This window comes from Pseudopodoces humilis, chromosome 3, assembly GCF_049639895.1.
Source record: "Pseudopodoces humilis isolate 2021_Gansu_Grassland_sample_001 chromosome 3, ASM4963989v1, whole genome shotgun sequence".
Taxonomy (NCBI): domain Eukaryota; kingdom Metazoa; phylum Chordata; class Aves; order Passeriformes; family Paridae; genus Pseudopodoces; species Pseudopodoces humilis.
In genome coordinates, this window is record NC_142202.1 from 15,339,058 (window position 1) to 15,460,953 (window position 121,896).

The 121,896-nt window shown below is 39.2% G+C and overlaps 1 protein-coding gene across 4 annotated transcripts; it reads left to right on the forward strand.

Moving 5' to 3' along the window:
- Positions 1 to 5,484: 5,484 nt before the first annotated feature.
- Positions 5,485 to 117,294, forward strand: LCLAT1 (lysocardiolipin acyltransferase 1). 4 transcript variants are annotated; one of them, XM_014252970.2, is made up of 7 exons: positions 5,485 to 5,612; positions 5,759 to 5,931; positions 42,959 to 43,127; positions 45,354 to 45,552; positions 57,790 to 57,936; positions 66,467 to 66,583; positions 113,139 to 117,294. In XM_014252970.2, the coding sequence occupies exons 3-7, from the start codon at positions 42,963 to 42,965 to the stop codon at positions 113,645 to 113,647; spliced, it is 1,137 nt and encodes a 378-aa protein (XP_014108445.1). In that variant the 5' UTR covers positions 5,485 to 5,612; positions 5,759 to 5,931; positions 42,959 to 42,962; the 3' UTR covers positions 113,648 to 117,294. The 4 variants fall into 4 exon arrangements, with proteins under 4 accessions (XP_014108445.1, XP_014108444.1, XP_014108443.1 ...); XM_014252969.2 differs by having other exon boundaries at positions 5,759 to 5,857; XM_014252968.2 differs by having other exon boundaries at positions 5,759 to 5,852.
- Positions 117,295 to 121,896: the final 4,602 nt, after the last annotated feature.

The following is a 121,896-nucleotide window of genomic DNA, read 5'->3' on the forward strand; positions in this document are numbered from 1 at the left end:
GAAATGTAATGAAATGTACACTTCACTAATGTGACCTTATAAACTTGATGGACAAAACATTAAAAATACAAACGCACTATAGGGAGAAATCCTGTATTTTTCAGGAGATGGATCATAGGGCTTAATAGATCATTTCCATCTCTGAAATTTCTGAGTTGTGATGAATGGAATTTCTTAGTATTTGAAGCAAGAGAGGAGCATGTTTAAACAGACTGGAGAGGACTGCAGTGTAAAATCTTTGCACTATAAAAAAGGCAGCCTTGTTTTTTATTGCCCCTGTGGGGAGTCTCCTGTGAACCAAACAGCAACTAAATCAAATAAACATTTCTGAATCAACTCCATCTTCTCTTCAGCTTTGGGGAGTTTAAAGAACCCTGTAATTTATTGAATCACCTTTTATGGTCGTACCTACAGATGTCTTTTGAATTTGATAGTAAAAACATTTAAACTCATAACGTTTCCCAAATCAGCTAAATCCATTATATCACCTGTGCCAGTTACTATATTTGTAGGGCAGTAAACAGTGGCCTTTATTGTTTGCTGTTCATGGGGCTGTGCATAAGAGCAAGCTTAGTCTGTCTCCAGAGATATACACCTACCTTGCAGGCACCAGAAATATTATACCAGCTTAAATTAGTGCAAGCTTTCCATGCTGTCACTGCCTCCCCTGTTTTGATTTGGTGACGGTAATCTCTATTCACTGCTGTGCTGATACTCTTGGAGTCAAGGCCCCTCTACTTCTGCTGTATCTGGAAGAAAAATTAACAAGTGCAGCTTAGGCATGTTATGAACAGTTAGCAAATTTCCACACCTAGGGGGGTATGTCGGCTCAGATAACTGATTTTCTTTGCAAGCAGATGGAGAGGTGAAAATCCTTATGCAGGCTTGTCATAGCCTTATCTCAAACCCTCCAGAAAAGTAGGCAAATGGAAGTGAGACAGTGAGTTATCCAGACATCAAGTAACTTAGTTCTTCTCAAAGACAGTGAAATTTGCTTAGAAAACCCAGGGGAGAGGAAAAACAGAGATGGATGTGGAGTATGGAAGTTTCAGCAAAGGAGGGCTGTTTGGGGAGAGCATGGGTGTGAGGGCAGAGCCATCCCAAAATGTTCATGGAGTCAAGGCAGCAAGGGCCCTGAGGATCACATCTGCACTGCTCTCTGGGGCAGAGGGCTTTCGGGAATGCACCTCATGACCTCCCACCTCAGGCACTTAATGACCCCATCTTTCCCTTTCTTTCATGCCATCCTTTCCTATTCCTCTTCTTCCACTCCTTGAATTTACCATTTAATACCAACTCTGGGGCAAATTTTGCAATTGTTCACATGGCATAGGACCATTAGGAAAGCAATTAACACATTCTGATGAGATTTAGGAAGTGGAAAAAGCCATGTAAACAGCAGATCCGTAAGTAGCTTGTGAGTCTCAATTTGAAAACCATTTGATACAAGTGCAGCCCAGGCCATTTCTCAACAAGAGCTCCTAGAAAGTCTCTTTATTCAAGTGACTGAGGCTTTTCCACGGAACAGGAGAACATGAGTTATCTTTCTGCTGTTCTTTGGCAGTTATAGAGAGGCGTGACTGGCTGCCTAATGATATTTTCCATATTGTTTATCTTTTCTTCCCTTTGAGTGCCACATGGTCTATCATTCCCTCAGCTCAGATATAGGCCCCAAGGGGACTTAGTCTACAAATAAAACACAGAGCTAAGCAATAGTGATTAAAACCCAAAATGTTTTAGGCATACTGCTGTTGTTAGTAACACTGGTTTCAAATGATTTCCCTCCTCTCTGTGTCCCCTCTTGGAGACTTGTTATGAGCTCCATGATGCCACTTGTCATCCAGCTGAGCTATGCCAACACAAGATGAATGGAGGGTTCCCACTACAAATCATATAGCCAAAAAATGTTTTGTAAAGCTAGCCCCAGATATAATAATAATAAAAAAAATTCCTTTCTCTTGTGTTCCTAAGAAGTTCTTAAATTCTTCATGCCATGTGTTTCCAGGCCCTGTCAGTGGATAGATAGTAGCTTGTTTCATTTTCTGTTTTCACTTTCTATTTCTCAGGTGCTAACACAACTTGAAAGACTCATTTTCAATTTCACCCCCTTGCAAAAAGATTTTAATTGTTGTGAGGTTTTTTCCTCCCACTGTGGGCAACTTTTTAGTTTTTCAGTCTGTTTTTTCACATGAACTTTGCTTATGTGGCCATGCTGCTTTTCAGTCTGGCTGCAAGTCCCTCTTCAAGAGCTTTTGAACCTTGATGAATTTTGCTCAGATTTGATGGAAGGGCAGAACGGCAGAATTCTCAGAAACAGTCATGTTCTTAGAAGATCTGTTAATACAGACATTATGATAGAGGAATGAGAACTAAATTCATGCCCTGACTGAGCAAACATTATTGTTTCTCTTGGCAGCTGGTACTCACTGGCCCACCTGCACCTACTGCTTCTTACTTTGCACGGATGCTATCCATGGAGTGGGAAGGAGACAAAATTAATGCAGTGGGGATGGAGATTGGCTGAGGGGCACAGGGAGCAAGTCTGTTAGGAATCAGGCCTTGCTGCTCCCAGCTCTCCCCACAGGAATTGTTTTGTGGCTAAATTAAATATATATTGTTTTATTTCAAACACGTGGAAAGCTTGACTTCAGCATCAAATGGCATTATTTTTGTGGATGTAAAGCCAGTACCTTAATATTATTTTAACAAAGCCTTCTGAAATGCACATACATTTCCAGTCAGCCGGATTCTTCCTTTTTGCTGAATACTGAACATTCTTTTCTTCCCCTCACTGTTGTCTTTGGCTGTAGAAATTGTACTTTCCACTTTCACAAAAACTGTAGGGGCATTATGAATGCCTGTATTTTTCTTGAGCAGACTTTTTGCTTTCTAACAAAATGCCTACACTAAGTCACTTCACACAAGTTCAGCTTTCAGTGTATGTGTGCAAAGCACAAGGTGCTTATCTATGTCTGTGTATTGCAACTGAAAATTAAATTTGCCTTTGTATTTTCTACTAGAGTGCTATGGTGAATGCTTGAAAAGATGTCATATCCTTCTTCAGCTGCCGGCATGTCAATGTGATAGACAAAGAGATTTATCTCCAAACGGTTCAGAATTGCTCTGGGGTTTTTAAGGAAAATAGGAACACAATTACCCTTTTTTGTTTGTCTTACCAATTTGTTTTCTCCACAGTTTTAAGTAAAATGCCTTAACTGAAAGTTTATATAACAAGGTGTTGGCATAGTAAGGAGTGCTGTATAATGTTTCATATTTTCTAATCAAATTACAAACTTTGATTATCATCTCCTGGCACCATTCTCAGCAAGAAGAAAATGTCATTTTTACTATGCTGATGGGAAAGTGAGATGATTTAGCCAGGGTCACCCTGGAAGTGGCAGACAGTGGGCTGCAGTAAGATTCTGGCCTACGTTTTGGTGCACAAGGTGCCAAAGCTCCTTACTTAGCTACTTACAAAATCTTTCTCAGTATTTTAACCCATTTTAGCATGTATTTCTTCCATGCAGAGAGCTTCAGCCCAAGAGGCAATTAACCATATGCATTTTTTCCCAGTTTATCAAACTAATGAAAAAGCCATGGCTGCCCTACGGTACAAATATCAAAAGCCACACATAGACATGACTGCAGTTTCACTCCTCTCGCCTTCCTAGACAACAGCAGTTTAATAATTTTGGGACAGCTTGCCATTTAGCATTACAGGGTTGCACCAGGAATTTCGCAGATAATGGAGATGCCATCACTGCCCTGCTTCTATTTGCAGTTTTAAGGCTGCCCAGGAGCCTGGCCACAAGTCTGTGGCACATGTTACCCTTAAGGACATTCTGCTGATGCTATGTCTTCCATGCTAAGTTACTGCTATTTAAAATTCAGCAGTTTGCCTTGCTCTTGTGGTTATTTTTAGGAGGCATCAGGATTCATTTCACCTGGCTTTAACCATGCCACCAGCCAGAGTGATCTCAAGGAGAGCCATTTCAGCTCCCCGTATACTGGGTGGTTTTAGACATCCAGTTGGGAATGGAATGGGTCACTTTTTGGAGCTGCCTAGAGGAAGGAATCTTGATGACTGAGTCTGACTGAATGCCTGTTTCCTGGTTAGCACAAGTCAGCTGGAGTGAATCACACAACAAAGAGCCTCCTGACACAAGAGGCAAAGCGCTCCAACAGGGCGTTGCTTTTATCTCTTCAGCTAAGGTATTTTGAAGGATTTGGGATACTACTGATACTTTTACATAAGATCCGGTCCATTCTGGGTTTGAGATTGCACGAGGTCATTGGGAAGCCCATTCCAGTGCTTGATCACTCTAATTTTGAAGAATTCCTTCTTATTAACTAATTGGAGTTTCTCCTGTTGCAACGTGGGACCAATGCCTCTCATCTGCTTGCTGTACATCTCAGAGAAGAGTCTGGTTCCACTTTCTCAGCTACCTTCCACCAATTGTAGACAACAGCTAATTCCCCCCTTAGCTCCTACTTCTCCAGGCTGAATGAACAAATAAGAGCCCACAAAAAGTGATGACAGTGGAATTGCCAACGCTTTTGTGACTTTTAGGATGAAATTCCCCAAAGGCTCATTCCCTATTGGTTTATTCATTTTTTATTTCAAATATAGACCAAATTGATGACTGATTCTCAAGTCACAAGTCCACAAAGGCACTCTCTAAGGCAGTAAGTTCTCACTGGATCATTGTAGGTGTATCAGAAGAGACAACTTTTTTTTTTTTTTGTCCTCAAAACTAGTTGCAGTGGGAAAGAAGGATTCCAGAGGGGGAGTGGCTATGGGGGGAATATATCCCTAAGTGGGTCTGGGATCAGGTTTTGCCCTTCATTTGCTCTTTGCAGGAGTTCTGAGGAGGAACATGCTCATCTATGCGCATGGAATTGATGTGGAATCACAGAGAGCACAGGTTGCTTTTGTCCTCATCCAGCAGCTCTTGTCAGCCGGGCATGGACTCGCTTTGGTTTCACACAAACGTAAAACTTTATTTAAAACCTCCTGGAGTTTCCCTTCTTGGACTGGGGGTTTCACCAGGTTTGTTTACCTTGTAAAAACACACATGTGGAAAGAGTATAAAGAGGTTAACTCCATCAACAGTGAGCGGAGGCAAAGGTGCAATAAAAACTGAAAACACAGCCCGTTTCGGGGAAGGTTAAGAGAACCCATCTCTCCACAGCAATGGAAATCATGCCACGGTCGTTTTCCACTACTCTCCCACCCCACAGGCTATTTTATGACAAATTCCGCAGCTAAACAGTAGTACGTTTTTTTCCCCTTCGTGCAGCGCTGTGGGGCGGATGAATCACCGTCCCTCTCGGGCTAATGCCCGAATTCAGGCGCTGCTTTGCCTCCCCGGCTGCGGCAGCCCCGGCGGGCCGTGCCCCCACAGGCCCGCCCGCTCCGAGCCCTCTCCCGCGCGGCCCCTTTAAGGGGGGCCGGCCTGCAGCGCTGCCATGGCAACGGCGTGACCGCCGCGACCGGAAGTGAGCGGGGTCAGAGGCCGCGGGAACATGGCGGCGGCCCTGGCGCCCACGGGAGGCGGCGGCGGCGCGGCGGCCCCCTGAGCTCCTCCCGCCGCGGCGCTGCCCCGTCCCAGGTGAGCGGGGGGCCGCCGGCGGAGGGGGGGCCGGGCCGTGGCGCTGGCGGTGGTAGCGGCAGCGGCGCCGGGGCTCCAAGGCTCCCCTGGCCTTGCCGGTTCGTTCTTGCCCGCCGGGCTCTCACCCGCCTCCCGTTTCTCCGCAGGCATGGTCGCCGCACTGTAGGAAGGCCGGGAGCCGCGGCGATGGAGGAGAGCGCTTGAGCTTGTCTGCGGAGGAGTTCCGTGTGTGAGAGACCTGTACGGTACCCGAAACCTCGGTTTCAGTGCTGCTGCTTTTGCTGCACATGGAGGAATAAATAACTGGAGGCCTGTTGTTGTAATCTCATCCTTAGTATCTTTCCTTTTGGGGAAAAAAAAACAGTGTCTTGTTTTGACTTGCACATACACAGAAGCCAATCAGTTTTTTTCCAGCTGTAACTGGGTGGTTTTCCTTGGTTATTGTGTGTTGTCACTTTTCCCGTTAGTATTTGCGTGTGTGCTGCTGTCTGGGCTGGATGTGCCCTCTGGCAAAGCTAAACTTTGACCTGAATGGTCTCTTGTGCAGTAAATGCAGGGTGAGTGCTGCAACTATGCTCGGAGCTTTGCACAACCGGGCTGTTCAGCACATAGCTGTGGCCACAAGAAGAGGCACACTGAAAATGAACACTGGAGTTAAACTGGGTATGCAGCTTCACACTGGTGCTTGTGTGTATTCATTGCAATGCAGTTCTTGGTCACTGGACATCTTTGATCTCTACTTTTGTTAGTGCATGGGGTGCACTACACTGATGGGTAGTGTATTACACTTACTGATTGAAAGCATCACTCTATCTCACTTATTTCATAGCAGCTGTTTGTTCTGTTCAAGACATGACCCAGCCTCTGCCTTTGGACTTTTCAGTTGTAGATAGCATAGTAACATTTTAAAGTTTCTCAAGCGTGAGCTTATTCCACTGTGAAACAGAGATAATAGATGGGTACCCCTCCATCTTAACAAATGGGGAAACTATGATTAAAAAAAAGCCAAAATATGCCTTAAATTGAATGCAGAAATCTAAAGTGAGTTGGTTGACTTTGCAGACATGTTTTACAGTACTATCTAATAGTCTGAATGCAAAGCTGCAGTGGAAGCTGTACCTCAGCAAATCAAGGTACTCTTTACCAGTGTGTGTTCATAGTTTGGTCAGTGTGTGGGCTGCAGCTGAAGAGTGTGGTCCCACTCCTTTCCATTGCTGGCCATGGATTCTTGTTGCTCTCTTTGTAGTGGATTTAGTGGTTGGGTAGTTTCAGGGACAGTTGATCTAACAGTTTTATGGGGATGGAAGTTATTCCAGTGAGTGCTTGCTCTGATATGAATGAAAGCTGTTTCTCCTTCTGTGCTAATGTAACCCAGCTGTGGGTCAACCATAATGTGAAACTGTACCTCGAGAAACCAAATCTCAAACTGGTCATTCAGAAAATCAGAACTACACCTCAAACTTATGAAAAGTTTGGATTTATAAAAAGAAAAGTCAGCCATGTGTAGGGAATATGTGTTAAGAGTGACGAGAGTATGAGCCTGTGAAGGAACTTTCTCGTCTTTTCAGGGTTTTTTCTCCTTTCACTGCTTGCCAAAGTGTTTCTGTACTGAAAGAGGGAAGTCACTTACAAACCTTTATTTAGATCTCAGGGGCTGGTCCACCATGTATATCCAGGGAGGCAGAATCTTGAAGGAAAGATAATTTTGTACCCTACTATGAAAGCCAGACTGAGATTCTGCAGGGAAACCTTGTTTCTGGTATGGTCCAGCTCCTCAGCCTAAATGAATTTTGTTTTCATGGTGTTGCCTGCCTTCCCCATGAAGGCAATCTGGAAAGAAGATTGGAAGTGGAATGAAGTGTCATCTTTGCACCCACCTGGGATTTTAGCAGTGCTAGGATTTGCTGGATCAAGTAACCCTTCTCCAGTTGCTCATGTGGGAGGCTGTCATGTGTTTCATCTGTTCCTGCAGAGTCTACTCCTTCTGCAGCTATTTTTAGTAAAGCCAGATTTTTAATTCTTAGATTCTTAATCTGAGCTGCCATAGGTGCAAATCCTCTTGTCCTTTTTCTGGCTTTCTATCAGATTCTGTCCAAGACTTTTCCCCATAGAGTTTCTTTCTTTTAATTTTTGTTTGGATAGTCTCACTTGTCACTTGTCCCATCCTTCAACATGCTGCTACCTCTCATTCCTCCCAACTCTGCTTTACCAAAGCACATTTTTTTTTCTACTTTTGTCTGCTTCTTCCAGCTTCTTGGGATGTGCAGAGTCTTTGTCTCAGTTTATTCTTTCCTCTTACCTCATCATAATTTACAAATAATCTGTGTTTTCCTCTGTCCTTCTTTCCTTATTACGTTCCCCTCTTCTCCATTTACGGTTTTGTTCAAGGCTGTCCCTTCCTTGTTCCCTTGTTTCTTCAGGTCATGGTGCTGGGAACACACAGACATGAGGCACTAAGCTCCATAGTCTGGTTAAATGTTTTATTGGCACTGGCCTGAGGACAGCTGGCTTGTTTGTGTTGTGTGTGTGGTGCTTGGTCAGCACTTAGGGCTAAGAGCGGGAGAGGTGGAACATTTGGAGAGTTGAATTTTTGGAATGGGTCCCTGCTGACTGTGGGCAAAGGCTCACAGTTTGATTTTACTATTTGTTGTCTTGGCCTAACAAGTAAATTGCTCCTGAAAGACAATTCTGCATTGTGAATTGTCCATTTTTTTTACTGTATCAGGGCACAGTGAGATGTGATAGAGCTATGTTAGCAGAATTCTTCAAACATAACCAAAATGTCTCATAATTTTTTTTTTTTTTCTTAGCTGAGCTAGTTTACTTGTGAATTTGACCTTGTTTTGATACAATAAATTTAATTTACCTAATTACATTTGTTTGTATTAGAGCTGTTGTATGCTTAGAGGTTAAAAACTTGAAGTCTTTACTTGCCAGTGCAAAATTAGTAGTTTCAGTGGGTTCACACACTATCCTTTTATGAGTTTGAGAAAATTAATTTTCTTTTAATCTGATAATAGGCTTAAGGTGTTTTCCCCTTGAGAATGGAACTGCTTTTTTTCACCTTGCTTTTCCAAGATTTTGCATGTGTGATACTAAAACTCTCCCGACTCTTGAGGAGCTTGTTCCAGGCATCCTTTGGTATAAAACCTGCTACTGATGTTATTTTAGGTATCAAGGGAGCAGGTATTGCTTTCATTCCAGTGTTTCTGAAAGATATTTCTTAATCTCGGGTGCTTTTTCATTGAGCTTGCAATGGTTTTATTATTTTTAAGGTGTCCAACATCTCTTAACTGGTGAGAGAAATTAATTTTGATTTGCTCTTCTCCTTTGATGGCAGCTCCAGAGGTGCTGTGAAGGCTAAATGAAGACTGCCTCATGGCTCTGTGTGAAGCAGTTGTGTGGATCACCTCACACTGATGGTAGAAAGAGAATTAATTTTTGCTGAAAAGTTTCTCTGGTCCATTATAAAATTACCGTTTGAATAATGGTGGTCCTGTGAACTGCTGGGTCCCCAGACATGCTCACAGTTCCTGTGTGTTTTCATATATAAATGACAGATTGTTTTGTACTCCTTTCATCAAATCAGTGAAACAACAGACTGGGCTGTAGTCAAAAGAGTCAAAAGATAACTGAACACTCAGGCTTTCAAAGGAGACCAAGAAATAGAACACAACGAAGTCATTTTTTCTTCCTAAATCAAAGACAGACTATAAAAGGCAGTGCAGGTACTGACAAGTACATGCAATCATGATTTTGAAACAAGAATGGAGTTATTTTGAATTTCTTGCAATCCTGCATCAAACTGATAAAAATGATTGTTGCAGATCAACTTACTTTTCAAAGTAACTGGAATTTATGATGGTTATACATGAAATGTATACATTAATGTAAATTAATGTATACATTAATGTAAACATATCTGGGGTGAGCATGTGGTTATGTTTAATTTTTGTTTCCTTTTAACTTTTGCATGGTCAGCATGATAATGATCCCATGCAGATATGAATGTTAATTGTAAAGTAGCAACATATGTTCTATAACCCTTCAAATCTATTTAAAGACCCTCTCTGGTGTTTAAAGGTAAAAATGTTGCTGTCTTGCTACACAGGAGAGCTTGGGTGAAATGTTTTCTGATGCAGTTTTAACTGGGATAAAAGGGCTGAGTATCCTCTGTTCAGCTTGAGCAGCTCTTGGAGAGACATTCCATGCTTTTTTTTTTTTTTTTTTTTTTTACTCCTTGAAGAAAATTCTTGAAGTAATTAATTCCACATCACTTGGTAATTCAGCTCTTAGATTTCATTATGGTTACTCCTATCTAGTGTTGGTATTGATGTTTAACATTGGTTTCCTCAGTCTTCACACAAACAGTCTGCATTTGTTCAGATTGAGTATTAGTATTATATGTTTGAATTCAGAAGATAATTGCATATCTTGCAAATTACCCAATGGCTGTTTCATCTTGAAACATTTAGAAATCCATTTCAGTTTCTCATAATTATAATGTTTTAGTCAGACAGCAATCTAAACTTAGGACAGCACTTTGGCAGTGATATGCTTGTTTTTCTGAAATGAGCATAGTTTTTGTGGTTAAATTTTCCTTTCATTTAAGTATAGATTTTAATCAGTATAAGCCAAACTTTTCCAACCATCTTTAAAATTAGCTCAAGACATATTTTAAAAAGCATGTTCTCCTAATGTGATTTAACTTACGTAGAAAAATGTATGCAGAAGTTAATGTTTTTAAGCTGATTAATGCTTTTGAAGTGTTTTTACAACTTGTTTATAGACAGCCTCAGATAGGATACTAGTAGTTTCTTTGTAATCAATACTACTGAAAGCACTTCATGCTGTATTTCTGAAATTTGAAAGGAAGCTGTTCAGAAGGAAACTGTAAATTCCACTCATCAAGCAGCTAAATTACAACATCAAAACAAAGTAAAATGCCTCTGTTTTTCCAGATATCTCTGCAAGCAGTGTGTGAAGTTTTGGTGATTACTGAAGTTTTCATTGGTTGTCTTGTATGTCCTTGGGCAGGGTATAGTTACCATATTCAGTTGGTGAGTTAAACAGATGTATAGCAAGTGTAGAGCTCTGGGTAAGGGATATTCAGCATTTCATATATTTCCACATATATAGAGAATCGGGAAGGAATCTGAATTGCATCTATCAGGTGACTATGAGAGCCCACTGAGTTGCTGCTAAACATTTGGTGTTTTCAGTTTCTAGAAAAGTAGTAGAAAAATCCTCAAGTAAAAAGACCCCAAAACCTGTTACCAACCTTGTATCACTGTTTTTTACCCAAATGCAGAAAAAAAGGTCTTGGCTAAACTGAGGAAGTTTTGCAGTTGGCAGTGTTCAGAGATGGAGTCAATCTGTCAGCAGACTTCTCTTCAGATAGCCCATTTCTTCTGATCACAGGTAGAGAAAATTCTTTTCCCTAAGTGTACGGACAAATGTAAGAGAATGATGAGTTCTCTGGATTTCTGTTATGTGTTTTTATATGAGATGTGCTGGTTAGCTTTAATAAACTGTTTCTCTAGTGAAAATAACGCCAAAAAATTCTGTCCTAGTTTGGACATGGAACTGTGAGAAAGCTTATTCAGTTTTTTAGACGTTTTATTTTATTATTCAGATGCTAGAAGGACTAGATCCTTCTGTTTTTTAATACCTACAGTAATCTTGCATTTGTTCAGCTGATCAAAAATTCAATTTGCTATCAAGATCATGTTTGTGATCTGCTTGAGTGTAAAGAGCATTGGTTTTGATAAATCTGATACTATTTTAGCAAGAATAAACAATAATAAATTTAATAATGACTGGTAAAGCTTTCCTTTTTTCTTCTAATTGCTGTAGCTTGTGCTATTGCTTTTAAGAAACTTACATGATGAAGCACTTTTAATTTCACGCAATGATTTTTTTCTCATGAGTTTGACTAACTCTTCCCTTGAATTCTTGTGCTACAGTGGGAATTTCTTGAGCATTCTGCTTACTGAATAGCAGTGACATGTTTTGTCCTCATTGAAAAACAACTTTTAATTCTTCTGGAATGATAAGCCAGGAGACAGTGGTGACCACATGCTGATCCATGGAAGATATAACTTTGCAAAGTGAGCCAAGCTGCAAATGGGCTTCTTTTTTTTATTTTTTATTTTATTATGGTCCGAACTTGGACCTTGTTTCTGGTTCTGCTGGGTAAATTTTTGAGATCGTGTATCAGCTGGAGCTAGGGGCCATATGCTCTGGGGAAGTCATTGCTTGGTTCTTTAACAAAGCCAAGGAAAACTGCAAAAGATTTCTCAAAAAGCAAAACAAGAAATATTTACCTGTTAAGTCTGTGTTGGCAACCAGTCCGTTTTAATTTTTTTTTTCAACTTGTAACTCATGGAAATCCTCTTTTCTTGAGTCCAGCATTTTAGAAAGTGTGAGGTAATACACTCATGCCAAGGTTATTGAGACAACCTGTAGTCTGGTAAGGTAAGGCTAATCATTTCCTTTCAGCCTCCTAAACAGACCGTAGCATTCTTCTGGTCCTCCCTCTTCAGTGTGAAAACACCACTAATCTGTTAATTTACCTAGTGAATTCCTTTAAAAAGAAAAAAGCTTTAGCAATTTATTTTGGTATCCCTTGTTGAGTTCAGTAGATTTGTTCTTGGGACAAGTAAAAACAATGGGCTACCAGTGAGCCATGTGTAATTCATCATCAGATAATGGAATTCCCAGTTAATGTCCTGGGAACTGGCATGCATTTCACATTTGGAAAGAGGGTGTTTGGTTTGTTTGAATCTCTCTTAGATAATTACAGACTGTCTAGGAAGATGGAATGTAGTGTTCTGGTTGTGTTTGATCTTTCTGAAATTTGGTGATAGACTGTTTGAGGAAAGGATTGGTCTTGCTGCATTTTGTACTGCCTCCATGAGATGGATAAATTTTGCACTAGAGTTTCCTTAAAAAACTACTCGCATCTCAATATAATTTACAATAAATGTTTTGCAGACTCATCTATTTCTAACCATTGGAAGTGACAAAGGGTGTGTCTCTCCCAAAATTATGGCTTTGCTCAGAGAAGTGTGTTCTTTTATTAGGAACATCAGGTTTACATTTTCTCTTGAATACCAAGTTTTAAATTAAATCCTTACAGCTATCCACTATTTCAAGCTCTTGCATTGGTCTACCATTCATTACAGAATGAATACTTCATTATTTTGTCATAAATTATTCTATCTTGAGATGCCAATTTCCAGAATTTCCTTGGAATAATAATTCCTATAAAAATGTATCTCGCAGAATATTTTTACTTGTGTTGCAATAAAGATAGGCACAGTATGTATTGTATCTCAGTCCTACTAAGAAGAAAGGATCTTGGTCTCTTTGGTAAATATTGAGAAGAATTTACTTTTGCACCTCTCTCGGATACAGTGTTAGATATTGAACAGTGTCAACTCCACTAAGAAATAAAAAACCCCACACTTTAAAACAATGCCTGAATTGAACAGCTCATCTCATTTAGATTAGGACAGTGGGTAAAAAAGCTGCATGTTTGTCTTGTCTGCCACCTTAATAGTTTTTGAATGACAAGTGCCTGCAAAGTTGTCAAAGGTCAAACAGCTATTTTTTTTTTGTGTGTGTTCTAATTACAGTAGTCTACCAAAGAACCTTGAGAGATGACTGACCTGCAAAACTGAGACAATGGCTCTGTAGTTATGGAAGTATGGAAATTAAGTTTAAGCAGGAGCAAATGTGGCTGGAGTGGTCACAACGGGGATATTGCTAAAGTGGTTGTTGATAGCCCAGGAATACGTATTACTTTTCTGCCTAAGGGGAAAAATAGCTGAAATTATGTGGGTTTTGTTGAAGTAATTGCAGTAGGCTGTTCTACTGAAGAGCAAACATGATGTGTTACACAGCGCCCCTGTGCTTCTCTTTGAAAACATACTAATAGCAATTAGTTTTTAATTGAAGAAAATACCTTATGAAAAATTCAGAGTATTTAGTAAAATTTGGTTCTTTCAGTCACATGTTAGCTGGGTTTTCAGATGGTCTGCCTTCTCTCTGTGCCTTTGCAGCTTGGCAGACCTTCACCCTCCTGCAACAGCTCCAGGCCCCTGAAGTAGCTGTAGGAAATCCTTCCCCTTTTTAAAGGGAAGGTGTAAGTTATTTCCCTGTTGTCTGTGACCACGAGTTCCTTCTGGTCCTTGTTCATTTTACATGTTGTCAGTGGCAAATAGAGATGCTAAATTCAGCTCTTTTTTCAACTTTATGTAAGGCATCCATAAAAATATTTTAGGCAAACTGGCACTGCACATATTGCCCAAAGCTTTGTTATTTATGAGTTCTGGGCATTCAGCTTGCCTTCAGAACTGAAGCATTGCTGTCAGCAGAAATGAATTTGTGTACTAGAAAGAAAGAAAGAAAGAAATTTCTAATCTCCATGATATCTTACTGTGTCTTGAAATACAAAAGTAGCTGAAAAGGGCATATTTAGAACAGGCTTCTGCTGAAGTTTAGAAATATGTCATTTATTCATAAATATAAAATAGGCAAACCTTAAAATGTAGGGAAGTTGTCCAGTAGCTTTGGATTTTAGTGGAAGATATTCTTTATGTGCACACTATTAACACAGATGATACTGTTTACTAGAAGTATCACAAAATGGCACATTGACTAAGAGATGCCCAAAAATGGAAAACAGTAATTGCAAAATATTGTTGTAAATATAGTTCTACAGGCTGCAGAATATTTTAGAATAAAAATTTTCATCTGTACAAAAAATGATTTGATCTGTTAGAAAAGTAATACTTTAATGAATGCTTTTAGCATAACAAGAGGAAAAAGAAATTACGAACAGGTATTTCTTTATCAGTTAAGGACTGCTCTTACTCCTGTGGCTCTCCAGCCATTTTGCCAAAGGTTTACAACCTTTCTGGGAAGTGTATATTACAAGCTGCAAACCCAATACCTTTGGCCTTAATATCCTGCAAAGATTCCATTTCCCCAGGATTTTTGTTTGTGGAACCTTTGTTCTTCTACATCCAGCTGGTACAAGTGTCTCTCTTAAGAACTTGTGTTTTGGTGTTTACATGGGTAGGTGCCCACCCTGAGGAGCTGCATCTACATCTGTGAGACCTCAGTGTCTGTCCTCCTGAGAAAGATTATGGTGTGCTTTTCTGATGTCAGTGTTTTGAATTATTTGGGAGGGAAGTTATAAGAACTTCCCTTTCTGGTTTGGGAGCTATTTGTTACAGAACTGCCTGTTGTTCTTGAAAACAATCACCCAGTTAACATCTCTCTCCTAAGCCGAACCTTACTGAGATCTGTCAGATTTCCACCAGACATGGGAATGAGGAGTAGAACATAAAAGAGAAGTTAATGTTGCAGTGGAATCTGGAGAGAATCTGTATTGTGGGCAAGTATTTTTCCGTTTTCCAAATGTTAAGCTTCAACCACGTTAATAATATTTCTACAAAAGTATTACTCAGCTAATTTAAAGCAAAACCCTAGAACTGTTATATCCCACATGGCATGAAACATTCCTGGGTTTTTTTGTTTTTTTTTTTTTTCCTTGGTGTATTAACTTCTTACACAGAAAGGAAATTAATTTTAGAAAGAATGTTATACATAAACCATTTGAGACATTCTCTCTTAAGGAAATAACATCTGTCAAGAAAGATGCAGCCAATGTTGAGTTGTATTAAAAACATTGTAAAGGAAATATTTCACAGTGAAAAGTGTTTAATTAAAACATTTTAACTATTTTTGCTCTGGAAAAAACTTAGGAAATTTCTATATAAGCATCCTAAATGCAATCATAATAAAAGCTCAGTTAATTTTTTCAGAAGGAAGTTAGCTTAGATAAGTTGTTCCTTAATGTATAATAAAGAAATTTTCTGACTACAATGTAGCTAGTAGGAAAAAAAGAAAAATAAAAGAAAATATTTGGAATCATTACTTTATTACCTTCAGATTACGTAAACATGCTTTCATTGATTTTTCTTGATGGACAGAATTTATTTCCAAAGGAAAATAGATTACCTTTTAGGGTTTTCATATTAATGTTTTTATTTGAAACTCGGTTCTTTTATGAGCATTTAATAGCACTAGAAGACATTATTTTGCTTCTGTAGAGGAAGATTGTGAAGTACTCATAAAAAGGTACCTAGATTAGGCATGAGAAACATTAGATATGATAGGATTTGCTCTTTCTTTAACTCAGTTGAGCCTGTTGGTTTAAGGAATTGTACACTGACTATACAGATTTCTTCTAATGGCTTGAAATAAAAACTTTTGCTTTAATTAGCGCTTTGCTCTTTCATCCATTAGCCTGTTGGACCTACCCTGAAATGTAGCAAATACAGGAACAGCTGTGTCTGATCCCTGTCTAGATAATGCTCCAATTGTTTTATTGTTGGTTTTTTTTTGTTTTAATTTAGGTGAAGAATTTGAAGGGAGTGCTTGGAAGTTATGGGTTTTGGCCAAGTTAAATGTTGAGGTTTTGATTTTTAGGAAGGCTTGCATATTGTACTTGCGAATGTTGGGTCTTCTTCTAAGATATCCTACCTTGTCCATACCAAGTGTTTTCCTTGTTCCTTGAAAATATTAAAATGACATTTCTTAAGTTACATGATTGCTATTAGAGGTGAGCAGCTGTTATTATCCCAGATTCTCTTCACAGTAGGCTCATGGTCTCAGACTTCGTTAAAATACCAACAGAAACGTACGTGACAAGTGATATGTGGGCTAAGTTTTTTAATGTCACCCACATCTCTGTATTTGAACTGACAGGATGTGTTTCCATTAACACATTATCTTTTTTTTCCCCCTTAAAAAACTTGCTGCTTACCATGGCTTGTATTTTAGGAACACCTTAAAGATTTAAAGAATGTGGTCTGTAGAACCCATTTTACTTGTTGCACGTGCTTGATGTTGTATCCTGAACTGAATAAAGGATTGGAGATGATCATGTGAAAGTTTCTTTAGTTAAATGCCACTGAAGACCTGGATTTTACTTTTTGCTTAAAAAAGCAAGATATGTAACATTATTAACAGTAACTACTTGTGATACTTGTATTTGAATAGTAATGTTCCAAATTGGACATTTGTAAAATAAAGAATTCAAAGCTTTCACAGCTGCAACTGAAGCTGATAACAACTGTGAATTGTGCTTGTGATGTACTGCACAGTGACAAATATTCTGAAAAAAAAATCAGTCTGGAGACATTCCAGATTAAGCAGACACAATTCATATGCTATGTGCTGTAGACCTTTAGTTATAAAAATATAAATAGGATCTTTTGTGAAAATAAATTACTGAAATACAACACTTTCAGATAGCAGTATAATAAACTTGAGATGGAGGAAAAAAGGGAAAAAAAAGGGTTTTGTCTTAAAATTTTAATATCTGAACACTCTACTATGGCAAAGGGGAAAAAGAAATAAAAAGTAGTTTCTTCTGTGTCCTGCTGTCAAGGTCTGTGCATTAGATAAGGTGGGGTTCCTGTGTGAAAAAGCAAACCAGTGAGGGAGCAACAACCTTTAAATCTGGTGCTTTATAATTTCTCTGTGTTTCATTGTGCAGCTTCAGTATTCCACATGTTTTTTGAGTGTTGCTGAATCCCCTGATCTCTGCTGTGAATATAGCAAACTGTACTTATGCTGAGGATGACTCCTTGGTAAATGTGATGCTCTCCCTCGCTAAATTCCAGTGTTGCTGTATCTGACCAAAACACTTTTCAGGCTGAAACTAGTCATTATGTGTTGAATTTCCACAGAATCAACTTCATCTGTGGTCTGAGATGATGGTTTCCTGACAGTCTGTTTTATTGTAGGCAAATGATAGATACCCAAGATCAATGTTGATTCCAAAGAGAGGTCACTGGATTGAGTTCCTGAATATAGGATCAAGAGCATCAGAAAAAGAAATCTGTCAGTATTCCAAGTTATTTCTACAAAGCCATTTACAATCACAAATGGTTCTGCAGTTTGACTGAATTCTGCTTTATGCCTCTCACATCTTGCTTTGGCCCAGAGTGAAGAAGTTCCTTGTCTATTTACATATGCATGGTTGAGCATGTGGTTATTGTTCCAAGAAGAGGAAAATAGCCTGTTCTAATTTCTCAACTCACATTCTGAAATTTTCCTCACAGTAACTTGCGAAACTTGTATTTGCCATCCAGGACCACTTCTTCCAGTTTCAGGCTGATACCTCTGCAGTCAAGGTGAAGGATGTTGATGATGAAGGGTGCCTTTCTTCCAAGGAATTTATACTGGAGCTCTGGGCTTTGACTTTTATTGTCTAATTGGTGGTAACTTTCCCTAATCTTTGTTGGTTTTCACAGTGAATTTCAGCCTCCTAAAAATGTACTTGAAATTACTTGATATGAATGTACCTTAGTCTTTGTGATATTTAGAATGAGACAAAGCTGACTTGATGAACTGGCAGACATCTTTGTATTGCTAACTTGGAGAGATGCATTTTAAATTAGGTGTGAAGCTTGCAGTTTTAGATTCATCATAGTTTATCTTATTTTGTGATCAATTAAATCTTTTTCAGCTTTTGATGGAGGACACAGTGGCCACCTTTATTGGTACATCTGATAACAACTTACAATTAATGCCTTGAATTCTCTACTAGTAGTAAAGAAAAAATCCTCTATGCTTTAAGTAAACTTTGATAGGAAAAAGTGTTACCATTTCAAAGTATATTTCTGTTATGTGGTCTGCATAATATGAAGTGACTAAATTATGCTATCAAAATGTGTAACCACTTTACAGAAATTGCAGGTTGTAGATGTTACTTTTTAGGGTATCTTGCAGCTGACTTGAGGTGGTTCTTAATGTATAGAAAATCCTACTTCCAGCTTTAAAGAGTCTGTTATGATATCTGTAAATGCAGTTTCCCATTTATATGCTTGATATCACTATCTGACTATGGAAGCTAGAGATAGAAAGTTATAAAGAGAAATTATTTGACTAGATAAATTGTTATGGGAGAGTTCATATTGAGTCCCATTAGCCATGTTGTGTTGAACTGCAGCCAGACATTTTGAAATACTTTTAATCCCTAACGTTCCTGAACAACTGGAGGAGAATCCATTTCTAATATTCCTTCTAAAAAGGATTATTATTTATTTTTGTTGTAGTTTGGTCTAAGAATTTCAGTGAAGTATCAGGAAATTGTTATATTTTTCCTTACTGACTAATGCAGTCAAATCTGATTTGAAGCTTGGAATCTGTTACCAGTAAAAAAGACTTATAAATATGCTGTTAGAGGTTTTAGATCACTTTCAATTTTTTATTTTCTATAATATACCTAAAATCCCATTTCTTGCTTGCTCTGTTGCCATTAATCTCTTTGTTCTTTGCTGCAGGATTAGTTATTAAAAATTCTGACATCCTAAGAAATGCTAATCACATAACTTCTCATTTTCTTTGTCTGTTATATCCCTTTTTCATACTGCAGATTACTATAAATTGCTTTGGAAGCACTATGAAAGAATAATGACTTAATATAAATAAGTGTAAAGGAACTTGCAGTTGTTGCTCGTGTCTTCTAGTCTGCCTAGGTATTTGGTCCTCTTACCAAAATGTGGATGGAGAAAAGTTGGAAGATCAGTGAACTTTTTTGAAAAAATATATTTATGGTTTCCTAATGCAATTTGAACTATTTTGATAGGTTATGCTGTGACACAGAGCTGCTATTTTTTTTTCTCTCAGCCTTGCAATATTTCACAACAACATTATCAGTTTTATTATTTGTTTCATGAAGCTTAAACTGTTTGAAATGAAGCTGAGGACTGGTGAAATTTTAAGTGACTTTATATAGTCTCCTTGATTTTGCAGCTCACAGGGAGATGTTTTCAGACAGAATTAAGTTTCCTGAAAGTTGGCTTTAATTGTTCTGCTCTGAGTTAGGACCGGGACTAAAGCTGTTATTGTAGTGGCTAAAGAGGAAACCCCCTCATGGTGAATTTGGAGGGCAATGAGCTCTCTTTGCCTTCTTGTAAAACCCTGTGCAGCAGCTTAGGTGAAACTTTGAACCCTTCAGGCTTAACTTCCCAGCTAATCAGGATACTCTAGATTCTTCCAGAATGTTTTAGGATTGAGTCCCTGCACAAATACATACTGGATATACTGGAGAGAGTTCAGTGAAGGGCCACAAGGACAGTGAGGGCACTGGAGCATCTCTGACATTGAGGAGAGGGTGGGAGCTGGGACTGTTCAGCCTGGAGGAGAAAAGGTTTGGGGAGGGACATGTTCTCAGTGCAAGTACCTGAAGGGAGGCTGCAGAGAGGGTGGAACAAGGGTCTTCTCCGTGGTGCCCAGTGACAGGATCAGAGGCAATGGACACAAACTGAGACACGTTAAAAAACACCTTTTTTTACTGGGAGGGTCAGTGAGCACCAGCACAAGATGCCCCAGGTGGCTGTGGAGTCTCCTTCAGATATTCATAAGCTCACTGGCTGCAGTTGGTCCTGCTTGAGCAGGATAGGACCAGAAGACCTCAGAGGTCCCTTCCAACCTCAGCTATTCTGTGTGGATCTGTTGTCTGTAGTGGTGTTTCGTCTGTATTGGTTTGAGATGACTCATGGATGATTCTCTTTAAAAGAAAAAAATAGCTTATTAATTCTTGTAAAATTCTCAAAGGAAATAACTACTTAGCTCTAAGTAAACTGCAGAGTAAGGGGTGTTATTTGGGGAACAAATTTCCTTTCCACTTTTAAGACTTGGGAATTGTGTGAATTGAAAACGGAAGCTGTAGTATTAGCTGCTGTTAGAGCAACTTAAGTGTATGTTGTAACTAAACCACCCTAGGAAAATAATGCTCTTTCCTGGGGGGGTGGGGGGGCAGGACAAAAGCACTTGCTATGTAGTTTTGCTATAGGCTGTTTCTCCTCTTGTGTAGATGGTCTTGCCTTGAAAGAAAGGAAATAAACACTTTAAAACACAGGAAAACGTTGTTGAGCCACAAAAAAAATAAGTTTCAAGAGTGGTTTTGATACTTTTCACAATCTCTCTCATTCTTGATTCTTGTTTTCATTTTGATAGTGACAGTTTAAAGAGCACTGTTTGAAAACCATGGTTTTCCTTAAGTGATGGAAATCTGCTCATCATTTTTGTAATGTTTCCATTTTGAAAATGCTGGTTTATTTTCACAACTCTAATTTCAGTGACTTCAAAACGTGCCTGTACATTTTAATTTGCCTTCTTAACACATGCTTTGTTGTTAAATGAAACATTTTTATTGGCACAAAGATATTTGCCCCACCTATTTTCATTTGCTAGTGGTGGGAATGGTAACATTAAAGGCTGTTTAAAATATATGAAGGGAGTTCTGGGGTCATTCCCCACCTGTTGTTTATGTTGGTTTATGCAAGAGTAGTCTAAAGTAATTATGTTGGTGAAGCTCTGTCATTTAAGTAGTGCTTTTGGAGACTCACAATTTGCACATTAACAGGTTTGGCTTCTTCAAGCAAAACTTGTGACTTTTGTATTAGTGAACAGTGAATACTGGCAAGAAAGGTCACAGCTTTAAAGTAGCCTAGAGTACATTGTACTATGTTATGGAACAAAAGAGTAAATACAGAAAGTCTTTGATTAACTTCTCCTTTTCAAAGTGTCTTGACCTTTATTGAGTTCCCCTAGCTGACATTTTTAGAAGACTTTTAGTATTCCTTTCATTATAAAGGGTTTATTTGTGTATTTGCTCCCACATATTTCATTGTCATCTTCTCTGCCATTTGATTTTCTTTAGTTATAATGGTATCTACATTTCATATCAGCATGGTTTCTGTAGTAGTGGAGTGATGTAGTCCTTTTTTGTACAAAATTCTAGAAATTCTGTGACTAGATAGTGTCTTGGTAGACAAAAGAAATATAAAGCGAAATTCAGTGAAAAACAAAAAAATTACCAAAGCTGAAAACACCTAGGAAAGCATTTGAAAGACAGCATAATATATTCATGTTAGGAGTAAATCACATAGGATTCACATCACACATCTTCCTATTTTTAGTTTTAAAATTATTAGTTGCCATTTCTATTTAAAGATAATGACATATTTAGTCAGACTTAATGCAAGTGAATCATAGTATTGCATTATTATTGTATTAAACAGTGACTGTTGGTTGTGTTTCTTATACTCCTTATATTTTGGAGGGCAAAAATAACTTTTCAGTGCTCTGGAAGTTGCTCAGACATTTCAGTCTGGGGTGGTGATGAATAAATTATACTCTAAATAAGGCAGGCTACAGGAATTCATATTTTTGTTTTTTTAGACTAGCTTTCTCTAGCTGGCACCTTTCCTTCTCTTTTACCCCCTGTGGTTTTAGCCATGTAGGCTGGATAAGATTTCAGATACTGGTTTTACAAGGAGTCACTGTAGACTTGGTTTTTTTACATGACTGTGCTGGTTCTGCTGAGCTGGTGGCTCTCGGCTGTTTTAATGGGGGTACCAGTGGTGCCTTTTAGTATGATTGTGTCCTTCCTTTGCCCAGTTCCTCTCATGGGGTTGCTGCAGGAAAATGAGAACTTTCTCCAACAGTTAAAGGTTGATTAAATATTAGTAGTTGGCACCTTGGACAGCTGGCCAGCCCAACCAGACCTCCCTGGCATGGCAAGGCAGCTTCTCAAGAGCATCACTTGCTCTGTAATAAGTCAACAAATCTCAGATGTAAGATTTATTCTTCTCCTTACTACTTTCTTCCTCTTTAATACTGTGCTCCCTGGAGCTTTGAAGCTGTTTTTCACACTCTGAGCCACCATTCACAGCTAACAATGCCTCCTAGTAAGATACTCTATAAAATGGGAACTTTTCCCTAGAACAAGGTACTGCATTTAGACTTCATTTTAAAGTCACAGGATTTTAAGTGTGGGGCTTCTGACTGGTTACCTGCTACTGGTAGCTGAGTGAACCCAAGGGTGTGATTTGTACCTTTGTTGGTCGAGTGAACAGGTTATCTGGCTGCTGTCAGTCCTTCCTTCATGAATTTGGGTACTCAGCAAGAGTGAAGAAGGCTTAAAGATTGCTTGTAGAACAAAAGGATTAGGTCTTTTTATGTAGAAGACAAGATCAGTCTGCTAATGAATGAGTAATAGTGAGAAGAATGCAAGCCTGAGTATTTTATGGCATAAGATAAATGTTAACAGAGGCTAAGAATAAACTCACCATCTCTGTCTCTTGCAGGCTTTCTTCCTGCACCTTCTTATCGAGGTGTCTGACAAGACACTGTCAGACAGGACAACTGGTTGCACTACTGCTGATTGTTTGGCAATTCCTGTGTTTTCTCCACTGGTCATTTCTTTGAACATCATACAAGATAACAAAGTTTCCTAGGTTAAGACACTGGAAATATTAATTCTCCATAAATGTTGTTCTGTTCAACACAAATCAGATCTGAGTTTACAGAATACTTTCTTTCTTCAGCCTCGGCAATTTTCCAGTTTTCTGAGGGCAAGCAGCCCAGCAAACACTCCTTCAGACAATTCCTCATCTTTCTCCTTTTTCCAGAATGAAAATCAAAAAATATTTTTTTTTTAATGGGTAATGGGGGCCAAAATAACAAAAGAAAAGTGGGTGTTGCCACTTCTTGCCAAGTTTTTTGTAAATGTTTCTTTCCTTCCCTATCCCAGCATAATAGCAAAACTTCCAAAAAAATCCACAAAATAAACCAGACTCCTTTTCAACCTCTGCTCTAATTCATAATAGATACAATGAGGAAAATGCTAGAGAACAAGTACTGTAAAAGGTATATGATTTATCTGACTGTTAAGGTTTTATTCCTCATCAGTTAAGGTTGCAGAAAACTCTAGGGCAACTGGTTGGTCTTTGATGATGCTCAAGTGTTATTCTTGTGTCTAGGGTATCAATTGTGTTGGTGCCAGTTGCTTTAATTTTCTTGGTTGCAAGGAATCTTAACTGGGGCATGAGTGGATAGATCTGTAGTTTAGGGCAGGCAGGAGTGAAATACTGTTACAAAGAAGTGGAAAATGAGGAGGTACAAGCTCCAGAGAGTGATTCTTGCCTAGGGGTTCTCTCCTGCTTGCTTATTCCTCCTCCAGTGTTAGTGAAATGATTAGAAATAGTAGGGAAGGGGAGGGGGCATGGTAGGCAGTGTGATCCAGGAATTAGTGTTAAGCAGACCAGAGGTGGGATTAGAAGCCAAGGCTGTGCTGGCAGAATGAGTTAATACAAGTGAAGGGGCAAAGAGCACTGCTGGATCAGAACCTAAGACCAAAGGGCAGCAAGAGGGATGGGAAGCAGGTTCTTAGAGAAATAATCAAGATGTTATCTGTGGCTACAGAGCAAACCCTGTGTGGGTTTCTTCTGTACCGGGAGTGTGTGGTAACCTCCACTGATGGAGTTCACAAGGTCAGCTCCTTGGCTCGTATTGTGCTGGTGGTTGGCTGCCAGCTTTTGTCTTGAGTCACATGTGTGGCTTTTTCTGCAGGTTGTTCTTAATTTAAATTATTGTAGCTACAATTAATTCATTATTATGAGAGTTTTTATGAGATTTCCCTCCCCCCCCTGAGGTGTTTTTTATCAACAAACCATTGAACTTAAACATGTTCATACGTGTGATAAGAAAGAGCAATTTTTTCATCAGTGGCTTTACTAGAAGAAATTTTGTTTGAATTTATACATTCAAACTGTTGAGATTGTTGCCTTTTGATGTGTCAGACCTGCACAATTGATCCATATAATGAAATGTCTGTGTGTGAACTGTGCCATGAGACATTCAAACAGCTAATAATTAATTCCTTGAAACCGTCTCCATGTATGTGAGTCATGGTGGGACTTGTGACCTCCCTAAAATGTTCGGTATTTTTTCAGGATCCTCATTGTGACCGTTTCCCAGGGGCTAAGTATGTATAAATTATTTCCAGGTCAATGATTGTCAAAGTAGAATTCCAAATCAAAGGAAACAGCCATACAAATTGAGACACAGTCTGGAATCTAAGTACCATGTCTGTGTAGGGAAAGAGCTTCTCAATTCCTGTGTTTTTGCTTCTATTTTGATTGCTAATATAGTTTCTTTTTTATTTATTTTGGAAAGTGCTAAAGCTAGAAAATTTGATTCACTGTGTCCAGGCAATGTCTCATTGGAAGACTTGTGGAAAACCACACTTGTTCAAGACAAACATGATGTCATTTCAGTAGCAGAATCCCTTTGTGAGTCTCCTGGAAACAAATGCTTTGCATGAGGACTCAATTTTTCTTGTTCTGAATTAATTCAAACAAATTACTCTGCAGACTATAGTCAACTTTTTTTGAGAAAGCCTTTTCTTGGGCCATGTTCAGAGTCAAGACTGACTGTGAGTGATGTTCAGGAACTGCAGAGGTTGTAAGCTTGTGAACAGGTAAATGTATCAAGCAGAACATTGTGCTTCAGTCTTCTGAGCAGCTGGGAAGATCAGTGTTCTTTACAGCTTCCAGCAGGTGTTTCCATCTGCTCTCCAGACTATTGTGCTCTCCATAAGAAAAGTATGTTGGCCTAGAACAGCAAAGCAGCTTGCTTTTCTTTCTTTAAGTAGGTGATGACTTAAGATATTTACAGAGGAAAGAAGATAATTTGCTTAAGTAAAGCCAGTTTGTAATGGGGATGTTGGGAACCCATCTTTATCTCTCGGAATCTTTTTTCCCCTTCTACATCTGAACATTCATTCCCAGGTTTCTGGTTTCTCTAGTGCAGGAGAAAAGAGAAGGTTGCCTCTGAGTGTCAGGGAGGGACTTAAGATATAAATCCAAATGACCTTACTGGGACTTTGACACATTTGCTTTCTAGCTGATTGAGAACATAGCCATGAGAAGAACGTGCTTGGGAATTTTCCACCTGCCCATTTGACGCAGAAGAAGAAAGAAATCATTCATTTCCTGACAGCATGTCTGAAAGCTGGAGATGGAATAGTTATTTAATGTGTTTGGGTTTTGGCAATCTGATTCATAGTTTTTAAATGCTTGTAGTTGCCAGTTCTTGATGCAGTGCATTTTTTTATTCCATGAATAAAAAGATGCAGCAGACAAATCTTCAGAGTGTCAGAGCACACTGTGGCCTATTCTCTGTTTTGTTCTCCCTCTAATAGCAGGATAAATAAAAGCATTTTGAGGCCTGTCCTCTTCCATCAAGTTTCTGGGAAAGAAAAAAGAAAGGGTGGGGGAGAGAGGGGGAGGACAACAGCATGGAAAACTTTATGAAATTGCTTATGGTTTCCTTTTCATGTGAAATTTCCCTGAAATTTTCCCCATGACTCATTTCCTTTTTATTCCTTTTTAAGTCCGTAGTTTGGGCTTTTTAATTTTTTTTTTTTCTTTTCAAAGACAAGTTGGTAGCTTTTTCCGGCCCAGTGTGATGTTGATTTTGCAAAGGTATATATTTTGCATATAGACATTGCAGTCCATTCTCCATATGGGCAGTTGTCCTCTTGTCTCTAATTTCTCTGCACATCAAAGACAGAAAGCAAGGAATACACAGGAAGTGAGGAATACATTTCCACAGAAAATGGATATTAATCCTGTGTATTGTGTGAGGGAAGAGGTGGTGGGAGGTAGGTTTTATTTTAGCAGATGTGGATTGATGCTTGCAAAGGTGCTGTGCTGAAAGGTCAGTGAGAGAGTTTGTAATGGTTTCGTAGCTTTTGGCTTGCAGTTTTCCATTCATGCTGATGTATACTACCTGCTGGATGTAGAATGTTCTAGCACTCATTCCCTGAAATGTGACCCGCCGTCTTCTAAGTAATAAAGGCAGCTCTTTTCTGGATTGAAAACTTTTATAATTAATTCCTTTTCCTTGCCCAATGTGGGAGATGCAGAACTTGACAGAATGCCAGTCTTTCACCAAGTCATAATCATTGCTACTTAAAAATGGAACCCCAGAATACTTGTATTTACTGCGAATCCATCTAGTCTGACCCAACTTTTGCATATGTTTAAAGCTCTACAATCTGACTTCATTTGCAAGGGAAAAAAATCAATACTCTCAGAGTACTTGTACTGCTAAGACTTACTTCTTTTGTGGAAATACACACAAAAATGTGTTCCTCTTGTGCAATTAGTGTTTAGTAAAGCAATTCAGTGCATCTGAAGAATTGTAAACTCTTGAGGACCTTGGCAATGTTTCTTGGAATATTTGGTTCCATAGAAGCTTGTGTGATCAGATCACCAAACTATGTGAGTGCTTCTCACAGTGAATTAAGGCTACTCCTCTCTCTACCCTCATCCAGGCTCAGGCAGACCGGGGTGAGTATTTTAAAAAATGTGATCCCGCTAGTGAAGCAAAATTATTTAAATTCCCAATCATTAATTTACTGGAAAATAAAGCTTAAATACTGTAAGTAAAAGCGCCTGCAGAGGTTAATTAGATTTTGCTCTCTACATTGGCAGAGTTATCTTTGATTTACATAAACTTATACTACTTCTATAACTAACTGTTCCCTTTTTTACAACGTATGCAACCAAATGGAGAACCTTGAAAGAAGAATGTCTCTTACTCTTTAATTAGAAATCCCTGGTCTGCTCTTAGGCAGTACAGTCCTCCTAAATATTGAAAATGTCATGGTTTAGCATCCTCATCCTTTATGAAAAAAGCTTATCTTGTAGAGAAATGAAGTGACTTCTTATCTAGGCCCATTCTACATCATTAACAATTTCTTTTAGATGGACAAATTGTTACATCTGAGCAACAGGTTCAGGTTCTCAAACATCTGCTACAGGCTCAGGATACTCAAAAAGAGGTCTCAAGAGCAAACTGGAAACTGAAACCCAAAATAAGTTTAAAGTAAGTTGATAAAAAATATAAAACTACCCACACACACCTTCCTATCCCAATATAACTAGAAAAATATCCCCTGCATTAACCTATAGCTGTTATCTGGTAGGATCTTGCAAATGCTGAGAAAGTGGCATTTTCCTCAGCTGTGGCAATGCTGTCTTAGTTCCCCTTTCTAAAGTGGAGTTTTCCATCCAGGAATAAAGAGCTGTGTTGCAGCTCACTTTCAGTTATGCGTTTCCATATGTAAATTCTTAGCTTGTTTTGGGGTATCAATACATGTAAATATTGATAGATGCTCTCTAACTTTGTTCAACCAGATAGGAGCCCTGAGCAGCAGCTTCTCAATGTCATTTTTGTGTTCCTGTGTCTGAACATACAAATAAATGTAAGGAGTAGTTGTTGAGAGGCCAAGTTCTTAAAAATCATGTACATGCTCAGAAAGTCCTTCGTTAAATTAGGAAAATGAAATTTCTGAGCTTGGTCACTATTCATTCTTTCGGATTATGAAGAATTTGACTGGAGACTGGCTGTTTGTGGTGTATTATTACTTTTGTCCAGTTTGTCTAAATGAGGACTGAAGTTTTGTGGTTAGCTTGCAATTGTCTTTATGGATCAAAATTACCGTATCAAGATACGGGGAAACCTTTTTGCAAACCAACTATTGTTGAATATTTTGGAATAGCATTCCATAAACATTTGTTTAAGTGATCTAATGATATCTTCCAGCTTTTAACTTTGAGGAGGACAAGTCCATGATAAAATGCCACCTCAGTCAAACACAGTTTTTCCAAACCGGTGGCATTGATTGAAAGATCTTTTGTATGTTCAAATCAGCGGGATCAAAGTGAAAGAAAACTGAAGAGGGAGCTATTTTGCAGAAGCAATTAATTTTGCAAACAGATTCTTTTTCATTACTGAGGTTTGTTATGATTCTGCACATTTAGTCATATGTATAAAGAGAAAAATGGCAATTTTATTGTCACTTTTTATCCTTCACGTATCTCAGTGTGTCTGATGGCCTGACTCTTGAACTGATCTCCAAAACAGCTTGAAAGGGCTAAATTTCATTACATTCTGAAATTCAGTTTAGAAATCCAAGCTGTGTGGGTCTGCAGAGATAAACATGTTTTTGTAAAAAAACCTTTTATTCCTAACAGAAAACTCTTCCAGGGCATCTTATACCTTTTTTCTTTCACCTCTTTTTCTCAGAGGAAAAACTTGAAAAAACATTGCCTGCACAGTAATTTGCATTTCGAGGGTCCTAATGTCACAAAGATGAGGCATTCCTGAGGTTAAGTGTCTCTCTAGCTCTTCCTACTGTAATTGCAAATTTTACCTAGGAGTTCTAAAATATTAACCCCCTGTAGATCAAGCCTCCATGAAAATAAGCTGTATGTATGTTTGCTGCTTCACAGGGAGAGAAAGTGCCGTTTTCTTTTGTGAAATTAGATTATAGGATGAGCCTTCTGAATGGAGTGGGATGGGGAATGAGGGAGAATAATTCCAGTGACCCAACTTAAGGTACTTATGTAAATACCCAAAATGAAATGAAGGAAATCCTTCTTTGATGGATTGGTACTAGACTTGGCAAATTCAAAATTGCATAAGGTAGTTTTGATCCAGGATTTTAAAAAGTCTCTACTACTTTGCTGGTAGGAAGCAGTAGGCAGCTAATTTCTTTTCAATTTAATCTTTTCACAAAGATTTTTTAAAAATAAAAACAACCAAACCCTTACTCCAAAAACACAGTAATATATTGTATTGCACATACAAAAGAGGTGAAAGCTAAGTTAGAAGACAGTTCTTGAAAGTACTTTAATATCTATTTAAACTAAAACACTTGAAGAAATGTGCTCCTTTACATAAGCAGGTCTGGTTGTGGAAGCTGCTTGTGGTTTCATGTTTCATCACAATAATGGCAGCTTACACATGCTTGCCAAGAGACCATTACTGTTTCTTCTGCTGCTCAGGCTCTTCCAGTGAAATATCTTTAAGGTGAGAAAATGCATATTTAACAGAACCTGTCATCACTGCCTGTGCAGTGAGAGAGGTTTGTGTGAACTTCTTACCCCATTCTACCAAGCATAATTGCTGATGCTTCCGTGTAGCAAAGTTTAATTAAAAAAAAATTAGAAAAGGATAAAATAATAATAAATAATAATAATAATAGAATTAGATGTGATTTACAAGGAGAGGTTTTAAAAGTGGCTTATGTAAATAATAACAATTATTTGATTGTAAATATTGTATTCTACAAAGAGTGTTTTCCTTTCTGTAAGGAAAAATTGGAAAATATTCATCTGATGTTGTTAGAAAACAGGTTGTTCTATAATAAAACCTTGATACTTTAAGTTTTTTATTTTTATCCCTTAATGATATTCCTTTCAAAGAACCAACTGTACCTTTACCTCAACATCCTTTGCCTGATGGAATCAAATGAAAGAGCAGCACATGCTAGGACTAATGAGGACTTACCCATGTGCTGTTTGACCAGTCAGCTGCTTCCAAACAGAGTTCATATGGCTGTGTTGTTTCTCTGGGTTTGTATTACATTGCTTATGTATTTCTCTTTGAAAAGGCTGTTAAATTGTCTTACCATTAAACTAGTGATGGTGGGGGAGAAATCTAAAAATGCTGGGTTTGATGACTATTGCTAGCTTATCTTCTATAGCAGAAATTCTCAAAAGGTGTCACTTTATTGTCTGTTCTCATTTCTCTGTAGCAAAAACCCCCAAACAAACAAAATAAAACTTTGATTGCTTAGTAAGTATGCTAATAATATCATTATTTAAAACTGAATTTACTCTATGTGTTGCCCGTAAAACGTTTCTAAATATTGGTGAAGGGGATTGTTTGCATTTCTTAATATTCACATCTGGGGCAGAGGGAAAGTAGACTCAAAGAATAGTTTAATGAGCATTTGTCTTCAATTTATTTTCCTCAATACTCTGTTCTGAGGGTCTCATCAATGCATCAAAATTATTAATAGGATTTAATTGACCAGCAATCTTTGACATCACTTAGTCCAATGATTGATTCCTCTTACAGGCATTACTTCAATAATACATCTGTTTGATCCCAAAAGAAGAATGGTTGTGAAAACTTCTTTGCTTACTGTAATGGTTCAGTGAGATGTTCAGCTGTGGCTGAATTGGAGAGGAAACACATGCTGTTGTAGCTTGTATCTATGTTGGAAAAAAATTTCAATATAATAAATTGTAGCTGTTGTTGAAAACTCTGTGCTCAGCAGGAATCCATGTTTCCTCAAGTTGTTTTCAAATTTTCTCCTTACTGCATTTTCAAAATTCTTAGCAGCTCTAACCCTCCTTCTGCGAGTTAGACAAGGATTCTTGGGAAATAAGGGCGGTGGAAAACACAGGCTCATCTACGCCTGAGTCAGTATATTAATCTTCTGGGTTGTAATTGGTTTCAAATTGTCTTTGTTAGAAGGCATGTTGTGTTGTCTTGCTTAACTGGAGTACAGGGCTTTACAATAGCTCTAGGCTTCCCCTTTGACACAGTGTGTTCCTTCATTCCCAACGCTGCGTTCTTTTGGCTCTTTCCGTCCTCTCTCCCCGGCTGTTCATCTGCAACAACAGCAGGGGCACGTGAAAATGACTTGTGTGAGAAGTTTGGAATGTTAAGCAACTTCACATAAAATTAATATTTATGTGTTTTAGCCTTGAGAAATTATGGCCTTTCTTCTACGTTATTTGTGTTAGTTCAAGTATATAACTGATACTATAACTGCCAGAGATTTTTCTCACAGCATACTTTTAGATACCAGTAGAAGTTGCAAACTATATCTTCCGTTTAAACTATGAAAAATGCATTATTTATCTTTAAATAAAAGAATAAAACACTTTGTGAATTTCTAAGGAGAGATTTTAAGGCCATCTGCATATTAAGATCTACCCTAAAGGAAGCCTGTGCTCCTGTATAAATTCAGGTCAAAGTATATACAAGAGCTCATATTTAGTGCTAGGAGTGGAAGGACTCAGAAGCATCCACGTATGTTGCTGGATTTTTTAGTTTAACAATCACAGCTAACATTTTTGGAGATGCCACTGCGTCAGCCACTGTTCAAGGTTGGCCTGCTGAGGGGAGAAGTCAGAATATGAAGGGCAATACCGTGCTTGTCACTAGGGTTCTTATTTCAGTGCCATTGTGGAGAATTAGGCGTAAAACCCTGCTTAGTAGGAGTTCAGACATAGGAGTGAATTCTCTTCATTTGGTGCCTCCACTAGAACAGAAATTCCCATACTACTCATTCTGCCTATGAGCTTGGAAAGTGGCATCCCTGCATGTATGCCTCTGGAAAAGACAGCGATTTGACCCAGCTGCCAGTTAATTAATTCATAACATTTTAGTAAAGGGTTGTAACAATCTTCCTGTGCCTTGCTTGATGAAGATTATGTAACTACAGTTTCTGTAAATAGTTTCCATGTATTTACTTATGTTAGCATATATTAATGGCTTTCATAGAGTCCAAGTGATCCTGTGTAATTTCAGGTCTTTGATCTCTGTGTTACATCATTTGCTATCACTACTCTTGCTCTTGTTTATCAAACTGTTTTTGATGGCCTTGCTGGCAACAAAAATATTTTAGAGCTCAGCATCTCGGTGTAGGAGAATGTAATTGTCTTTTCCTTGCCCAGATGAAAAATGTTACTTAACTCTTGAACATAAGAATATTTTATACTAAATGCTCTTATTTTTAATGCCTGCCTTTCTCTTTTTTTTTTAATTTTGTACCTATTCATGATGTTTTTTTCTTAACTTGAGCATGCCTTGCAGTGATACCTAAAGTGGAGTAATTTTCTTGAGGCTGTAGTGTTTGAATGCAAAGTGCCCCAGTGAGTAAAGGCATGCTGTCCTTTGATTTGTTATTTGAAACCACACTGAGAGTTTCAGCATCGTGTTTACTTTCAGAAGACACAGGGAGAGAAGCCTCAACCTGATGAGGAAGAGAGGGAAGTGGAATGTTGTAAGCAACTATTTCTGACAAGTCCATAATTTGTAATTTCCCCAATAAAAATATCACTTCCTCAATGTGCATTGCAGTGAACTCATTAAAAGCATTTCAAGAGTTGTGGTTACATTTGGGGGTCCTTCTACAAGTGAACCTAGAAAGATGTGCTTGCTTTCTCACGTGCTTTCTTAGTTAGTTCCCCAGTTACTTACTAATGAGCATATTTTGTATCTTGAAGGTAAGTTCTTGCTTCTGTTTCTGTGATATTACTGTGCTAATCAGAAAGAGTAAATTCTTTCCAGGAATTCTGTGTTTCTGCATAATCTTTTTCCTGAAAGGTCAGGGTTCTTGGTAAAAGGGGAAGCACCAGGGTGTGTTCCCACTTGGAAATAACTGAGACAGTATTAGATCTTGGAAGAAATTCTGGTAGCAAAAGAGAAAAGGGGGGGGGAAAAAAAGGAGGAAAAATCCTTATAATGAATTGGTAGATCATTAAGTCTTTCTGGCCCTAAAGAAAAGTCTAGATACTAGATATGGCTGATTAAATGTGTTTCATGACTATCAAAATTGCTGTGAGAAGATTCTTGATTTAGATATTTTGGTAGCTTGTTGGATAAGATTTATCTAGTAGAAAGATTTCCTCTTTGATTCCTTTTTTATTGTTATTTATTTTAAGGAGGAGAGCGCATACCAATAAATAACCTTCAGTAGTCTATTTCTACCTTGTCACCTATTTCCTTTATCTTCCACATGATAGCTTTGGTGTAGGGCAGGGTATTATTTATCTTTTGGGCTCTCTTTCTCTAGGTATGAGCAGTGTAGTTTTCAGAATGATCCAAACGATTTTTTTTGCTTTAGTGGCCAGTTATTCTTGTTTTTTTCCCCTATTGCTTTTCAGCTTTTAAGGCACTTCTGTAGCAGCATCAGTGGTACTGAGTCAGAGACTGGAGGGGGCGTCTCTTGGTCTGTAACAATGCCCCGGATGTTGTTGGGAAGCTCTTTATCTGTAGCTCTTGCATGCTTTCTTTCCCCCCCTTTTTCCTAATAGCTCTTGCTAAGCCAGAGCATTGCTCACATGTAAAATCTAGTAGTCCCTGAGTAGCTGTAGTAAGTTATTTCCCTGACTAGGTCACTTGCTGTTCCGTAATTATTTCATGGATACTTTGTTCTTGAATTGACTAGCATCTGTGTGTCTGCCACAGCATGTCTGTCTAAAGCATCTGCAACTGCCAAACGTGTTTGCAGCTGTCTTGAATTTCATTCATACTGTACATTGACTTGGTCTTTGTGATGGGAAATGCAGCACCTATTAAACCACTTCTGAATATTTTTATAAGCTCCTTTCAGTTCTGGCAAACTTTATTAGAAATTGAGTTTCTGTTTCAAATGAGCTACTATTTCACATAATAAAAGGCTAAAAAGCTAAGAATCATGGTCTTAGATGTTGCTTTTTTCCTTGTTTTTCTTCTGGCAGCTTGGTAAAGTATTGCATAAGCACTGGCAGATAAACTTGCCTGATTGTCTCAGCATTGAATTACTTTATTTAGCTTCTTATGCTGGTAATTTGTTTTAGGCAAAAATGACCTTGATAAATGTTGATGCAAAACATTTTGTTACTCATTTGTCAATAGCCCTGGATCCTTTGCATCTAAATGCAAAAAAAAATTTGCAAGTAAGAATCAAATGGTCACTCATATCTTTGTAGGTGTTTGAGGGACCAAAGCCATTCAGCTTTAAAAAGAAACATGAGTTGCTTTATTGTATACTGTACTGAAGAGACATTTTCTGGCTTTGAGAGCATTTAAGTCTGAAGCAAAATGTTTGATAGAATCAGATTCAGTAGCCCTGGAAGCAGAGGCAACATGTCTGCATCAGACTGCTGCCGTGAGAATCCCTGCTGAGCCACAGAGCTTTATCAGTACAAGTACGGATGGACCAACTTAGTTGTGCGTCTTCCCAGGCACAGCCTGCATCCATGCACAGCACAATACTGATGGTTTACACCCTGAAATGCTCTGCTAGAAATGGTTTTGAAGACCTCAATCCACCTGAAGCCCTGGGCACATGCTTTTTGGAGTCCTATCAGAAGACAAAAGCTTCTCGTTGTAGCCGATGGAAAGAGGAAATTACAGAGCTGAAGATGGGGTTAAAGCTACCCTTCTTAGCAGTGGTTTGTAATGTAATCTTAGAAATAGCCAGATATACTGTTCACTGATCCTACTGGTGAGCTGTGCAAACAAGATGTGAAGGCTGTTGTCAGGAAGACTGAAAAGCACAGCAGATCTTCATCTCTGACTGTAAGGTCCTGAAGCGGAGATATTGCTAGTTAATAATGGGATGGTAGTTTGGCAACATATCGTTTTGACTATGCTTTGGATATTAATCTACACCAAAACATAATAGACTGAAAACAGGATTTCATGTCCAGAAATGGAGCAAATACAAATCAACTCTTTTCTGCTGCTCCTAGTGAAAAGGAAACATTTATAAATTTTCTGCAGAACTGCTGCATTTTTCTTCTTTTGCATCAGAGCCTGCCAGGTAACCCATCTATTGTTTGTTCTATGCTTACCTTGGAAAGCAGCCAGCCTGTAAGCACAGCTCACTAGAAAACTACAATTTATTTGACTTTTAAAGTTGTTATAAACTTGGGATACTTGCTGATGTGTAAGTATGCTTCAGAGTGCTGTGTACTCCTGACACAAAGGCAGCCCTGCAAAATTTCAAGTTCTCAAATGGAATTTTCCAATTAAATGGCTAGAACATTTTAAATGTTATTTGCAAATGTTTTTTTTCTTTGGTATTTGTCTTGGAAATACATTTTTAAAAGCCTGAGGCAGTTGCAGAGACTCAGAGGCTTGGCAGAGTTATTGATAGTAGCAATTTATCTTTATTATTATTATTTAAAAAAATAATGACATAAATTTGTCTGTAGGTGCTCTCCATCTCTCATCTAAGTACTGTTGAGCCAGAATCGCTTACATGGTGGGCAAATGAAGATAAGTGTCTAGTCTTTCTCTTCAGTCATTTAATAATTCTGAGAGTAGATAAAATCCATATTCTGATCTTGCAGCTGATTTTAGGTGGAAACTCACTGGCTTCAGTACGTTTGCCGTTTGGATTTTTAGCATGGGGCCTGCTGAACTTTTGCAGCATATAATATGCTACTGAGAAAAGGAATAAAGTAGTTTAGCAATTGTTGTTGCTCTAGAGGTGTTGCCTGTCAGAGTATAAAAGATGCTAAAAAAAGAACAAAGCTGCATTGGATAAGAAAAACAAACCACACTGCAGTATTATCCATCCAGAATCAAATTCATTTGCATCATACATTATAGCTGGAAAAGGAGGAATTATTTGGGTTAATATAGTCTGTTTTAGAACTGAGAGAGGTTTTTGTAGAGGATGGTCACAAATACAGGGCTCTTAAACTTTTTCCAAGTTGGGTACCTTGCTTAAGGCCTCTGAAAGTCTGCTTTTACATCGCCCCTCTTTATTTTCACAATTGTGCATAATCGCATAATTGAGTTAGCATAAGCTGTCATGCTGTTACTGTCCTTTTAATAGTCACTGGTTTTCCTAAGCTACGTGAGTTTTGTTCATATGCCTTTCCTGTATTTCTTCTTAGTTGTTAACCTGATGAGAAAATTCCATCTTGATGAGGGCAAAAAAAAACATTTGAAGTTTCATGGATGGCTCTTTCTCTGAGAGTGATTTTTAGTTCAGTGCCAGTGGCAGAGATTTAAAGATATTCCTCCAAAAATTACTACTTTTCTATTTGAGTAACTGTTCTTCAGCATGAAGTCCTTTATTTCTGTTTCCCCACTGAGGATTTTATTGTGAAATAGATACTTCTGAAATTATAAATGTCACTGCTTCCCACCAAGAACAGCTCTGAACTAAAGTGTTGGGGTGCTCTTATGCAGGGAAAAAGAAATTGATTTATTGGTTTGTTTGTAACATCTCCAATTACAAAGTGGAATATTTTATCTGTTTTTCATAATTTTCACTTGGATTTGTTATCCATCAGTGTTGGTCAGCTTTTTGGTCTGCTGTAGATTTTAAAAACCAAAGGACTCAGATTTGCCAGCAGTTGACCACAAGTAACTTTTTTTAAAAATAGATGGGTCTCGAGCTGGACCTGCAGGTTTTATATAAAGTACTTAATAAACCCCTTAAACTGACACTGCTCAATGTTTATTGCAAGGTTATGCTGGCTTTTTTTGTTTGTTTCTTTTATTTTAAGATGGGATGGGAGAAATACAGCAGCTGTTTTTCATCTGCCAAACCTATTCTTGATGACTTGTCAGCCAGGGCACTCTGTTTATATTGGTTGTTGTTTAATACAGGCTTGTGGGGCCCCAGCAGCTTGATGGATAATGCAGAGCACAACTCTATGCATGGAAAGCCATGAAGAAATAATTCAAAATTATTTGTGTCTGTGCAATATGCATAACAAAAAAAATGAGGTAGCTTTTGGGAGTAAAAGCTCTTGTGAAGTTCTTCCTACAGCAAATTTGTCAATTCATCTCGGTTTTCTCATTATAGTAAGGAATAAAAAAAAGCTACTTTTCCATGAATCATTGTTTTGTTTTGTTATTTTCAGGAAGCAGCTGTAGCTATTGCATGATACCCTCTTACAAATTATTTCAAATACCTTAGCTCATGTTTTCATTAAAGCTTTATAGGTCTAATGGTTGTCTGGAGCAACAGTGGAAAGAGAACAGGTAAACGAGGGTGAAAAAGCATCAGCCTGGTTTGATGTCTGTACCCTGACTGAATTACCTGCTTACAGTGTCTAAAGGCTGTACTGGAAAGAATCTCAGCCAGCATTTTTGCATTTGGGAAGACACAATTACTTGGAAGAGCAAATTCAATATTCTATTAAATTTTTTATTGAATTATAATAGTCAGATTAAGTCTTGGCAAATAAAAGAGATAATAAATTGTGGCATGCAGTAATAATCATATTTTATTTGTAATATTTACAGAAATTGCCCATTACATTTTGTGCTTTTTATTTTGTCCATCTGTAAGCTAATATCTGGTATAGTGTCAGGGGTGTGGCTTGTGTTGATAATTACCTTTTATTGCCCTATCCTGTATTGTTTTATGATGCATGTATCTCTTACGTTTTTTAAATGCAAGAATTGTATAAAAAGGAAGTCGTTTTAGCGGTCAAATGCCTGTTTCTTCACGTATTTTTTTAGTGATAGTGATCTGTGCCATATTTGTATGTTCCTTAAAATACTGAAGTGCCCAAGAGAAAGATCGGAAGGGTTCTGTGGAGACTGATGGAGCTTCCTGCCTGTGTTGTGTGGACTTCTGATTAGAGTGGCTGTCTATGCAATTAATAATTCAGCTTCCTCCTGCCATTGCTTCCCCTAGAACCTATTCTGTTTCTGCAGTTCTTTTAACTGAGGCACAGTTATGAGCGAGAAATTATGTGATCAAAGAGATGGGGTGAGTTGTAGATCTGGAAACACAACTAAGTCAGTCTACACAAACTTGCTGCAAGCAAGTTTCTTTTTAAATACGGTCCAACATAGAAACTAGTTTCTTGCTCTGGGTGCAAGAATTGATAAAAATTTCCTTTGAAATGCTGTTATGGAAGAAAACCATGAAATGCTCAAATAGAAGAGTGTGGTGATTTTGTTGGACTTGAAACGTTCTGCTAGGATGTGTCATTTCCAGTGAAACTTTGCTTGGCTGATGTGTTGTCAGTTGGGCACCTGCTTAGAGTTCTCATTTGCATCACTAAAGCTGGGAAGGGCTGTCACTCTGCCTGCTCTCTGGTTTAGATGATTTTGTTCAGTAACCTGAAAAAATAAACAAGTAAAAGTTTGGGTCATTCTTTGCTGGTTTGTTTAATGGACACCTAGCTACTTGGCAAACTGTTCCACTCTTGTCTACATCCTGGAATTTCAATTCACAGCACCCAGATCAAAGGTTTTAAAATTGTTGTGAAAATGGTATCTTATTTGGAAATGGTGTTTCAGAATGCAACATTGAACATGGGAGGTGGAATTTCCAGCTCACTTGTTTCACTTGCCCTGCTTGGAGGAAATGCAGAAGTTAAGTCAGTTTGTAGTTAAGTGCTGGCTTTCTTTGCAGCACCGTTAGAGAAGAGGCATCACTGGCTGTTTGTGTGAGTTTCTGCTTGATTTCAATTGAAGATGTTTACATTTCTACTGGAAATTGACTGGAAGAAGCATTACATCCAGTGCCTAGTATTGCCCATTCAGGTTTGAAGACTAATGAGCAGTTTTATTGAATGGAAACATGCTGACCAGTAATCGTACACTGTTGTTTTATTGGCACTGAAGAGGGTTTCTTTATTTTTTTCAATGGTGTAATAAAACCTGATTTGCTCACTTCATAGTACTAAGTGCTTGAAAATTTCTCTCATTATCAAGCAGCTGGCTCTGTTTGTCAGGTAGTGTTGCTCAGTGCTATGCTGAGGCTAAAATCTTGTTTTACATTGAGCCTGAAAGATGAACTAACTTGTTTGTACAAGCACTTTGAATTAACTGGGAGCTGTTAAGGAAATGTGAAGCATGTGGTGAGTCTTGACTATGCTGAGACTTCTAGACCTTAAAGTTTAGAACTTTTTTGTTTCTTATCAGATAAACTTATTTTGCATCCTTTGCCCGCTTAGAACCACAGAAGCAGTTGTGAAGAAAAGTTTTGCTGTAGAGAACAGTATGTTTAAAACCTTTTGAAATCATCATAACAACAAGCTCTGGTTTGTCTGTCATTTCAACTGTACCTCCAATAAAAGCATTTAGATGTTAAACAAAGCAAACCAAAATCCAATCACAGGAAAGTACCTTTGCTTTATGTTACTATGCAAACATTTTGTTTGCATAGAATATTGAAATAATTTCAAGTAAATATTCTAATAAAAATGAAGTTTACAAAAACTGGGAAAGTATTTTCTCCCCTTGTAGCCAAGAATTTTTCAAATTAACTGAAATAGAAAGCAAAATTGTATTTAAAGAATTATTGTTTCCAGTTACCTGGAGACAGAGCATGTTTTCCTTCTGCTATGGCAACAAGAAAATGTGAAATACAGTACCCAATAACTTGGAGTTCTGCCATAAAATAGATTGAAGAATTACAAGCCCAGTATGAGGGTGCTGTCTTTATCACTGTTTGCAGCTTTCAGTCTGAATTGTAAAATAATTTCACTGTCTCCCCACAGCTCTGACCTACACAGCTAATGGAAAGTGGCTTTAAGATACATAATGACCATCCTACACGTTAAATTCGGTGTTGGGGGAGGTTGCTGCATTAGAGAGTTGTCAGCAGCAGTGAGGGAATACTTCTGTACTTTGAAAATCCTTATGTCCTATTCAGGCTTCCTGTTGAATCCTGTAATTCATTTCTTGGGTGTCTAATCTCTGGCATGAGTCAGCTCCAATTTTTTTTTTTTTGTTTTGAGATTTTTCACATTTGTTTTAGATAATTTTCCAAGTCCTCATTAGGTTCTCCTTCTTTGGCTGTTTTTTAATCATGTTTTGAGGTTGCAGGCATGTATTTTGCATTGATTTATAGCTGTTACTGGTTGAATGCAGGTGTTAGATTTGGGATGGCTGACATATCTTAGTGACAGTTTGTTTCTAAGGTAGGTATTTAAGGGCTGAAGAGTGCAAAAGGATAAAAATAGTCAGTTCCCTCCTGTCTTTGGTGGTAGGTACGTGGAATGGTAAACTGGGTTACAACAGCCTGGGTGTGCAGAGCCTGGTCTGGCCCAGCTGTGTGCCAGCCCTACATCCTCAACCCTTACAAACTTGTGCACTGCACTCCCATTTGGATCTGTTGAAACTTTCTCCCTTTCTTTCTTTCATTGTGGTAGAGGAGACAAAGTCTACTCTAGACAAATGCATGTGTAAAGATACATATATAATGTGTTATATAGAAGCAATAAGCAAAATGCGGTATTTATCACACTAAAAATATGGCCTTAGGAGTGATAAATGGTATTGATTGAAAACATACATGGTATCTTTTGTGTCTAGAAATAAACACCACAGTGTTTAACCCACTGGAATGCACTATAACTTATAATGCATACACTGGAATGTAAAAAAAATGTACTGCTTGGTGCCGGTTGAAAAAGAGGAAATTCAGAAGTTCCTCAGATCTTTTCCATAGCTCAGATACTTTCATCTAAAACAAACAAAAAAAGTATCTATGAGACGGTCTTTCACAGAAAATACAATTTTTTTTCCTTAAATCTTTTGTTGTGTGTAATAATTTGAGGGAAGGACCAGTGCAAACTGTGGAAGGGACAGCCCCTAAATAAGTGACCCACATAGTCTGGAAGGGTGACAGAGCAATGTCTCCTCTCATTAGCTCTGGGGGTACCTGTGTGCAGCAGTCAGGTGTTTGGAACTGGGGCGTGTTCTCCATCCCTGTTGTCTGGCAGCCTTTTGGAGCCGTGGTGTCTGTCTGGCAAATGTCACTGCATCTGACTGATGGCTCTGAGAGCCTCACAGAGGACCAGAGCAGCTGGCTGAAGCCTAACAGACTCCTGTTCTGTATCTGATAGTGGGTTTTACCTGTCTTAAGGCTGTTTCCAGTTGTTTAGATACATTTGTTCCTCAAAAAATGCCTGTTTAGATCAAGCACATTGAATTTTAATTCTGTCTGCTGCCTTTTGCAGTAGGTTTCAAATCTTGATGTCAAGAGAAGGCTTTTTCCTCTGGTCTTGCTGCAACTAATAATTCCCCCCCAAACCCCTTTCTGTTGGTTCCTGGTTTTTTCTGTTTTTTTCTTGTTTGTTTGGGGTTTTTGGGCTTTTTTAATTTTTGTTTTTATTTTTTGTTTTGGGATTTTTTTTCTTCTCTTCTGCCTTTATCTTGGACTTCCCCTGCAGAGGTTTGCAATAACAAATAGAAAAAGTCAGGTTGAACATTTCCTTCAGGGCCTTACTGTTCAAGGATCCCTTAATGTGTCAGAATTGATCCTACTTAGTGCATGCATTTGTGCAGACGTGGTTATCTAGTTCCTGTTTTTGGCAGAAAAGAGAAAGCTCTGTACTCCAGGATATAAATAATGCGTATTTGTTTGAATTCAAATTTGATTGTGTCAAAATCTCTCCGATACAGCTATTGTATTTAGTGTTGCTTGTTTTACTGTGCTGCAGAAGTACAGTTAAATACAGCTTCCTATATCCTTCTTGCACTAAAAATTTGCATGGCCTCTTGTCTCGGCCTTTCTCCAAATACCATACAGTTTAGGAAATTGTTAGAAGTACCTCAGAGTAGAGCTACTTTCTTGTTACTTGTCAACATGAAGTAGCAGAAGCAAATTTCATCTGCCAGCAGCCCTAGCATTGCCATTTCTTGACTGTCAGGTACTTTGCTGTGCAAACATCATTGCTATGGACATTGTACAAAACATACTTGAGATAAATCATGTATGTTACAGTGCACTAGGCTTAATGGATTGCTTTTCCATTGCTCATTTTAAAATTAAATCCAGCAGCTTCCTGTTTTTCTTGTCCTGAAGTCCTATCTATCTGATCTCTTATAATTTCTAAAATAGCTTGTCAAAAGAAGGAATTCAGTAAAGTGACTAAAAAGTGACTTCTGCTTAACCTTTGATTTTTAAAAACAATTGACTGAGTCCTAAATAGATGAAAACAGTCTATTTTTAGGCCCTAATTTAGAGAATTGATATTTCCACATTTGCTTTGTCATAGCTGGTAGTAGTTGCTAAATTGTGAAAGCTTGTAGCTATTACAAATGCTTGGAGGATTGCTGAGTGTTCTGCCATAATGCACTAAGAAGCTCAGTGTACTGTACATTTCAATTTATAATAAGACAGTGTAGCTGATAGCACAGATACTGAAATATTTCAAGTCTAGACTATGCCTTAAAAAACACAGGCTATTGGCTTTTTGGTGCAGCAAGTTGGAAATTAACTGATAAGGGCAGTTGAAATACAGCAGACTTCAAAGAGTGATGAGTTCTCCAAGCCAGGGTGGGTCGGGAGGGTTCAGCCACTGCTTGCCTGCCTTGTTGGGATGAAAAGGGAACTGGTGTTTGAAAGGGCTGGTCAGTGTTGCCAGGTTTGAGTGGTTTGTGAGGGAGGTCACACAGAGAGCCTTGTTAGATGGGGAAGATGAGTTTCTGCAATGCTGTGTTTAGCAAGACGAAATGGGGTGGAGAAATAGAAGAGCAAAGTTTCCTGTCTTCAGAAAATGGTAACATTAGTATTTCACCACAGACAAAGATAATGGCCAAAAAGTTTAATGTAGCTGGTGTTCTCTTATATAGCCTTTTTGTACCTTTGGATGATAAAAATAGCTTGCTGAAGATTTTTGAGTGGAACTACATATTGTAGTAATGGGAGGAAATTATGGTGCAGCTGATACTTTTATGGTCCCTTTAATATCCCAATTCACCTTACAAATCAATGTGTTTATAAAGTCCTTCTCTTGCTGCTGCTGGGGAAGAAGAACATTTTGGTTGTGTTTACTGTTGTCCTGTGTTGTTAGCTGTGGAAAAAAGGAGGAATATTACCTCAGGCCGGGCTTGCAGACTTGAAGAATTACGTAATTACTTTCAGTTTGTCACTCTAAAGTAATGCCAACCCTGTTTTTCAGAGCCATGGTGTCATGGAAGGGGATGTACTTTGCACTTGCACTATTCTTGGGAAGTTTCTTTGGAAGTATATTCATGCTGGGCCCTTTTCTGCCTTTGATGTTCATCTCACCAGCCTGGTACCGCTGGATCACCGACTGCATTGTGGCCACTTGGCTCACACTCCCTGTGGTAAGTGGCACATAATCCAGGTCTGGGCAACTGTCTGTAATCCCACAATTTAGTTTGCTCTCTAACACTTCAGATTTTATTTTAGGGTTTTTAAAGCTATTTATGCTTCTGTCTAAACAGGCCCTAACACACTTACTGTCTTTGGAGACTTAGGGTTGAGCTCAGTGTTGTAAACTGTGTGCCTATTTACAGTTCCCCACTTCTTTCACAGTTGAATTTATATATCAGCTAATGCTGTGTGTTCACTTTATGCTTGAAAAGGCCTTTTTGTGACATCTTCATTCAGTGTCAGATGCAGAGAAGAGTAGGTGAAATTCCAGTAAACAGAAGGAAGTTTTTTTATACTGTAAACTTCCAAAATGAGTTGTCTTGTAAACTCTTTCTTCGGACTATGCTCCAAGTATTGTATTGGGAAAATTTTCCACTGTTTGGTACATTGTTGTCAACCTTCACCATTTTGTTACTTAATCCTTTTTGGAATTTAGCCCTTGTAGTTGCATTAGAGATAAATGTTTTTAGGTGAAAAAGAAGAGCTTCCCCTAGAAAGGAGGTACTCCTCACTTATAGTGCATCAACTTTACAGCTATATGAGTCTGGAAATCAGTAACAAAGCTCTTCCCTGAATTGTTCCAAAGGAAAGACAGTGTGAATAGAATCTGTCTCTTCTGTTCTCTAAAAGCCAGAGGACTTTGTTGCTCTAGTCCATTAGAGATTCATTTAACTTTTTTGAAGTAAAATGCCACATTGGTGTGCAAAAGTATGTATCTTGTGGCATAAAGGAAGTTTTATCCATATTGTATATCAAACAGTTTCTGCTTTTACTGTTTCTGCCTTGTGTGTTTTAAAGGGGCCTCAGCTGTTTCTTACTTTAAAATTTCTGTTGTTTTTATCATTACTAAATGTAGAGAAATTAGGAGGGCCAAGGTAATCACCAGTAAAGGAAATAGATTGTTATTTCTTGTCATGATGAAATTTAACTGAGCGCTGATACTGTCACAAAATAATTATTTCTTTGTTTATCTTCAAATTTCTCTATAATTTCAAACTCCCCAAAATCAAATACCAGTCTTTTCTTTGATTAGTTGCCTGAGCTTTATAATTCTGGGTTATTACAACTGGTTTGTGATAACTTTTGCAGTCTAGAAGTTTGATTTTTAGTCCACACTAGAGCTAGACCAAAATAATTTTAATACCCTTGTGAAAAGGATTCTATCTTTTGAGAATCTTGGGAATTTTGATTCAGGAAAAGAGTCTCAAAAAGATTTTGCATCCAACCGTTTTGAGGCTCAGACCTTGTCTGCCTTAGTTTTCTATCCTTACACTCACTGCATTCTTAGTCAGGAGAAGCAGGTTCTTGGTTTGTGTCTCCAAACAATAAAGTGCTCTTGTACCAGTTGGACTCCAACAGGGAAACTCTGACCCTGACCTCTGATGTAAGAAATTTTCACCTCTCTCTCTCTGCTATCACATTTTACTTCCTTTCTAGAAGAGTCAGCAGGATGTGCCAGTGAGGTGGGTCTTAGCTGTTTCAGTTTAGTTTGGCTCATACTAGGCACACACAGAATTGACAGAAATATGAACAGAAGTTGTTATACTTTCTAGAGCTCTGTTTAAATCCCTAATGTTCTTTTTTGGTTGTTTGTTTCTTTGTTTGTTTTTGGGGTATTTTTGGTTTGTGGGGTTTTTTTGTTAGTTTTTGTTTTTGTGTTTTTGTTGGTTTTTTTTTTAGGAAGAATGGGGAAGAGAGGGTAAGGAGGTAATTTGGAGGCCTTTTCATATTAAGGCCTGAGAAGGTCCTATGATATTTTTCTGGTTTCTTTTTCTGTGTTGACTGGGTTGGACAGCGTGCTGCCAGTGACCCTGACCTTAGGGGCAATAGATACTTGCAGCCAGTCTCTCCTTAGATTACCTAACAAGTTATAATCCATACTGACTCACTTACATTTCTACATGATAGTATTCCTGGAAAACCAGGGAAAAGTAAGTTTAATGCAGTGTTGGGAATAGAGTGCTTTTTAAGAAGTGCTGCTTAATTGTTGCTTCCTCTTCCATTAAACAGCTATTACTGCAGAAAAGCTGGCTGCTTTATTAGAAAACAGAAGTTTGTTTACCAATTGTAATGTGAGTGAATAAGTGAAATTATATAATTCAAATTAATTTTTATTGCTAATGGGGTGATGCTTTTCTTCTGGGAGTAAAGCCATAATACTGAGATACTATTTCTAGGCCTTGCTGGAAATGGTGTGTGGGGCCAAGGTGGTTGTCACTGGAGATGGATTCATTCCTGGAGAAAGGAGTGTCATTATCATGAACCATCGCACACGAATGGACTGGATGTTCCTGTGGAACTGCCTGCTGCGATACAGCTACCTCAGACTTGAAAAAATCTGTCTCAAATCCAGTCTCAAAAGCATTCCGGGATTTGGTATGTCACTAAACCCTTTAATTTGAAAGGAAAGTATGTTTAAATTATGTCCAGCACAGTTCATAACCTGCTAAATGACATAGGCTTAAATTCTGTTTCAGTATTTAAAACTTGTGTAAAATATGTGGCATGTGGAGCAATTAGACCATAAATCTCCAGAGCACACCCTCATTACATGCCTTTTTTAAGATACTACATGTGCTGCTGTTGCTTGTAGGTAAATACATTTCTGCTTTACGTACTGAAAGCATTTTTCAGGATGATGGAAAATGATTTTCAGTTTTTTCAAAGTCCCTTTCAGCATTGTGGTTTGGGTGCTATTTCACCCCACATTGCAAATGCTCTCATCAAGCTTCTTTCTTCATTATCCATTGTATACTATTGTGAAGACTAAAAAAAAAAGCTCTGTAGGCAATTGCAAAGTTAATGGTTCATTTTAATAACTAATTTTGAATTGAACTTGACTATGCAAAATATTCTGTGCAGGATATGAAATCATCAGGATTTATAGTGATGTAGGCTAGAAAGAGATTTCAGTTGCACGTATTCAGAGAAATTGTTTCAGATAGTCCAAAAATTGTTGCACAAATGGTTTCTGAATAAAGAGGCAGACTTATCTGAAATAAAAGCATCGCTGCATTTTATTTATCTCTTAGATTTATTTGCTGTTTTATACAAAACTAGCTTGGGCAGGATATGCGTCAACTTTATGATGTCAAAAGAGTAACCTTATTTATGGTTGCCTTTTGTCAGGCCATTCATCTGAACAGATAATTTTGGCAGGATTCCATCCTGAGGAGCTCTCCTACTGTTGCATTGGATTGCCATTCACTGTTGCATTGTGTTGCATTCAGTGCTCTTTTAAGTAACAGCAGCCGCAGCGTAATGTGCTTTTTTTCCCTTACAGACGCATATTAAGGTCAATTTTACTTGGCTAAAGACAAATCTCTTTTAATGTGACAGGAAATGAGAAAATGCTTATTAGGTATCTTCATTTTATAGCAGAGATGTTTTGAAATCTTGGAATCAGCTACATATGCAACTTTTTCTAGCAGTAATGGAAGATGAAATCAGGAGTATTGTGGGGAAGAATCTTAGATTTCTGTCTTCAAAAATAACATGTGTTTTGTTATTAGAAAAAAATATTTGTATATGTCCTTGTTAGTGCTTTTAATAAAATTGGAAGGTCAGCTCCAGGAGCTTGGATGCTAAGCTATGCTTGGTAAAATTTGGTTCCTTGAAAAGGTGTTGGAGTCATTTAGTGATAGATTTTTTTTTTTTTTTTAATTAAGTTCTCAGTTTTCTGCACAAACTGAGCACATCTAATGGGTTTGATCAGTGAGCTCAGGCAGAGGAATTCATATCAGGTCATTATTAGCAGACCATGATGCCATTTTTGGCATCATTTTGATGTAGCAGCTTAAGCTACTAACAAAATCTGGGGTCTCATCCTCTACTTTGTGATGGAGAGGTGGCACATGCAGACATTTGCCTTTGTTCTTTCCATTGCAGGATGACAATTTCTGGTGGTAGAGCTGACATCTGGATCTGCAGTGTTATAAACCACTATTTTTATGCTAGAGCCCCAAGAATTCTCCACAGTGCATGGGCTTTGAGGACTTTGGTTGCAATTTTGTGAATTATAGCTTATTTTTCAGTAAACTGTTAATGTTGGGTTATTAGTCACAGAAGTGGAGTTCAGCTAAACTGCATCCTTCACTGAAACCATAATTCAATGTCCTAAAATTCTGAAAGATAAGCTTCTATTTTATCATGGTGTATCTAAAAAGAGGCCTTAGAAATTCATGTCTCTGTGTTCAGTCAGGCTGGGTTTTGGATGGCATTTTCTTGCAAAAATAAAGTATTCTGTATATCTGTGTAATTAGGGGATTGTTGGAAAGTGAGACTCTTGGATTAAATGAAGATTGCTGGAGAAAGATGAATCTGTATGATGTTTGTTGAGGCAGGATCACTGCAGAGAATGGCATCTAAAGAGGACAACCCTAAATCTCAGACAGTAAAATTTCTCCCACTTACTGTTCTCGGCCATGCTGTGTTGCATGATAGACTCTTATTCAGGTTTTGGGTTTGTTGTTTGTGTCCTGTGGTTTTTAACTAAATGTTGTCCTTTATGAGCTTGTAAAAGCTGGAAGATTCAGTGCATTGCATCTGTAATTGATACTTTAGATGGTGATAAATGAAGATATAATATTTTTAATAATTCAATGAGCTAAATCTTTCAGTTTTATCTTTTAATATATTTATATGGATTAGTTGTACATAGTCAGATGTACAGGATTAGGGAGGTTTGATACACTAGCTAAATGCAATTTCTAAAAAATCTTAATCTAGTGGTAATAATGCTTTGAGTTTCAGAAATACTTCAGTGCATATAGCATATTTCTTTCAGTGCAATTTTTTGGTGATCTTTCAGAGGCTTTTCTTTTTTTTTAACAAGCATTAAATTTAAAATTATGTTTAAGATAAGGTTTATAATGCAGGCCTTCCATATCCATGTTTCTAAAGCTTTGTTGTATTCAGCATAGCACTTTCGTTGTCATAAGTAATTTCCCATTTGGGTGTAAAAATAGGTCTGTGAGAGATTATTCTCTTACCAGTGGCATATATGATAGGTGAAGGGCAAAGGTGGGAATGGAAATAGATCCAGAGTTCCTGTGAACCCCTTTGTAGGTTAAAAGTGTAAAGGTATCGGATTTAATGAGTCTGTATTACAAGTAGGCAGTTATTTTCTAGTTAATTATAATTAAAATCTGAGGATTCACTATTTCAAGGAGACACATTGAGTCATTTATCTAGTTCTGAAGTTATTAATTTTTTGCATTCCAGTGTATGAAAAAAACTTAAAATTGATTAAAGGTGAGCTTTAAAAAAAGAAGTCCAAAGAAAAACAGATGGTCCTTTCTTCCTGGAACTGTAGCTTTGGCTTGATGAATTGTGCGCAGTAAAGTTTTCAAAAAGAGATATTATGTTTCAGTAATCTCAATTTCAGAAACATTCTTGCAGCATTTCAGTACATCTTGCCAAAACTGGCGTCTCGAGGGAGCACTACTCTGCTCTTGGCTGTTGCTGCAGTTTCTCATCTGACGTCATCAGAAGCTTCTGACACATTCTGCAGTATCAGTTTTCAAGGAGAATCTCTAATGGCATTGACAGGCAGTTTCCTGCATGGTCTGACATGATAGGACTTCTCTACACTAGTTGTAATAGATAGGAGCAATTAATATTCTCAACTATTCTCAATTAATTAGAAGTAGTTTGGGAAGTGATACAGATTATGGTGCAGTCATGGAACACATATGGTTCCAGTAGGTAAAAAGGAACATACAAGGTAGTGTCAGATGACCAGATAATGACTAGGAGATGGTTTTAATTTTCTTCTTAATAGTTTCTTTTGTGCAAGTCTTCTTGTGATAACCAGTAAGACTTCACTGGGAATAGGTGCGTGTTTTAATGATGGACAATTTGAAGTTTGAAGGTGTTGGATGAGCTTAGAGTATGTAGCATGGCTGCTACATGAGATAATTTTAATTCTAGTTTTGCTTAGTGCAGATGGAAATATGAATACCATCATAATTCATTATAAAAATGTAAAGTATGCAGGTGTTTTCAGGCACCATTGATGGACATATTTTGAAGGCTTCCCTGTTTTGAAAAGGCTCACTAAGGCTGCTAAAGGAGGGAATTACAGTTGAAGCAGACTGGGACAGGAACAGGTAAGGAAAGGACAAGATGACAAAGAAAAAAAGAGGAGAATAAGCAAAGCTGACAAGGCTGGAGTTGTTAGGAGTAGAGATAACTGAGTTACTCTGTCCAGATCTTCATCTCTGGATCCAAGTTATTCTGTGGTTAACATTGTTCTCAGAGAAGATTGTAAGATGTAGGAGTTTTTTAGTTGTTTTTCACTCATCTGTTTGCACACATGTTGTAGCTCTCAAAGACTCAAGTTAAATGCCAGGGGGGAAAAAAAAGGACGTTTGCTCTATTTCAGCACTGGGCTTAGCCCCACCAATCTTCTACTACACGTCAGTTGATCCATTATAGCTGTCCAAGTGTGCGAGCCTCGCCTGCAGCAAGCTCAAAGTAATTTGAGTCATCTTGGTTTTCAATGAAGCAGGGCAAAACAACTCAAATTATCCTGTCTTTGCCACAGGCTAAGAGCATGCACACCGACAGCTATGATGGATCAGCTACCATGAAGTAAAATATTGTTGTCACTAAGCCTAGAAAATTTTAACACTTAACTCGATTGGAATATAGCTAAAGCAGCACACTGTGGAGGATCTGGACACATTTATATTGGCATGGCAGTGTTTAGGCTGCCACAGCTACTTCCATAGGTAGGGATGGAAATGCTTCAGCATGAAGTTTCTTTGCTCAGGCAAAAGCTAATCTATAGTTGGATTTACATTAAAATTCTTATCAATGAAGTGTATTAGTTAAAAAAATTAAAACTGTAGCCTACTGAACTTTCTAGTATAGCTCCTGTGTCAAGTATCTTGCATTAAAATAGGCTGAGAGTTTTGAGAAGCTGTGATGTTTTGTCTTGTAGCAATTCAATTCTGAGCTGCCAGACTTAATTACAATAAAGTTGTTATCCTACGTGATTTTGAAAGTAGAAGCTGCAAAGCATGCTCTCTAATGGCAAACACAATTGTTATTCTTCCAGTTAAACCTGGTGAAGACTCTCTTGAAGAAGTTTTAAGTGTGAATGAAGGATTATTACTATGCAGCAGAAATGCAGCTTAAGTTGGCTGTAACCTTATCTGACTTTTTTTTTTTCCTTTTGTAGGGAAGAAAAGCTTAGGGGCCTGTTTCCCAGCTTGTCTCATCCAGGAAAGGCATAATAGGTTTCTCCCACCCCTGTCAGGGAAAAAAAAAAATCCCACAACCAAAGCCAACAAGCCTGTGTTCCATTAAACTTTCCTTGTCCTTTCTATATAATGACTCCATTTGTTCTCAAGCCCTTCCCATCTCCAAAATACACATCAAAAGTGTGAGATCAGATGCTAACTTCTTTCATTCTCTCCATTTTACAAACAATAAGTGATGGAGGGAGAGGTTGTTTTGTCCAGGCTCACAGAACAAACAGGAGCAGAGTTAGGTTGGCATGTTTTCCCGACTTGCACTCCTTTGCTGTTATCAGTGGGTTATGCAGGATCTGTACAGCTCAGCACTTCAGGCTGGGTTCCTTTCATGGTCCTTCATGGAGGAGATGAAGCAGCTGACAGGATGCAGGCCTTTGGAAGAGGTATTTTGCTGTAGAATCTCTTCCCATTCCTGACTGACAGTTCAGATGACACATCCGTGGGAGAGTCTCACACTGTTTGGTAGAGCCTGCTTGTTCTTCCTTCCAGTCTCACAACTGGAGGTTGTTTTCTTCATGTCTTTGGAGATTTAGGAGTGATGTGGGGCTTTTATCCGGATACATATTGGGCAAGACTCATCTTTTTTAATATTTAGGTTTTCACGTTCTGTTTCACCTTTTTGAAGTATTTTTAAAATGCATCAGAAAAAGCTACATTCCAGCCATCCCAGGGCCTTTGCTCTAGTTTGCTTTACTTTTGAGTGATGTTATGTTCTGTTATGTTATTCTGACTTTACAGTGCATCAAGTCAAATAAAATTCAAATTAAAATTTAAGATGCACTGTAACTGAAGAGGTTTAATAGTCTGTAATAACATTTATGGCATTTTGTAAGTAGCACTAATATAATGGTAGAGTTAATCATCTAATTGTCCATACTCCATAAAAATGGCATAATTCAGGAAATGAAATAAATTTTTGAATATGAAGTGTGCAAATCACATCCTTCTGAACCATGATTAAAGTACTGAATATTGAAAGAAGTTCTACTTTCCAAGAAGATGGTTTCTCTCTGGACGCTTTATGTATATGCACATGTCTTGCCACTACTGTAATGAGTTTTTCCCACATGCTTTCACATGCTCTGTGTGTGTTCCTTGGCTGAGAGATACCAATTCTTCAATGGAGTATTCTTTCTAGAAAGTTCCACAGTTATATTTTCACAGGTGAGGCACAGGCCACTGCATCTGAGTAGCTTGTTGACAACATTGTTCTTGCCCTGACAAGGAAATCTTGGACTGCAGACCTTGTTTGAAGAAGCTTCTAATTGTGTTCTAAGTAAAGAGTAAGGTAAAGCAGGGGTTTGTACTGGCACATCCTATATCCTTCCACAAGAGAATGAAGCAGAGCAAAGGAAATGCAGAAAGCATCAATATTTGGATGGGACTTAAATGAACATTAAATTTAGAATAATTAGGTACAGAAATAAATACATGAGAGCTATGGGGAAGTCAAAAATAAAACTAATAGGAGCAAGACCAGAATATTTTTGTTTTTTTCATTTACTTCTAACACTGCTGCTGTTAATTGGTTTAGTAAGGAAAAAAGGCTTGGTTAGGTTCCACACACATTGAAAGAGTTGATATTCTATAGAATGCATGGTAAACTGCATAGGGATATATATGAAATATACAATCTGAACATAAACTGGATATGACTGTAAACATAATTTTAAAACAGATGTAGATTAATGTTCAGAATCTGTTAAGGCAAGGCAATAGCAAAAGCATGGTGATTTTTAAATGGATACTTCTTAGATTGAATCAAATTAACAGATAGACTGAATCAGATGATTCACTATAAAACCAGGAGCACTACTGTGAATTTATATTTGTGAATTTTATCTCTTAGTTTATCTTGTAATTTGCTTAAGGAATTTACCCAATCAGGTAGTAATCATTCAATTCATTATTCTCCTATTAACTAAATTATTGGAAATGAACATGGTTAAAGAAAACTTGCCAGGAGCAGAAATTGTACTTTACAAAATTGTTTCAAGAAGCATTTTTTCTTTGTTTTCCTAGTTTGTGCTCTCAAATCATTATATTAAATATTTAAAAAAAAGTAAATTAATTTGCTTTGGGCTTTTAGACTTAAAACTATCTAGGAAATAGGAACAACAGAAAAATGCCCAGTTCTAATTGAATTTGCAGAAATGTGCATATGAGTCTATACTGATTAAAACTCAACGGGGTATATGCACAGTAACTTTATGCCCTGGCTTCCTGTGTGATTTTCTATGTGCCATAATCTTTCCAGTACCCACAGATCTGTAAAATAGGGAACATTCAGAACTAGATACTTGTTGCCTTGTCGTAATTTTATGCAGCAAAACACTTGGAGTAACTAACTGTTAATGGCCTAATTATTTGTGTACAATGGGATCATGAGCTTCCGAGTGATTTCCCTTATTAAGCCTGGATGTCTGGTTCCCTGATGCCTCAAAAGCCCTGATCAGGACCAGACCCCTGTTGAATACAGGCACACTGAATAAGGATTTTATTTTTGACCAAGATAGTGTTATGAAGAAAGAGTGACTAATCCAGTTGTAGAAAAGAGAGAGGATGAATTGAATATAATAGCAAACCCCACAGTTAGGCCTTTTACCTTCCTACTTGTTTCTGTAATTTTGAATCATTTATTGAACTTGCTTGCAGGGGTTAGTGGTATCAATTGTTCTTTTACAGTGCTACAGTTAACATACATATATACACCATTTTCTTGAGGGGTGTGTGTGTATGTTTGCTTTCAATATCAGTCATAATATCCCTCTTTGAGATGTGACATTTTGGGGGATATCTAATTTCTGAGGTTATGTACATAAAATTGTGGTACAAAACCAAACAAAGACCTTTTTTTTTGGCACAACTCAGCTCTTCTCTCTTTTGTTCATTGTCCCATCCATCTTTAGTATCTGCTTACTTCCAAATTACCTTTGCAATGACAACACACTAAGGAAACTTCTGCTTTGAGTGTTGTTTTTTTTCTAAAGGATTTTGGGGTAAGGAAAATAAAAGTGTAGGGTCTTAGAATTTAAAAAGCTTTAGACTTGGAGCTAGCATTTTTAATACAATGCTCCAAATTCTCGACCTGCATAAGCTGTAGTTTGCTTTATCCCCAAGGCAGTAAGAAAATTCTGATGTACAGCACATCTCTCTGTTTCAATAGCAGGCTTTTCTTTTTGTGCAAGTGCTTTTTTTTATGCACAGAATTAAGTCCTAATAGGATACATATCATTACCATGTCTGTGTTCCTAGAGATTTTAAGCTGCTTGTTTATTTTTTCAGCTCTGAAAAGTTGATTTAGAGGTCAGTGTGGTTAGCTATACTCTCTGGTAGATTTTTGGACTGCTGTTTGGCAATTTGGAACAAGAGCTGTGCAGTGTGATGCTTTTTGTATGCCTTTCCAAGCAATGTTAGTCATCCAAAGTGTCAGCTCCGATAAGAAGATTATTTTAGCAAAGAAATGGATGTGCATTGTTATGGTTTCTTTAGCTTTGCTGTTTCTCTGCTGTGTTTTTGTCATCAATGATTTCTTAAGAATCTGCAAATCCAAAGGCAACCATTTTTCTCCAGTCAAGTAAATTCTGACTTTGCTAGGAAAATTCCTGTTGTCCAGGAGCTTTTAGAAAACCAGAAATGCTGTGCAAAGAGACCAAAATATATTTAATTTTGTTGAACGATATGTTGACCTGAACTGAATAGCAAGTCTTAGTGCAGGCTGCACATGAGAAGGGACTGCCTTCTGCTGCTTTTTCCTAAGTATTACTGACTAGCAAAACCTTTCATTCTGCCCATTGATTTACTGAATTCCTCCCATTTCCCAATGCGTTCCCTTTTGGCTCCCACACCATGTCTTGGACTTGTAACATGTTGTTTCTGCAGCAGCACAATGCACTGGAACAGAAATCAAAGCATGAACTGCTTTTGCTTTGCTCGAAAGCAGGCAAGAGTGGGGTTTCCTTTCCCACTTGACACTGGTGGGGTTGTGAGACACATGAACAGCAGGCACTGTCCCCACTGATGCATGAACCAGGGCTTTACAGAAATCAGGAATTCGAAGTTTTGTTGCCTGGAGGCCTTGAAACATGAGCAAATGTGGAAATTTTTCCACTGTCCTAGATGGTGAAATAGCTTGGCCCAGCATGCTGTGCTGGGGTAAGTCAGGAGGAAACCTGGGTCCTTTACTCTTAGTTGTCTGTTAGATAATATCTTCTTATTTGAACAGTAAGTTCTAACAGACTATTTTATCTAATTAGATATACACTTAAAGACAGACACATTCTTCCAGAACGCTGGATGTTATTTATTGGAAAGGTTAGAAAATCAAACCTGTTGTTTATCTTAAAAACTGGATGCCTCCCAACTCCTTTCCCACTCCTTCTCCCTGACATCGTGCTGTCATTACATTACTGCTTCTGTTTAATTATTCATAGCCCATATATAACACCACCACTTAGAGCAGGAATGGGAAACTACTGCACTCTATCCTCTGCTTTATGCAGTTTAGTCAGGCAAAGTACAAGTCACCCAAGCAGCCTCTTTTGTTAGTAGCTAAAGGTGTTTATAATTTGATGCTCACAGTGCTGTTAAGAATGATAGCTAGAGTGAGTTTATGTGCAAGTTTTGATACAGTTTAAAGCCTTGTGCTGCATGAAGGAGGGTAGCAGAGAGGATGGGATCTGGCAGCTTTTTCCATATTCCCTTTGTTATGGACCACAGTCACTCCTAAGGAGCTGGGAAAGTATCAGCAGGCTTCCTTAAGTGAGGGTTTATTTTGTTTATTTGCTTCCATTATTTCAGCCTACAGACTATGCTGCAATGAGAACACAAGAACTGAATAATTTGGGCCTGATGTGTGATACCACACAATAAAATGGCTTAGCACAGTACAAGTTTCCTTATATTAACTTAGGCTAGTGTCCTGTGTACGTAAAACGTACAAAAGGACCAGGCTGAGGGTTAAGAACACTTGGAAAACACTGAAAGCACAGCAGAACTTTCCTAATCTCTGTGTATTTTTCCAGTCTGTCCTGTGGAGCATCTACATTCTCACAGTTGTAAATGCTATGGTTCAAGGCATCTCTGTTTCTGCTCAGAGAGATTTTGTCCTTTGTATTGTCCATTTTTATGAATTTGATATCAGATGAAGCATCACAGAATATCTCAAGTTGAAAGGGGCCATCAAGTCCAACTCCCTGCTCCTCACAGGACAGCCTAAAGCCAAACCATGATCAGGAGCATCAGTCAGGTGCTCTTTGAACTCTGCCAGGTGAGATGCTGTGTTGACTTCCCCGGTGGTTGACCACCCTTTCAGTGAAGGGCCTTTTCCTAATACCCAGTCTGAACTTCCCCTGAGGCAGCTTTGTGTAGTCTCCACCTATCTTCTAGAGGAACCAAATGCTTGGGCACCATTTGGTGTGAAAAGATGTCCTCTTTATATAACACTAGTGTGGAAATGAAGCCTTGATTAGTTTAATTTCAAATACTAGTGTGGCATCATTTACTGTATTGTAACAGTAGGAGATGATTACATGCTGAAAGATAGCATAGTTAAATTTCATCAGTTATTTTAAAGTTACTGTAAAACATACCTTTATTTTGTTCCTGCAAACAATTTGTTTTGATATGGATAGCCTCTGTTAATAAAGCTGTACTGACACTTGTTGATACTGCAGATGTGGGAATGTGATAGGTTCATAAACACACAAAAAATGTTGTGGTCAAAGTTGAGTTTCCTTTACAAAGTGTTTTTCACAAATTTATGAAAATATGCAAATATGAAAAGATTCGCTGAGACTGCATTCTGAGCATTTCTTAAGTCATATAACCACTTCTAGTATTCAGTTATCTGAATATCATTGGTTATCTGGGTATCTGAGATGCATTAGGTCCAGATTGCAGACAGCATGTTAGTTATTCATGTTCCATCTGTTTAACTGATTTAAAAATTAGAAGTATTTACCCCATTACATAGGTCACAGATCTTTAACAATACAATTAATGTTTCTAACCAATACAGAAGAGATAATGTTAAGAGATAAAGCAGGTTAATATATTGTCCAGGCTGATTGACTTACAAAGTTGTTTGAAAAATGAGTGACTTGAATCAGTAGTTTTCTAGCATATGGTCCTTATGAGATACTGCTGTGAACAGAATATAAAGGAATCCTGTAAAGGGGAGCTGAAATGGAGGGCAAGAATAACATGCTGTAAGTCACCAGCAAAGTAAAAACAGGCTTTGAGAATGGTGGTGAGCAAAGAGGAGAATGGGCAACTGTGATGTTTTCTCTTTGATGTGCAGGATCTCTCTGCAGATTTTCTGGTGAGATACAAGCTCACCAAGTACGGTGGCAAGGCAATGTCATGCTCTTCTGAGCCCTGTTTAGGAAGGGAGCATCTTAGACATGTGGTGGAGCTGGAGCCCTGATTTTTTTATCCTGCTGAGCTAATGGACAGAACTTGTAATATTATGTGATATGCTGTACACAATAGACTTGTGCTGAAAAGAGCCAGGAACACTTACTGAAGATAATGGGGTGTGACCCCTGAGCTGCTGGCTCAGCAGCAGTTGCACTTCACTGCATTACATTGTCAGTTTGATGGCAGGCTGCAGATCTTTGTGTGTTTTAATACAAACAAATATATACATATATATATATATATATATATATATATAATTTGAGTTTTATTCTAGAATCAAGTGTAAAGAAAAGCTTTGTATTTTCTTCTGTGAGTAATGAAAATTAAAAGTAGGTATATGTAATAAAGCCCCCAAAGATCAGATGGATACTTTGTGGTTTTAAATGCTTTACCTCAGAGAATCATGGCAGTGTTTAGGTTGGAAAAGACCTTTAAGATTATCAAGTCTGAGCACGTCCCTAAGCACTGCATCCCTAAGCAACACATCTACACAGCTTTTAAATCCTCCCAGGGACAGTGACTCAAACACTTCTCTGGGTAGCTTGTTCCCAGGGCTAGTGTGACAGCTCTTTTGGGGAAGAAATTTTTCCTGACATCCAATCTAAACCTGGTGTAACTTAAAGCCGTTTCCTCTTGTCCTGGCATGTTACCTGGGAGAAGAGATCAACCTCCACCTCATTACAACCTCATTTCAGGACAGCATTGACACTGGTTTTGGTCTGGTAACTTGAGTTTTGAATGCATTTATGAATTCTTGTTTTTTACCAATCCAAAACTCTTTTTACAAGGTAACCAAGTGTTCTTATTAAGAGTTGAGTACAGGTGGGCAGCAGATTGGGTCTAGCATAATTTATAAAATTATTTGGAGTAACAGACACTGTGGAAGTATCAGAGTGAAATGTTGCTAAAGGTGTATTTTTTTACATTTTAGGCTGGGCGATGCAGGTTGCAGCCTTTGTTTTCGTGCAGAGAAAGTGGGAAGATGACAAAAGTCACTTTGAAAAAATGCTGGATTATTTCTGTGACATTCGTGAACCACTACAACTCCTTATCTTTCCAGAAGGAACTGATCTCACAGGTAGGCTGCATTTGTAGTCTTCTTAGGGAATGCTCAACATGGAAATTTTTTGTTTTTTATGGAAAGAGTTTAAGAAAGTTCAAGGCAGGAACTAGACTTTGTTCTCATGGATAGTAGAAATTATAGTAAATCATCAAACAATGTGCTGATTCATGTGAGAGGCACAAACATAGTTCCACTGGGAGACTTTGCCAGTTATTTCTGGCAATTCTATTGATTTGCAATGTAAGTTATTTCTTCCTGAAATAACGTACATTGCGAATCATCTGATGATTGGCACTGCTTTTTATTGGTCAATACTGTACATACACTGCATTAGCAAAAGCAGTTTCAAGAACTGGAATATATCCCTTGCATGCTCCCATCTCCTGAATTACTGCAACAAAATAATTTCACACCTATGAAAGAGTGATTGAAAAGGACTAATGATTCTATTTGATTTCTTGCCAAATGTTTTCAGAGGGGAACATGCAGATACTTGTTCCTTAGGCTGTGTAAGCACTGTAAGCAGTCTGTATCTGCCTCTATACGGGAAATAATCTCTGTAAAACAAATATTGAGATTATCATAGGAGTAAATGTAATGAGTTTGACCCTGTAGTATTAATTTTTAATCAAATATCTTCCTTAATACAGGTATCTTATGGCATCATTAGGAAGCTGTTAATCGGTGTTTAAGACAACTTGTGCCTATAAAAGAAAATACTGTATGAATGTCTGTGGTGGTTCATGCTTCCAGCATGATGCCTGATTTGATAAGTGTTATCTTTAAATAGAAAATCAATTGCAGTTAAGCTTCTAACTTTTAGCATATTTAAAAGATTTTTGCTATACTTTCCATTGCAGATATTCTCAAATCATATTTTATTGCAAAGCCACGTAAGTATGGCATAAACATGGTATAAAAATAACTAGCATATGGTACTATTTTTTCTTCTGTATTCCAAATATCCTTAAAATGGGTATGTGTGTAGTATTCAGATAGGATCACACTGTAGGGAATTGTCATCAGTTGATCAGCCTTCCTTAAAGAGGACAAATTCATTGAACATTCTTGGGCTGCTTCACAGGATGCCTTTGGTTGATTTGGTTATCTTGTATCTAGTTAGGAAGGATGGAATTTTCTTCACTAAAAGGGTGTTGAGGCACTGACACAGGTTGCCCAGAGCAGCTGTGAATGCCCTGTCCCTGGAAGTGTTTAAGGCCAGGCTGGATGTGGCTCTGAACAACCTGGTCTAGTGGAAGGTGTCCCTGCCCATGGCAAAGAGTTGGAACAAAATGATCTTTAAAGTCCTTTCCAACCCAAACCATTTTATGAATCTGTGAAATTATCTCACTTCAACTTTTTTTTTTTCCTTGAATTCATGAGGAACTGTCTCCTCCTAGCTCTAAATTATGAGGTACAATCCTTATCTTATTCATGGAGTCAGGAGACACCTCCTTAGAGCACTCACACTCTCTGAACAGGTATTTCCATCTCAAGATGTCTGAAAGAATTGGATTGTTTGGAAATTATTCCATAAATTATGTATGCCTTCTAATCTCTAGAGGAATCTAATATTCCTGGGAGACAACAGATTTTTAAAGAATTGAGAACGCTTTGTACTGCAGCTTTAAAAAAGATTTGGCTGAGGACTGAGACAGCCACAGTGTATTAACATTTGTGCTACAGAGTTCAAAAGACAGCGGTGAGGATGCTTTCACCTGCAGGTGAAGCTGCTTAAGGAAACAGTGTTTCCTCTGTGCTGTAGCTACTGATATAAATTACTTGGGCTGAACTTGGGTAATGCTGTTGATACCATACACTGAGAAGCTCAAGAGAACAAGTTTCTTTAATTAATTTTAGAAAAAAAACCAACTAATTGAATTTCTGAACACAGGTTGATTTTTTTTTTTTTCCTTTGGTAAGATAATTCTGTTGTTCTGATTTTCCTTCTTTACATCTGTGTAACATGTTCTCTTTAACTTCACAATGCCCAGTGCAGATGCCCTAACTGTGCTGTTCTACTGAGCCCACCACAGGTGACTGGCCCAGGAGGAAGCAGAATGGTGGGAAGGATGGAGTGATGAGTAGGAAAGACAACAGGGCACTGCTGTGCTGGCTTCTGAGAAGTTAAACTGTTCTATGTTTACCACTCTTAAATTGCCATCAAATATTGAATACACTTGGATATTACATTTGTGCATAAAAGGATGAATAGAGATGAACAAAACCCTGGGATTTTTTCTCTGGAAGTAAATAGCTCTCCCTCTCTGATTGTCTTCACAGGAAATATAGCTTAATCTACATTTTAAAATACTGTAGGAGACAGGAAAAAATCCCTTGACAGGCTGATCCTGACCAAGCAGTAAATTTATGCCATATGAGAATGCTAGAACATAATGTATGTACCATTTTTAAGAAATTATTTCCAGAAAAATGTTCTGTTATTGACATATTAGGACCTGTTGCAACCTCATGTTCCATCCTCTAGAATAAGAAATAAACTGTGGCTTTTTTTCTGAACACTTGCTCAAAATTCTAGGGAACATTTTGCAAAAATAGAGAAAGCGACTCTTGTTTTCTGACCAAATGGCAAAACTGCTAATTACTTCCGAAAACCAAATTCCTCTGGTGCTTAAAATGAAGAATAGCATTCTACATCACTGAATAGCAGAATTGCTGTGCAGCTTTGTGCTGCTGAAATTTTTTCATCCTCTCAGTGACCACATGACAATAATAGATTTACTCCTCTTTATAATATTTTCAGGTATTTGAGAATGAGATTTCAAAGAAATGTAAAATGATAATGTATTTATTTATATATGGGCTACTGCCTGACTTTAAAGTGGTGAAGTACTTTGCTGTGGAACATGCTACATAAATAAATTTTAGAAATAGTAATGTCATGAACCCTGAACATTTGTATTTGCAGACTGGATTGTATAGGGGCTGAGGTAATAATTATATAATTGTATACTTATTTCTGATAGGTTGGCCATCTTTTCATTCTGGAGTACTTGAAGGTTAAAGCTCAAAGGTATTTTATTGTAATTGTTTAAAAAGAAGCCCTCAGCAGGTAAACATGTAGCCAGACTTTCTGAAGCCCTGAAGAAAACAAAGCAACCACGAGTCTCATGCTTCCGGAAAGCTGGAATACAACCCACCATATTGCCTGTTCTTTTGTTTTTCCTGGTGTTCCTTACAATATTGTTTGTAGTAATTCTTCAGAAAGCAATGACAGAAAAAAAAAAAAAAGTTGCTGTGTTGCCCTGTGCCTGGTAAAGCCTCATTTCCTCTGGATTTGTGTGTGCATCCCTGTACATGGTCCTTTCTTCATGCCGACTGCTCCTTTTTCCGTGTTTTCCCTTCCGTGTGATGTTTCCTCCACAAAGCTCTTGCCGCTGCCTTGGCAAGAGGCGTCTTGCCGTGGCTGCCAGTGCCTGTGTCACCCAGTGCACTCTGCATGCTGTGCTGAGAGCCCTGGCACACAAACAGCCATGGACCCTGCCCTGGATCCTCCCTTATTCGCATCTCTACTCTCAGAAGCTTCCCTTCACCCAGTTTTTTTTAAAGCTTCTGCTGGGCTGGATTATCTTTGAATCTCTTGTCCCTGATCAGCTTTGTTTGCAGGGGACAATAGCTTCAAAAGTTAAGGGGAACAAACAGGTGGACAGAGTGTGATTGCACAGAGCTTTTTTCCTGGAGGAACAACTAAAAATTGAGTAGGAAAGCTTGCTGAAGTTCAGATTTTGGCAGGAATGATGTGATGTGGATGACAGAAGGTAACAAAGAGCTGCAGTTGGATTTTTAACTTTGTTAGTAAATGTGATGTGCTTTGGTAGTACAAAGAAAATACTGATCAGAAGAACTGGTAGGGGTTGCTCTAATATGGAATAAGTTGAAAGTAGCACAAGTAAGAAAAATGGCTTCATTTTTTTTCTCAAAATACTAACTGTGAGCCAATAAAGCTTTATCATTTCTGTGCAAACCCCTAACAGATAAATTAGGATTTTATTTATTTATTTAATATGAGAGACTTTTGGAGTATTCATTTATTCTTTCACTGTCTGGCATTAATACAGTCTGAGAGTACTTGAAGTCGTACAAGAGCATGCATGTTTTTATCAGCATGCTTTTATCACAAGTGAAATTAAAGGAAAAGGTAGTACTTAATATCAAATTTCAGCTCACAAAGTAAAAATATTATTTTGCTAAAAAAATTAAATTCATTCATTTTATGCATAGCTTTTCAAGAACAAAAGCAGTTTATCTTCTTTAAAATCTGTAACTCAAAAATCAAGGAAGTGGGTTAGCATCATTTCTTCCTTCAGTTATTTAAATGAAATTTTGAAGTGTGGTGCTTCTAGAAAGTGCTGACTTTGAGTTTTTCCAGTAATTTTAGAGAGAGGCAAATGGGATTTGGAGAAAAATGGGGAAAAGTGTAATCAAATTATTTACCAGAGGTGGCACGGAAGTACAAAAAACAGTAAGAAGTTTTGGTCATAATCCTTAAATTCTTGTGGTTTTATGTAGTTTGATAGTTTCTCTACAGAAGTGTCTAAAGACTGAAATAAATTGGATGGTTGTACCTGTCACCACCCCACAGAACATGCTCTGAGAGCCTGCATGCCTTAGCTGAAGGAGACGGGGGAGGAGAGGCAAGTTGGTGTGAGACCTGAGGAGACAGAGCATGAAGCAGCTCTGGAAATGTCCCACATCACCCTCAATTGATAGGCTGGCAGCTTTCCATAAAAATAACTTACTCTCCTTATTCTTTTTTAACACCAAATAGGACCAGTGGGTTACAACTCTCCTAAGAGGAATGATGAGCAAAAACTTGGGGACTAAATTTGCTTTGACTTAAACATGTAAGAAAGAAAATACTTGTTCCTAGAAAGCAACACTTGTTCAGCTTTTCAGAGGGTTTGGTGACAGGGGACATTACCTGTAGCCAGCCAAATGGTGTGAGTGGCCTTTTGTGACTGAGGCGATGCGAACTGACTGCATTTCCAGGCCCTGTTTCAAGAGCTGCTTGATGCTATTTGTGTTGGTAGTTTGGAAGAAAAGAACATATGTTTCCTCTTTTTTAAGGAAGTTTTTAGGCATCTTTCACTTTTTTTTTATTATTCCACCTAAGACTGTTATTAACTTGCCTTTGGAACAGTAAGTCATCTGCATAAGTTTTGCAGCCCTGACAGCGTAGCCTGGTCTATTGATTAAGGGATTTTAAAGAGTCGTTTGTTGTGTGAATTCCCTCAAGTTGCAGAGGATATAAAAATAAGTTTCTGATTTCCTGGATCGGTTTTCTAACCTCTAGGTTTCATAGAATGGGGAGCATCACATGTTCTGCCTTTTCTTGGCTCTGGTTCTGAGCAGCAGAATTTGATCTGAATCTCCCCTCAAAAGTTTGGGCACTGGTGTCTGGCACAAGGATCCCAAACAGCAGTGGGCACCAAGGTACTTACATTGCATGAGATAGCAATCATAACATTTAGTCATAACTAATAAAAGAGTAAGAAACTTTTTTTCCATTGCCAGGATTACAGGAGGGGGAGGAAGGGCATCGTTCCTACTTTTTTTGTAGAGTGGAGGCTTATCCTACCCTTGCTTTCAGTGTATCATCTAAGCACATTGACCTTCCTGACTTGCTGTAATAAATAATGTTTAATGCACAAAGACCTGTGGCTTTATAGTTGTTAGGAAGGGGAGAGGGAGATGATTTTTCCAGATGACAATGATCGTTGTATTAGCTGGGAGCATTATTCTAGTTGTAAAATCCCATTACACTAGGGTCATGCAAGAGGGGAGGGGAACAGTCTCTGTTACATAAAACTTACAGTCCAGAGGCAAGACAGGCATACAAATGTCAGGAAATAGCTGAATAGTGTTGGCCAGTGTGTCGATGTCCAGCTGTTCACACATTTCAGAAAGGCAGTGTAGTAAAGGGAAATTTGGAAGATGTTTTGCAGATGTTTACAGTGAGTTCTTTCCAAGTACTAAGAGGAAGTTTGAAGATGATTGCTTCAAGGCGATGGACACTGGAGGTCCCAGATTTTTCTTGCAGCATCAATTAGGTTTTACTCAGAGAACATGAGTGCCCTTTCACTTCTTGGTTATCCTTTGGTGCAAGTGGGAGTGTTTTGCAAACATCAGTGAGTTCATTTTCATGCTCCCTCTGAAGCAAAGTGCTTGTGATCAGACACACAGAGATAGTTTTTCCGAGTGCTCATTAACTGTGTGCAGTTTGAGATGCCTAAAACCTAGAATTTTTTTTTAGACTGCTTAACTTTATGTGGACACTTGTGTCTCAAAACTCTAATTGACTTGATTTGCAGATTTTCTGAAGTGAAACCCAAACTTGGATATGCAGAAAATGAAGAAGATGATACTTCTCTCCTTTGGAAACAATAATACATTACCTTAAGAACTTTAGTGATTAATTAAATTAAAACATTTTACTTGAATCATCCCAGAATCTGGAAAGGAACTCTTGATTTGGGTATTTTTTATAGGAATGCGCTTGGTCATCGGTGTAATTTCTTAGAAAATGGTTTTAGTTCTTGAGCTAATACTGGTGCACCTAAGAGGTAGAACCTGGTTTTTTTGGAGGGGCTTTTAATAATTACCAGATTACTATTGCCTCTTCAGGCATTCCAAGTTTGGCTCTTGGCTCACTTTGCAAGTTTTGCCTTTGCAGTGGGAGTCTGCGAGGCAAGTCCCCCTTTGCTGATTCAGAATAGTCATTTGCAGTATTGAATAGAGTAGTAGTTGAGCAGACAAAAATAGATATTCTGACCATGTGGTTAAAGACATGATGTATATATCCAAGGGAAAATAAATTAAAGTTACATAGCCAAGTGTAATTTTAGTATTTCACACATTCTGTAATTTTAGCAATGCTTTTTGAAGTTGTAATATTTTTCAAGTATTTGTATGTTTTGGCAATTTGGCAAGAATTAAATCTTTGGATCCTCCTTGCTGAATCACTTGCTTGGCTACTGTGCAACAGCTTTCCTTTCCTCCAAATCACATGATCAGGAAATCTGTGCAGTGAATCTTAAGGCTTGTATGTATGAAAAACAGCATTCTTGGGCATGGAAACAGTAGGTCACAGGGCAAAAATATTTAGTATGGTGATACAGCATTTATTAATTGGTAGACAAACCTTTAAGAGGGGCACCAGCATTTTTGATAAAGAGGTCATATAATTTAAGGAAAAAAGAAAGATGGGGGAATGTTGCATTACAGCAAAAAGGAAATCTCTCACTGCTGTTGATTTGTTTACTTGTGTTATTGTGCCTTTACAGGAAAAAATTATGAGGATTGTAAAAGGAAGGATTTATCTCTAAGTATCACTTCTGTTAAATGACTAAAAAGTGATATGTTTTCCATTACTTAATTTCCCATCTCTGTTAAGCTTAACTGTGCAAAAGAAAGATCTTCTTCTGCTTTAAAAATAGACTGCTGAAGCAGTGATTTTGTTCCATACATCTGTTGCTGGGATTTTGTCTTTTAAGCACTGGTAAAACTTCATAAATATGAGTTATTAAATAAGTTATGTGATCAAATTGATTCTTGCCATGTTGCCAAGGGAACATTGCATATATCCATTGCCTTTTGGCCCCAGGGGAGGCACAACAGGACCCACAGTAAAGAACTGAGTGTAGCCAGCAAAGTCTATTTGGCTGTTGGCTGAGACTGCTTGGAAGAGCCTCCAGCACATCACAGGAGAAAACATTGCCTCCTCTCCACCTGTCTCCAGAATTTTTTGCTTGAGTGTCCATGTCTTCCTTACTTAGGGGCCTCTCTTAGCAACAGCTCTGAAAGGCCTTCGGTTTTCTCATAAGAGCTTTTTGATTACCAGAGGTTTGAAGCACATTTGTAATGGGGTTTAGCCAGGGTGCTTTCCAGCTGCCTTGCATGTACTCTGTGTACAGTGGCAGGCGTGTGCTGTGGCACTGAGGTGCTTGGTCAGAGAGTTCAGATGGGGTAGGTATGTGCAGCACAGGCTGATGAATAAAACGAGTTCAGAATGAAGATGTTAAATACCATTTTAAAGTATTAGATCAACTGCTTTCCTCTTTTTAATGTTTTCTTTCTGAAATAAGTTTAATGTGGTTAAACATGGACTTCGAGGTATTTTTGTTCATAATATCAAATCTTCATTACTATTTGTTGTGCCTTTTGAGTTGACAAAAACCCCAAAACACAACTGAGCCAATTAATACATTTTACTGTAGAATGGGTATTGATGTGTACAAATAACTATTAACAGACTATTGATTTATACATTTCAGATTGCATTTGATAAGTACAAAAGATTTGCTGATGATTTGCTAAAATTAAATGAGATGGTAAAAAGGCTTTTCTTGCAATCCACATGGCTCTTCCTCATACCATGGTATGGCCAACTGAAAGCACACGTGTCTGCCTCCATATCCATACTGTGTGAGCTGCTGTTGTACTGTTCCTGTCGTGTTATCATTCCATTTAATCCATGGTCTGCTTGCACAGTAACACAAAGTGCTGCTTCTCCTTCTCTCCTCAGCCAATACCAAAGCCCGCAGTAATGAATTTGCTGAGAGGAATGGACTTAAAAAATACGAGTACGTCTTACACCCGCGAACGACCGGATTCACCTTCGTGGTTGAGCGTCTAAGGGAAGGTAATCCTGCTCTGTCCTTGTTTTTCCTTTAAAATGATTGTAACATGGAGAGATTTGAGAGAGTTGATAACAGACACTGATATCATCAAGAGGTATGCAGTGAATGAAAGCAACTTTAGTGTAGTTTTGTTTTAAATATTTTAGTCTGCCTAGCGATCTTACCTCAGAAAACGAGTGGAAAAAATCCCAAGGAAGTTCAGCCTGTACCATCCTCAACCCCAAGTGGGTGGTTGACACTGAACACACAGGCATGTATGTCACTGCCCTCTCTCAGAAGGCTTCTGGGTTTAAGTCTGAGAGCTAAGTAAACAAATTGTTACATTAAATGGACAAGGGCAATGCACAGTGTATGGAAATGCAGCAAGGCAGCTGCCCAGTGCTGCCAGATGTTTTGGGTGATGGTGCCTCAGAGAAATTGTGTGAAATACGAGTTGTGCTGCTTGGCAGGGTGGTGGGCAAGAGAATGTGTGACACTTACTTTTTACCCAGAAGTGGTTTTCTATCCCAGTATTAATCTAGGGGTCAGGGTTAAGTCCCTTCTATCAAGAGAACAGAGTATGAAGATGTGATTGTTACATTGAGATGTCTGGGAGCTGTTTTGGGAATGGGCGTTTGGATGAGATTTGAGGCCATCGGGATGTAATCTTTAAATGGTACAGATGTGGCAGGGATTCAGGTACAGATGAATATTTGCAGGATATATGGTTGAAGAAAATAGACATGTACAGTAGATATGAAGTGACTTTTTTATAGGCTGGTTCTTCAGGGAAAACGAATTCTAGATCTTTAACACATGCTGGTTATTTCGACTGCCAAAAGAAGAAGTTTGAGATTATTAAAAAGAATAGGGGCCTGCTGGTAGGTTTTTTGCTAGCTGGAATCTTTGCTTAGATTTTTGAAGCAGACCTGGCTTGCATTTCACCTCCTTCCTCCTAAGCAGATCACTAAAATCACTGTAAGCACTTCGGAATTTTGTCCAGCTGGACAATCCCACGTATCTATTTGACCCTATTAGTATTGCACATTCAGAGTTGGACACCTTAGATTTTCATCTCTCTTGAATGTTTATTACTCAATTTGCTGTAGTAAAAAAATTTGCCACATAGACAGTTTCAAAAGCTTGCTTTACTTAAAACTTCACAGCATTAAGTTTAACAGTATTTCAAACCTGGAATAAATTTTCAGTTAAAGAAATTTTTTCCACTCAAAATATTAATTACTTTAAAAAAAATCTGTATTTGCTGCAAGAACAAGCTTTGTGGTTCACAGCAATTTTCTAATTTTGTAAAAATGCTTTTCTCTTCCATTGCTCTATGAGCAATCTTTGCAAATTAGGCTGTTGGGTTATAAAAAGGAAAATATTTGAGACTGATTAATTAATTTTATGCAGCAGAAAGCTGGGGTAAAAACAATAACAGTCCAGCCTTTGAAGTGGTTTTATGTCTCCTTTTATTTAAGGCAGGCAAATGTTGTGTGAAATATTAATGTCCCTTTTGTGTTGAATTTACTAGATATTGGGTACTTTGATAGGCATCGTAAGCTATGTATATTATAACTGTATGCTATTATGTAGTAAATTATGTGTGAGAAGGTAGTTCAAGTAGCCCTTTAAAGTTCTTGGTTATTACTTGCTAATTTAAGAATTGGTTTTCAACTGCTTCCAAGTGTATGAAATGGGGACCATTTGTGTTGAAATGTTTTGGGTTTTTTTGTAAATATATATACAAACCAACTGTAGTTGCTGGGCTTTAAAATACTTCAGTATATTATACAGATGTGCAAATCTATATCTATCTCTGTCTTTTCATCTGTACAGTATAGATTTAAAGGTTGATACTCAGATGCACATTGTCCAGTTGGTACCTGGTGCAGCTCTGGTTTGAGTTATAGCTTTAACTGATAGAATGTCTTTTTTACAATCCTAATTTGTGATACTAACAGTAATAAATAAAAAACAGGACTGTCAAGGGATACAGTGTTAACCCGAGTCCCCATTTCTGAACTGTTTCAATGCTACAATCATAGTAACAATCATGTAAACAGATTTCTATTTTTATTCCTCATAGTTTCCTATTTTTATTCCTCATAACTGCAGGCACAAAGCAGTGTCTGTGACTTTAACATGTAGGAGGGAGTGGTGGAGATTTTAACATCATGTTTACATCTTTGAAAGTATTTTTGTGCATAGATGACAACCTTATTGCCCTATAGCTCTCCTGTGAATACATTTTGGCTCGTGGCTGTTTTCCATTCCTGAGGCTCAAGTGTCTTTTCTTCAGGCCTGAGTACATTATTTTGCTCCAAAAATAGGTTGATGAAAAGAGGGGGAAAATGTCATTAGAAGTTTAACTGATTTTCAAATGTTGAAGAACCTAATTTAATTTGGCAAGAAGCCTGATTAATATACATCACAAGCTGTAGCATGAAAGAATTACCTGTTATTATGTAAAAATAACTATTAGTGACCCTTCTGAATAGGAAATGAAGAATCAGGTGAAAATAACCTTCAATAAAATTTAGCCTGTATTTGTGCAAAGGAGTTTATTTGAAGCACTGTCTGCATCCTGCCAGCATAAACTGAGCAGTTATCTGTTCTTTGCTTTCCATAGGTGGCAAAAAGCACTCAACCTCCTCTGGCTGGCTTTTCTCTCTCTTATGTGGTCATTATTTCAACTATTTGGTCTTTTTAGCCCATAGATGCTGCTATGATGGTTTCTAGGTCACTGCTGAGATTATGGGAGCTAAGGAAAAAAGATCTATATGGCATCCACCAAAAAGCAATAAAAGTTGTTTAGGTAATACATATCCTACATGCTATATATCCTTGGCTTTTGAGTTATACCTTTTCTTTCCCCATTCTGGTTCTTCTGAGTGGTAGCTCTTCCCCCCCTAAGCTGACTCTTCTAAATAGAAACCCACATAGAAGCTGACTGGATTTTCCTTTCATTATGCTCAGGTGCCAAAACAGTGAAAATATTATTTTATTTTTAAATGATCACATTATTGTTTTCTCATTCATAGAAACCATAGAATCACCCAAGAGTAAACACAGGCTGTGAACATGCTTTAGATGTTTAATTAATAATATATATACACTCAGAAGAATAAGGACTGCAGCTGTTGCTTGTTTTCAAGCAAGATACCTCATTGGTTGACTATTGATGGAAAGCTAAGAGAAATAAAATAGGTGATTTGCTTCTTTCTGAATCTGTTCACTTGATCAAGTGAATCATTTGTCTTGTCTGAGCTGTAAGGAATCTTGGTTTCAGCACCTGGTAAAAAACTACTAGAGAGTTTTGCTGTATTTTTTTGGGGAGCAAAGGTGAGCATTTTTTGAAAGACAAAGGAAGAACATGTGAATGAGCAACAGAAAATGAACTCCAGGCTCCAAAATGAGGATTGGTCATTACTTCTTTTTTAATTCATCTCCCTCTTTAACCATCTCCTAAAATCATATTTAATCCTTTTTTTTAAGCCTGAAATTTTGAGTAGATGTTATGTATGGAATAATTTTTGGCAGGACTTGGATTAAGGTAACTCATCTCCTTTTACAATATGTGGGACTTTGAAAAGGGCTGAATTCCTGAAAAGGAATTTAAATAAGACTTTTATAAAATCATGCCTTTAACAATGTTAATTGAAAACATTTGTGGTTTATGTAATGTTCTTGAAGATCCAGTTTGTGAGATCCTTCTATAAGAGGTTACTCAGTATAGGTTTCCAGACCTGTTTGTATTTTACAAAGTTTTTCCTGAAGTGCCAAATGACATTGAAAGTTCAGCTGACTTGAATGCTCGGTTTCAAAGAGATGGAAAATAATACTGTTTTGATTTGATTCAATATTGTCTGGATTCATTGAATTACATATATTATCTTGGCATAATATCTATAATTGTGGCCAAATAGTCTGTCAAGAGAAAATAGCTGTTTACAAATGTTTTCTTAAAATTGCTTCATGGCTTTTAAGCATTTTCTCAGTAAGTATTAAGACAGAACTAACGCTTTGAAGCATCATTAGAAGATTATTCATGCTTTTGTAGACAATCATTTCTGCCAACATTAAATTTAAACTGACCTCTTTTTGACACTTCCTCTACAGCTATCAACAGTCTTTAATAGCTAGATACATTGGACTGGATGTTCCCATTGTGGGGTTTATATTTTACTGGTTGTACAGTATAATGACTAGTCAGAATTAGTTGTCTTATTATAGTATTTCAGCTTTGAAGTTTTTTCTGGTTCATAATTAGGCAACTGAAAAAAATATTGCAGAAAACATCTGCCAACTGCAGCATCCCAAAATAAACAAAGATACATATTTAACATGCTTGCCTTCATTGCACATCCTTACTGATGGAAAGAAACTGTGATTCTCATCGTTTTTCCATGATTGGTTCAGAATTGATAGTTTTGCCCTAAAATTAATGTTTATACACACACAGTTGAAACTAGTCTGTATCTTCTAATGTTCATACCTGGGTTTTACAGTTGCTTCAGTAATTACATGCAGGTATTCCAATAAAAATATTCATTTTTATATATATTCATATATATATATATATATATAAAATATTCATTGCTAGGGCTGGAAAGTTTTCTTCAGTGTTCATGTGTTCAGTCCAGGTTATCTCTATATAAAACTATGTAAATGTTTTAATGCTGGGAGTGACTATTGTGTAGATTCACTAGTAGTGTAGATTTGGATTTTCTGGGAATTAGAGTATCCAGATATGCATATTTATGTACTGAACACTTTGTGGCATTTATTTGAGTTCTGGTGCAATTTGCTTGCCTGGCACTTTTGAGCTAATAATGTAGGGAGGCAGTTTGTGATTTGCAGATCAGTGCTGGGGGCATTCAATAGGAGATGATAATTAACAGTTCCTGAAAGCTGAGACATGGTTTGGCTCCCCATTGCTGAGGTGTGAAGTAGCCAGGGTTAGGCAGCAGGTCTTTGTGAGCAGTGGAAAGCTTGCTGTGCACCAGGAATATTTATTAATGAAACCCTTCACCTTGAAGTAGCCAGAGTTGATGAGCTCCCAGAGCTTTTTTCTTATTCTGACTTTGAAAGGGAGGCAGGAGGCTGCTTGTATTAGTTGATGAAACGTCAGTGAGAAATGCCACCAGGAGACTGCTAAGGATTTGTGTTCTGATGGCACTTATGTCCAAATCACCTACAGCTTACAAGACAGGTGCCATTAGTTCTTTCAAACATAAATCAAAGTAATACCAATTTCTAAGTGTGTTACATTTTTTAAAGGGAAAATTTATGCAAGTGTGAAAATCAAGTCTATTCATCGACTGAAATGTTCAGGCTATAGTAAGTGGGGTGTATGAATGAATAAATGTACATGTTAAATAAACTGCTTTTTATTTTGATTGCATAGTTTCTTTCCTCTTTACATATATATTGGGTGAGGCATGTGGGTCTTGATCACAAAGTGCCTGCTGAATTACCTGCAGAGATTTTACGTGCTCAAACAGAACTATGTAGCAGGACTGCTGCAGTTTCCAGGTTTGTGCATAATTTGTCTTGTGTGTAACAAAAGGTACAGGACGTAGAAAGGCCCCACATCAAATGACAGAAAAGGTTAGATTTGTTGTTTCAACGAAATTTAGCCTCCCTCTTTGTGACTGAACAGATTTCTGACTCCTAGAATTATATGTTGGTCCACTGCCAAAATTTCTGTGGGTTTTGGCGAGGCCAGAGCTCACACACTGACCAGCACTGCCATCTCTCAGAGCAGCTCTTGCCTGTTTGTGCTGGTTGTGGGTTGTGTAAACTAAAACCAGTCTGTTTTTGAAATAGGAAAACATAAGTGTCACATCAGCCTTAGCTTTGGGTCTTCAATCAACTAATTTCACCCGTATGTCCATCAGATTTGCAGAGATTAAACAGCAGCTCTAAACCATCATTCCTTAATGCAAGGAAATTCCTTCTTCACTATTTCTTTTTTCTCTGTGCATGTGTTCCTCTCAGAGTCATGTTACTAAGTAGACTGATACTCTGAAATTACTGAGCTATTGTGAAAGAGCTTTGAGCAAGTTTTTAGCTGAAAATGCAGTATTAGAGCTTCACTGACTGCTGTAATTGATCTTCTGCTTTTATGAGACTTGGATCCTGTGCATTAAATAGTACAGCCTTTGATACAGAAATATCAGTATGTAAACCGAAGTTTGCATGCTTTTTATGCCTTTTGTGTGTCAGTAAAAAATTCATAACATTAGTTATATATGTAAAAAAAAAAAAAAGCAGAGACCTTGTTCAAAAGCATGCTTTTATCACTGGGCATGTCTGTGAAATTCAGCAAAGCAGAAAATCGGATGCAGGCTGTTGTGCTTTTTTGCAAATGCTGACAGTTGTCTCTGTACTCTGGAACATGGGAAAGGGGAGGTCGACTTTTTCCAGAATCATGTTAAGTGCTGATGATTACCATGTCTTGCAGACATCTGCGTGTGTTGGCTGTGATGTACTTTTCAGAATGAGCACCAGCTTTCTATTAGATATTTTCTGGCCTTTGGTACACATTGAAGTTTCTGTTTCTCTTCTTTCATGTCTTACTGGAGCAACATTCTACAGTGTTCGCCCCACCTCTGTGGAAAACAGTCCATTGTTTCAGTCCTCCTGGGAAGGATTTGCTTCTTCCAAACCACTCTTTTCTGTCAGCCCCCATCCTTTCCTCTTTCTACCTCCCACTGCTATTGAGAAGGGAACACAGCCTTTCACTGGAGGGTTTAGGGTGCAAGAATCGCTGTCCCTTTAGTGTTTGCAGGGTGACATGTTGCTGTTTGTGTCACCACACATCTGTGATATTTCATTGGAAATACTTCAGGTTTTACGTTCTCAAGCCTATCAACGTCCACCTACTGCAGTAATTCCCTTGCGGTCTCTCACGTGTGAGTCACGGCTTGTGACAAGCAGATACACCATGCAGTGGATCATTTTCCATTTACCTCCTCACAGGTTATTAATAGTTGCAGTGGTAACCATACTAAAAAGTTATCATTTGCCAGCAGTTACCCCACAGTGGTATTAGAGGTTTCCACTGTTTTCCCTTGACTCAGAATACACAGTATCTGTGGTAACGATGTGGTAATGTTTGGCGAGTGTGGACTTTTTTAATTGCTTCAACTGGAGGCCTGGAATGATGTTAGCTCATCAGATTGCATATGTAAAAATGAAGCTTGGCCACAGATGAGTTCAGGAAAAATGATTTTTCATGGAAAACTAGAATTATTTTCTTCAGAATGCTGAAGATGTTCCTGCTCTTTGGTTTTAGTCTAATGTTTATCTCCTCTTGAAGATATTTTTAAGAAAGGTTTTTCTAGTAGCTAATGTGCTTTGACTAGGTGGTATACCAGGACTGTGAGTCACAAGGTGTATCTGCTGGTCTAGACTGGGTCAGCATCTCTGTGGGTGTGTATTTTGAAAGGTCATTCATCTACTTGACTGTTTTAAATACTGAGCTTTATGGTTGTTTTTAAAGACTTATGACAGACAATAGGTGAGCCTGAGATAAAATCCAAGTTCATTTTATTACTGCTCATTCCTGTCAGCCAGTGATCCAAGAATTTGCAGGTGATGTTGGTCGGATTGGTAGCACATTTAAATTGCCGAAGTTGAAATTAATTCCTATAAACAGAGGAATAGTATTGGCATCTATTTGTTTCACATGCTATTACCAGATGCTTTACACAGCTTACCCGTTTCTCAGCTCTGTTTATTAGTAAGGCAGATAATTGCTTCAAGCAGCCTTGAGTAGAGAGACCTAAACATACTTTTTCCATACTCTCTTTTTCTTTTTTTTTTTTAACTGCTTTAGTTTCCGTTAGGAGATGATGTTTCCTGATGTGTTTTATTAGAAAAATAGCAGCATCTACAGGCTGAATAGACTAATCCGAAATCAAGAGTCCTATTGTACAGGAGATTCTCAGGCATATTTTTTGGATTTTCCACTCTTCCACTTTTATGCAGATGCTAGCTGTTTTTATTTCCAGCTGCATTAAGGTTGCTGCATATGTGTTTTGTGTATTCCTGATAACCACTTTTCTGTATGAGTAATTACTGGCAAGGGAGAAGGTCCATGGAGTATCATTTCTGTTACTGGAAATGTTGGAACCCTCAAACTGTTCAGATATAGCCTCCAAATCTGTAAGACAGTAATAAAACTTTCAATCTCATCTACTTGCAAAATATGCTGCTTATGTATCATTAAACCTTAAGTAGTTTGTTTCTTTCATTCCTTTCTGCTGTTGAAGCTTCAGCTCTCCTTCCCTTTGCCCTCCTCCCAGTCCCCTGCCACTATTTTCAGGATGTAAAAAACGAGCCCAACATCAGACTTTTCCGATCTGACTCAGATCCCTGAGTTTAGCAATCGTTTGCAAGGCTCTGCTCCAGAGATGTTGCGAGCAGTGCCACAGCCATGAATCCTGGATGTTGCTATGGGACTGATACTGAAAAACTAAAAACATCAGGGGGCAGAGGAGCTTGGGAAAAATCGTAGTAGAACATAAATGCTTTTTAAAATAGATTTTTATCAAAACATAAACTTCAGCATAAATTCAGCTCTACACCTCATTCATCACTTTGTATGTAATCTGAAATATTCTTGTCTTTGGGACTTATTTTGTCAACCTTTTTCTGAACTGCAGGATTTTGGAGGGCAGGAAATAAGGTCTTAGCTCCCTGTGTTCTCAGTAAATGCTGGTGGGATATAGGAAAGGTTTCCCTTTATGGCCTGTGTGCCATGGCAGTAGTTTGAAGAAGCATGCATTAAGTGTTGTAATGAAGTATATTACAGCGATAGGGTTTGAATATATATTCCCATAAATTCATTTATTTGTAGAAGGTGTGAGAAACAACATTCACTTGTAAAATTTCAAAGGTTTGTTAAACCTTAACAAAATACAGCAAAAGACTGAATAAGGAAAAATTACAGCACTTGGAGAATGGGACTAAACCACCATGTGCTCACTCACAAAACGGCTGCTCTACCTTTTGTACCTTTGGTGTTGCATCAGGTAACGCTGGCCCCTCCCAAAGTCTGTCAGTTCTTTGCTGTCCATCGGTGGGGACTGCTTTCTTGCAACTTGGTTGGATGTCAGGTGTTGCCATGCCATGCCTCCCACTAATAATGCCTCCAAAATGCTGTCCCCCAAATTATTTAGAAACAAATAATATCTTAAAATAAGCATCTCTGAAATGCCTATCATCTATATTTAGGCTTGTGCAAAATGGTCATTTTGTTTGCACAGTAGTCATTGTTGCCCTTGCAGTCTAACAATAAAAAATAAATGCTCTTGATGATTATAGAATAATTCCAGAAGCTGGGACCTGAGCAGGGCTTCTCCTCATCACCAGTTCTTCACTGTGCTGCTCTGAAAGGAGCCAGCCTGACTTGATGGATTCTGACATGGCAGACAGTAAGGATGTCTACTAGGAGAATAAAAAAGAGCAGGCACAATAAATAAAAAGAGAGGCATTTTCAAAATGCTTCAAAGATTTTGGAATTTGTGAGCAATGGCACGTTTGCGTTGCCTGGAAGTTGCTATGGGTACTGGCACTTAAAAACCAAACACAGAGGGCAGACCTTAGGGACATAAGTCAAATTTAAGATCCTATAAGAATTAGTGTTCTTTTAAATTTGCTTGGATGCTTTTGAAAAACCATCCCTCAAAAGGACTCTTTTTCTAAGTGCTCTGCAGGTTCATCCTGTCAGCAGCACCATTGTGATTTAACCAGTTGACTTCTGCCTTCACTTAGCCAAAAAGCCTTCCTTCCTGCAGACCTGAAAGCTCCCTGCTGTCCTTTATCAGCCCTTTGCTTGCCTGCTCTTGTAGCTTGTATCAGAGAATTAAATGAAACATATGCTCAGCAGCTCTGTGGCTCCTTCTTTCCTCCCCGTTGCTCACACCCCGTCTGTGAGGCTTGTGTCTTTTTGAGGCAGGTGTTTTGTTTTGGTGTGTCTGAGACACCCATCTCACTGGTGCATAAGCTTTTTTGGAGCAGGTAGCAGTTAAGCCACAGCTGTGTCAAACAGTGCTCTCTGCATGCCCACAGTATTGCAAATATTTAATAAACTTGTTAATAATACATTCCAAACCAGAGGCTGTGGAGATTCATCAGGATTTATGCTACCTGTGGTGCTGACAAATCCAGTTGACATTACACACTGAGACACGCACGTCAGCATGCACTCAGTGTTCAAATATATACATAATTTCTGATTTATAATAGCAGTGTTGTACATTAGGATAGAACATTTTCAAAGGATTATGCTCCTCCTTGAAGGGACAAATTTGCTTGACTTTCAGTCTTGTGCCTTTCTATATTCTGGCACATGTAATCAACCAGCAGCATATTCTTTTTCATGTCTTCTTGTTTGAACAGTAGTGGACAGCCCAGAATTCATTAAAACTGAACATCAAAATGCTGGTAGAATATAATGTGCTTGTGACTTAAATGGTGGGGTTTTTTCCTGTAAGGTGTGGTATATTGTGTACATAGAGAACTGTGTGTGTATATATAGAGGAGTTTTGGTGGCTGATTTCCATTTTTCTTGGCAAACTATCTAGAATGAGGATCATATTGTAAAAACCCCATCAACACAATTACAGAAAATAAATCTTACTTAGCCTTTGTGAATTTATGCATAAGGATATATACTCCATGATTTTTTACAAGTAAAAATGGTTTTACTTTGCCAGTTGCTGTCAGCTGACTTGAAAGCATGGGCAGACCAGGGCTGCTTTACACCCAAACTGAAGAGATTGTTGTTCAGAGTGAGTTTCACCGGTCTCCTGTTGAAGGCTAATTGCTGCTCCTGAGCTGGGTGAGGGGAGAAACTCAAATTGAGTAGGTACACATTACTTAGAAACTCTTCAAGCACCTGTTATCAGGATGCTCTGTCCTGATCCACAAGTGAAATGGCCTCATAGGGCACCGCTTCTTTTCAAAGTAACACAGGAGGAAAGTGTCAAGCGTTCAGATTGTGTAACTAAATACTGAGAAATGAGAATCTCAGGAAGGGAGATTGAATGCAGCCCTCTTGTGGTGTTCGCTTTGGAACAAGCGAACAAACGTGTTTTGCCAGTTCGGTATTTTCTTTGCTTAGAATGACAAGCTCCTAACAATGTATTTCATGCTTTTTTATTTCAAATGGCAGTAAAAAAAAAAAAAAAAAAAAAAAAAAGTCAGAATGGAGAGGTTTTGCTAGCAGGGCTTTGAAGTTGATCTGCTGTGTGAGAAGCTGGGGAAGAATAAAGCAAATTCCCTAATCTGTTACATTCTCTGAAGAGCCCAAGGGCTGTGAACCTGAGGAAATGCAGTTTCTTCCTAGGAGAAAGGTGGAATTCAGGAGTATCTGGTTGAAACTCCAGAAATGTTGCTTTCATTTTCGAATATTCTATAGTAACTCTTTTACAGCTGTTATTTCAGCATTGTTTTTTCAAAATATTTTGCTATCCAGAAACACATTCCTAAGATATTTTCATTATTTTAGTAGAAGAGTTGTGGCAAATACTAAAGGATGGAAGTAGTGAAGATAGATGAAAGAAATTACAGGATTGAAGATTCATACTTTCACAGCAGCACGTGCATCCACATCTTATAAATACAATAATGGGGTTTATGTCCATGAGTAGTCCAGACTACACTTTAGGAAATAGTGGTCAGTCAAAGAGATACTTGCACACGGTTACATAATAGGTATCTAGCTCTCAGATTTTGTTCTCTTAAAAAAAATATAAAGCCAAAATCCCCCAAAACAAGCAAAGAAATAAAAGACCACACAAAACTTTTTCTAATTTTCAAGTGATATATTTCTTTGTTAACTTTCATTACAAAATTTTACTTCTGCTTTATGGAGCAGAAATGTCACATTACTTTTTCTTCCCTGGAATTTGTTATGTATACCTGATGTGGAAACAAATCAAGAGCTATCTTGAAAAGGAGCACCGGCATAGTTTTAATCCCAGAAGTATGACACTTCACAATAATTGTTCTCTGAAAAGTATTAAACACACTAAGAAACCAATTATAAAGGAATAGGAACATGAACAGTATGCTGGTCAGGCTTTTGTCACAAAATAAACAAAGTCTGTTGAGACCTGCATGTAAAATATATTTTGTCTGCTACTTTGCACACACTGTAGCTAAAATGGAAAATTCTGTAGAGCCGAATGATAGCACTAAGTGAATTGGCATTTGCAATTAGTTTTCCAGTGGTTTGGCAGTATTAATAATGCAGCAGAAGGACAGGATATCCTTCAGCTAAGTCAGTATGAAAAAAGGTTTTCATTAGCATTACAATGAACTCTGAGAACCAGGTATTCTTACTCACAGGAAATAAGGTTTGGGGAAACAAATTTTGTCTTTGAAAATATTGGGTGAATTTTGGAGCATACCTAAATGTGACTATTATCAGAAAATGGTTTTAGAATAGTATAAGGATAAAGTGTTTTTCTCAGGCTGTTATTGGAATTCATAAGATATTATTTTCAGCAGTGTTTATTATACAAAAGAATGTTCAGAACCAGATAAATACGCTAGGGAGCCTGGTTAAATGGGAATAAACCAAAGGAGTTACTTAAAGTTACAAGAGAAACAAAATGCTGACATAGATGAGATAAATTATTCTTTCTGTAGTTTTTCCATAATACTCTGGTCAAAACCAAAGAGCATATTTGTGGTTCAAATTTACATGAAGATCACAAACATTCTGATTTATCAACCAAGGTAAAATGAGATTGAAGTAATCCAGTCCAGAGGAGCAGATTCTAATCAGCAGAACCTTGGCACAGAAATAGATTAATTGGAAGCCATCTGATGCAAGTTGCTGACAAGGAAGGGGTAGAGTTGAAGCAGAGTGCCTTTCTGTAGCTGTTGTCTCCACAGGGCACTTGTGTTTGTCCCAATGGTCAAATAGCCTTAATACCATAGTGTGCAATTCTGCTAAAATGGAGCTGGCCTTCTGGCAGCCTGCAGCAGCTTTGGAATTTGGTGCCTTTGCCAGTGTACCCCATCCTGAACAGTGGCATGCTTAGATTTTAGCCTGATGGCCAGCTACCTCTCTATCAGCCAGTAAGGTCTTTCAGGTGGATTACATTGTGTGCTATTACACAATAGGTCAGGGTTATCCAAATTCTCAGTCTTTTCTATACTTGGTTAGAGCACTAGCAGGGTTTTTGGGAAAGCCCTCTTCCCCTTATCTAAACACTCCAAATACACTTCCATGTAATACTTTTAAGTCATTGTGGGTCTGTCCTCTGTGTGTCCTGATGCTCCTGCCACAGATAGGCCTGCAATCCTGCAGTGGCATCCTAAGTGCATCACAGTTCTGCAGAAGACAGTTCATTCTTCAGTGTTTCTTCTCTCTTACACCACCTGTTTATTTTCTGTCTTCATCTGAGAGCAGAGGGAGGAAGCTCTAAAGTTCAACAAAATTGAGAAATCTCAAGCATACCTGATTTTGGCTATTGGACATTTCTTCTCTGTGCACCCAAGACCATATTCTTGCTCTGGAGCTGAGTACAGTGCAATTAATTGCTGATAATTTTTGTGTGATATGCTCAGCTTGCTCTCTTGAAAGAAGCCATCATTTGGATAGGTCCCTCTCTCAAACATGAAAAGCATGATGCTTTGCTGATTTTCTTTAAGAAAGTCTCTCCAGATCAGGTGTTCATCAGAAGGACCATTCCGTAGCATCTTGGAGACTTCTGCTCTGCATGCCTCCAAGGCAGCCCTGGTTGTGCTGGTGCCTCAAAGCTGCCCAGTACAATAATGTTTTAATCCAGTGTACAACAGATAGAATTTCTTGCCACACAACAGACACTTGTGATAGTAAACTTTCCAATTCAACACTGCTGAGAATATATTTGGTTCTTTTTTTTTTTTGTTCACTGTAAATAATGCACTCCATAGATGACATTCTGAGTGAAATTCAATTAGCTCTCTTTTATGAACAGTCATGAACAGCAGAGTCCCCCAAACTTGTGTTTTAGATGACAGCCAGCCAGCTGGTGACTCTCAAAGGAATTTGCTTCCAGCAGGGGATGTGCTTGAATGATCTTATCTATCCGATTGGAGGGCAGATCCATGTTGAGAAAAGCTCAGTGAGGGAGAGGAAGGTCTGTACCAGAACTTCAATGATGCTCTGGGCAGAGGGCAGAGACTTGGTGGGGAGGTGTACAGCTGTAGCTTTGCCATAAATTTTTGACTGAGCTTAAAAATAAATGTCTGGAACACCAAGTCTGTAAAGGAAAAGAGATTAAGCCTCTGCTGGGAATTAAAGAGCAGGTAGTTACCTTGGCAAGTGTAGGTGAAATTTGGTGCAAAGCGCCTTGCCCAGGAATAGCAGATGTGCGTGGAACCTAGTCCCAGAACTGCAAACTTTTTTAAGTGTCTTAAGAGGGGGTAAATGGCAAAGTTGTTTTTGTCAGACCTGTTCCCCAGCTATTGCAATACCTTGGTATTGCTCAGTCTTAGTATACTGTTAAAAAAAAACCAGAACATTTTTAATGTTTTGGGGCTTTTTTTCTAATATAGCAGTTCTGTCTTATCTAGTCATAATCTAGAAATTCCTTCCCAGAAATTTCACTGGCTTTTAGTGCATGATCGCATTAAGATAATTTTAGGTGTCTGTTTTGCCCACCAGATATTTGCAGAATCCCTCTCTTGGTGAATTTAGTAGAAAATTTCATACTGACTGTACTAGAAGGGTGGTTGCATGTGGTCTTGCATGTGACCAAAAAAAAATGTATAATGTCTATATAAAGCATTTTTTAAAATCCCAGTGTGTTAAACAGGTACTGATGTGTTTATTCTAAATTTCAGTGAGGTTTTCTCTGCCTATCAGTATGTTGGGATAGGTAGAATGACTTTGAGAAGGGGCAATACAAAGGAGGGAAGAGCTTTAGATGTGTGTTTGAACTCAGTTGAGTGAAACCGAAATGCGCATCTCCTTTAAGTGTAAAACATCAGAAAAAAAAATAATCAAAACACAGAAGAGGTGAAGATGAGTGGGAAATTGCTACTCATTTGTTGAATGGAAACTTGATGTTAAATAAGATCTTCTTATGTTTCGCCGTTTGAAACACAGTAAGAGTTCCAGGAACTAATTACCTAGCAATGGATGATGACATGGAAATATATTAAATATACATAGATAGCTAACCATGAATACTTGATGCATGCAAAAGAAGAGTCTAGTTAATTTTTATGTAAATTAAGCAACATTGAAAGTGGCAATATAATAAGCAACAACACTGTTTTGCATTTGAATAGAACAAAGCAGCAAATTCACACTTGAAATAGAGCCTTTCTTCTTAAACTGTCTTTTCCTGGGTAGATATCTTAATGTCTGCTTTATTCACAGTAAAAAATGTGGTCCTAATAGGTAACATCTTGTCCAGAAACAATCAGACAATCTAGGCTTTTAAAAGCTAATTTAATTCTTTGGTTGGTTTCATGTCTGTATTCTCTTTTATAATGATTAAAGGGGTTCATGTTGAATCAGTGTGATAAGAAAACATAGTTAATGCCAAGATTGTGTAAGGATTAGCTTGTTTTCAAAACTTTGTGGAAATAATGAAAAGGGATGCTCCCTCCCAAGGACCTATGTTGTGTGTAGACTGGTCTGGCAGAGGTGGAGATGCTCTGAGGCTGGGCTCAGCTGCACCATGCTGCTTCCTTGGAGAGCAGCTCCAGCACAAACGCAGCTCAAGTCTGTTATCTATGGTGACTGAGTGGAGAACAAAAACTGAGGAGTGTTCAGGAGGAGGAAAAAGTTCAAAAAGAAGGTGTATTTGTCTTCAGCTTTCCACTGCAGATTGCTTGATAGATGGCAATGTTTATAATGACTTTATGCATTGTTTATTTATGCTGCTCATATTACTTCATCTCAGAGTTGTCCACGGATACATGAAAAGTTCAGATGTAGATGTATATACCTTTTAAAACTCTCTTGGATCTGTTAGCCTTTGAGGGTCAGGAAGGAAGGCATTAAAGCCATTATTAAATGTATTGTAATTAATATGTACTGGTAAACAAACTTCAAGCCCTGTGAAAGAACAGCTGCCTTTGGCACGTTTCAGTGGTAAGCATATGGCTATTCAAGTTTGCAGTACAAATCCCAAGGCATTTAGATCAGTGACTGTCAAATAGTTTGTCATGACAGAGAGTTCACCTTGAAGCTACAAATTCGGTGCAATTCCTTCTTCCTAATCTACTGTTGAATTTGATTAGTTGAGCCACCACTCAGCTTCCTGTAAGACAGGAGTCCTTCATCAGCAAATAAACTGCCAGAGGCATGCAGGGTACAGTGTTTTGTCTCTGTGTTAAACACTGTTGTGTATTACAAAGGTTTGAATAACTTTGGAAGGGCTGTGGACAAGTGTTTGTATTAAGGATAATAACAAAAATTAAAAGCATCATCTGAGTTCATATAATGGCCAAAATAAAAATAGGCTCTTATTGCAAACAGTTTACATGTGCAAAGTTTGTGGATGAGGCTTTAACAATTGAGCTGAAAATCAAAATGACAAAATTCTAATTTTTTCCTTAGCTTCTTCCAAATATACAACTTTCATGTGGATTTGAAGTCTAAAATAAATGAATACTTTTATTTATAAATGTCTGAGAAACAGAATCAGAAAAATGATAGTGAATTAGCTTTATAGTTGTTAATGAGTGCTGGTTTTAAACATGGAAAGTGCTAAGAATTGATCATTGACATGATAAAACTTGAGTCTTCCTTCACAGATCAGCTTTGGGCTTTGAATTTAAAAGCTGGTGCAAAACTGAATATTTGAAGGTCTAACATTTTCTTTAGGACTGGGACAGATTTCTTTAACACATTTCCACATCCAATATCATTAAATCTTACAAGATTCTTTTATTCCCTATGTTGCAGAACTGGTAATTTTAATTGGATGAAACCAACAATGAAAGCAAAATTTAAAAGAGAGATAAAGAGAAAAAAAAAAAAACATGTTTGGAAAATTTGACACTCAGAAGTTGACAAACATCATAAAGCTATTTGTGGAATCTGAATTTGGTTTCCTCACATGTATATATGAGATGATTTGGTCTTTAGCTAAATGCTTGCATGCCATTCTCTCCACACAAACATCCTCTGCCTCATTGAGCACTCACTGAAGGAGCAACTTTTAAATATTTTGTTTTCCTCTCCTCTTCAGTGTGTGGCCCTGGGGCTTATGGTGCTGCATTATTCAAACTCTTCTAAGAAAACAGATTTTCTGTGTAAGCATCTCTGCTGCTTAATGCTCTAGTACTAGAGTGCTTCCTGATTTTGAAAGAATTTATTTTCTCAATGCCTGTATTTCTCATGTGTGTGGGAAATGGAAGTGTGCAGCAAGACTAAGGTCAGGATGTGCTGCATGGTTTCAGCCACCTGTGGGCTTGTTTTCCAGCCATGGTTCTTTCCATGCCCCTTGCACCTCAGCCTGTTCAGCAGCGCTGCAAAACTGACCCCAGAAAGGTCCACTCAGCCCAGCCAGCAGATGAAAAATTCAAGTCTGTTTATGAAAAAGGCAGAAATAGCATGCAGTTCTTTTGGGTTTTATTTAGCATGAAGATCAGTTGGAGACTCGGCTGCCTAAAGCTGAACTTGTCCTGTTTGCTCCCCGCTCCCTTTGTTTGGTTTGTTGCAAACCTTTATGCATCAGATGAAGCAGAGCTCCAACATTCAGCTGTTAGCTGTGATTCACTGCAGGTTCAGGTCCTGGGGCAAAGTAGTATATCATCACAGAACTAAAGATAATATCCATTATATAGGCAGAGGCAACCTTAGATCTGGCATTTCCCTAGATCTGAGAAATGAACTTTACAACCTAATGTTCTTCACTACTGATGTTTTCAAACACTAAATCAGCTGCCGATCACACAGCAGATACTGCCACCATCCCTCCACAGGCTGGATCTCTGCTTTGGTTGCCAAATTCCCTTCAAGAGTTGTTAAATAGCTGTCTCTTTTGCATTTGAATCAGATGGCTTCCTTCTTCGTGCTGCATGGGTGGTCACATGCAGGAACCACAAGGGGATGGGGATATAGCATGGTCCTTTACTCAGAGGGAATGGTGTGTGATTTAAGGACGAGAGGTTGAGAATACTCAGTAAGGACAGATTCTTTTTAAATTTCAGCTGTAAACTCTACAAAATGTTTGCTGAGCATTTGCAAAATTAAGATTCTTCAAAGGCTTGTAGTTATTGGCCAAATTTGGGATGTTTTCTTGAAAGTTGGCAAAAGGCATATTACTGACACAAATTCGATCTCCTGCCAAACTTCAAGTCCCTGTTCCAAGGCTTGGGGATGTTATTCCTTTCCAAAGAACAAACCATCTGAAATTCTTTGTGACTTTTTAAGTAACAAAAACATTTTTTCCATAGCCTCAGTCTTTGATATAGCTGAATTGCTTTAACTGAGATTGTGGTGCTCCTTCTTCCCTCAAAAAAAATAAAAAATAAAAGAAAGAATCTGAGTCTGAAAGAGCCTGGAAATTTAAACCACTTCAGTCCGAGAGGTTTAAATTTGTTGTTGCACATAGCAATTACAGTAGGTTCTTGTAATGAAAGAGTTGGGAAATTGTAATGTGAACGTACTAAGCCTGCTTTATAGTAAAAGAAATTGGCTGTTGTCATCTGGATTGTTTCATACTAGCATAAAATTGGTGTTCAGGACCTTTTTTTTTTAGATGAAATCGCCCAATCTGGACTGGACAATCTGTCCTACTTCAATTTTTGCGTGGTCGGGAGAACATGTGCTATGTTGGCATTGCCACTGTGCAGACTCGGTCCAGCCATCTGAGGCTGGTTTGTTAGGATATCGTCTTGCAATAGGAAACATCTCTTTGTGACAAGAATGTGAAGAATTTTGTTACTAACAGCATCTTGCCCTTTATGGGTAAAGTTATTTTGCTGTCTTCCAAGTTGAATCCAGCTCTCACTGCTTTTCTGCCTTACTCTTGCAAGTCTGGGGTGAATTAGTTCAGCTCTCTTGAAATACAGACAAATTTGTCGCTGTACATCCAGTTAAGTATTTGCACTTCTTTTAGCTAGAATGTGTTGATTTGCACTTGTAAGCTCAGGTTTTTATTTCCCAGCTGAACTTTGCTAAAGATAAACCAGGAAACCATTCGTAAGTTGCTTTGGTTCTCAACAAGTTACACAACTGGGGTGGAGGGGATGGGGGGATTATTAGTCCACCCAAAAGCTTTGTAACCAACTGTGTAGTTTTATGTGCATGTAAACCAGCAACTGCCACTGGGGAAAAATACAGGAAAAGGATTGTTTTACAACAGGAGAATTTTTCTTCTATGATTCACCATCTGGCCTGCAAATCCTGATGTCATAGCAGCGGTTGTAGAGGAAAGGAGCAAACCTGCAATGCCACAGCCAGAAAGCAAGGGAGGTGGATGAAGCTGTTTCATTTTTATGACAGTGGAGAATGCCACCTCAAGTGCTGCAGCTTTATGTAAAGCAGCAGGGCAATCAGACCAGTTGGCAAAAGAAAATCATTGATTCTTACATGTATGAATAGGCACATGACTCAGTTTGATGCATTCAAAAAGTCTACGGGGTATTGAACTGTTTTACTTTCAAGGGGGGTGGGCACATGATGAGTCCAGATCTCTGCAAAACCTCCTCTTCACACTCTTGTTTGCTGGACTACAGATTAACTTGGTAAATCTGGTACACTTGCCATCTTTTGGGATACTGTTCTTTTTTTCTCCAGTTGACTGTCATTTCCCAAAATTTAATATTTGCTGTCTCTTCTTGTATATGAGCAGAGGCTGCTGAGAATTCAATGCTTTATTTCCATTGATTAAGGAAAATATACAAATTCATTAAAAGTCAGCTTGATATTAGGGGTCGGCATTGCTGTTTTTAAATTGCTTGTGTCTTGTTGATACAGATGAATCAAAAACATAACCCACAGGTATTAACAAGTGTAAATGCCTTCTAATACTTTCTGGTTAATCTGTTATTATCTCAAGCTCTTTGAGCCCCATGCTGGGTTCCAAAAAGCAGTGAATCTCAGACACATAGAAAGGTTTGGGTTGAAAGGGACCTTGAAGACCATCTAGTTCCATCCCTTGCAATGGGCAGGGCCACTTTCCACTAGACTAGCTTGATGAAAGCCCCATCCAACCCAGCAAAGCAATTAATTACAAATATTTAATGAGGAACAGATGAACATTTTTCTTTTCTAGATTATCTTTTAGGTTGTGGGATTTTTTTAATACTCTAATATTTTTTTTGAAAAAAGCTTAAAAAACCCCACTGTACTTATATAAAACAATTCAGTAAAATATTGGTAGTCTCTATGTTCAGATTAGTCTCCCTTTGAAAATGAATGTGTTAGAAATACCAAAAGATAAAAGATATTTATAGAGCTTCTGTAGAATTTATAGAGCTTCATCACTTGTTTTTGTTTAATGTATGTTCTTTCTTATGCAAATACTAAAGGTATTGTTTGATTTAATTCCTGTTTTGCTTTTTAAACAACAGGAGTCATAACAAAAGAAACTAAATGTTGCACTAAATGTGGCTATTATCCTGTATTTAAAACTACTTGAAATTATAAGCCAGCAGTGGCTTGTGTGTTGTAATGACCATAATAAAGAAATGGTTTTGATACAATCAGGACATGGCCTGCTGTACTTCATATGAGACAGGATCATTCTAAAATGAGCAAATATCCTCCTCACTTCGGACAAACAAACAAAAACCCTTAGACAGAAACAAAACAACTTTTTGTACTTTAATGAGCTTGTTTGGTAGCCTTACCAGCAGTTGCAATTTTAGTGGTTTTGCAAGAGATTGCATAATTTAAATTTAACACGTGAGCACTTCAAAAGGAGCTGTAAAAGCTGAACCTGTGGCCAACTTTAGGATAACAATAAGAACAACCTATCTACAGGCACAGCCTTAGGAGCAAATGCCTTTCTTCTTGACCATCCTAGTAGTATAAACTAAGCAGGAGTATTTTCAGAAGATTGTTTTAGAGATTTGAGGAGTAATTATGTGTATCTAATACCAAATCTGTCACCTGTGATGACTGTTGTTCTAGCAATTTAAGAAATCGTTCATTTTGTGCTGACTGCTATAGCTTCTCTGAGAACATCTGATGAATTGAAACTCCTAAGGAAATATGCAGCCAGTTGTAATAAGTGAATATAAAAACAAATGTGTTTTTTGAAAGATGCTAAAATACAGGCTAAATCATGCTTGTAAAACAGTGATAACCTGTTTTCTCTGAATTTCCAAGAATAAGAGACAGTTTCGTGTTTTTCTTTCTTGGCTGGAGCTTGAAATTCAAAGCCTCAGCCATGGAAAGGTTTCCTTAAAACAGTGTCTTTAAAGGTCCATTAATCTATCAGTGGTCTTGATATAGTTTCTTACATGAAGATTTGTTTGGGAACCTGACTTTTTGCCAGTTTCAGTTCTATTTAGCCTCCTATCCTCTTTTCTCTTGTTTTCCTGAAAAGGGAACATGTAAGTGTTGGTTGAGTTAAAGCTTCCATTTGGTGGTTTCTTGAATTAGGCCTTGCTTCCCCTGCCCTCCCACTCCACCCAGCGTTTTGTTCATGACTCATGCTAATTTGTAGGTAGTAAAAGTATTGGGATCTGCAGATTGCCCCTTTGCCACTACTGACTTTCTTCCAGGAATTATTAAAAACTGTAATGGAGCATATCTGTGAGGCCCTCTGCAAATGGTGCCTGAGTCTTCACCTCTTAGTAACTCACATAAAGTTTGGCTTGTTTGGGGCATATTCTCTGGGTTTTGGGTCTTTTTTATGCAGCAATAGTTCTTTCTTCAGTCCATTGTAATTTTAAAGGCTGAACCAAGAAAGCCACGGTAAAAAGAATATCAGGCAGAACACTGTGAAGGGGAGGTATAGCAGCAAGTCTCTCCTGCTCCCTTCAAGACTTTAGGAAATGGAGCCCTGCCCACTGAAGTTGTGGTTGAGAGCATGAGGTTTGAGAAGGCATTATAGTGCAAAGGTATTTTAGAGGCAAAGGTGTTTAAGAGGAAAGAAAAATTAACTTGTATCCAAACTCCTTCAGCAACTTCTTCCAGAAGAGATACAAAGAAGAAACAAAGAAATTGTCTAATAACCAGCCTATCTAGGAATCACCTAAAGATGTAAATGCTCTGAGTCTGTCACCTAGATCATTGCTGGTTTACCACAGAGAGAAACATGGGTTTGTGCATGCTCTAAGTCTTGTGTCTAGCAAAATTTACTTTTGTGAGCTGTGACAGTGGGCAGACAGATTGAAGGGACACATCCTGGAACTCTGGAGTGTCATGTGTCAGGTGTGTGAGGAAATGGCTTAGCTTAAAAATTGAGGTTTTTGGTAAAATAGGTGCAAAACATGTGTCAGATGCTAGCAAAACTATTAATGAGATTCTGCTCCTTCAACTGTGGGAGCCTTGTGAAATGTTAGTTCTTCCATCATTAATTACAACCCCGTAGCAAAAACAACATATCTGGTTTTTTGTGTGTATGTCTGCAGTTTTTAGCCTATTGTTTTGTAGCCTTAAATGGGACTTTAGTTTTCATGTATTGTCTGGTTTTATTCAGTCTTAATTCCTTCAAGTTTAGTTTTTTTGGAGGGTTCCAGTTATTGATGCATTGAAGAATATCATGGATAGAGGTTACCAAAAAAGGGTGTGACTTGGGAGTGGAGTAAATTTAGCACATCCACATTTTATTAAATTTATGACTCATAAAATGCTCAATATTTCACAGAATAGCCAACTGACCCTCATTTTGCTTGTGCTGATGGATGTCCTGAAGTTTTGCCAAATAGTTTTGGAATTATATCCTCCAGAAAATGTTACTGCCTATTAAAAGCTTGAATGTGACCTTTTCTCCTTTCTCTTTTCTCTGACCTCTTTCTCTGGACAGATCCCATATTGAAATTCTTTTTTTTTTTTTCCTCTGTCCATTTGGCAGAAGGATTCCACCTCCTGCACACCCTCTGTGGTGTCTTAGTAGATGTGAAAATGGACATTTTTGCATGCAGCACCATCTTCAGAGTGACATCTGTCTTTGTATATTATCTTTGTTTCTGCATCTGGACAATCTGATACTTTTAGACAGGATATTTGTAATAAGCTTCAGCCCTTCAATGAAAAACTGCTTAATTGTTAAGAGGGATTTTTTTGTTTAATCTCGTTATGAAATGTTCTTTTTTGTTTTCTGGGTGGTTTTTTCCATACAGCTGTTGATATTGTAAACTGCACATTTGCAGGGACACATGTGTCTGCAGCATATGATGCTGTCGGCTTCTTAGTAGTTTTTCCTGTTTATGGACTAGAGAACATTTCAGATGGAGAAGAGCAGCTGGAGGGAAAGCAATGTCAGCATACCCTACTGGGATTTTGATCACACTAAATTCTGTTAATAAAATTCAGGGTCTATATATCAACATAGAATAACTTGGAAATGTTATATAAACATTTTCCAGTGAGGACTAAGGGTCTGTGAGATGCAACTTAAAAGGTATTATCTTTCTTTAAATCTTTTCAATTCAGAACTGTAAAAAAGCCAAGGTTTTCCTAGCTTCACTGGCAGATTTTAAAAAACAAAGATTTAGAAGTCTTTTTTGGTAAATGTTAGAGGTAATACTTTTAATCATGAGCTAAGTCAAATCTATGAAAATAACCTTTAGTGCTGGTTTTAAAAATTACACTAAAGATAGGTGGGCTTACAGCAAACTCTGTAGGTCGGGATATGCAGATGTACTTTGCAGAATGACTGTGTGTGCACTCACCTGACCTGTGTCCTGTTACAGCAACTGCGTGTGCAGAGAGTGACTTGGGGTCTGTGTTCCTCATTTTGTGTCCAAGAAAATCAAATAATGTATGTGAGGAGAGAATAACACGTTATATAATGCTCTGCTTCTCTTGCTCACTGCCTAAGCAAGTGCATTTGGCCACTTCATGGCTTCCCCTGCCTGCACGGAACGTGGTTTGTGGATTGCAGGAAATACGGAGAAATGAAAGAGCTGGCACAGGGAAAATTAATAAGCGTACACAGAGGGGTTGTAAGCTGTTCAAGGCACTGGTGGCTGTGCATATGAAGAAACAGGTACAAGAGGTGAAAGGGGGTTCTTTAAATTTTAGATCCTAATCTAGCAATTTCATTTGTGGTTAAGGGTCTGCACAAATGTACAGGGCAGGTTATGCACATCTGATTTTAGGACCATTAGTGCATCAGCTTTCTGAAAATAAAAATAAAGCAATTTATATGAAACCCAAACAGTGTTCCTTATGTAATTCATCTTCTGCAAGCATCTTCTTTCTTTCAAACATGTTGAAACACAATATATTTTTATTAGTTACCCTATCAACTAAAAATAACAGGCCTGATTTCTGTTTTATTGTGTTTTTCCTCCAAATGTATTTTGCACATTTTGTTCAATGTTGTCAGTAGTCACTTTCTGTCCAATTTGAATAATTTTTTACTCTAAAATCACAAGAATAAAAATCTTCAACTTGCTTTTTTAAGACATGTAGATAAACAGATACAGCTGCAGATATATCTATAGATAGATAGATAGATAGATACATACATACATACATACATACATAGTTTTCCAGATGAGTAGTTGATATTTTTATAGTAAATTTTAAAAACTCAGGTTGCACTCATTTTTAGGCTAATTTAGTAGAGTTTGGTATATGAAAATATATTTACAGAATGCTAAAGTAGGTTACAATTATCTTTGCATTTCCCTCAAAACCAAAGCTGGCCATCTTTTTGTGTAGTACCTGGGTTGGGGTCTTTTTCACACACAGGATGTCCAGTCGTATAATGTGGTTAAGGAACGCAGATTTTTACCTCAGCAAATGTAATGCAATCATCCTCAATTCAGAATGACTTCATTATTTTTTCCAAATAGCCCTTCTCCTTTCTTTTTTGAAGTGAAATATAAAAACATGTTTTCTGAAACCTTGGTTGATCTTCTCTCTGAATGTGTGAGGCTAACATTTAATTGCAATTCTGTGCATGAAGCAAGAAGCGAACAGAGCATTTACTTGTGTGATCCAGTTTCCACTTGAGAAATGGAAAAGTACAAACTCAAGTTCTGTTTGAGTGAGGCATCCTTAAATCGTTGAGTACTTCAGTTAAGCAACAGGAGAAAGTGAATCTACTACACTTAGAAGGTAATTTTCAGAAACAGGCAGTGAAACATCATAGAAACCATTTAAAAACCTGAACCAAGCTTTTCAGCAACCAGTCTGGGTAATTTTAAAGATAAATTATGTGTTGTGTCCTAGCAAGAGCCTCCCTGGAACCCACAGTATTGTTTTGAAATTAATCCATAAAGCTGAAAGCTGTTGTAATAAATTGCATATTAATAATCATCTGCAGGCTCCAACCAGGACCCAAAGGTTTGATTCATATCTGCCAAGCACAGAGAATACATGATAAACAGACAAAAAGATATGGGTCCACCCTGGAAGAAACTTGTTTTCATACAGAACTTTGGTCGTTTTGCACATGGTGGGAGCATTCCCAAAAAGCAGCATGAAGCATCTTTGCACTTTAACACTTTGGAGATCACTTTTTGGTGGGTGGGAGAGCAGGGACTGAGGTAATCCATGTGCAGGGGTGCCAGTAATGTGCCTGCCATGCAGTTTTTGGCAGATTTCTATACAGGGGTGAGTCACATCATTTGCAATAAAGAATCCTAGGTGTAATTGAGGATGGAAATTCTAGATTGCGTTTCATAAAGGCAGAAAATAAAATTAGACAGGTTTAAGCATGCTTGTTTCTTGTACACATTGTGTGTGGAAAAAATACTTCTGTCTCCTAAAGCATTGTAAATTCCAAGTGTTAGACGCACAGACTACAACATGGTTTTGAGAAAATGCATTAACCATCATTTTATAACTACTTTTTCATAGCTGTAACAAAAGTCATGGTGGAGAATGCCTGTGTCTAGTTCAGGCTTGTCTTTTCCATGCCCATTTGATGGCAAATCTCTTTTTCTTTGTCTGAACCAGGTTTTTTGCAGACGTTTACTCAGAGTTTTATTACTGTATAGGTGTGTTCAGGCCTCACATGGTTTCTTATAAACAACCCTAGGTGGGATTTGGTTATTGTTTCTGTCTCTGCAGTTAATTTTTTGGTCAAGCACTTTGCCATTTGGAAAACAGTATAAACTCAAGGAAGCAAGACTGAAGAACTAGGCAAAGCAGGGGTTGGGTTTTTTTTATTTGTTTTTTTTTAAAAAAAACATGGTTAGTCATTTTCAACAGTGCTTTCTGTAGCAGAAGTAATTATGTTGCATCAAGCGTTAGCACTGTTTGATCTGTCAGTTTACAAGTGTATGTATTAAGGCTTCAGTAGGAATTCTTAGGTTGAAATTGAAAAACACTGAAAGGCAGAAATGCACTGTTTACTAAGACAATATCAGCTCAATATGTTGTAGAGGGAGCTTTAAGCATCTTGCAGTGTAATAAGGAATATATGTGTCTTGTCAGTTCCCCATCAGTTAAGATCAAGAGCTGGGTGACTGATGGGAGGCAGGAAGCATCTTGTAAACATTGCTATTGAAACACAGACCCTCAGTTTGGAAAGAAAGGGAACAACCCCCATATTTATTGAATTCGGTTCTGTTTTTTTTTTAATCAGCTGGTAGAGAAGAAGAAAAAAAAAACAAACAACCAAATCTAAGAAACTATTCCAGTTGTTTTCTGTTTGTGCTTTTATTTTGCTTTTAAGATGGAATCTGTAAAATTCCAGTATCCAGGAATTCAGGGCTGTGTATCTGGAGTCAGTGGCATAGCCCAGTCTTCATTCTGCTCTTCTCTTGAAGCACTGCTGTTTTGAGTATCTCCTATTGACAACAGGAACCTTTTTATTAGTGTGAAGGTGTCTGAACTGAGCACTGACTGATGGCGTAGTCATGATATTTAATATGGATTTCTTCCTCCCTGAAAGCTTGTAACTTCAGTAATATGTGGCAAGTTCTACTGTTCTAGATAAATGAATGCATAAGGATACTGGGGGAGGGATTAAAAAATGCTAAACCCTACAGTTTCTTGACAACTTGAGTCCATCATTGCTGTTTTCCTCTGACCTAGTTTGGAGATGTTTGTGATAAAGCACATGAGGCAGGTACCTGTTCTGTAATCCCGTCTTCTCCTGTGTTTTGTCAGTGGGGAAGAGGTTGGATTCTGAGCAGCAGTGATGTGCTTGTTTGTCTGCAAGGATGGAGTGAGTGCCTACACCTCTGGAGGGAGGAGGGAGGGTGTGCCCCTCACTTCTGCTGGAGTTTGTAGCTCAGAGGTCCTCTTGGGCCCTTCATCATTTCAGAAAAGGAACAGCTGTGGTTCCATGCCTTTGTTTTTCCATCTGTTGCTAGCCAGGAATTTGTGAACATCCTTCTCGGATGTGGATCTTGCTGAAGTTATTCATATCTTTGTCACCTCCCAGGCTGAAATACTGCAATCCATACTTGGAGCAAATGTTCCTAAGTCTCCTGAGCATTTAACTGATGTGTACAAAGCAGTGGCATACTTCCCAAGAGGCTTTAATCATCATGGGCTTGATTTTTTCAGATAGCTTTGAACCCTTTAGCTATGTGATGAATTTGCTGAAAGCTGCAGGTGTGTTGTATCTCTAAAAATCAGGTCTTGGGAACATACTGAGCTCATGTCTGTTACTCTCCTCTGGCTACCTAACTTGTTCCAGATGCTGTTCTAAGCAATAGCAACTAATAGAGGAAAATGCTACTCTAGGCAATGGGAGAATAATGAAGAAAAAATGTCCCAGCCCTTGGCCCAGAATTCATATGAATTGCAGGAGGACGCTGTGTTCTGTGTAATCTTGTTTTTGCATCTTACCAACACAACAGATGTCAGCTGCAGGTTGGGTCTTCTGCTGTGAGAAGAAAAGCCTGGACCTACATCTTGGATGGGTGGGGGAAACAGCAGTTACCCTCTTTGGTGGATGAAGGAAGGGGTTTCTTATAAGAAAACATACTGTTCCTAGAGCATCCAGCCTGATGAACTTCCCTGGCTCCACAGGCTAGCAGTAGGAATACATGTGTCCCACTTCTAGCCATAGTCAGGGGTTCAGATTCCTCAGCAGCCCCAGTACAGCTCTTTGGCAGGTCTGGCTTCTGCTGACTCCATGTGCTGAAAGGGCTCAATGCATGATCTGGTGAAGCAAAGGGAGCATCCAAGGTGAGGCAGGAGACAGCAAGATAGTTCCTTTCAGAGATGGTATATTGCTGGATTGGTTATCACCTGCGTCCCAAGAATAAAAGTGGCTTAAAACCTCCTTTTGGAGGGACAGGTGTTTGCTGTCAGACTGAACAGGCTACACTTCTGGTTTGGTACCATATTGAACATTTATGTTCTTCTCTAGCCTTCTGTCCAGGATAGTTGTCTCAAAAATGAAAGGAGTGCAATCAGCAGATCAGAAGATCCATATTCAAGTTGTTCCCGGGGCACAGAGAGCAGTCCTGAGCTCAGATGTGTTTATTTCCCTGTAAGAACATGGGTCATTGTGCTGATGATGCACAAGCATCCCCCATACATGTCTGCCAGCTGTACCTCCTGCTCTCAGCAGTCCTTTTCCCTTTCCTTTTCCTTTCCATTTCCTGTTGCAGGGCATGGAGCACATTCCATGAAGTCCTTCCAAACAATCTCTCTGTGCCTCATACCTAGTAAGATCACAGAATGGTTTGGGTTGGAAGGGACCTTAAAGATTACCTTGTTCCAAACCCCTGCCAGGGACAGGACACCTTCCACTAGACCAGGTTGCTCAGAGCCCCATCTATCCTGGCCTTGAACACTTCCAGGGATGAGGCAAGCACCATTTCTCTGGGCAACCTGTGCCAGTGTCTCCCCACCCTCACAGTAAAGAATTTCTTCCTAGTACCTGACTTAAACCTACCATCTTTCATTTTAAAACATTCTTCCTTGTGTTACTACATGACCTTACAAATAAAAAGGCCCTCACCTTGGTTGCTTTCTTGGAGATCTTAAGATCTCAATCAGGAAGAAATTTCTGGAAATTTCCACCTTCACAGACAGGAAGATTGTCTGGCCATGCTGTGTAGGGGTTAGGGGTAGCTTAGGCATGGTATGACTCTTACATTACCAGTGGGACCATTTAATAAATCTAGTTACAGAGTCCTTAAATATAATCCATGTGCAACAGTCCCTTGTTCCCAAGGGGAAGAGGGGACAAAAAAAGAAGAAAAAAATAAATTAGGAATGTAGATATATATATTGTATCTGGAGATGTATCTTGCCTGGAAAGCTGATATCTACAAAAGGCTTACATGTAGTCTGCTAAAAATAGTAACTATTAGTTGTCCCATCTTACAAAGAAACAAGGGGCTTTCCTTTGAGGTTTTTAGATTTTAAAAAGAGCAAGGAGCTGTTGATGGGCTACCTTTATTCTTGCTATGAACCTAAAATTATGTATGTTGTAATGGACAAAATAGAGAATATCTAAAATAAATCCACTTATAGCTCTTCTTTAGCTCTAGATTACAGAGAAGAGCTTAGCTGGGAGGGCAGTCAATTTATTTTCTTTATTTCTCTAGCCCTGCCCCAGTCTCTACTGTTGATCAACTATAACAGCAGTAGCAGATTGCATGTCAGGACATCTTTGGAAGTGAGAAATTACAGCTGTTGAAGACAACTTCACAGATGTGTCAACCTAGGAATTAAGTGAGAATTAGACCTAAATTATATGTGTAGTCTTAAGAACTGGCTTTGGATTAGGTTTTTTATTTGCTTTTTGATATGGTGTCAAGAGGTTAAAAGTGAAACAGTACTAAATTATTCACAGGATTTCACAGAAATTGTGAGGGTATGGCCCCAGCACAATGATTGTCTTGCTCTCTAGGTTGAAATACGGTATTTAAAGCAAAACCAGTGTCAATTCATTCCTCTAATAAAAAATAATGAAAATCTTTGTATACATCTATTCACTATGGATAGTGAAAATTAAATGCAGCTCTCTCAGTGACATTTAGGAACATGGGATTTATGATGTGCTGCAGTTCCTTGTTTATTGTGTTTCACAATATATGGTGGTCCCACATTTCCATCAGTGAGCCTTAATGCCTGACATGCCTCTGATGCCAAAACACCTCACTGTGGGTTATCCACAGGCTGTGCTGGATTTACAATTTCCTATTTCACCTTTGTAAGCAGAATGTTTTCTATGCCTGGATAGATAAACGAGCACATCTTGCAGTAAAAATTTTATATGGGAATTCCTGGAGCAACCAGCACAAAAGCTATGGCATGCTATACAATTAGTGATAAGACTTGGGCTTTGCATTTGTGTTGAGTTGTGAAAGGAAGACTGAAATCCCTTTTCTTAACATAAAATATTTAAAATCAAGCATTTATTATGCCTAGATTTGATAAGGCTACTTACCAGCCTAGACATGTTTGCACACAGCAGTATCTTCTCATTTAAATTCAATCATAGTCACAAAACAAGGCTGGCTTAGACTAGCTGAAGATATAAACTTCATTTTCATCTCATTAGGCCACCTGGAAGCAACAATCGGTGAGTAGTCCTGACGTCAATGGTCTCTCTACTTCATTAAAATGTTAATTTCATGGCTTTAATTCCCTTTGTAAAACGTGCTGCTGCAGGACAGTATATGCAGATTTATTCTGAAGCAGACAAATCTGCATGCCATATTCCTTTTTAGTGCCGTAGGTTCCTTTGGATTTTTATTTTTAGCCATCCCTATTTTTATAAACTGCTGTGAAAAGATGATCACCATAACAACCAAAAAGTAAATATTTTCTTAAAAAAGCCCTTTGAGAATGTATACTTAAGAGTCAGGAATTCAGGGCATCATGCATTTCCTGGTATTTTGCTCTGCTGTTCCCTTTTTCAGTATTTAAAAATGAGACAGGTATTGTTGCTGGCTAACATTTTCAGACTGTGTATCATGAAGGGAAAGCAATGTATAGTAAATTAGAAGCAGTAGATCAGCTATAGCATCAGCGTTTTTAGTTGAGGTCCTGCTTATGACAGAACAAAACTATTGTCTTCTCAATTTTGGAATCCTTCCTTGATAATATGTACTTCCTCAGCATTTAGTCATCTTCATCTTGCTTTAGGGGATACATTTCTGGTTGTGTACTTCAAATTTGTACGTCATAGTTTGAGTTCAACTGTTGGCAGTAGAAGTGTGTCTTCAGTGCAGGAAAACAAGAGAAGGTAATTGTTCATCTGGTCTTTTCCCTTTTTATTGCATGCAGTTCTTTTTTAAGAGTACAAGCACTCTTGGGTATTTTTGAAAGTGCTGTGTAAATTATTATTGTGTGTTAGTGTGCCTGTGGCATTTATAGATGGATGAGCTGTTCGCTCCTGATGCAGATGGTAAATCCAAACCTCAGGGTCTGGACTTCTCAGGACCCATCGGAGCTGCCTGCTTCAGGAGCGCCTTGCTCAGCTGGAGGGCTCTGATGGCACACTTGGCTCTGGGCTGGTGACAACACTCAGCAGCACTGTCCTCCTGCTCTCCCCTGGCAGATCCTGTCACTTTAGGCACCATACAAATCCCACCACCAGCTGACATGTGGTGCCAAGGCCCTTCTGTGCAGGACCTTGGACAATGTATAGGGCCTGCCTGGTGTTAACCTGGCTGGAGAGGACAAAGACCACCACATCCCAGTACAGCAAATTAAGGAGGGCTTCCTTGCTGTAAGCACTGGACTCATCTGAAGTTCTCCCTCTGAGTCTCAGTGGGATTTCCCTGCAGCTTGCCCCAGAGGGTGCTCCAGATAAGTAACTAGGAACAGGTGTTTAATTTGGCCTCCTGCCTGGCCTGAGACTGCCAGGAGAGCAGTGGAGATGCAGCTTTATCAGTCTACTACTGTGTACATCTCTGCTACTTCTCTGAAGATGTGTAGCACAGGGAGCAATATAGAAATGTGCCCTGCAATTGTAACTGAGAGGTAGCCAAAGTAGCTTATAAGGTGTGAATAAAGTTAGCACTCCAGACTTCTATAAATTTCCTATTTCAGATTAAGTAAGATAATTTACCAATGAGTCTAAAAACATGTTGGTACGTAATTTTTCACTCTTAGTGTCAAGGGAGAAGTTTTTTTGAAAGTCAATGAAGACAGATGGACAGTAGCCAATTCATTTCCATCTTGGGTCTCTTGCCTACAATGTTATTTCCTCACAGGCAGTGCCATAACTCAATGTACTAGTCAATTTAAAATGCCAAAATGTGCCAGGGTTTTACTTTATGGATAGAATTATTCATTCATGTCTGCAGTTGGTGAGTGGAGTGATACTACGATGAACTTCTCAGATCACAGATTGATCTAGAAAAATATTCCATTTGTAACCTGAGACATTAGCTGTTATTGCAGCAGTGTACTCACTGTTCTAAAATTGTATTTTGATTTGTCTTACAAAATGTCTTATAAGCTAATCAAAGGATTTATCACCCAGATGTGCAGGCCAGTTAAACACGAGTTACTGCAGGTGCTTGTACAGTTGTCATCAGATGGTCAAATGGACTTTGTTGTCGCCTGGATATTTGAAAGGCTGTTTCTATGATAGAGCAACACAGTTAGTGTTGCTGTCATCACTTAATGAACTCATGACTGTGGACTGACATGGCATTGGGAGAATAAAAATAAGAGGTCTTACTGTTTGGTTTGTATTTCTTTTGTCTCAGTCACTAAGTGTGTGTAGTTCCAGGGATATTGATGCTATAATTGCTTATTGTTTGGTGTGTTTATTTGTTTTAGTGCTCTTGGAAGCAGGACAGATGGAAGAGCTGGTGGGAGGTAGTTTGTGTCACCATTGCCTAGGCAGCAAAAATACTGAGTGGTGGACTGTAGATTTCAGCATTCCATATATTTAATGTTTCAAAAAGTACATCAAAGCCACTGAAGTTCTTCTTGACTTGCATTTGCCCAAAGAGAGAAAGGTTTTGACCAGAATTACCTCTGAGAGCTAAACTGTCTTTGCTCAGCCAAACTACACTGGATTTTTCATCACCCACCCCACTTTATTTTTGGAAGACTAACTGGCAGTTCATCATTCAGCAGCTGTTGAAAAGCCTGACTCTTCCTCAGAAGAGAGATTATGCTCTTTAGATAACCTTCAGCTCTCTCACCACCTTTGTTGACCTGCGGTGTGACCCAGTGGCAAATTCTTCGTTCCTGTTTGTGAGGACAGCCTTTTCCCTTCCCACTGGGATGGAACATGGGGCACGTCCATTTGCACCTGGCTGCTGAAGACATTGTGCTGTACCACAGCAGAGCCTTCCCGCAGGCAATTGAGAGTTTTACATCAGCCCTGGGCTGGGTCTCTTCCTTGGCTCTCATTCCTCCGGAGCAGAGGTGTTGGTGTGTTTAGTGGTGTTCAAGAGGTCTCTTTTCCTTTCCCTCCTGCCTGAAGCCCTCCACAGCTGTTCCTGTCCATAGGCCAAATATGAGTGGGAATAGCAGTCTTCCCCTGGAGGCTGTGCAGATGTGTAGCTTGTCCATGGGCGCTGAGGCAGAATTTAGCAAGGCTAAATGTTGTTTGCAGTGAACAGGGTTATGTTCAGGAGCACTTGAGGGAAAATTTCTGCATTCTGCTGAGGAACAGGGAGTTTTTTGGGATGTCCTCCCAGTGTGTTTCCCATCTGTTTGCTGTTCCTATACACCTTCGGCTCTCCCGGTGGAGGAAGCTGTGGAATGAGGATTTTCATGATGCCTTTTGTGCTTTCAGTGGTAAGCCTTAGGGGAGCAACATGCAGATAGATTGATTGTTCAGGTAGTTTTGAGGAAAAGTGTTTCTGAACTCAAATGTGTTAGGGATAGCAAAATGTATTTGTGTAAGACATTGCTCAGAAGGATTTTCTATTGTGACACATAGTTTCTTCCCTTAATTAAGCATTGTCCTCTCCATGCACTGTGTGAAAATTTAGGGGGCTACATTTTTCCTTGAGTTAAAATATTTAAGGAAAACAATTGTGTACTGACAACAATGGGCTTTTTTAATTACAGGCCATTTGTTTCTGTAATTCCTATGAAATAAATTCAACTGCCTAAATTGATTCTATTCATTGTGGTTTAGTTATGTACATACTCATATTTGTGTTAAAAAGCAATGTTAAAAACAGTAGTGATGAGTGCTTTCAGGACTTTGTAGCATGCAGTGCCAGTGGAGTTAAATGTTCCACTGGAGTTCAGAAATGGAAGTTTATAGCAGATGTTTTCAGGAAACCAATTTTAGACTTCTGTTCAAAGATCCCTCTACAAGAAGCATTTACAACATTTCTTCTCTGTGACTTCAGCTGCCAGCATGGGTTTGCCTTTTGATTAGTGTAAAAACCAGCAGACCACTGCTGTACACATTTTAATAGGAAGGTACAAGGCACAGAGGATGAACCACTGGCCTGTATCTGACTCTTTTGCTGTCCTTGCAAAAGGAATTCAGTTTTTGCTTCTCTGGCAGACTGACAGCATCACACATGTGGAAGTACAAGATGGATACCCAAAATTCAGCTTCTGTCTGGGCACAGGAATGACTGTCCAGGCACTCCCAGCAGGTTTCATTCACTTCCATTCAAGGGATTGACTTCAGTGTAATTTTTCTAAGTATCTCTATGAATAGCAGTAGTTGAGAAAAAGCATTAGTTTTATCACTGGAGACAGATCTTTTTGTTGCTGTGCATTTAAAATTGCTGCAATCCCTCATGCATCTATAAGGCCATGATACTGTGTTTTCACACAACCCGTGGTATGTAGCATCCCTTTCTCTTTTCTATGGCATTGTCATGACAGCTTCTGTTGGTACAGCCATTCTCACATCACCATAAGTGAGCTGGAGCTGAGAGAATTGTTTGGGGCTTGCAGCAGTCACTGTTGGAAGAAGCTCATCTGCTCCTGGACCTCCCTGTGTCTGTTTTCTGCAAGGCACTGCTGGGTAAAGGAGCACTTCTTTCAGTTTTTCCACCATTTTACCAGTGAAGGGAAGAAACACTGTTTGCTCTGACACTCTAGAAAATGTGCTGCAGGATAAACAGCACATGTCCTTCACCTTGGCTTGAGTGAAGGGAGGGGTAGCAGCTAGCCCAGTGCATTCTGTGGGGACCACCATGCCAGTGCCACCAGGATGCCATCAGGAGGAGGATGCTTAGATTTGCAAGGAGAATGGATTAGCAGCTTTTTATTTTTTACTTAGGGAAAAACCAAAACAATAGGAGACATTCAGTTATGTGCCATGGGTACTTGTAGGGCCATCTTTTCTTAAAGAAGTGCATCCTGATGAAGAACAGTCAGTCCTGCAGTCAGTTCCTACAGGTAGGAAGGGCTGGAGGGGTCTGCACTGGTTTTCCTTTCTCCTGCTATAGTAGCTGGGAGGGTGCTTGTGTTATGTGAGGTTTCTCTGCGTGAGGAGGATCCAAAGGCCATCAGACCCTTCAATGTTATGGCTCATTTCCATCAGAGGAGCTCCACCAAGTAGCTGCAATAGGGTTTGGGTCTGATCCTGTGTCATTAGGGAGGAAAGAAACTATATAATCATTATCCGTTTTAGAAAGTTTAATCACAGCCTGCAGAGGGATGGCAGTGTTTTATCTGACAAATATGTCACTGTCTTTCATCAGTTGATTATGATCATCTTGGAAGATCCAGTGTGTCTGTTTTTCTCTCTTCTTTTTTACTATTGTGTTTTGTTTAACTTTCCCTAATGAGCCCAGTGAAAAGCAATTGTTCTAAATAAATCATGTGCGCTACAAAGCAGTATATCACAATTAGGTTTCCATTATACTTTAATTAGGCATTCCATTATTAAATTGATGTCTTTGGCTTCTTCCAGGTCTCAGACTAATCCTGAAACAAATTCCTCTTTGTGGATAAATATTAGTCAGTCGTAATTAAAGAGTATTCATTGGCGTTGCGGCTTTTCATTAAATCCCTTTCTGATTAAGATGGCTCCCCCAAGTACTGGGCTGATTAAATTTAATAAGATTTGTTCATTTGTGTGTATCATGGTCTGGTGGAAACTGTTTTAGCACCAGGGGATTGGGAACTATAAGTTCCACCATATCTTGGTGCAGGCAGCCGTGGGTCTAAATGCCTGTTTTGCACAGTGCTGTACACTCTTGTTTCAGGGGGCTCTGTGGTTTGTGTGGTCAGCCAGTGGTGGAAAAAAAACATGAAAATTGAATTAGCAGTGTTAGAGTTGAATTTCAAAGGGCTAAGTTACATCTAGAGGGTTGCAATAAAGAAGGGAAGATTAAAGTATGTTAGAGGCTCTGTTTTCTTGACTCTTTCATGACTAGGGCTTTGCTGCTGAGTTGAAACTTGAGTGGTTTTCTACCCCAAACCATTTTCTCTCCCTGAGATCTATAGATGAGCTCATTTCTATGTAAATATGCCTCAGCTGAAAATTCAGATAATAAAACAGATTTTCCTGACAGAAATTCTTCTAACAGCAGAGAATGAAATGTTTTTAGAGCAAAATTCTTGTCCTGAGTTTCAAAATCAAGGTTAAACTAAAGCATGATATGGCTTTAGTGTATATATCCACTGGAGAGAGGTTGTAAGCATCACTATTCTGTGTGTGCTGAAATTATGCCTTCTTGTGGGGCTGCTGGTACTGTTCTGCATTCCTCCTGCTTTGTACACAGAAATGAAAATAAGCCACTGTGACCAAGAATGGCAATAGCACAAATCGCTGAGCCGTGCAAGAGATCGGCTCAGGACATTTGCAGAAGCACTCCATCCAAATATTTGAGGTGGCGGCTAGCAGGTGTTTTTTTCAATATCCAGTTCATACTCTATTTTTGGTTCAGGGAACGTTTTCATCTAGTGTTTTGGTTTGGGATGGGCTGTATTTGTAATATCAAATATCTCAAAATGCGTTTTCAGTGTCGTGTATCCCAAACGTAATGGTACTCGGTAAATCATCTAGCCAATCTGTTGTATTGCATGGAATCAGAGTCACCCTCTTGATTCCAGATTGCTCTTCCTGGGGCTGCTGAAGGCCCGAGAGTGATGCCTGGGACAGTCTGAAGGGGCAGGGTTGGAGGCAGCGTCAGGTCAGTGCGCAGCTGAAGAGTTCTCTCTAGCGGCTGGTTGTGGGTAGTGAGGACGGATAGTGCACTGAATTAAGGAAAGGGTACTCGTCTGTAGCTACTGGAGAAAAGGGAGAAACACAGAGTAAGGTGAGGAAAGGATGCTGACCTTTATGTCTGAACTATAAAAAGGAGTAGTTGTAATGTTCTAGAGGCCAAGAATAAAATGTCTTTTCTCTAATAGTCATCACTTATTTACTTATTGCTACTGTTGCAATACAGCAGTGGATGGTGTTACACTATTCATAGCACCATCCTTCCACTGGCCTGAAGTGAGGGCTAATGGACAGCAATAATCCACGGCATTTCCGAGGAGATGGGGTACACTTTGATTACCAAGCAAGAACTGCCACAGCTGCTTCCTTCTGAGTATCTGTAGTGAATTAGTTTCCTCTACTCACAGTGACTCACACTAATTTTGTAGTGACTTTACCAAAGACAAAGCTCAAAATAAGTTTCATGCTCAGTCTTGCAGGTTTGGCAAAATATTTATTTAAGGCAACGTGAAAGTGATTAAAAATTATGAGAAAATTATGAGAAAATTCCTGCCTTATGCAGACAAATCCTAGAAGTATAGAAAAGAGATAGAAGCATTTGAAAAGAGTATGAGCAAGGGTTTTGGAAGAATTGAGGGAATTAAATAACATCTAATAGGAAGACCAGGGAGATTGGGAAGTATAACGTCTTTAACCCTTGTATTTTAATCAGGATCCTGAAAGCCTATGTATCCTGTTGTGCTACAACATGGCAATTCATACATACTGCTACTGCTTGCATCTTTAAAAATGTACCACTTTTCTTCTCCAAAAATTCCAGGGTTTAAGCCAGCTCCATTGTTTACCTAGCAGTAACATCCTGCAATGTTGAGCATCACTGGTATGACAGTTGTGTATGTAAACTGTTCCAGAGTGTTTTGCTTTACTGTTAACTCAGTGAGACCAGTCAGAAATGGCAGTGGAAATTGCAGATATGACAGCCAGATTCTGGTACAACTGGATAACCTCAAATAGGAATGTGTTTTCTGTTGTAGAGATTGATGCTTAATTTTGTCTGCATTGGAGAGAGATTGTTCATTCAAGTAGACAGCAAAGAAATGTATGGGGGTGGACTGTTTCTCTCCCAGATTCCCAGGGATTTGAAATGCTCAACAAATAACAGAAAAATTAGTTGGATAGTCTGTTATCTTAAAGATAAGAATAAGCTCTGTATGTCTGTGTATGATTTATTTTAAAGGTATCTGGTGTCTTATTTTTGCTTAATTGTGGTGATACTTAGCTTTCCAGAAATACCTGGATGACTAGTTTAGCATTTTTTAAAAAATAAAAATAACTCAGCCATTTCTTAATTTAGGTGCATTTGCCTGCCTAGCAAGACATCTTATCCTGACAAGGTAGAGTACACATCATGTTTTGTGAAAAGGTTCACTGAAGTGTAGCAAATTATCTTCATTTCAAGCATAATTGTGATTCTCATCTGAGCTGGTTGGCTGTTTGCCAGGAAATGCATGTTTGAGCTCTGAGGAGATGGGAAGTTGCATACCGGTGTGTCAATGTATCTTTGTTACAAGAAACGTTTTTCTGTTTGAAAAACCAGTGGTGTCCTATAAGCCTAGAAACAGCAGTGTTGGCTTCTACCTAACTTGTAACATACCTATAAAAACCGAATACCATATGTGTGGCAGGGAAGGCTGGGACAGAGCAGATATGCAGGCAAGGGAATAAACATGGCATTTTTGTTATCTGGATTTGATAAATATAGTTTGGGAATGATAGAGTAAAGAGCGGTGAGTCAGTTTTGCCTGGTCATCTCTAGTGACTGAAAATAACTTGTTATTCCAGCCCTTTTATCCCTTCATTCCTTTCTCTCCACATATTTTTGTGTTTTATTTATAGCTCAACCAGCTTTTCCTTTGCAATTTGTAAAATAACCCTTCAGAGTCAGGGAGGGAAGACTGAGGAGCAGCAGCTTCTGGGCAGTTTTGTGGATGGAACCACTGGATCATTCCCTCTTGCTGTGGCTGGAAAGATGCTGTACACCTTTCCCGTGCACATCCTTCCCTCAGCTGCACAGAGATTCCTCTTTTAAACAGGCAGCTTCGGTTCCTGAAGTCATTAATGGGTTTGTGTTGACAGGAGCCACGTGAGATGTTTCAGACCAGCTGGCTGTGGCTTTGACAGCAGCAGGGTCAGAGGCCCCAAGTCTTGAGAGGTGGCAAGTCTGAGTTTTATCTGTGAAACCTTAGTGGAGGTTGTAAGCTGTCCTGAAACACTTGAAATACACCACTACAATCCGTACTTGATTTTATCTTGTAAAGCACAGCTGTGTAAACAATACTTGCAATAATTCTGAGCTAAATCTTCTGTGTTTTGCTTCAACTCCCATGCCCAGCATTTTTGTCCAGTTTAATCCACAAACTAAGGATCAGTTTAGCACTTGATACATCTTAATTTGCTGATCAGGGTAAGATACTTCTTGATCTGCTCTTAGGTCTCCCACAGTACTGACTCCTCATTGCATAACTGGACTATTCCATATTAAACCATCTGATTTGGTCTGGAGAGGAGGAAGGGAGCTGGCAGGCTTAACAGCAGTCCTCCTTATTAAGTGACCAGTGGAGAGGGCAAGGGGAGAGACATGTTCAAGCACTAAATGTGAATCATAAAAATCATAGAATGATTTGGAGATCATTCAGTTCCAAGGTGTCTTTGCCCTAGGGCAGAGACATCTTTCACTAGATCATGTTTCTCCAATCCCCATCCAACCTGGCCTTGAACATTTCAAGTGATGGGGCATCCACAGCTTCTTTGGGCCAACCTGTGCCAGTGCCTTATCACCCCCACAGTAAGGAATTTCTTCTTAGTATCTAATTTAACCCTACCCTCCATCACTTTACAGCCATTCCTGTTTGTCCTGTCACTATATGCCTTGTAAAAAGTCCCTCTTCAGCTCTCTTGTAGCCCCCTTCAGCCACTGGAAGGTGCTCTAAGGCCTCCATATGGCTCTTCTCCAGGCTGAACAACTCCAACTCTTTCAGCCTATCTGTAGCAGAGATACTCCAGCACTCTGAGCATCTTCATGGCCTCCACTGGCCTTATTCCAACAGGTCCATGCCCTTCTAATGCTTGGGATGCCAGTGCTGGATTCAGCACTCCAGGTGGGGTCTCACTACAGCAGAGCAGAGGGAGAGAATCCCCTCCCTGGACCTGCTGGCCACGCTGCTTTGGATGCAGCCCAGGATGCAGCTGGTGAAACCAATCAGCAGACACCAGCCTGAGAATCCCAGGCTCTGTCACAGGTAAGAGTGGAAGAACAAGAAGCAAGTAGGAATGTTAGTACTAGATGCCTACATATGGACTTAATGAGGCCATTTTGGAAAATTCTACTGGTTCCAGCATCCATGCTTTGAAGAGTTCATCTCATTCAGAGGGCCACTAAAGGGATTTGAACTTTAAAAATCATGTTTTATATTAAGATTTCAGAAACTAGGTAGGTTTAATTTGTTCAGGAGCAACTTACAAGGTGGACAGATCATACCACCACTCACCTCTGTGAGCAGACAGCTCTCTAATTTAGCCAAATGACATGGTCAGGAAGTAGAAGTAAAAAAATAATGCACACAGACACATACATGCCTCTCTGAATAATTAGGGGAATTGCTTATCTCATGGTAAAAGCTTTAGGGCAGTGTGGAATGTCTGTCTCACTACATCCCATGGCAAAACTGAAAGCATTCTGCATAAGCTCCTGTGTCATTTGGGAGATCAGATTAGATGATGATAACATTCTGTCTGGCCTTAAAATAATTAAATGATGTATTTTCAGAGATTTCAAAGTCAAAGCAGATCTCCCTCCCCACCATCACTCTCTCAGCAGCTTCAGTTAGTGGTATTGTTTACATGTTAATGAGATGTAGCATCAGGCTGCAAAACTGTGATTTAAATGTATTTAGCAAAATAATTAAGCACATGTAATGGTTGCTGATAGCTGTGAGGATGTCCTTATATCTCTTGATCTTTGTATTATCTGGGCTGGAGGTACCTGTATGGGATGCCAGTAGTCCTCTACTCCTGTATGCAGCACCCAGAGCACATTTCCTTCTTGCTGGGCAGCAGAAAGCAGACAGAGCTGTCCTTTCCCCTGGCTCCCACCCTCAGGGACCAGGGGTGCAGTGTCCTTAACTCCTTAGTGTCAGCAGGTGGAAGGTCTTCCTCTCTCCTTGTACCACAATGCCAGTGCAAAATCAGATAGGTATAGAAAGAATTGGTATGCAGGATCACTCTTCTCTGTTAATCAAAGCAGCATTATCATTCTGTCTTTTTTTGTTTGCTTATTTGATTGCTACACTTACCTAAAAAAGATTTCCAATAACTACTGAGTTGAAAGTGATTTAGATTAACCCCAACTGACACAGCTGCTTTAAAGAGGGCTGCCTGAAGTTTTAAATCCTCACAAGCATGATACTTCCCAGGAGGAGCTGTAAATCCTTGAAGCTGCTCCCTCCTGATCTGTGTTCTCAAAGAAAAATCACTCAAATCTCATGAGCTGAGACAGTAATATTTCTCAGTAAGCAGTTTTAGATGGCTTTTGTTTTAATGCCCAAAAATGTATCTGTTTAAGACTAACATACAATACTCAGATATTGTATAAGCTAACAAATTTTCTTCTGCTTGTTTCCATCTTTTCTTTCATTATCTTGCTGATCAGTTTATTTACAAAAGTGCCAAGCTACCTCCTATTGAGTAATGTGAATAGGGTGAATATCAAGGCATAGGTGGGTGAGTGACAGCCAGTGTTTAATGGAAGCCTGGAAATATATGAAATATCTGGAGCTGTGCAATTAAGGGACAGGTATGTCACTTTGCAGCAGAAAGCAGTTATATTGAGCTGGGAGGTGGAATGGACAAGGGCCTCACATATAGGTCCCATTTTCAACAGAGCAGCTTAATTTAAGAATGAATATTCTGTTGTGAGAGCATCTCCATGCGCTTCTCCCCGTGGTGGCTCAGCAGCTCATCAGCTGCTGTTCTGTGATGTACCCTGGTTAAGAATAGCATCCTCTCTGCTGGATCAGAGCAGGGAAAAAGACAGTATAATCCTTGGGAGGTTTAAAGGAATGTCAATGATAACCAAAGTAGGACAAATTAGGGCTGATGAGATTCTTGCTAGGGATGGAAATGGGTAATAGGCACCCCTGTTAATGCCAAGGAGACTAGAATTCACCTTTGAGGCTGCTGAGAGTCTGAGCAGTTCATTGCATGGATTTGCCTTGAGGACATCCTCCTTTTTAGCTCACTGGTGGTCATTTTGGCTTTCAGAGCTCCTGTTCTGAGTCACTGTTTTGGCCCTCAAGTCCCTGTTTGTACAGATCCCTTTGTCTCACAGTGAGCTTGCTCAGCATCGCTGGGTAGGAGCAAGCAAATGTCCTTGTGGTTGGTGTGAGTCAGAACTGAGGAACAGGCTGTGCTTGAGCGTCCAAGCAAAGCTTTAGCCCAGGGAATGGGCCCATCCATCCAGGACCAGGGGCTGGGTCCATCCTGCTTACTTGGGATTGTACTGTAGGGCTGAGCTTCACCTCTGACAGTTGTCTCCAATTGTAGCTACACTGCAATATTCTCTTTGTAAATGGATTTGAAGGAAGCTGAAAATAATTTAATCCTGCCTTTTACATTCAGGGTTTTTTTTCGCTAGAATAAAAACACTGTGCTGGTATTGAACACACAACAAAAAGTAATTTTCAGTTTATTTGTAACATCTTTATTTTGAACCTAGTAAGAGGCTCTTGGTTGTAAAGTTTTATAATAGGTGATGAGATAAAAGATCTGGCTGTGCCCATATATAGTGCACATGTATTGTGTGTGAGCATATTGGAAATGTGTGGTCAGGTTTGCTGGGACAGGGAGTTGCAGAAACTGAGCTGTATGGGGCTACCAGATGCTGCAAGATAAAAATTCTGAGGGAACAACTGGTGTAGTGAAAGAAAACATCCTCATTTTTCCTTGGAAGTGTCTTTTAAAACAACACCTCTTTCTCTGATGCTGATATTTTGGTCCTGAGCCTGGTCAGATTCTCCCTGTGCCACCTCTGAGTCCAGTGCCCAAAGCAACCAGCTGTGCATTGTAATCGCCTGAAGTAATGTCGTGTATCAACGGAGCTGAAATATAAAAAACTTTGATTGGGGCACAGAAAGTTCAGTAAGTTAAAGAATAGTGCTTTTGAGGCATTTTTTTCATCCCCAAATGGAGACTACCACATGGATTAATCATCGTCTGCATGTCATGCAGTTTACAGCCACTTAACAATAATTGGAAATAAACTTTATATTCACTCGTGAACACTGCTGTAAGCTTTCCTTTTCTGAGGTGCTCTTATAAAGCATAGGACAAAATATTATTCTTGGGTATGAAGGATACATAGTTCTACTACTGCAGGAAGAAAGTCGTGGGACTGTAAAGCTACTGAAAATGGTGTTTCTATTTGTCCTGAGGAGCTGGGCTACCTGCCTGACATTTTAGCCTTAATGGCAGTTTCTTAGCTTAATTAGATTTCAGATGCAAATCTCTGAACATTATTTGATTTCCTTTGTCCTTCATTCCTTTCTCTAGGGGTCATGGGTACTCACAGGATAAAGATGATCCCTCAGATGTCACTGAAAATATTGCAAGAAGTGTTCTGTCTTCGTCAGCTTCTCTGAGCTATGAACAGACATGTTTGCTTACTTCTCTTTTGACCCACTAGAGACATAGAATGATATGGTTTCTCATAGGGATTTTTTTTTTTTCAAAACAAGCAGAAACAGGTTGCTGAAGCAGGTCTTTAAATTCAGGTGGAAAAAACATTCTTAAGTCAGTGACTGCCCCATGTCTTCACTTATGATCACTGGATTTTCTGGTTGACTGGCACTTTGCTGTGGATGTGAAACGTGTTGTTAGGTATCTCTAGATTGCGGAGACAGCAGCCTAACTTCACAGGGAAAGGGACAGTAAAGATGCTCAAAGGAAGCAGGTTCAGAGCTGCCTGATTAAACCTTGCCTAAGGGAATTTTGTCCCTTCTTGTGAATACTCTACCTTTGTCTTCTGTGGTGACTTTTCTTCTTTTTAGCATATTATCCTATAGCTTGCCTTGCCAGGGAATTAAAGCTTCAGGCTGCCATTTGTATGGAGTTATTAAATATGGATGACCCTTGCAAGTGGCCTCTTGCATATGAAACCTGGTATTCTGGTCTTCTCTATTTTTAATATTTCTGTTCTTTCAGATATGCTAAATATACCTTTGAAGTTTCTTCTTGTGTATTTCACTGGTGAACATTGCAGCTGGAATTAGGAGATACTGGTTCCAGCTGGACACACAGAGCATGCCATGTAATCATTCTTTGCCTCAATTTCCCCACGTGTAATGTCAAAACAGTAACATCCACCCTCCTCTGTGCTGCTCTTTGAGCTTTGTTCTGGGTCACTGACTAAGCCATAATGTAGTCTAGTCTTCTACAGTCTGGTGAGAAGCTCAGCTGGAAGGTATCTTGTCTGGGGATGCTGTGGATCCATAGGCAAGGAGTAGAGGCTTTCCTATTTCTGGTCAGGAATTCATGGGGAGAAGTATATCTGCATGCTAAAGAGACAAGACCAGCTATGTGAGTGCAGTCCTGCTTTCACAGAGTCAGAAAATCTGTGTCTTAAGCAGATCTGATGATTTCTTACCTGTGGTCTGTATGCCAGTAGCCCTTAAGTGTAAAGCCTTGATTTTTCAAGTAGTTCATGTAGTTGGCAGACTGATAGTTTAGCTGCCCAGACATGAATGACTGCAAGATGTGCAAGAAACTCATCTGGCCAAAAACTCATTTCATGAAAGTCTTTTTTGATGCAGGGATATCAGGAAGGTTGGACTTTTCTAGCCTCCCTTTTGGGGTAAAGTGTATAGGTTTAATGTTCCACTAGACCCAGGTAGCTATGGAGGATCAGGAGGAAGGACGGTGTAAGAGATGGAAATCTCGTGCAGGTTTATGTAGCAGCCCTTCCCCTCGTTGGGCCAGGAACTAAGGGATGTATGTCTGTCCTGCAGGATGGCTGTAAATCTGATGGTAGAAGTATTTGGAGTAGGAGAGTTAAAATGCAAGCTGTTCTCAAAACTAAAATGTTTTGTGCTAAGGTGCAACAGGCTGGCAATTATTTCCTTTTGTAAGAGCTAAGTTTCTAGGACGTGATCAGTTTTGGCATCTGTTGGAAAGAGATCTGAAAGGTTTTACCTGTGCAGAACACAGGGATTCTCTTCTCAGTTTGGAGGTGATCCCAGAGCTTGACAAAAGATGGAATATTGAGTTTTGATCTGATAGACCTCCAAGGAGCCATATAAATCTCTTTAAAACCCCAAATAACCCCACACAAAACTGTCCGAGAAAGATTGTTTCAAGACAGCACAATTATAAAATACTCTGAAAGGCTGAATAGGGTTTCCCCCCCCTCATGTGATATTTGGAGTTGAACTTTAGATACATCATTTTGAACATGGCCTTTTAAAGTAACTTTCTATTCTGGCCCTGTCATTTTTAGGGCTGTAAAGGAAAACCAAAATGCCACGGAAGGAGAGGAAATGAAAATGAAGAGTGGGGCTAAAGAGTAGGATTTGATCATCTTTGCAAGAAGTGGCATCATCTGTGAGAACAAAAGTCTTCAATTGCTGCAACTGGAGACAGCTTTTAGTCTCCAATTCTATTTTGCCCTGAGCCAGCCAGCCAAATAAAAACAGCAACATAAATCACTGCTGGCAGAACTTAACAGTTATGCAACGTCCAGTGCACCGCATGCCTATTTTTAGATCAGTTTTACACTAGCAGAATTTACTTTATGAAATCTAAAAAGAATGTCTGTTCAGAGGCTGGGGATAAAGATGGTATTTAGAAAGCACAAAATGTAAAAACACTTAGTACAAGGATGCTCTAGCAAGCCCTGCTTTGGCAATACTGATATCCTTTCAAAAATGTTGGCTTAATCGGGCATACTAATGAAGAGCAGGGGGTTTTTCATCAATAGCCCCTTGAATTTCTAATCTGCAATTGCTGTTTGAATGGTTAGCTATGCTGCCTTTACCCAAAGACCTAAACATCAGACTCACATACAACGCTCGTTATCCAAGACCAGATGTGCCTCTTCTCTCCTTTACATTTGACTTAATTCTCTTACTGTTGTAATTCTGCATTAGTTTGTAGTATGTATAATCTTGTTCCCAAAGCTTTTTGTTCAGATTCAGAACAGGCAATGATTGGGAAAAGTTTGACCTTTGAGCCTTTAGATATTCTAGCAGATGAAACACAGTCCGCATAGTTAATGTGTCTCTGGGATTTCTGCCATAATTTTGATAGTTTTCAATCATGTCTCGAAGCAGTTTAGTATTCTGACTGTTGCATAATCTGTATTGATCTTTTTCCCCCCAATTCTTTCTTCTAGGTGACAATCTTGATGCCATCCATGACATAACTGTGGCGTACCCCCAAAACATTCCTCAGACAGAGAAGCACCTTTTGAGAGGAAACTTCCCAAAGGAGATTCACTTCCACGTCCAGAGATACCCCATAGAGACAGTGCCCACTTCTAAGGAGGAGCTGCAGCTTTGGTGCCGGCAGCGTTGGGAAGAGAAAGAGGAGAGACTGCGACACTTCTACGAAGGCGGAAAACGCTTCAGTGCAGCAGGGCAAAGCATCGTCCCGCCCTGTAAATCCGAGCTCAGGGTCCTGGCGGTGAAGTGTGCCTCGCTCCTCTACTGGACCGTGTTCCCGCTGGGAATGCTCGCTCTGCTGTACCTGTACAGCTTTGCACAGTGGTACTTTGCAGCCATGATCGTCTTTTTCGTTGTGCAGCAAAAGATATTTGGTGGGCTGGAACTCATTGAACTCGCTTGCCATCGGTATTTTAAAAAGCAACAGAAATTTCACGCCACAAAAGTAAAAATCAATTAGTTTCAGGGTAGAGGAAGGGTGGTTTTGAGATGCCCTGCAAATTTTATGCACAGGGAACAATTTTTGCATGAGAATTGTCTTTTACTATCGCCATTGTTAAACATTTGCACATGACTCTGTGAAGAGAAGGAAAAATGTTACTGCTACATGTGCAAATGGTAGGTTTTAATCTCTGAATGTAATTTCAACATTGCTCTCACAAGCAGCTAGCAACTGCATTCTGCTGTCATTAAGAAACAAATTGCTGGATTACTGAACAATCATAAGGACGTTAATAAATGTGACGTGCACTGAAGTTTCATCTAGAAACCCAAACAGTTCTGCAAAGAGAGGCAAATGCATGACTTCTTTAGAGTCACATTGGTGAAAAGTAAGCACTGAATTTGGAAAACCGGTGAGTTTTGATGGTAGGTGAAAGTTGAAGGAGAAGTTGTTGTTTTTCTGTTTCCTATTTCAAATACTCAAACTTATTTTGAAGTGATATTTTTGCATAAGCTTTTCCAAACACTACTGAACCTACCAACTATTCAATTGTTCTGGCTTGGTCACTCAGGAGGATTTTTAAGCCTTGCAGTCTTGTGTCATAGTACAGAAAGCAGTACAGTGCTCACTCTGCCTCCATTTAAGTGTTTGTTGATTATTTAATAGACCTGTACAGCTAAGTTTTTATCTCTCACTGTTTCATACTGTTCTAGTCTCCCTGTTAGCTGTGGGAGACATGTTCCTACTGTAGCATGCAGGATAGGGGAGCTGGTTTTTTGTTGCTTTACTGATATTTTTTTCTCACAGAGGCAAAAATAGCTGTTTGTCTCTGAGTAATTGGAAAATGTTTTTCAGAAAGGTTTCCTTGTATCCTTGTAGACATTCTTTGGTTAAAAACATTTTATTTAGTTTTCAAAGTAGGCAAGACACCTTTTACCTTTTTTTCTTTTTTTAAATTTTTTTTAGTATTAATTTTGGTTTTCACATTGCTTCCTTTGGCATTTCACAAGTCGATGTACGCAAGCAGGAAGACTGCTTGTTCCATGCTTGTCAGATAGACCTGTTGAAATGCAATTATTCTCTTCTTGGTGGTACAAGAAATGGGTTTTAGATTTAGGGAAGAGCTGCATCTTCCCTTTGCACACTGGCTTTGTTTGCCTGATGATGTCATTACTTTTTCAACCTCCTTCGCAGCTTTTGGTACCTTCCCTTATTTTCATGACATTCATAAAACCCAAAGGCTTAATGACAGGGCACTTCCAAGTGTATCCCTTGTCATATATAATAAAAGTAATGTTCATGCTCACATAGAAAGAGACAAAAGCATTCCCAGCACTTTGGAGACACTTTGTGTTATCAGGTTAAATTGGTTTGCAACCTGCAAAATTTTAGACAACTCAATCAATTGTATTGCTGCAAAACCTTCCTGACTTACTAAATATTTGTTTATTATTGCATGAGGGCTTGTTTGAGCAGGACAGAGATGGCCTGGCTCCATTTGTTGAGTGCCGTTGCTGTGAAATGTGAAAGTCCAGAGTGTAAAATGTATCTCGTACTGTGCTGCGTATCTCAAGTGTTTGGTCTGCATGGTGGACACACCTGTTTGCTTCTAAATTACAACACTAAGCATGTTGTCCAGTGTGTTTGTTTCAAAGACCATTTTTTGAATGAATCACCAGCCTCTATTCAACTGTCCCTTGCAAGGTGACAAGTCTTTTTTAATCTATGCTTATAATAACTAATTCTTTATTATGCGGAAACTACTTGAAGCCATCTGGTTTACTCCAAATTTTTTAATCCCTTTTTTCTTAAAAATAAATAAAAGTAGGTTTATATTTAGGGTCATGTTTCTTAATGATTTTTTCATGTTTGTATTTGTGTACCTGACAACTGGTGTTGCATTGTCATGAGTGGAAGGAGGTCATTTCTGCGCCTTGACGTCTTTTTTTTAAAGCAGTTCTGTGATATCACAGGCATGGCTGCAGCTTAAACCTCCACCTGGTTTTTCTTCAGCTTATACCCTGCACATTCAGGTAACCCACTGCAAGGGAAAACCTAAAAACCTCATTTGTGGTTAATGCAGAGGAGACCTAAAAGGCTTCTTCCAGTCTGTCCTGAGCCACGGCTGTGCTTTCATACCAGGAGTAACCATAGCCAGCCTACTCCAGTAGCCTTAACATCGTCTTCAGGAATGACTTTAGAGGACAGGTTCCATGTGTTGGTGACATAAAATACCAGCTATGCTTTTCTCAGTCGTTCAGAGAACTTTGTGGTGTCATAAGATGTACCAGGAACATCAGTGTGAGTCTTGGTCATGGCACTGTACAGGATTTATGTCTCTGTGTAATTAATGTTGGGCTCTAAAAATGAAGTCACTGCAATCCATCGTTGACCCTTACAAGGCATTTTCTCCCAGCTGGAGCCAAACCTACTATAATGTGGTAAAAACATCCTGCAAAATCTGTAATTCATCTTCCTCTCTCATGTGTTTGGATCAAAGAGAAAGAATAATCTGCTTGTCAGCTGGTAATGTCATGTTTGCCATGCCCAAGTCCATGATGCAGAGTGAATGAAAAGTGAAGAATCCTCCTTTCACAGGGAAGGGTGTTGGCTTTTTGTCTGATGTAAATGTTTAGATTACGTGCATCATTTTCCAGGTCAATTAGAAATGCAAGATGGGAAAAATGTTGACTAAAAACTAAAAGTTTTGTGGATAGAGAAGCTTCTTTGTTTAAAAAGCAATTAAGCAACTGGGGGAAGATTTTTCTGTGAATGCTTTTTATCCCTCTGGTGAAAATGTAGCTTTTTAATCAAAAGGTTTTCATACACAGATTTCTTGGAGACTGCTTTGTTCCTACCCTGTCTCCCTTCTCAAAGATCACTGAGATGGCATTTAGGGATATGGTTTAGTGGTGGACTTGGGAGTGCTGGGTTTACAGTTAGACTCGGTGATCTTTTCCACCTAAATCATTCTGTGATTCTGTGCTGGGTAAATCACTTGGAAATTTTTTCAATGCTGATGGGATAAAGGTGCTAGTACTCCAGGAATCACATAGCCCTCTTCCATGGGACAGGGATTGGCACTGGGTCTCATCTCACTCAGTGAGAGCAGGTTTGCTCCAGTTCACCTTTCCTTGTGGTCCCAGCAGGTGCCCCTCTGAGCTCTGTCTGCAGGGCCTACAGGTCTTGCTGGGTCTTGCATGCATTGTTTAGGATCAAGGCTGTGCTTTAAGGATGCTGCTCCCCTTTGATCAATCAAGTATTTCCTCATCAGCATCAGGGGGTTTCTTTCTCTCTGCTCAGAACAGAAGGTTGAAATCCCACCATCTGTGTGTGTCATCGGGCTCATCTGGGTAGCAGGATGTCAGACCAAGACATTTTCCTCTTGACTTCAAAGCTTCAAGGCCCAAAGCTGGTCTGTAAGGTGTTGTCTTGATCATAGGAAACGTAGTTCCTAGTTTTGTGCGTTGCATCAATCGGTATTGTTTGAAAAAGATCTATGTTTTTATAACTTGATTTTATATGTGCACTGTGTGAAAGGAAACACCAGGACACTACAAACCTACAGAAAGCCTTAGTTTTCAGATTTCACTGATGATATTATTAGAATGTTTTAACCATGTACCAGTTAATCTACAGCAACAATAAAGAGCTGAAGTATTGCATGTGTTTAATTTTGTTGTTTCCTTTTTACTGCACCTGTGAGGAACAAACCTTGCCTTCAATCATATGGCTGGCTGGCTTGGGCAGACTGGTGTCTATTTCCATGCTTGACTCATGGATTGTGGCTGTTGAGGGAGAAGAGCCCCCCATCTCCCCGTGGGAGGCTGGAAAGGGGTGTCTGGCTCTACCCTCCCTTCCAGCTTCTTCACATAAAGAGGTACAGAAACCTTTGATTGTGCAAGAACTATAGCTCAGCTTTAGCCTTTTTGTGCTGCTTAACCAGGATTGCTGAAGAATAGCCTGTCTTAGGTAGTGATAGGTAGGTAGGTCCTCCATTTTAGCTGTATTCTCTTACCTCCCACGTAAGTACTTACACAAGAAGCAATCTGTGGCAAGGTTCACATTTTTAGAAGACCTTTCTTTAATGTAACTTCAGGTTACAGGCCCCTTGATTTCTTTCTCCATTTCTTGAGTGCTAACCCAGTGTGGAGGCACAAGGGCTGTGTTTCTCAGCTCCTCATTACCCAAGGAGAATAGCCTTGCTGTGCTGACCCTAGGGAGATACTCACATCTCCAGCAGGTATCCTGTGGCAGAAGAAAGAAACAGACCTGACAGCAGTTTCTGCAGCTGGAAGTTATATTGAGCCATGTATGCTCAGAGCATTCAGTTCCTTTCCCCAAAGTCAAAATTAATGGCTTGTCACTCTGGGAAAGTAGTTATATCTTCCTCCTGGTTTCCTCTCTATTTCTCTGTCTTACCTTTTCTTACAGAAAACATTAGTAATGGAGGCCAAAGCTTTCACTCTCCAGCTGCCTCAAACCCCTCCTCTTCAGTTCAATACAATGGGGGAAAGGTGGTCTTATTTCCTGAGATAAGAACTTTGAATTACGCTGCAAGCAATCTCAACCAAAAAATGCTTCTGGGAGCAGGGAGCATGGTCTGTGCTTGTAACATGGTTGGGTGACTCACCCTAGAGGGTTTGGGCTGAGGCATGTGAGGGGGAGAGAGTTTGCCTCTGTCCTGCTGGGCAAGCAGTTCTATCAGGAGTGGATATTAGGCCCTGAGTTTTTAAGTAGATGTCTTTGTTCCACTGCAGTAGGGCCTCCAGATGGTTTGTCATCCCCTCTTTTGGAGGTATTTGTCTGGAAAGACTGTTTCTCAGGTGGGCATTGCTGCTCTCAGTAGAAGAGGGAAGAGTGCTGCACCTGAGATGCTTCATGCTGGGCTGCATGAGAGAGGCAGATGTGCAGGTGCAGGTAAGTGTAATGGTTTTGGTGGTCAGCAGCCTCTTCCCTGCATTTCTCTCTCTGTCTTGCTTGTCTGAGGGAGGAGGCAAGGGCCCCTTCACCCACAGCTTCAGGGAGCAGAGAAGCACCTTCAGCCTTACCAGAGAGAAGAGCTAAAGGGGCTCAGGCCTCAGCATTGCTTCTGCATCCCCAGGACAGGTAGCAGAGGAGGATAAGCTGCTGCCTGGTGTGAGAGCACGAGAAGATGCTGTGGGAGGAGCAGGAGGCACAGCTTTCTGCAGAGCCATAACCTGGCACTAACATCACTGCTTGGTCATGCCCTCTGCCCCCCTGCACTATTTCTTCTCCTTCCTTCAAGGCTTGCTCTGCTCTTTGAACTGCTGGGTGTCCAGTGAGCCAGAGGAATGGATGTAGATTAACACAGAACCCAAAGGGGAGGAAATGTTAGGGATAACAGGGTAGAGGTGCTAGGGAAGGTGTTGGCTCCTGCCAGTGCTGTTGGGAGTGTGTTATCCTGCTTTAGAGGCTGAAGGAAAAGGTCTGTATTAAAGTCTTCAGCATTTTTTGAGAAAGTGAGGAGAGAAAGAACATCCTCCAAGCGGTGGTTCCCAGGAGGATCATTGGAATGCCTCAGGAGCCTCTCTCTGTTCTTACCTGACAGGCTGCCCACCAGTGTTGGCATTGCCAACACAACAGTGTGTCCCTTTAGCTGCTCAGGGTGTTGTCTCCTCTCTGTGCTCACATTCCTCATTTGATGTCCTGTGTTTAAAGACATGCAAATGGTTCCTCCTTATTTTCCTGGCAGCTGTGCAAGACCCTGAGTTCTTTAAGGACAGAATAATCCCTCACTGTCAGTTGGATTCCCACTGGCAGGCTGGGAAGCTACTCACCTTTCCAGGGAAGCTTGCAAAATCACTTGTAACAGTGCTGCCTTATGCAATCCATGTTTTGCCTGGCAGCCAGGTACTCCCTCACCTTCCTGGCAAGGAACTGCCTCATCATCCCCCCCCCCCCCCGCACTGGCACAGTTAGTTTCCCTTCCCAATTATCCCCTGAAATGATTCAAGTGGAGTTGTTCTGCCTGCTGGTCTGTCCCGAGGTTTGCTTCCTACAGCTTTGCACCCCCTGCCAGTGCTGTTCAAAGAGCTCTCTGAAACTCAGCTCTGAACTCAATTCACTCAAGTGCCCTTTTTATAGCTACCTAAGCAAAGGTCCCCACTTTCCCAGGGCTTTCCTTGGTGCTTTGTGATGGGCACAAATCATCAGTCGCTGGGTCAGTCTCAAGGTCACAGCAGGGAAACCTTCCAGCACCTGAGGATCAGACAACGGTCCTGGACATGGGCAGGTCAAGATCTGAACTTGTGCTGCTTCTCACATGCCTTAACACCAGTCCCTGCAGGAGAAGAACCAGCATTTAAAAGAAATGCCCTCAACAACCTCTTTTGGCAGCAAACGAAACTTTTCTGATTCCTTTATTGCTCTGTACCTTCCTTCTTATCTCTCTCTCCCAGGAGCAAGAGATGGGAAGGTTTTGGGACAGCCTCTGTTGCTTGAAGCAGGAGAACAATGATCCTGGAGCCACTGTCCTGTGTGGATCAGGCTGTGCTGGGCAAGTTCACAAGGCAGTTGAGGACTGCTTGTCACTGCAGGATCCTTGCACTCATCTGTCCCTGGAGAGACACACAAGGACAGGGACTGGATCCAGTTCCTCACGCACACTGGGCTCTGGTGTGGGCACCTGCCAGCTGGTTCATCTGCACAAAAAATGTGAGGTCCTCATGGCCAACACAAGGACAAAGAGGCACGGACCATCATCCCACAGGATCCCAGAGCTTCAGCCAGCAGCTGGGAAGCCAGAGAGGAGCACTTGGGAAAAGACTTGCTGACCAAGAGCCCTCAGGTGGCCTTGGTGCTCTTATCAGAGATGCTGTGAGTGTTGTGAGCCAAGGATAGGGACAGAGCACAGGCACCCTTACTGCAGTCCAGGGCTGTGTCTGGCATCAGGCTCTAACACTCACCTGTGGGTTTGATGCTGCCTGTCCATCTGGGACAGGTATTATTCCTGGCCTCCAAGGCCTTGTCTGGGACTAAGTCCCCCCATCGTGGACAGCAGAGTGCAGGATGCAGCAGGATAATGGCAGCAAATTCCACATGGCCAGCAGCAGTGAGGGCTGGCTGGATATTCCAGCTGCAGTAACCCAGCTGCCTGCCTGGGCCATCCCTACCATGTGCTCAGCACACCCACCCTGCCAGGAGTTCATCCTCCTGATTTGGTGGGGTTTTGTCTGGCACAACTGGGAGTGGGGGCTGATGTTCAGCTGTGATCTCTGCTCTCACAGCTCCTGCTCCATGTGAAGGATGTTGCGTGGTCTCAGAACATGGGGTGCCTCAGCCTTCATGCCCAGCCTGGCTTTAAATTAAGGTGTTGAAGCTCTCAGAATAGTCTGGTCTCCTTCCCTACTCCCACACTGGGATGAGTGCCCAGGGGCAGGACAGCTGCCTCAGGCCACTCTGGTCCATCACAGGGCTCTTGCAGTAGGGCAAGGGCAAGCCTGATCCTGCAGTCACTCTGTGGTCAAGTGTCACACCCAGTGGACATCTCCAGCCCCTCTACAGATGCTGTGCTCCTCTAGAGGTTTTGCTTTCTGCCTGCACTGAGGAAAGGGAGATTCTCTTCCAGGAGCCCCTGAGAGGCAGCACAAGCAGATGTTTTATGCAAGATCACAGCAAGGTGTTCAGGTCTGCCTCCTCACAACATGTGAAGGTTAAAGGCAGGCTCTCAGCTTTCCACTGCTAATGACAGAAAGTACTTTGTGAGTGAGAGAGAGCATAATTAGGGATTAATGAGAAAGGAGCCTGTGGTTTTATTACCCGTTGGACATCAGTCCCGTGGATGAATAAGAGAGGTTGCATTAGCTGCTTCCTGCTGAGTCTTTCCAGCAGGAAAGTCCTTAGCAGACTTTCTGCATCATTTAAGGACGGGAGGCAGAGGAGGGCACTGCAGGCAAGGAGTGATGGGGCTTGGTGTCCTCTGCTGCAGGCTGGGACAGGCCCCAGATCTGTGGCCCCTTGAGGGGGAATGTGGACCTTGGGGGAAAGACCTGGGGCTCTACTGTTGGCTCTGCCACTGCCCAGTGGCACGTGTCACACACCTCCTGCATCCCAGGTGGTTCAGCAGGACTGGAGACTTCTCCTCAGGTGGTGCCCAGTGGCAGCCACAGCCTGTCAGGAGAGGCACAGCCTGGGTGCAAAAGCAGAGCAGTTTGCTTATGTGAAGGTCAGAGCAGATCCCACCACTTTGGGTCGAGCCTTCTGCCCTGCTTCAGCCTGAATCCAACAGTGAAGGAAGCTACAAG

Coding starts and splice junctions, on each gene's coding strand:
- LCLAT1 (XM_014252970.2), top strand. CDS start 42,963: ATGGTGTCATGGAAGGGGATGTACTTTGCACTTGCACTATTCTTGGGA. Junction 43,128..45,353: donor CTTGGCTCACACTCCCTGTG/GTAAGTGGCACA, acceptor TACTATTTCTAG/GCCTTGCTGGAAATGGTGTG. Junction 45,553..57,789: donor CAAAAGCATTCCGGGATTTG/GTATGTCACTAA, acceptor TTTACATTTTAG/GCTGGGCGATGCAGGTTGCA.